Below are 139,984 nucleotides of genomic sequence, written 5' to 3'. Positions count from 1 at the left end.
TAAAGTCCACCACCCAGAGATAACCATTGCTTGCACAGTAGTGAATACCCTCATAGATATCCATTTATGTAGTACACATGTTGATAATACAGTTTTACATAAAAGGGATTGCATTTTGTAACTTGGTATTCACTTGACAGTTGTGGACATCATTCCTGTGATTTTGTTTAGAAAATCCATTCTGACTATTGTCAGATTAAATATAGATCTCTATTATTAATTTTAGCTATTTTAATATTCAAATATTGTTATTTAATTAGGTCTACTATAATTTAGCCAACAAATCCTCAGTTGGTATCTAATTTTTGATATTCTGTAGAGGGCTGTAGCAAAAGGTCTTGGGTAAATATCTTTGGGAACTTTTCTGATTGTCTCCTAAGAAATCCCTGGAAGCGGATTGCTGGCTCTGAGGGTTTTGCAAGTGTGCCTAGGTCTCACTCATGCCCTCCAGACCACACTGCTTCCTGCTCTGTGATCCCTGCGTTCCAAGGTCATTCTGCTGATTTGTCCTTCTACATGCTTAAGCTCTCTAGTTTCAGTGGGGCCTGACATTGCTCAGAGTGGTTTAATCACTGCCTTTTCTCTAATAAATGCTCCACAAGAGCTGTTCAAGATTCTGCCGCATTTCTTAAGCTCTTATTATGGGCTGAATTATGCCACCTCTCGCCCACAAATGAGTACGCGGAAGGCCTAACCCCTAGAACCTCAGAATGTGACTGTATTTGGAGATAGAGCCTTTAAAGAGGTTATTAAGATAAAGTGAGGTCATATGGGTGGGCCCTAATCCCATATAACCGGGTGTCCTTATAAGAAGAGGATATTAGGACCCAGACACACGCAGAGGGAAGGTCATGTGAGGACATGGGGAGAAGACGGCCGGCCATATGCCAAGTGGAGAAGCCTCAGAAGAAGTCAACTCTGACAACAACTTGATCTCGGACTTCTAGCCTCCAGAATGTAAGAAAAGAAAATTCTGTTGTATAACTAGCCAGTGTGTGGTCCTTTGTTATGGCAGTCCTAGGAAACTACCAGAGTCCAAATCTCACCTTGCTGGAACCACTCTCAGGGAAGGTTTCCTTCTTCGTAGACCCAAATTAGGCTCAACTGGGGTTCTGTTTATAAAACCGTAAAAGGTTCCACTTTCTAAGAGAGACAATAGTCAGAATGGATTTTCTTAACCAAATCCCTTTATTTTCCAATAAAGCACACATTGAGTAATAATTGGATCCCACCCTCAGTGGCATTCAGCCTCTCTGTGGAAGTGGTCTCTCTGCACAGCACCCAGGACCCCGCCTGTCTCCACTCTCCCCACTTAGGAGAGGCAGGCAAAAAGAGGTGAGGCTGCAGGACACTCAGTGGGTATAAACACATCACTGCTTTTCTCCAGGGAGGCTAGCTGCACCCCTTCTTTCTGCCCAAGTTGATCGACAGTGATGATAATGGATTTCAATATTTCTGTCCTCGCAGGGGAATTGAAAGCAGGCTTCCTCTGGTCTCTCGCAGAGATATTGTAAAGTAGCTAGCATGCAAAGTTTTCTAGTGAAACAGTGTAAGACATAAAGACCAAAGGAAGATTCCATATCTCACGCTGGCAATGTCTCATTCCTGTTAGGTTTATACTATCACTTAAAAAAAATTCCATCTGGGGGATTTTTAGACATTTTTGGATGTCAGGGTGTCTGTTCCACCTCGGCCTGGCCTCCCTGGAGACTCCTGTCCCCCGTGTGGGGCGGAACCACGCCGGGCTGGACGGGTCCCTCACCTCGTGCGTTGTTGCCGTGGCCAAGCGTGGCTCCTGCATCTTTTGGTTAAACGGAGACTTCAGGCCTCTGTCACAGGGTCCCCCCAAAACTGGAGGGTGCGGCTGGGCCCAGGACAGGCTTGGCAGCCCCTCCTTCCCCGAGCCAGGGTCCTCATTGCTCTGTGATGTCCAGGGTGGCCTGAGGCCTGCACCAGCCAGAACCAGGACCCTCCGTTTCCAGGTTGGAAGATGGCCAAGGATGCTTGAGCCAAATCACATGTTGACAGGTCTTCAGGCTTTTCTACCACAGTATTGGAGTTGGACACATTGGCCAAATAAAGTTGAAATTTTCTGCCAAAAAAGAGAAGATTCGTGCCCTCTTCTATTCACTTGTTATAACTCCATGAAGTGTCTTGTGGGACCAGGATATCCTAGGCCTTGGTACCAGTCTCTCTTAGTGATGGTTTTCAAAATCCATACATTCACAGGTGACGGAAACATTGTAATTGGCAAACGGACAAAGGTCATCCCCCAACCCACCGCTTCTACAGAATCGCCCAGATGTCCCTGGCAGAACAAGTCTTTCTTGATTTCCTCCTGGATACGAGGAGAGGGAGATTTTTTTTTTGCATATTTTTCTTTTTAAAAATTGTGGTAGACTACACAACATGAAATTTACCATCTTAACCATTTTTAAGTGTACAGTTCAGTCGAATTAAATACATTCGCATCGTTGTGCAACCATCACCGCCATCCAGGCCCATAGCTCTTCGCACCTTATAAAACTGTAACTCTACCTATTAAACAATAACTTCCCATTATCCTCTCCCCCCAGTTCCTGGCAACCACCTTTATACTTTCTGTGTTTATGATTTTGATTCCTGTACGTACCTCATGTAAGTGGAATCCTCTAGTATTTGTCTTTTGGTGACTGGCTTATTTCACTTAGCATAATGTCCTCAAGGTTTACCTGTGTTGTAGCATGTGACAGAATTTCCTTCCTTCTTAAGAATGAGTAATATTCATTGCACAGTAGAGACTATCCTTTATTACTATGGCCTTGGAGTATATCTTCGTATCTTGTAAGATCAATCCCTCTTTGCCCTTCAGTTCTAAAATTACCTTAGTAATTTGGGAACTTTTATTCTTTCTTATAAATTTTAGAATAACTTTGAGTTCCTAAAAAAGTACGGTTGGAATCTGATTAGGATTACGACTGTGATAACACCTGGCTGGAATTGATAATTTTATATTAAGTTGTCCCATACAACAGCATGGTTTGTCCCATTTATTTATTTATTTATTATATTTATTTTTGGTTGCATTGGGTCTTCGTTGCTGCGCATGGGCTTTCTCTAGTTGCAGTGAGTGGGGGCAACTCTTCTCTGAGGTATGCGGTCTTCTCGTTGCAGTGGCTTCTCTTGTTGCAGAGCGCGGGCTCTAGGCACGTGGGCTTCAGTAGTTGTGGCACACAGGCTCAGTAGTTGTGGCTCACGGGCTCTAGAGCACAGGCTCAGTAGTTGTGGCGCATGGGCTTAGTTGCTCTGCGGCATGTGGGATTTTCCCGGACCAGGGCTCGAACCTGTGTCTCCTGCGTTGGCAGGTGGATTCTTAACCACTGCGCCACCAGGGAAGTCCCTGTCCCATTTACTTAGATCTTTTATTTCATTTAATAGAAGGTAAAATTTTCCTCTGTTGAGAATGATGTATTTTTTGTCATATTTAAAGATATTTTATAGCTTTTGTTGCTATTATGAATGGTACCCTATCTTGTAATGTATTCTAGGTGGTTACTGTGGTATAGAGAAAGTGTTATTGATCTTTGTAAGTTGATCTTACCTTCATCCAATAACCCTCTTTTCAGTTCTAATACTTTGCTCAGATTTCTATGTAGATTATCATATTGATCACAAATAGCAACACTTGTAGCTCTTTCCTTCCAGCTCCTACACCTTTATTTCTTTTTCTTGTTTTGTAACATTGGCCAGGACCTCTGGTTCTTTGTTACATAATAGCAGTGCTAACAGGCATCCTTATCTTGTTGCCAATGTTAACGGGAATGTTTCTAAAGTTTCTCCATTAGGTATGATGTTTGTTGTGGAGTTTTCATATACAACCTTTAAAAGTTGAGGGGGTTTCGTTCAAATTCTGGTTTTCCGAATTACTCTGTGACTCTGTGCCGGGAAGGGCTGTCCATCCCTGTGCCCCCAGCCCACGTGGTGTAGCCACACTTCAGCCATTGGATCCACATGGCAACTTCATGATTTAAAGATTTCCAAGTCACATGTCAAACACATATAGGATGTCCCTACTCATGGGAAGCATCCTCCATTGCTGTCCTGTCCTCCATCGCAGCTCGGCCCAGGTGGAGATGATGACACCTTCCTACTACGTACAGACATCATCTGGGCACACCTGTGGGGCACAGTGTCTAGATGGGAGGTGGCGTGGAGGCAACACTGTGAATCAGGCTGTCTTGTGTTTGAAATTGCAACCGGCCACTTGCTAGCTATGTGACCATGGCAAATTATTTAACCTCTCTAAGCCTCAGTTTCTTCATTTGTAAAATAGGGAAAATAAGGGTACCTACTTCCCGGGGAAGCTACTTGGTAGGTTGTTAAATAAAATAATCCGCAAAAGCATTTGACAGAGAGTAGTAACTGCCAGCTATTGGATTAGTAACCATGAAAGGAATATCAGTAACATATTAAAGTATTTTCACAGGACTTTGAATGATATGCAAAAGGCTCTTGATAAAACGTTAAGTGAAAGCTGTAGCTTTCACAAACTAAGTCAACATTTGTTTAAAAATGTTTTAAAATCTGCATAAGTAAAAGACTGAAGAGAAATGTATCAAAATGAAGCATTATAGGTGATTTTTTTTTTTCTGTGTTTTCAAATTTTTCTCCAATGAGCACACGAATACTCTTATAACCTTTAAAACATGTTTTATGGAAACAAACAACTCAGTGTGACTCAGCTGTGGCAAGTCGGCCAAGAAAGCTAGTGCTGTCTTTGGCTGTCTCAGGAGAAATCCAGCGCCCGGAGCCGGAGGTAATGGCCCTGCCATGCTTGGCACTGGCCAGACCCCGTCTAGATTAGAGTTTTGTTTAGCTCTGGGCATAGGTAACCATGGGGATCTTAAATGTCATGGTGGAACAAAAATGTAAGTGTGCGAGGGCCTCAAAGTCTAGAGGAAAACAGGGCTGGAAAAGCAGACAGGGAGTGAAGGCAGATTGGGAGAAGCAGAGGGGCTCCCAGCCCGGGGCAGGGAGGGAGGGGAGGGGGAGGAGGAGAGGGGAGAAGAGAGGAAGACAGTGAGAGAGAGTGAGAGGGAGAGGGAGAGGGAGAGGGATGGGGGAGGAAGGCAGAGACGGGGAGAGAGGAGCATCGGTTGGGGAGGGGGCTTCTGCTCGGGGCCATCTGACTTAGGGCCGCCATTGCCTTTCTTGTCCCTGGTGTCTGGCACATTCTTCCGGGCACTGCCCTTTTCTACCCCAACTGTAAGGTTGAGTGTGGGCGCAGATTCCTTACAGATCCTGCCCACCGCCTCATGGTCCGTGGATCCCGGCCAATAGATGTCCTTCCGGGGAGTTTGTAAACTGGCCCTGGGGACAGCATCGCCCCCTGTCAGTCTGGGGGCCGCGAGCCCTGCACGTGGAGAGCTCCCTCTGGGAGGACGGAGTCCCTGCAGAGGCTCAGGCACAAGGCGAGGACGTTGACCTCTGGCGGCGGCCGGTCCCGGGTCTGAGGGGATCTGTCCTTCTCCAAGGTCTGGTCCTTTAACCCGCCTTCGCTGGGAGCGCCACCCGGATGGCTTTTCAAAGCCTGTCTCTTTTTCCTCCACCTTATTCAGGCTGGGTTTTTATCACTTGCAACCAAAAAAGTCCTGAGTAGTTCAGAACGACAGATACGAGTGGTCGTGACGAGCTGAAGTGAGAGGCTCTGTCTCTCCGTGCGTCTGTCTGTCTCTCTGTGGTTTCTCTCTCTCTCTCTGTCTCTCTCTGTTTCTGTCTCTCATTTTCTCAGCCTCAGTGTCTAACTTTGGCTCCCCTTTCCAAGTCTCCTCTGCCACCCGGCCCCCACCGTCTGGAATGAGTTCTCCCCCAGGCACCACCCCCCTCCCCCACCGCTTCTCAGCTCCCCTGCACCCGTGCCTGTCCGCCTCCCCACCGCCCTCCCCAGCTGGGCTTCCTCCACCCAGGGGTCCAGCTCTGCGTGTGCTCTTGGCCCGACGTCCTCTTCCCCATTAGTGCACGACAGGCCCCCCTTCTCCCTGCCCTCCTCCCTGCCCTCCCCCGACCCTGGGGTCCCGCTTGGTGGGGTTGTGGGGTGCTGGCACATCTCCACAGCCAGGCTGGAAGCCCCGCGAGCTGCTCCCTTTCCTTCCTTCTCTACCTCCCATCACCATGCCCCGTGCTTAACTTCCTGGATTGTTCTGGAATCTGCCTCTCCTTCTAACCTTCCCGCCCCCGCCTGATTTGGTGTCTTCTGTCTCTGGCATGAATACTTTGAGTGGCAAATTGTCTGCTCTGCCTCTATGTTTGCTCCTCTCGAATGCACCCTCCTGGCTGTCATCTTGTACAATCAACAGATCCATCGTCCTGCCCTGCGGAGAGCACTGCCGAGGGCCCATCAGCCCCAAGGAAATCCCAAGGGCCCTCGGAACCTTAGGTGGCAACTCCCGCCTTCTTCTCCTGCTCCAGCCACAGAGGAATTTGCAGTTCCCAGCGCAGAGCACGACAATTCCCTTCTCTGGGCCTCGGCTCAAGCCGCCACCCTGCCTGAGCCCTTCCCTCCCTGCCTGGGCCACTCTGCGCCTCAGTTAGACCCCAGTCTCTGCCAGACCCTCTCCACCCCTGCCGCACCCCAGCCCCCCGGGAGGGGGTTCTCTGCAGTCCCACCACGACTTCCAGTTATTTCCTCAGGGATTGGTGTTTCCTACTAAGCTCGGGTGCATCTGGGCTGGCGGCCTCTGCACCCCGTCTCTGTAGTGTGGTCCAGGAACGTTAAGAAGATGAGGTCTAAGGGTAAAGAGATGGAGACGGTGTTTGTGTAGGGGCAGCAGGGGGTCCAGGATGGCTTCCCGGTTCTTGGCTTAGGTGGGGGACTTGAGGATGGAGTTCTGGAGCTGGGAGCACGGGAGGAAGAGCAGGACCGGGATAGGAAGGTGGTGAGCTGGCGTGGGTTCTTGTAGGACATTTAGGTAAACATGCAGATCCTGGAGTTTAGGAGAAGAATTTGGACATGGGACACACATTTGTGAATCATATCAATAAAGGGCAGGCAGTGAGGGAGGCCTCAGTGTCCCAGTTTCCAGGGGTTGGAAAGTATGCTGTATTGGCATAAAGGAATTTTCAGCATCCTATGTTAATACGTGGCCGAGGTTTCTAGTTGCTTTCAGCTTTCCATTCTCACATTCTTTTTTCCAGACTGAACCCTGAAATTATTTGGGGGTAGTGATGCTCAGGTAAAAGATTCCAGTCTCCAGCCTCCCTATCTGGCCAATGAATTGTAAGTAGAACTACACGATGTCTCTGAATTCTGGGAAAGCTCCTTAGAGCATGGGGCCATGCATTTCTCTCCCGTCCTCTATCCTACAGCATAGTACTCAGATGTGATGGCTGGAGCTCTAGCAGCCACTTTGGAGTAGGAGGCTGAGGGCCATATCCTAGGGGTCTGTGTTGAAGAGGAAGGAGGCTGCCTCCTGGACACACACATTTGTGGAGCTCCTACACCAGCCCAGGGCACTCTTCACATAGAAACAAATATAGCTTCTTTCTTGCCAAAGCCACCGTTTTATTTTTCTGTTAAATTTGGCTGAACTTAGGTAGTCCAAATGAACACATTATTGGTCAAGCTCTAGCGTTGTACCTGTGGGCATTTCCAGTCTCGGTTAGGTTAGCAGTGAACACCGGGCTGCCTGTGGGAGCTGACAGCTAAGGTGTGCTGCGCCACCTGGTGGACACATGGCAGACAGCACGCCTTTCAAAGAAGCACAGCATTAAGCTGCTTAAGCCGGGATGCTTTCCTTGGCTGTCTGGCTTTTCCCAACGGTCTGCACCCCAGCTTGCTAAATTGACCTCAACCCCAAGTCGTCTTTTAGCCAGCAACAAAATGAGTGCTCCAGGGTCCTGAACGTCAGTGGACCTCTGAGAACTCCAGGAATCCCCAGCTGCACTGAGTTTTTTGGCCGGGGTGTGTTCTCAGAACTAACGAGGCTGTTTCTACCTACCCCTGCCGGGTGCACCCCGCCCCGAAGCAGAGAACTGCTGTACTAAATAAAGGATTCCATGTGACCTCCCCTCCTGCAGACTCTGGTCTCAGAGCAATAGTTAAAGGAGGAGAAGCGGGAGGGAGATGACTCACTGCCTCTCCGAGCAGGAAATGAACACCAAGGGAGCCTAACCTGCCAGCCGCAGCGAACAAATGGATTTGTAGCCATTGTAGCCACAGGCAAAGCGGGCTGGAGCGGGCAAGCTGATGACTGCTTCCTTCTGCTGACCGCTGGTACAAGCCTCAGTGGCCAACCATGTCCCAAGTAGAGTTCAAATTGCAAAAACGAGTCTTGGAGGTTTAGAAATTCCAGAGATTTGGTGGAAAGACCCCTGGCACCCGGACACACGGGTTTACACCCAGTCTGGTCATGGACGGTGTGTAACCCGAGGCCCACGTTCTCTCTCTGGCCTCACTTGGAACAGGAGGTGGCTGGGACACCGCTGTGTTGCCGCCGAGGCCTCTGTAATAAGTGTGGCCCTGTGTCACTAAAGCAAGACAGCGTAGGCTTTGGGGAGAAGCACAGATACCAAGAGCAGGAAGATGGCTTCTCCAGCTTTAACCGGGAGCAGGAAGGAGACGCCTGCCATGCGGGGAGGTCAGTGTCACCTAGGAAGTGGTGGACCTCAGCAGACTGCTGTAGGTCCTTGGTTTTCCCCGGGGGCGGGGGCAGGGGACCTGTAAGGGGTGGGGGAATGCAGTGGGGGGAGGAGAGTCAGAGGGCAGACAGAGCAGCCCCAGGGTCAAGGGCAGTGGGGCAGTGAGTATGGAGGAGATAGAGCTGGAAGGGGGAATGAGATCTATGGGGCAGGGAGAGGGGGATGAAGGGCACCCCCAGTCCAGAAGCTGTGCCCCTCAGGCTGGAAGGAAGGAATGAGTGTCAAGCCGAGGAAACTGAGTCTCAGAGGTGCTGGGCTGGCCCAGGCTCTCCACCTCCAGCCTGAGGATGCTCCAGCCTGAGGGGCCCTGGGGTTAGAGCCCTGCTTCCCTGGAATCAGAACCCAGACGGCCGGCCGGGAAGGCTCTGCTTTGTAATTCTTTCTCCTTTTTATACTTGAACTGAGAAAAATGAGAACATTCTTAAAGAAACCCTACACCTGTTGGCTCTGCTCTGAGACAGGGGTTCCTCCGTGTGGGCCAGGAGGTCCCCCCCACCCCTCCCCCTCCCCTCCCCCTCCCCCTCCCCCTCCCCTCCCCCTCCCCCTCCCCCTCCCCTCCCCCTCCCCCTCCCCCTCCCCTCCCCCTCCCCCTCCCCCGCCCCTCCTTCCCAGAGAAGCTCTCCCTCCCTGCCCCAGGGCTGCCTTAATCTGTGCCCCATTCTTGGAAGGCCTCTCAAAGCAACAGGTTCTTTAAATTTATTTTATTTATTTACTTTTGGCTGCGTTGGGTCTTCGTTGCTGCGTGTGGTCTTTCTCTAGTTGTGGCGAGCGGGGGCTACTCTTCGTTGTGGTGCGCGGGCTTCTTCATTGTAGTGGCTTCTCTTGTTGCAGAGCACAGGCTCTAGGCACACGGGCTTCAGCAGTTGTGGCACGTGGGCTCAGTAGTTGTGGCGCACGGGCTCTAGAGCGCAGGCTCAGTAGTTGTGGCGCACGGGCTTAGTTGCTCCGCGGCATGTGGGATCTTCCCAGACCAGGGCTTGAACCCGTGTCCCCTGCATTGGCAGGCGGATTCTTAACCCCTGCACCACCAGGGAAGTCCCAAGCAACAGGTTCTTGTTTCCCTAAATCTTCTGACTTCATCCTCCTGTCGTCATGTAAAACAATCTAGTCCTCCCTCCCTTTTTCCTATTTGCATCTCCACCTGGTAGAGGAGGGGCCACAGACAAAATGACAATCTGCTTTACGTGGGGAGGAAATGTGGGAGGGGGAGCCGGAGGGAGGGGGCACCTGTTGTTCTCTCCTCTTCTCTCGATTGTCCGAGAAGTTTCCTGGTGGGGCGGTGTCTCTTCCCACTCAGAGCGTCTCCTTCTCCCCGTGCTTCTCCTTCTGCCGCTGCCCTGCCAGCAGCTTTGCCGAGCCTGGCATGGGGGAGCCCGCCAGCAATGCTTCCAGCAGAGCTGGGACTTTGGGCCCATCCTAGGGGGAAACGCATAGGACCAATCCCCCCATCCCGGGGTCCAAGCCTTCGGCAGGTACGGATCAGATGGGGGGAGGTGTGTATAACAAGGTCTCCCTCTTCGGTACATCTTCCCCCTCAACCAAACACACGTAGAGACGTGCCAGGCAGCCCCTATATTCTGGGGTCTGAGCCGCCACTGGACCGTGGGCCAGTCTGGCCACATGGGAGGCAAATCACAAGACACACCCATGACCCAGGCTGCACAGTCTGCCCACCCCAAAGGATGTGGCCAGGGGTCCTCCTCCTGGAGACTAGCCTCATAGATGTGACTTGGGTCAGACCACCCTGGCAGCCCTGTTTGAGCACCGCTGGTCCTGTTTCCTGGGGGCCAATGTGACATGAGCCAACTTACTGAACAGTCTGAGCCAGAAGGGGCGAGAAGAAGAAATGGAGGCTTCCATCTGCTGGCTTTCCACCTGCCGTGCAGGTCCTGGGACACTTCCTCTCCCTCCCTCCTCTGTCTGTGTCTCCGGGGACAGGCCCTGCGGCTGTGTCTTCCACGCTGCAGGTTCCAGCAGCGGGAGGCCCTGCTGGGAGATTGGGGTGGGTCACCCCCATCCCTCTCCCTCTGTGGATAGACGCCCACTGGGTCCAGCTTCCAGGGGTGAACCTGGCCCCTGGGTCTGGGAACCCGTCTTCCTCCCTCTGTCCCCCACTCCTGGGCTGGACGTGTCTCCTGTAATTGCTGTCTCTGGAGTGCCTGCCCTTGCTTGAGGAACAAGCTCCTTAGCACCTCTGTCACCCAAGCCACCAGGTCCCTAATTTCATGGGTCTCTGTGCTAAGTGCCCCAGGGCTTCTGTTTCCCCACAGCCATGTCTGCTGGACCTTTCATCCTGGCCTTAACCTGGGAGCAGATCCCACCATTGATTTTTGATTATGTTCGGGTATTAAACACCCTGTCAAGTTGATTTAAAACTCTCATCTGACATCCAATTCAAAGTTTTTCCTCCCAGTTCTCCTGGATCCCAGGTCCATGGGTCCTGGCCTGGGAATGGGCAGGGTCTGCTTTCCCCCCACTGGGGCAGGGCCAGGCAGGGGTGGGATGGGGATTGAGGAAAACTGGCCTTGCTGGTGTGGGCCATTCCTGCCGTCCTCAGGCTCAGGATGGCAAGCGGCAGGTACGTGAAACCCAAAAGGACCAGGTGGAGCGCACCGGGCTGTAAGGGAACCCTCTCCCGCCTGCTGGGGGGCGAACAGGAGACAGGTGGGACCTCATGGTTGGGCCTCTGGGGCCCTGTGATGCCCAAAGGTGTCAAGGCAGTGCATGAAATTTCAGGCCCTCCAATCCATGGGGGTACTCTGTGTTTTCAGCTTTGGGCTTTACAAAAGATTTGTGGAAGCGGAAAAAGCCCCATTCAGTAATCGGTTGCCTTTTTCTCATCCTTCTTTCTAATTAGCTACCCTAAGGGTGAGAATTCAGGCATCTGCTCAGGCTTATGGTCAAGTCTAAATCTACCCAAATCCTTTTTGGCTATAAATTGTTCCTGCAGTGACCTGACCTGACAGTCCAGAGCCTCCTGCTGGGCCGCGGACACTCAGCTCGGAGGGCCAGCAGCCAGGTCGTTTGGGTTTAACTCTCATGCTGACACTTCTTCCCTCTTGTTGACATGGATCACAGCCAGGAATTCCAGTGTGGAATCGGAGATCTCTGTGGCTTGGGGCAGAAAATACTTCTAATTCTAGATCCCGTAGGAAAATGTAAGAAGTGATGAAGAGCAAAAAGACCCTGACCATTCCTTCCTTTTCCTCTCTATGCCCCGTCTCTTCCTCTCTTCTTTTTTAAAAATATAACAGCTTCATTAAAATATAATGCACATACGTACAATCCACCCATTTAAAGTGTGCAATTCAGTGGTTTTTAATATTTTCACAGAGTTGTGTAACCGTTACCACATTGAATTTTAGAACATATTTTAGCATCTCCAAAAAGAAACCGTACACCCATTAGCAATCACTCCAAATTTCTCCCCAACACTCTCCAGCCCTAGGCAATCATTAATCTACAGAAATAGTAAGATGGCTGCAGCATTTTACATTTCCACCAGCAATGTATGACAGTTCCCATTTCTCTACATGCTCACTGACACGTGTTATTTTCTGTCTTGTTGATTTTAGCATCCTAGTGAACGTGAAATCGTACCTCTTTGTGGTTTTGATTTGCATTTCTCTAATGACTAATAACGTCGAGCATCTTTTAATATGCTCATTGGCCATCTGACATCTTCTTAGGAGAAATGTCTATTCAAGGCTTTGCCCAGTTTTAATTATTTGTCTGTTTTTATTGATAAAGTGTGTGTGTGTGTGTGGGCACGCACGCACGTACACATATAGATTCTGGACACTAGACCCTTGGCAGGTACATGATTTGTAAATATTTGCTCCCATTCTGTAGGTTGTCCTCTTATTTTCTTTCTTTTTTTAAAAAAAATAAATTTATATATTTATTTTTGGCTGCATTGGGTCTTCGTTGTTGCGCACGGGCTTTCTCTAGTTGGGGCGAGCGGGGGCTACTCTTCGTTGCGGTGCATGGGCTTCTCATTGCAGTGGCTTCTCTTGTTGCAGAGCATGGGCTCTAGGTGCGCAGGCTTCAGTAGTTGTGGCACGCAGGCTCAGTAGTTGCGGCTGGTGGGCTCTAGAGCGCAGGCTCAGTAGCTGTGGCACACGGGCTTAGTTGCTCCGTGGCATGTGGGATCTCCCTGGATCGTGGCTCGAACCCGTGTCCTCTGCATTGGCAGGTGGATTCTTAACCACTGAGCCACCAGGGAAGTCCCATGTCCTCTTAATTTCTTGATAAAGTCCTTTGAAGAACAAAATTTTTAACAGTGGTGAAGTCAAATTTATCTAGTTTTTCTTTAGCCCATTAAGACAGTTAGGACAAACTTGTACTGATACTGGACCCCGCCCCCGCCCCCGCCCCGCCCCCAGGCTTCTTGTTGCTGCTGGTTTGTTGCTTTGGTGACTTTGCTGGATTATGTTTGTGAAGTGTGTTTCCCCGCCGTGTGAAGCCTCTATTGCTTCTCCTCATGGGGTGCAGACTCAGCCTGTGCACAGTCACCCTGGGACGAGAGTGGTTTGGTTTTCTCTTCCCCTGACCTCGCTCTTAAACCTTCTGTCTCTGTTGGCATCACACTCAGATGTTAGGATCCACTGACTACTGGCTGACCGCTCTATTGCTTTCAGCCATGCCTGGGGTATGCAGTGCCTCACCGTGTGATCCAGTTAAATTTGGGCCCCTTTATAGGAGTGGTTTTTTGAGGCCAGCCTTTGAGGTTTGTTCTAACTTCTGGAGGAGTCTTAGCTGTCTCTCTCTCTCTCTTTTTTTTTTCTCTGACAAACTAGCTGACCTGCAGTTTAGCTCATTGCTCTTATGGAGCTACCAGCGTTCTCGTCACTGTTTACCACCAAAATCTCCATTGTTTTCAAGAGCACCTGTATGCTAGAACTTGCCCAACATTTTGTTCTAAATAAAGTGCCTTTCTTTCTTTCTTTTCTTCCTTCCTTCCTTCCTTTTTCTTTCTTCCTTCCTTCCTTCCTTTCTTTCTTCTCTCCTTCTTTCTTTCTCTCTTTCTCTTTCTTTCTTCCTCTCTCCTTCTTTCTTTCTTTCCCTCCCTTCCTTCATCCCTCCCTTCCTTCCTTCCTTTCTTTCTCTCTCTTTCTTTCTTTCTTTCTTCCTTTCTTTCTTTCACATCATAGCTCTCTATTCTAATGGCCTTCTCTTTTCATGGCACAATTTGAACCACTGCCAAGAGGAATTGAGGTCCCAGAGACTTTAAATGCTTAAAAAATACAATTAAATATATTTTTTACCAGTTATGAGTGTTTTGCTCGGGAGGAGGTTTGCAGAGTTCCTCACACCACCATTTTGAAAGTGGATTTCTTCTTTTTCTTCCTTCCTTCCCTTCTTCTTTTCTTTCTTCCTTCTCTCCCTCCCTCCCTCCTTCCTTCCTTCCTTTCTTTCTTTCTTTCTTTTTCTCTCTTCCTTCCTTCCTTTCTTCCTTTCTTTCTTTCTTTCCTTCTTTCTTTCTTTCTTTCTTTCTTTCTTTCTTTCTTTCTTTCTTTCTTTCTTTCTTTCTTTCTTTCTTTCTTTCTTTCTTTCTTTCTTTCTTTCTTTCTGTGAGTTTTGTTTTGTTAACTTATGAGTTAATCATAGAATATTCCAGATGTTAGAGATGATGTTCAGATGTGGGATGCTATTAATAAGTACACCAGCTAATGCCGAAGACACTCCTCTTAACTCAAGGAAACTATGATCAGAAGTTAAACAAAGTTTTTGTTTTTGTTTTGTTTTGTTTTAAGTACAGTGAACAGCTTCCTCAGGAAGACTGAAGGTTAAAAAGTTTCAAAGCAAATACATTTCCTGCCTCCTCTTTACAAGAAGTTATTTTCTACTGAACTGTAACCCTTTGTGTTTAAGAAGATTAGATTTTCCCCCTGATGCTAAAAGATTTGTTATCTTCCTTTTCCTTTTACAGACATTCATCATCTTTTGTCTTTTAGCAGTTTCAAAGCTTTGAAACAATGTTTAGATAATCTCAACAATTAAAAAACAATGGCTAGGATAAAAACTGTTGATGTTTTAAATATTGGATCAGTTGTTATAAAAGTGCTTTGTCCAAATCCTATAACAAACTTGTCTTAATGGTGTTAAGATGAAAGGTTTAAGATTTACCTCCTTAAACCTTGAAACATGTTCGGTAAATTGGAATAATGGTTTTAAACTACAATTAGGAATTTTATTTTTTTCTCCCAGTTTTATTGAGATATAACTGACATAAAGTACTGTGTAAGTTTAAGGTTTGAAGCATGATTCATGATAAGTTTAGTGAACATCTATCATCTCATATAGATACAAAATTAAAGAAATTAAAAATTCTTTTCTTGTGATGAGAACTTAGAATTTTCCCTCCTAGCAAATTTCATGTATAATGTAGAGCAGTGTTAATTATATTTTTATCATGTTGCACGTTACATTCCTAGTACTTATTGATCTTATAAGTTTGTACCTTGTGACAGCCTTCACACCATCTCCCTTTTTCTCATCCCCTGCCCCTGGTAACCACAAATCTGATCTATTTTTCTGTTTGTCGTTTGTTTGTTTTTGAAGTATAATTGACCTACAACATTATGTTAGTTTCTGTTACATAACAGCAATTTGATACTTCTATACATTTCAAACCGATCACCACCATAAGTCTAGTTACGGATATGTCACCCTACAAAGATATCACATAGTTATTAACTGTATTCCCCATAGGGTGCATATCTTACCCATGACTCATTTATTTTGCAGATGGAAGTTTGTACCTCTTAATCTCCCTCACTTATTTCTTTCTTCTGCCGACTGCCCTCCCCTCTGGCAAACACCTGTTTGTTCTCTGTATCTATAACTCTGTTTTGTTATGTTTGTGCATTTGTTTTTTTAGATTCCACATATAAATAAAATCATACAGTAAAAAAAAAAAAAAAAGATTTACCTCCTTACTGCTGGAAAAATAAAAGGTATTCAGACAGTTTTCTGGAATATTAAGCACAATGTGAAACTTTGTTTGCTTAATTCACATTCCTTGGGCACCAGGGAACCCGGAATAAACCTGCCCCACTGGAGTCCTGGGGTAAGGGGTAGGCAAGCAGGAGCAACGGCAAAGGCAAGCAAGTTCACACAAATTGTTAATTGGGGGTGGCCCCAATCTCTTTAGGGGAGACTAGAGCAGAGAGTGGAGGGCTGTTCTGTGAGCCTCCTCTTACCCCAAACTGTCTCAGATTTTCCCACCAGCTGGATGCAGGTGGGGAAGGGAGGAGAGAATGATGACAGGTGTGGTGGTCTGCTGTCCACCCCCTCCCGCCCCAATTTCCATAGAAGGTCAGGTAGAACAGGAATGGGCAGGGTTGGGCCATCTCCCAGGTGGAAATGGCACTAGCCCTTCATTCCGGGGCATGGGGGGAGGGAAGGGAGAACCAAGCACACCCACGGGCTGATTATTTTTTCCCATGTCTCCTTGAAAACAGAATAGAAGGTTGGGGAAGGTGGCGGCCCAGGAGGAAGCAGGCTTCTCCTCTAACTTGCATTCTGTACGTTTCCTTGTCCCTTGTTAACCTACTCAGTTTGATGGCCAAGTCTGGTGGTCCAGGAGCCTGGCTGCGCCTCTTGGATGGCTGCCAAAGTGTGGCGCCTGTCACTTCTTCAAGCCACTGCTGTGATCCCCGCCTGTGCGCATGCGGTACCAAGATTCCAGAATTAGTTCATGGCCAGCCCATACGCCCTCTCCATTATGGCCAGTTACGGAGAAACAGCCCTGCGTGCTGACAGTACGTTCTCCGTTCATGCTTTCGCTAGTTGGAGATGGTTCTGTTACTTCAACTACAGACAAGGTGAGACTGATCTACAGAATTAAAATAACCCACTAATGCAACAACCCGGTGCTTCTTTCCTTGATAATAAGAGGCCTGTTGTATTTTTTGGCTGTGTTCTTTCTGGCAAACGTGTTGCTTGTTCTTCCGACTCAGAATGGAGCCAGTAGGCGGCCTGAGACAACCCAGGAGGTTTGGGAACAGAAGGTACATTCTTAAGGTCCTGGAGGAGGAGAAACGGGCCCCGAGGAGGGGGCAGGAAGAAGTAAGGGAAGTGAATAATATGCAATAAGACGTGAACGCTGGGCTTTGGAGAAGACACTCCCTGCAGGAAGGCAGGCGTCTGGCCACTCTGTAGCCTGCCATCACTCCCAGTCCTCCCCAGGTGCACCTGTCTGGACGCTGAATTTGGACCCAGTGGTGCATGCATCAGGACCGCGGAGGAACCTCGGGTCTGGAGGGGATCTCGGGCTCGGGGCGGCGTCCTGGCGGGGGTGGGAGGGTGTTGGGGGGCGCAGAAGCGCAGCGGCGCCACCTAGCGCCCAGCCGCGGCGGCGCCGCGAAAGCTCAGCTCTTTCTCCCCAAAGGAGCAAAGATGCGGAGCCCAGAAGGAGCCGGTCTTCAGCGCCTGGGAAGCCTTAGCGAAAGGAGGGCACGAAGATGGTGAGGAAAAGAAGCGTAGGGACAGCCTGAGCCCCCTTTATTTTTAAATTTGATATATACCCTTGATTTCGTATGTATTCTTATAAAATATGGTTATGCGGCGCCGCAGATTTCAAAATAATGCTTTCCTCTCTTTCCTTGGTCGAGTCTTCCTTATTTTTAGTAAAATAGTAATTGCTGAATTACATAGATGCAGTGTTTTGTTCTTATGATCCAGCTCTTGCATGTAGGAAGTTGAGACTTGGTGAAATATCCCCATCACATATTTGCTCATGCCATATCCCTTTATTTTTTTATTTTAAATTTTCACCAGTTTTATTGAGATATAATTGACATATAACATTGTATGAGTTTTAGCTGTACCACATAATGATTTGCTACATGTACGTATTGCAAAATGCTCACCACAACAAGCCCAGTTAACTTCATCACCTCACATAGTTACATTTTTTTTTCTTGTGATGAGAGCTTTTAAGAATTATCCTCCTAGCAACTTCAAGTAGAGTGTAGAGGTTTATATCAATATCTAAGTTTGAACTTATTAAATGTATTATTCAGATAATCTATATCTCTGCTTATTTTTCATCTGCTTGACCTGTCAGTTTCTGAGAGTTATGTGCTAAGTATGTTTTCTTCCTGCACTTGAGATAATCTTGTTAGGTGCACACATGTTGTATCTCCTTCATCTCTTGTTTCTTTTATCAAGATGTATCATCCTCTTTCAAGCATACACAGAAGTAGAGAAAAGAATAAAACAAACCCTCCTGAATCCAGGTTCAACAACGCGTGGTTAATCTCATTTCATTTATACCCCACGAACTCTTCCACATCCCTTCTACTTGATTATTTTGAAGTAAATGACAGACATCATATCATTTTATTAGTAAATACGTTAGCACCTATCTATAAAAGATAAGGAATTCTTATTAAAACATATCCACAATACCATCATCACTCCTAAAAAATTTATAATAATTTCTTAGTATCGTTAAATATCCAGTGAGTGTTCAAATTTCCCAGTTGTCTCATGAATATTTTGATTCTCTTTGCTCAGATTAGGATCCTAATAAGATTCATACATTATGATTAGTTGATATGCATCCAGTGTCCTTTTTTAAAAAAAAATTTTTTTTGGCCACTCTGCAAGGCTTGTGGAATCTTAGTTCCCCACCAGGGATTGAACCCAGGTCACGGCAGTGAAAGCACTGAGTCCTAACCACTGAACCACCAGGGAATTCCCTCCAGTATCCTTTTTTATATATAGGTATGACATAGCTCTTTGTCCCTTTTGATATTTCCTGGTCTTGAGTTTTATTTTGTCATATATTAGAATTTCTAGTTTTGGATAATTAAACATTTTTCAAGATTACAAAAATTATATACGAATAAATGCTCCTCTCATTGAGATGTGGGGTCTATGTTTTCTTCCCTTCAATTTGGGTGAGTTGGTGACGTCACTGACCAGTAGAGTATGGCAGAAGTGAAGTCACGTGACTTCTGAAGCTAGGTCATAAAAAGCATGCAGTTTCCTTCTTGTTTGCTAGAACGCCCACTCTTGAAGCCCTGTCTCCACCTAAGAAGTCTGGTTACTCTGAGACCACCATGCTGTGGGGAAGCCCAAGCCACGTGCAGAGGCCATGCATAAGTGCTCTGTCTATAGTCCCTCCTGAGCATAGCCTTCGAGTCATCCCAGCCCAGGTGCCAGACACATAAGGGGAGAAGATTCCAGATGATCCTCCTAGTCTTCTGAGATACTCTCAGCTTTTGAGACCTCCCTGCTGAGGCCCCAGACATCATGGAGCAGAGACAAGCCATCCCTGGTGTGTCCTGTCTGAATCCCTGTTCCACAGAGTTCGGGAGCATAATAAAATACTTGTTATTTTATGCCACTAAATTGGGGCCATTTGTTATGTGGCAGTGGGTAACTGTAACACAGAATCAATTCTCAGGCATTGATGGGGATACTGTGACTTTTGCAAACCAATCCTTGAATGCCCTAGCAAATAAGCCTGTGGGTTTGGTAGGTGTCTTTTTTTTTTTTTTTTTCTTTTGGCTGCACCGCACAGCTTGTGGGATCTTAGTTCCCTGAACGGGGATCAAACCTGTGACCTCTGCAATGAAAGTGCAGAGTCTTAACCACTGGACCACTGGAGAGTTCCCTGGTAGGCGTCCTTTTAACTTTCTAGCCAAATCCTTGGATCCAACATCTACACTTGGTATGTTTTCATTTTTATCAGATTTATCCTGGTTTCATCCATTAGAAATTCCAGATTATGGGATGTGGAGCTCAAAGTGGCCCCAGGACAGGGAATCATGCAATTCAAAAGAGCAGGTCAATTATCACACAGGTGGTATTATCACACAAAATCCAAACATCTCCCCCTAACTGAGAGAGCAGAACGAATTTAAGAGGAGAGATTAATGAGACCATTAATATACGTGCTCTGAGAACTAGCTTATAAACTGGCCAAGAGTTTAAGATTAGTCCTTGGAGAATCTACCGTTGAGAAAAATGTTTAGTTAATCATATCTTTTTAGTTAAAAAAGTTTACTGACAAGATAACAGGGTTAGAATTGCATAATTGCTCTGTTTCCATAAGCTTACATTTAGTTAAAATGATATATTTACTGCAACTGGTATATTGAATTAATAAATATTTATTTCCTTTTGGGAGCAGAAAGAACGTTGTGAATTACTTGCTATATTACTACGTTGCTACTACTTGCTATATTAATACTTGCTATATTACTACGTTGCTATATTACAGCCCAGGATGCAGTCTGCCACTTTGGGGACGCAGCTGAGGCAAGCAGTGGGTGTGTGACAGGGAAGAGCCAATTCTGACTCCATGTTGAATCTGTTTCTTTTACTGTAACCTTTGCTTTTCATTGCTTTTGTTATTATAATCACTGTCTATAGCTGTAAGCATACATAATGGCCCGCCACAGGGAACCCTGCCCCTCTGCCTGACTGTTAAACTAAAGTGCCTTTGTTCAGCTCACAGAGAGGCATTCTGACCCTGCCCACCTGTGAATGGCTGCAGAAAAGAAGATGATGGTTTTCTGGGGACCCTAGTCCACCATCTTCTCGGTCTGCGGGCTTTCCGAATAAAGTCGTATTCCTTGCCTCAACACCTCGTCTCTCGACTTATTGGCCTGTCTGTGGCGAGCAGAGAGAGCCTGGACTCCGTAACAGGTGCAGGCAGCAGGACCAGCCTCATGGGCGTATGACTTTAGTCCAAGAGGCCCCACACTTAGTTTAACTTTCTGTTGTCGCCATCTTGAGATTGGTAATTTTTGAGCCAGGGCCTGCATTTTCATTGGGGGCTCACAAACGATGTTTCAGGTCCTGGTGGCTAACGGCCCACAGCCGGGCAAGCTGCCGGCTTGGATGTAAGCTGAGGATGTAAGCCTCTGGGGGGCACTTCTGTCCAGAGGGAAGACTTAAGGACACCTAAAAGGGGAGGGGCATGGCGGCGGAGTGCTTGGTCCACAGGGCAGCCCAGAGGTTTAGGCAGAGGCCACCAGCACAGTCTTGATGAACAACTCAGAGCCCCAGGATTTCATGGTTGGCTCTGCTCTTACTGGTATCCTCCAGCTTTAGAGACCTTGTCTTGTTGGTGCCCCCTTCAGGCCCTGTGAGTGCTGGGAAGCTGTCCTCAAGAAGTTCTGGTCCCTGGGCTGGCTGGGTGGGCCATACCATCTAGCTGGACTTGGGCTTCTTGGAGCCACCTGTATTTTCAGAGGATCAGTCAGGCTGGTCGTGAGGATTCTGGAGCCACGCCTCTTCTGGGGCCCACTCTCTTGGGTCTGGGGTGAGGGCTTGGGTGGGGACACCTGCTGCTCCCCCTTCTCCCACCTGGGGAGGGCCTGACAACGAGGCCAGTGGCCCCAGTGTGTACATGGTGTTCAAGAAGAATTCATCTGCCCAGGGATGCTGTGTACTTGAGAACGTCAGGGTCACACAATGAACTGTTGGCGAAAGTGTTCACAAAGCTCACGCTAGGATGACACTTTCGGGGGCCATTTGCAGCTCTAGGGTCGGACCAGACTTCCAGTCTTTATAAAACAAGAAGATGCCTGTTGGAGAGAAGCCCATGTCTCATTACATCACATGACAGTGCCCCGCGGGCTGCACTTACTGACTCTCCGGGCTGTCTCCCCAGCATGACCATGGATGGATGTCTTGAGGGTGGGGTCTGAGCCTTCCTCGTCTTTGCATCTCTGGCCAGTCACATCCTGGGGTTTGCATCATGCTTAGAGCAAGGAGGAGCAAGGAGAGAAATGCTGAAAAGGGAGGAGAAGGGAACGAGGTTGAAAAGTGGTTGCCTGCAAGGACCGCCAGGGATCTGGAGCCTGCACGAGTGGGAGGTGAAGACTCCGGGGTGCTTGGGGCTGCCTTTTTAGGGGTGACACTCAGGTGTTCTTGCCATCTCATTAGGTGGGGAGGCGGTGCTGTAGCCAGGGAAATGGCCAAAATTATTAGGGCCAGGGAACAAAAACAGGGTGGGGGAAAGAGGACGTGAGGAGTAGGTGTAATCTGGAGTTTGTGCTTCTTAGGCTGTTGGTGACTCAGCCACTCAACAAGCACCACTGAGGGGCCACGGAATGCAGAACACCATCAGACCTGCTATGAAGAGACACAGAGGTAAGTGAGGGATGGGTTTTGGTCTTCAAGCTGCCCCCAGTGTGGGTGGGGATGCAACAGTCCGACACACACAACAACACACATGTGAAGGAGCCCCTTGTCCTCTGGTTTCTAACCTGCTCGCATCTGGGTCCCCTTAAACCAATTACGATCTTCTGTCTTGGGGGAAAGGTTGAAATCTGTATAATTAACATCCAGTCAAAAAGCCAGGACTCGGCCCCCCCCACCCCCGTGTGCCCTGGTTCCCTGTCGGCAGACCCTGGTCCTGGGCTTGCTCGGGTGACTGAGCTCCGAGCAGAGACGGGGACACATCGGTGGTGGTGAGGGGGCAGCGGAAGATTCGCTTGTTCTGTTTCCTTCCATCCACAGTCCTCCGGGTGGAAATCCACACCTGTTGTATTAGTTCCTATTGCTGCCATAAATAAACTGCCATAAGCTTAGTGGCTTCAAGCAACACGTTTATTCTCTTACCGTCTAGAGTCTGCAGAGCTGTGTTGCTAATCAAGGCTCTCGGGGAAAATCCATCTCCTTGCCTTTTCCACCGACACCCCTGGCTTGTTGTCTCTTCCCCGACTTCAGAGCCAGCAGTGTGGCAGCTTCCCTCCTCTCTGACCCCCTGTCTCTCTCTTACCAGAAAGGACCCTCAGAAGGAAAAAACCCACCCCAAACCCAAGAACAATATAGAAGGTTTACACTGAGAAATCCTTGTGATTATATGGAGCCCACCTGGATAATGCAGGAGAATTTCCCATCTCAGGATCCTTATCTTAATCACACCTGCGGAATGCCTTCCTTTTGCCGTGTAAGGTGACATATTCACAGGTCCCAGGGAGGTTAGAATGTGGAAATCTTTGTGGGGGGTTGAGTCTGTCTACTCCATCCATCCTGGCCAGCTGCTTTATCCCATTAATCAGCAATAAGGGGTCCTTCCTGCCTCCCTCCTTCTCTTTTTCTTTTAAAACTCAGATTTTATTATTTTGAGTAGGTAATATGTTCCCATGATTAAAAAATAAAAACAACAAGCACTGGGGTGGGAGGTGATGGCACCTGGGGACCCACCGACCTGGGACTGCACTGTGGCCAGGACACTTGGAGGCTCCCTTGACCTCCAGAGGGAGGGAGGAGACCCCGCCCCTCCCCACCACCCTGCCCTCCCCACTGTGGGTCCCCTCAGGCTCTCTTCACTCAAAAAGAAAAAAGCCCACAAAGAAACCGAGCCACACTGAGCACTCCTTCTCCCTTCCCTGTCTCATCCATCCCGTTTCTCCCTGTGTCTTCAGGTGCTGTGGTTTCGCCTCCTGTGTCCCCCCCTAATGTCCAATGGGATGGTGTTAGGAGGTGGGGCCTTTGGGAGGTGCTTAAGTCATGAAGGTGGAGTCCTCATGAATGGATTAATGGTCTAATAAAAGAGACCCCGGAAGACCCCTCAGCCCTCTGCCATGGGAGGATGTACCGAAAAGTCACAGGTCTTTGACCCAGAAGAAGCCCCTCACGTGACCTTGCTGGTACCCTGATCCTGGACTTCCAGCCTCCAGAGCTGTGAGCAATAAACTTTCGCTGTTTATAAGCCACCCAGACTACGGTGTTTTGTTACAGCAGCTTGAATGGACGAAAACAATAGGTAACCATTTATATTAGAATCATGTGTATTTTTCTAGGGTTTTTATGAATACATACATTCCTCTCTTACACGAAGGTTAGCATGCTATCTATATATTGTTCTATACCTGTTTTCTTACTTAGTATATCCTGAAGATCTTTCCCCATCAGTATAGAGAATGTCCCTGTTCATTGGTTTCTTTTCCAATCGCCTAAAATTGCGCTGTGTGGGCACTCCATGGCTTATTCAGATCTATAGGCTCTCTCGTGTAGAAGGACGTTTGGGTCGTTTCCAGACTTTGCCGGTACAAACAGTACTGCAGTGAATTACTGTGTACATCTATTTCTCCCGTGTTTGTAGGTAGATCTCCAGGATAACTCTGAGAAGTTGTATCAGTGTGTCAGAGGGTAAAGATGTTGGCAGTTCCGCTCGATTTTTCCATAGTGTCTTCCTGTGGTTGCACTACTTTGCGTGTCTATCAGCCACCCAGAAGGGTCCCCCACAGACCCCCGAGAGGGAGCCCTCAGCCTCAGATTCTCTAAACTGATCTGATAGGTCAACCTAGTATTTCGGTGAGTGTCCTTGCCTTAGTGATGGAGGTCTTCTCTGGGGTGGAGGCCAAGGCCTTGTGTTTCTCATCTGTGTGTGTCCCACACGCCCGGCCTGGTGTATGGCCTCATCTGCTATGCCTTCTGCAGGAAGCAGCATAGGAGCTGAGCCCTGAGGGGGTTTACTGTCTGTGCCTGGGGTGGGGGGGGCACTCAGGCTTCAGGTGGGAGTTAGTGGGGGGAGGGGGCCTTCAAACAGGCCTGTAGGTTCCGTTGTAGCTGAAAGGGGGAGGCATCAAGCAGCCGCCCTCCTCCTCAGGGATCCAGTGCTGCACATAGGTGGAGCCATTTTCCAGAGGCCACACGACCACGAGGTCTCTGGACGCCAGGGACGGGTCCTCTGGGAAGAAGTTGAAGGGCCGGAGCAGGAAGCCCACGGAGTTCCCGGGCGTGGCCGTGTTGGGGATGTCCTCTGCGTGGGGGATGTGCAGGAAGCCCACTGTGACCCAGGCCACCAGGTCCTGCAGGAGAGCGGGGTGGGCGGTGCTGAGGCGGCTCAGAGGGGAAGGGGTGGGCGACCCCCCTAAGCCCCACGTTTAAGGGAGGGGCGAATCCAGCGACCACCGAGCTCGCTCTCCAACCAGCAAGCCGGCCCTCCCCATCCTGGGACCGGGCACAGACCTTGGGACTGGGCGGGGATCTGGTCTCAGGGTGGGGCCGGGAGAGGGGCAGCGCTGGTACCTTGCCTTCAATGTTCTCGTTGTTGCGCAGAAACTCCTCAAAGACCACAGGTGGGTCCCAGGGGTCGTTCTGGTTGTAGATACTGCTGCTGCGTAGCTCAGACTCCCGGTATCTGGTCACTGCCAGGGGATACCTGTCCGGGCAGAGGAGAAGGTAGCCTCCAGCCCCTCCCAGGGAGCACCTTCAGGGTCAATGACGGGGGAAGGTTACTGCCTTCCCTCAGACGCGGGATCATCCCCTGGAAGTCAGCCACGCGCACTGTCAACAGAGGCTCCAGGGCTCCGCAGGGGCTCTGTACTCCCCTCCCAAAACACACAGCCACGTGACCAAGAACGTACACATGTGCACACACGCACACACACGCACACACACGCCCAGGTACACCACAGCCTAGACTCAGGATCTCATGGACAGAAACACAGACACACGCGGACACAGGGAAACACAGGGACACCGAGAGGAGCCTCCAGGCCTCCCGGCCTCCCGGGCCTCCCTCACCTGGCCCAGGTGACAGCCCGCTCCTCCTGCCAGCCCGGGGGCAGCACTTGGTCAGCCATGGAGTGGATCTGCAGTCGGTAGCTGCGCTTGTGGCCCCAGGGGTTCTCCTGGGGGCTGGTAAACAGCAGGTACTTGGGCAGAGTCTGCCTGAAGCTGAAGGCCGCCTGGCGCTCCCGGGAGTACCTCGTCTCCTGGAGAGCCGGCTGGACCAGGCGGTGTCTCGGGCTCCAGGGGTTGGTGGTGTTTTCCAGCTTCATCTGCAGGGTCTGGAAGCTATTCTTGGTGCCTGAGTGTGTGCAGGGAAGGAGGAGAATCGAGCTCCCTGCACTAAAGCCTCCGCATTCCGCCCTGGGCCCTCCTTCCCAACCACACCCAACAACAAGCCGTGGGGATGAAGAGGATGTCAGGGGCATGCACTGAGCCAGACGGCGGTGGAGGGAAGGGACCGAGGAACTAGGAGACGGCTCAGAGTCGGGCACGGCAGCTGCAGTGATTTCACTGTGACCCTGGACAGTTCCTCTCGAGAGCAGAGCTCTGTGTCTGTTTGCTGAGGCCTTGGCCCCAGCAAAGGGCAGCTGGCCTTTCCCCAGGGGAAGAGACTATGTCAGTGCCCTCTGGGCCCAGGGGCGAAAGGGGCGGAGTGAGAAGAATCTGCCCACCTGGTCATGCGGGGCACTTCTAACATGTGATTTGATGTCAGGCCAAATCCTGTCATTACGCCCATGTCATCTTTTAAGGTGACACCACTAACTCAAGAGACACAAGGAGTATTCCCGACGTCACCGCATCCACTCAAAGCACCGGGCAGCGACATTTCTCACACTCCTGGGCATTATCACCTCCCCCGCCCTGTGCACACCTTTCTATCCGGTCCGTCCCCCTAGGGGGTCAATGCAGCACCAGGGGAACAGCTGGCACTATTCACGGTCACCGTTTTGCAGGGCACACAGATTTCTAGCACTGCAGGTTCCACGCATGCAGGCTGGGGAAACTCTCCTGGTACGGCGCTTCCAGGGGAAGTCTAAGCACCATCTCCCATGAGTGTAAGTTATTGCTCGGATGCGGACATTCGGCCCGGAGGGTGGTTCCGAGCCCGAGTCCTACCTGCCACGTCCAGGTCAACGCGGTAATGCACTAGGTGGGTGTGCATGTTGCCGATCAGGTGTGTGTGCAGGCGGGTCCCATGGCGCAGCCCCTCGGGGGTGTAGAAGGTGGCGTGGACATAGCCGGTGGCGTGCATCTTGGCCTCCATCACCCCATTGGGGTAGAAGATGAAGTCCCAGATATAGTCATAATTGTAGACCGTCGAAGTGGTCCTCAGCACCAGCACCTGGCCCTTGAGGCCCGCATAGAAGTTGAAGCCGTCGCTGAAGTTGGAGTTAAAGTGCCGCCGGATGGGCACCCCCGTGGGCATCTCGAAGAGACAGAGGGCGCGGGGGTAGAGGACAGGACCGTCGGCGTCGTAGTAGTGGAGGGCATCCAGGAAGGTGGCCGTCTCCGGGCAGTCGACGCCAGGGGCCAGCTCATGAGTGACGCTGCCCAAGCCCCAGCCGACGTCCATGTACTTGGTCTGCATGCCTGCGGGTGTGTGTCCTCCGTACAGCGCCACGGCCTCCTGCACGCTCACCTCGTAGGCTATACGCTCACCTCCGAAGTGCACGTCCAGGACCTGCAGCCCCGAGGACGAGCGCAGCCGGAAGGTGAAGCTCCAGCCCCCGTAGAGCACGGTGTTGCCCTCCAGGCTGTAGCGGGGGCCCTCGGGCTGCACCAGGCGGGGGCCGTTCATGGTGATGGCGAAGTCCCCACGTGGCTGGTAGAAGGAGAAGAGGGCTGCCTCTGGTAGGCTCTCTCCATCCTTGTCCTTGGCGAGCGGGTCTTCCAGGACTACCGCATCCACCTCTCCGTCGTCATACTTCTGAGCCAGCTCTGTGGGGCTGCGGTAGAACTTCCCGTTGTACCAGACCTGCTCCACCGTCCAGTCTTGGGGGTTCGTGCTTGCATGATCCACCAGGAGCTCCAGCCCAGTGGGGTGCAAGAAGTAGCCTTTCATATGGCGCTGCAAGATGAACCAAGAGCGGCGCTGGCCGGAGGCCAAGCCACGGGGCGCCACGTCTGTGAACGTCAGGCACCGCTCGTGGCAGTGTCCGAACGTGAAGCCCGTCGTGCGACGGAAAAACTGCTGCAGGGGCTTGCTGGCCTCCTCCAGGGTGTGACTCAGGAGGATATACTCTGCCTTGGAGATGGGCCTGGAGGCCCAGGAGGCCTGGTGCCTGGGCTTGTGGGGCAGGTGTCGCATGTAATGGGGCCTGGGCAATGGTCCCACAGCAAACTCGGTGATGTTGGGATGCTCCTGGGCTCCGAAGAAGATGACAGCGCGCGCTTCCCGAACGGGAAGCTGGTGGCCTTTATGCAGAAATTTCAGCACGTGTTGCTTCTTGGGCAGCAACATCTCAATGAGGAACACGGAGTTCTTGGCCATGGTCAATGTGCTGGATGGCTGCAGCCTCAGCTCCTTCTGGGACCAAAGGAAGTTGTGCACGGTCTTCAGCTCTTGGGCGCTCAGGTCCGCAAACACCCTGCCCTTGTTGCCGGGGGTCTGTGGGGAGCCCTCTGCCGCGGCCAACGTCTGTAGCACCAGGATGGCAGCACCCGCCCAGCCGAGGGCCAGGGTCTTCCGCCCCATGGTCTGGAATGCAGTGGAGTAGATGAACTTAGTTTCATGGGAGGAAATGGGTTTCCACCAGGTCGGGTCTTGGACTACGATGTCCCTTGGCCTTGTGTTTTTCCCACAGACTCACTTCCTGACTCGTCCCTGCCCAGCTCGAGGCAGCCCTCGGTGGCAGCAGGGGACCCACGCAGCTCCCAATGCTGCTCTGGTCTCTGCTGTCCATCGATTTTAATTCTGCGCCCTCCTCCCTGGTCTGTAAACCTCTTTTAGTCCCGTGGATTTTCTTACTTGTGCAAACTCCTTTTCCCCTTCTCTGTGCGTTACCTCTGCGGGGCAGCTCTTATCTCTCCAGCTTTAGGTCACTCGGAGATTCACAGTGCCCCCTCAAATGCCACAAAATGCTTATTGTGCCACGGGTACTGATGGCAAAACTGCATTTTTGATACAACACGATGTTTTTTATGTAGATAAAATCTGAAATTTAGTGTAGAAGTTCAAAGATTTGGCTCTGGAGCCAGGCTGCCAGATTTCGAGTGCTAGTACATCTCACCATTGGGAACAGCTGTGTGACCTTGGGCTCCTTGCTTAAACTCTCTGGGCCTCCATCCACCCAACGGTGAAATGGAAATAAATGGAAAAATCAGTTGGACCATAAGGATAAAGTGTTTAGAACAAAGCCTGCCTCCTGGGAAGCACTCAAGAAATGCGAGCTACTCTTCTTTTTAAAGTTAACCGTGAGGATATACTCTCTGATGCCAGAATACTTAAACTTCCGAGCCGCGTAGAGAGATTTGACTGGTTAGGCTATAGACCTGCGCCTACCCAGGTGATGTGGAGAACGGGCTGGCTGGCCGTGCCCAGGCTTCTTTAGCCCCTCCAGTGGGGCCCTCCGGTTGTGACCACTTGGCCATCCAAGGCCAAGGCCACGAGGAGGGCACCTCAGGGTGCCGTCATCCCAGGGGGCAATTCAGGGAGATGCTCTTTCCCCTTCCATTTCGAGGGGAGGCTGTGGTTAGGGTCTCATGGCCCATCCCCCAGAGCCGACAGTACAATCCCCTCCCCTCTGGTTCCTCATCTTGTTCCCTACCTGCCCCGCCCACCCCTCCCCACCCACCCTGCGCTGGTGGGAAGGACCAGGGACTCACGTGATCTTCTCTCCAGCCTGAAGGGGTGCGGGTGCTGGAGGGGCTGCTAGTGAATCCAGAGCCAGCAGAAAGGTATGTGGTGAGCTCTTGTTCTGCTATTAAATTTGGGTCGAGCCTCTTTTTTTTTTTTTTTTTTAAACTAGACTTTACTTTGAGAGAAGTTCTAGGTTCACCGCAAAATTGAGAGAAATGTACAGAGATCCCATGTAGCTCCTCCCCGCCCCCCAGGTAGCTTTGCCACTATCAACTTCCCCCACCTGAGTGATACGTTTGTTACAGTGTACCACTGTGAACCTACAATGACACATCATTATCACCCAAAGTCCATAGCTTACAGTAGGGTTCACTCTCGGTGTTGTACATTCTATGGGTTTTGACAAATGTGTAATGACAAGCATCTGTCATTATAGTCCCATCAGAGCAGTTTCACTGCCCTCAAAATCCTCTCTACTCCAACTATTCATCCTTCTCCTCCTCCTTCTCCTGCAAATCCTGGCAACCACTGATCTTTTCACTGTCTCCATAGTTTTGCCTTTTGCAGAACGTCATGCCGTCAGGATCATACAGGATGCAGTCTTTTCAGACTAGCCTCTTTGACTCAGTAATATGCATTTAAGTCCCTCCATGTCTTTTAGTGTCCAAGTCCGCCATGTTTTTAATAACCTCTGATGAAATAAAATTTATATTTTAAGGCAGGACAAGAAAAAATTAAACATAAAATTCTCTCTCTGTGTTCATTTGGGCCTCCCTCCCTAATGTGCAATGTGCATCTGCATTACACATTAACCAGAGCCCCACAAAGATGGGAATACCTGCAGGACCATAAAGAATAATTTTTTTTTTTCTCTCCTCTGATGCTAGCAATGTAACTTCTTAGAAGAATAGTGTTCTTTCCCAGCTCTGTAGGAGGTCGTGGTGACTTGCTTCCTGCTCTATATGTGCTTAGCTGGACTATGCATCCTTGGTGAACTTTATGTAAAATATCAGTATGTCATTTTGATGAAAGATCCTTTTGTCTTGAAAATGTATATGACATTGCCTTCAACTTCTAACAGGTGGAGCAGTTCTCAGAGCTTTTTGAGAATCTGCTTCCCAGGTTATAATCCTCAGTTTGGCTCAAATAAAATTCCCTGTTTTTCTTCTTAACTTGATAGTTAATTGAATGTTCTCGGTGTAGTTGGCAGGACATCAGAGACACCCACCAGAGGACAACTGGAGTCTACCCTGAACTGGAGCTTGGTACCAGCACAGGCGCTTTGAGCTCCACCCGCTTCTTGGTTACTCTTCAGGTGCTTTGGTGAGTTCTCCCGATATCTGGACATCATTGCTTTAAATGACGTCTTGAACTTTACTGGAGCTGTTTTTCTTGGGACTTGGATCCTAAGGGAGTACCAGTACATCTGCTAGCCAGGGACCTAGGGGGAACTTTGGAGTGAACTGGTTGGCTGTCCTTTTTTAAAATTTGGCTTAAATTGGAAAGATTATGTACATATGGTCTGAACAAACTGTTTGCTAGTGAAATGAAGACTAAGCCCGCTCGGCTCCAAAGAAAAAGGAACACCTGCTCCTTCTGGCCACAAGGTGTTCTCAGGCCACCGAGAACCTAGAGGAAGTGTCTGGGGATCAATCCTCGTGACGTGTAGTGATCCCACAGAGGGTCCCGCTACAGTCATTAAATAAATTCTGCTTGCCGGGGAGGCGTAACAAAGGCTAATCACCTAGTGCCCCAATCACCCACGGCAGGTTTAGACTGTCAGAGGGAGGAACCAAGACAACTAAGAGAGTCAAACTGACCCAGGGGTAACTCCTTGGGGAGCTGCACCCAGAAGCAGCACACATTCCGTCCATCACACTGCCCTCGGAAAGTTGTTCAGACCATATCTGAACTAGGCTACCTAATAATGAGAAACCGTGCCTCAAAGGCCAAACAGCTCCCAGACCGGCAGCCACTCACGGGGAACTCTGGCTGGCTTTGTGTACAAATGGAACAAAGCCAATGTTTGCAAGCACTTATCTTAACTCTTAAATGGCCAGGATGGAGCTTTTTTGACATTCTAGAGAAAGCCACCTTGATAAAACACCTTTTCAAAATTCTGGCCCCGAGAGAATAAAAATATTCCTAGAAGAATGCTTGAAGTTATAACTCTTACTGTGTCCTTGAAATATAAACACAGCTCAGATCACTTGAGACTACAGCCTTAGCTCAATTAGTAGAACTTAAAACTGAAAGGAAGAAAAAAAAGGGAAAGATGTTTTTAAAGCAGGAAAATTATGATATCTCTGTCTGTGCCTGTCTGGATATATGTATGTCTGTATGTATGTTATAAATATGACATGGCCCTACCTCCAGAAGGTGTTATCAAAATTAATTTGTAAAAGAGCTCTATTTGACTCAAAAGTAAGTGCTTACAATTCAAATATTTCTCAATGTAACTTAAACTAGCCCAATTTTTTTTGAAGGATCACGTGATCTAGGATTAATTTTTAATGAGTAAAAACAAGTTTAAACTGATGGTTTAGTTAATACAGACGTGCCTTTAGAGTCATCAACATTAAGTATAATACTTTTATTGTACCTAGGTTTACCTGAAATCAGTAAGCTCATATTATCTATGTTACAAAATTTGTAGCGAGATAATTAATGGTATGATGATAATTTCATAAGCAAAAAAAGAGAGGTGAATGGGATAAGAGCTTTTGGGTGAACTCTCTAAGAATAATATGTTTTATGGTGTGTCTACCTAAGAACAAATTCTCCAGATTTTTGGCAACCTGAAACTTCAAAGTTCTGCTAAATTAAATTAAATGATGGAAATTCATTGCATGTCTAGATCATTTTTAATAAGATAAATACTGAAACATTCATTGCTAAAGAAGTCTATGTTTACCTACTCTTGACCTCTTATTACAGAGAGACTAAATGTGCTTGAAACTAAGAATAAATATATTTTGTGCTTTATTGAAAGATTGTACTATGAAATGGCATTTCTTTCTAGAAATTAATTTGAAAAAGGGAATCTTAAAAAGGGAATCTTGAGAAAAGAGTTTTATGCATGGTCAAGACTAAGATTAGATTTAATTTAATTTAATGAATTTTAATATTAAAGGTGAAATGATGTAAAACTAGAACTTGTTTTTTTCTCTGTTGTGAGGAAATAAGGTTTTTTTTTTTGAAATATTGGTCTGCTTTTGTTAACAGACTGTAATGTTTCTTTACCAGTAACTTTCTGCCCTTGCCTTTGAAATCTTTTATTGTCATTTTGGTTATGTGAATAAGTATTGTTTCACAGTTACTTATGATCCTACTTGACCAAACACTTAAAACCTTTTGATATCTTTGATAAACTTTTCTCAAAGCAAATTCTAAATGAAGTTCTTTTGACGTCTAGCTAACTTCAGGATGCTTCAGAGGGCCTCTGAACATCTCAGAGAGATATATTAAAATAATTAGGCTTATATGGTGTATTAAAGTAGATGGGAAACATTGTCAAATGAGTAATAATAAATCTTCTTATGCTATATTTTATAAGTAAATATTATTAATATAAAAGTTCTAGAAATTATATGAAGTTCCTAAAATTTGAAATGTCCTGGTATGTTATGTCATAATTCTAGTTATTATCCTAAAATGTTGTATGTCACAGAAATAGCCAAGTGTCCTTGACAACTGCATTGTAATCAGGTCTCTAACCATGCTTTTTAAGTCTTTTGTCATTTATAGACAGTTATTGTCTTAACCTGATGCTTTTACAAAAATGCCTGTAGATGACTTGCTTTATGCTCCAAAACTAAGTTAAACTCGGTAGCAAAAGGACTTCCACCTGGTATGAGGGTTATTTCGGAAACAGCTCTCTCGTAAGGCTACTGAAGAAATAGTAATAGGGTCTCCTTTAACTATTTATGTCATACACTCAGCTGAGTCTCTTTTAAACTCTCACCACACTCAGCACAATTCTGTAAGCCAGCTAACTTCTTATGAAGTTGTTGCTTTCTGCTCCTAATACTACCTTGGTTTGATGTAATAGCATTAACCTTGCAACTTTGCTTCTAGAAGCACAGGAAGAAAACAACCATGACCGTATCTTGTTAACAGATTATCTTCTTGCTCCCAGGAATGACTTATAAGAAGCTGCTATTGATAAAGCTGACCTAATTTAATTTATAGATGGGTCCTACTTATGGGATGAACTGGACATTACCGAGCCAGGTATGCAATAACGTCCACAATGGACATAATTGAAAACTTTTTTTTACCAGAAACAAAGTCAGCACAACAAGCCAAATTAATTGCCTTATCTCTAGCTTGTCAACTAGCTAAGCCCAGGTAACAAATATTTATACTGACAGTTGCTATGCTTTTGGAGTGGCATACAACTTTGGAATGCTATGAAAACAGTGAGGTTTTAAACCTCTTCAGGACAACTTATAAAAAAATAGAAAACAGGTTGAAGAGTTATTAATCATTATACAACTGCCCAAACAGTTAGCAATTATTAAAACAACGTGGCATTCCAAATCTGACACAGCAGAAACTAAAGGAAATCAGCTTGCTGATGCTGCAGCCAAATGGGCAGCTTTAAATATTCGTCCTGTCCAGCCTCCAGAATGTCCACTGCTGTCCATTAACCCTGCTAACTCAATAAAAGATTTCTTTCTACAGGCTCAAGAAATCACCACTAAAGGAGAGAAACAGATATGGCAACAAAAAGGGGGAATTTTGACCCCTCCACACAAATACGGTTTAGACCTGATAAAACAAAATGAAACTTATAGTGTCTATTGAAGCCCAATGGCTATTGCTCCAACATGTACATTCTTTAACCCGTTGGGCGTCTGAAGAAAGGTTTTTATGGGGAAAACAATATTTTGGAAAATTTCACCCATAGTGGTGCAGAGGAAATATATTATATCATTGACAGGGACTTATTGAGACAATTAAAAAAATTGGTAACTACTTTTACAGCAAGCTCCCAGGAGATGAAAAGGATCATGGATTACAACCTAGAGATTTTATTTATTGGAAAGGACATCAGATAAAAGATTCTTTGCAGCCATGATGGAAAGAACCTTATCAAGTATCAATATTATTAACTAATCCATGCACAACCAAACCGAAAGACACTAATTCATGGAATCACACCTCCCATCTCAAAAAGACCCCTCCACTTGAATGGACTTTGATCCCTGTTTCTGGCACCTGGCTTCAACTAAGGCAAGCATCACCAAGCTAGGATGAGAAGAAGATGACAACAGTAGCAAACAACTGATCCGAGAGTCGAAACCAGGCCTGTAAGACCCATCCCACCAGTTCAATTGTACTGTTTACCAAAAGTCTGTCTCTCTATCAAAATTAGAAGTTATTGTTTTAATTCTAGCTACGTTTTTGCCCCAAAGTTTAGGATAGGAAGAAAACTCTTTAGTACCACTGTCACAAAATATAGTTACTAGGGGCAATTTAGCTGCTGTTGGATTTGTCATCCAATTCCTAAGTCAACACAAGGCCAAGATAACCCCACATAGTTTTTGTCACTGACTTTTCAGATGTTTCTATAATCTATAAAAAGTCTCCCCATTGGCATATACCTCCATATTGGTTTACTACATTCAATTAGTTTACTCAGTTCTGAAGTTTCTATGATGAGAAATTGATGCTGAAAAATCAAATGGCACTTGATTTTTAAAACTGCTTTGCAGGGGAAAACTTATGCTATAATCCAGAATGTTGTGATTTGATACCAGATGAGTCCTCTAATATAACCATCTAATGACTCACATAAGAAATCAGATTTCTGCACTGGGGAATTCCCTTTCTAGTCTAAATGAAATCTTGAATAAATGGTTCAGTTCTGGGGATTCATAGCTTAAATCTCTGCTTCTGACTTTGTTATTGTTGTTGGCCATATTGATTGTGTTCTATATCATTTATAGAGTAATAATCTCTTGTGCCTCTCGATGTATATTCAAAACTCCACCTAGAATACTGATGTCTAAATGACTTGAAACTACTGATCATATCTATAGCTCTATATAAAATAGTGGGCATGCACAATTCACATACAGAGTAAAATTGGCATAAGTCTTATTGGACAACCTAGAGTTGACTATCAGTCCATGCCAAGCATTCTACTAGCCTAATCCCCTTAAAGGAAAGAAAGAACTGGGCTGTTAAGACAGGGCATTGGGGGACATGGTGGATCCAGAGCAGATAAGCAACCACCCTGGCATTGGGGGACCAAATATTTGATCACCTAATGCTTTCTATTGAAAGATTAATGATCAAAGGGGGGAAATAATGAAATAAAATTTACATTTTAAGGTAGGACAAGAAAAAATTAAACATAGAATTTTCTCTCTGTGTTTGTTTGGGCCTCCCTCCTTTCCTCCTTAATATGCAATGTGCATCTGCATTACACATTAACCAGAGCTCCTCAAAGATGGGAGTGCCTGCTGGACCGTAAAGATCAATGTTTTCCCTTTCTTCTGATGCTAGCAATGTAACCGCTGAAAAGAATAGTGTTCTTTCCCAGCTCTGCAGGGGGTCATAGTGACTTGCTGCCTGCTCTATATGTGCATACCTGGACTATGCATCCTTGGTGAACTTTATGTAAAATATCAATATGTCATTTTGATGTATGACCCTTTTGTCTTGAAAATGTATATGACTGTTCCTTCAACTTCTAACTGGCAGAACAGCTCTCAGAGCTTTCTGAGAATCTGCTCCCTGAGTTCTAATCCTCAGTTTGACTTGAATGAAATTCTCCTTTTTTCTTCTTAACTTGGTAGTTAACTGAATTTTCATCAACACTTCTTATCCCCAAATTGCTTTTTTTTTTCTTAACTTGGTAGTTAACTGAATTTTATTTTCTTAACTTGGTAGTTAACTGAATTTTCATCAGCACTTCTTATCCCCAAATTGCTTTCTGCTCTGCTAAGGAGGGAGATGAGGAAGAGACCTGCGGTCCTTTAACCCGAACTTGGCTATTCCTTTAACCTTTCCCTTTCCCAGTACCATCCTCTTGTCCAAAGTCCAAATGGGCAGTGGGTGAGGTGGACAATGGCAATGAAGCCACGGGAGAAGGGAGAACTTAGTGGCCAGTGAGACCTCCATGCTGGGAGATGTGAAACACACCCTCTCCTCTCTGCTGCTCATCTCCGGCACCCGAAGAACAGCGGCCACCTCCTCACTGCACATTTCCCATCTTGCCCCCGGGCAGCTTGTGCCCTGGAGTGACACCTTCTGGGCTGTTGCCCCTCTGTCTTGTGTCTTTGTTTCTCTTGACCCCTCACTCCATGTCCATCTTCCCTTGCTTCCCTCCTTCCCAGTCAACCCCTGCTTGACTCTCCCCAAATATCCCATCAGTACATACCTGTGTGCTCTGCTCTGGGCTCGCCTCTGCTGCCAGACTTTGTCTCTGACTCCTTGAGCTTTATGGCTCTATTGGTCCCGCCCTGGAGGGAGGGACAGTGTGAGGCACGTGCTGACCAAGGTTGTGACCACAGCTCAGGAGGCTCCACAATGGGCAAGGGGAGTGGCACAAGGAATTGTGTGGGGCTCTGGCTGCTGCAGCCCAAAAGGCACCTGTTACCCCAAGCACCCAAGCTGGGAAACTGCCCAGTCCTTCACCACTTTAGCAGCTGGGTTCACTTCTGTTTTCCCCAACAACACCTGTGCCCTAGATCTGCTTCCCTATCTTCCTCCTACTGCAGGGACACCTTTCACAATAGTTGTCTGTGTTTTCTCTGTTATGATCTGTGCTGTGCCAAGGTCCGTTAAAGTAGGTGGTGAGTTTCAGAGGCCGGAGATAAGGACAAGGAGAAATTTACCAGCAAGTAGTCTCACCTGAAGCAGATATACGGACAAAGGCAGAAGCTGGTAGAGACTGACACCAAAACCAAAAACAGAGAATTTAACCCATGTGTAAATGGAGAATCAGAGACAGAATAGTTTGGGAGAGAGAAGCCACTGAGTTGAGACTCCAGAAGAAGTCATATTAGCCATCTCTGAGAACCTGGCAGGATTCAGGAAGGAGGGAGGAGTTGGCTGGGAAGAAAGTCTATCAGGATGGCTGAGGCTGCAGCCCAGAGAAGGGAAAAGGGAAAGGGAAGTGCGGGTGGGGTGGGGCAGGTACCTGTGCCAGGAGGGGAAATAGTACTAGAGTGGCTTGGTTAGATGGCGAGGGCAAAAACGGGAAGGGAGGATGCTCTTGGTCAAAGGGAAAGAATAGTCAGGAACACTGTGTGGCTTGGGAGGACCAAGAGGTCATTTTCCCCTTGCTCACCAATTCTTGATGGCTGATTCTTTTATCATTACATGCCTTTTGTCTTTCTCATCATTATCTTCCTGCTTCTTGCATTGCAAGTCATTTCAGTATTTACTGACAGCTAGATGAAGGAAGGAGAAAATGGTTAATCAACCTGATACTTGTTTGCAATTTCAGAAATCAGAAAGTCAGATAACAAGTGTTGGTGAGGATGTGGAGAAATCAGAACCCTATACAGAGTTCACGGGAATGTAAATGGTGCAGCCACTTTGGAAAACAGGCTGGCAGTTCCTCAAATGATTAAACATAGAGTTACCATATGTCCAGAAATTCCACTGCTAGGTGAATGAGAAATGAAAACATATGCCCACACAGAAACTTGTATATGGATGTTCATAGCAGCATTATTCATAATAGCCAAAAGGTGGAAACAGCCCAATGTCCATCAACTGATGAATGGATAAACAAAATGTGATATATCCACACAACGGAATGCTATTTGGCATTAAAAAGAAGTGAAGTACTGATACATGCTACAGTATGAATGAATCTTAAAAACATGTGAAATGAAAGAAGCCAGTTAAGAAAGACCACCTATTATATTATTCCATTTAAATTAAGAATCCAGAATAGGCAAATCTGTAGAGACAGAAAGTAGATTAGTGGTTGCTTCAGGCTGAGGAGGGGAGGTTGTGTAGGTGCTGATACCAAATGGATGTGGGGTTTCTTTTTGAACTGATGAACATGTTCTAAAATTGACTGTGGTGAGGGTTGTATATATCTGTGAGTATACTAAAATCCATCAAATTATTTACCTTATGGGTGAATTGTGTAGTAAGTGAATGATATCTCAAGAAAGCAGTTTTAAAAAAAATATCGAGAGGGACTAATATCTAGAAACACACACAAAACTCCTAAAAAATCAGCCAGAAAGAGGAAGTCATCCCAATGGAAACATGAGTGAAGAATCTCAAGGTAACTTACAGAAGGGGAAACCTAAGGGGCTCAAGGGCACGTGAAAAGGTGCCCAAATGTAGTGGTTGTTAGAATAGTGCAAATTCTTCAACAATGAGATATAATTTTATACCCATTTCTGGCAGAAATGAGAAAGCTGGATGACGCCAAGTGTTGGCAGAGATGTAGGGAAATACGCTTGAGGGAGGGGATGCGATGATAGTCATTCTGGAGCGCCATCCCCAGGACGTGGGCACAGGGTAGTTGCGTCGCAGGGTAGAAACAGCCTCGGGAGCAGGTACCACTGCAGGGCTCACTCCTGGAGGATGAAGGATGGTGAGGCCACCACTTACTTTTGTGCAGGCGGGGACGGAGGGCGTACAAGTGCACATTTCACTTTTTTGTTTGAAGGAGTACAAAAAATGTTCACAGAAAGATAAGAATATTACAGGGTAGCACAGACTAAGTGCCGCAGGAGTTGTGCCTGACTGGGAGTCCTGCAGGATTCAGAAGGAGCTGGCCCTCAGGACTGCCAGCTTCTCAAGGCCTGGGGCTCTGTTTAGATTCCCCCGTGTTAGACACCCAGGGCTGCTGTAACAAAGTGCCACACACTGTGTGGTTTAAAGCAACAGAAGTTTATTCTTTCACAGTTCTGGAGGCTGGAAGGCTGAAATCAAGGTGCTGGCAGGGCCACTCTCCCTCTGAAACCTCTAGGGGAGGGCCCTTGCTTGCCTCTTCCAGCTTCAGGTGTTGCCCGCAATCCTTGGTGTCCCTCGGTTCCTTGGCTTGTAGATGCATCTCTCCAGTCCCTGCCCCCGTGGACATTCTCCCCTCCACCCCCCCCTGCCGTGTGTATGTCTCTCCTCTTCTTACAGGGATACTTAGTCATTGGATTAAGGGCCCACCCTACTCCAGTATAATTTCATCTTATCTAATTAAATCTGCAATGACCTTATTTCTAAATAAGGGCGCATTCTGAGGTTCCAGGAAGGACAAGAATTTGGGGGGACACTATCCAACCCAGCACACCCTCTTCACATCCCCCCTACCCCCTGCCCTAGCAGATGTATGGCTCAGGGCAGGTGAGCACTCCGGGCTGCTCCACCCTCAGGGCTCCACAAAGCCGAGGCGAGTGTTGTCTTGGGATGTGCGAGGGACCGAGGAGGAGGGGCAGGTAGGAGCAGAGTTGCAGAGCTGAGATGGGTGGTGTATTCCCGGGACCCCGGCTGGGGTGTGAGTCCTGGGCAGAATCTGCTACTGTGCCAAGGAAGGCGGAGGTGGGGTGTCTGGGAGGAGGTGGTTAGAGCCATGAGCCCCTTGTGCCCATCTGTGGAAAAGTGGGATGAAGAGGGGGACTTGAGGGAATGCCATGGAGACCGTGGAGAAAAACGTCTTTAAGAACCACCCTCAAGGAAAAGAAAAGAATGGACCCAGCAGAAATGCCCGGTGAAGCTATGGTTGTTCACGTAGGTCGAGGGCAGTGAGGTTTGGAATTTTGGAATTTGGGCTCTGCTGCCTTGCTTCCTGCTCTGTTTTCCCAGCTCACCGCAGTCTCTGTCTGGCTGCTGGTCCCTCCTGTACATGACCTTGATTTCTGAGGTGTGGTTCCTCCCCTCTTGGTGTTAATGATTGGTGAGAGTTACAGATAACACTTGGGCAAAGATTGTGTCCTTGAAGTTCTGGGCTGCCTGCCTCCCTTAAAGGGGCAGAAATGATGGCCTTGGGGATGACCGTGTTGTAGGGGACAGATTATCCAGTCTTGGGGAGGGGCCGCGTGACAGGTGAGGATGGAGCCAGTGTCCGTGGTTAGTGGGCCAGAGGTCACAGCTCACAGCTTCCCCATTGCTAACTCTTTTTTTTTTTTTAAAAGGAATTCCTTTTTTATTTTTATTATTTATTTATTTATTTATTTATTTATTTATTTATTTATTTATTTATTTATTTATTTATTTATTTATTTATTTTTGGCTGTGTTGGGTCTTTGTTTCTGTGCAAGGGCTTTCTCTAGTTGTGGCAAGCAGGGGCCACTCTTCATCGCAGTGCGCGGGCCTCTCACTGTCGCGGCCTCTCTTGTTGTGGAGCACAGGCTCCAGACGCGCAGGCTCAGTAGTTGTGGCTCACGGGCCTAGTTGCTCCGCGGCATGTGGGATCTTCCCAGACCAGGGCTCGAACCTGTCTCCCCTGCATTGGCAAGCAGATTCTCAACCACTACGCCACCAGGGAAGCCCCTATTGCTAACTCTTGATATTTTGTTTCTGGAAAAGTCACAACACATCAGAGATAGTTTGCGATAATCTAGAGAGCGTGAGTGTTTCCGTAGAACCAGGAGAAAGAAATAGTTCCGCAGGTGCTGTGACCACCAAAGTCACCTGATTAGCTCTCTAGGCTAATGAAGCCACCGTCATGGGTTGCATCCCTGATTAGGGAAGACTGGTTCACAAGGAGAAAATTCGACCGTTTTCATCGGGGGCCCTGGCACTACTGATATTTCGAGCCTGGTGACTCTTCGTCATGTGGCTGTCCTGTGCATTGTAGGGTGTTCAGGAGCACCTCTGGCCTTTACGCACTAGATGTCGGTAGCACCCACCCCCCTCCCGTTGTGACAACTAAAAATGTCTTCTGACATTGACAAGTCTTTCCTGAGGGGAAAAATTGCCCTCCTGTTGAGAACCATTGGTCTACATTTAAACCCTCATGATTTGTACCTGGAAATTATTATTATTGCTATTGGATGCTATTATACAATAGCGTCCAAACTCCCTGACTCTCCACTGGAGTCTCTCCCATCTGTCCTTCAATCTTTTGCAAGAATAAATCTGACCACGGGCCTTCCCCGCTTTGGTGGGGTACTGTTGCCTATTGGATAACACTCATACTATTGAGTTGGCATTAAACACCCTTTCCAGCCCAGCCCTGATCTTCCTTTTGCTCTTGGAATATCCCTTTCCTTCTAATTTGCCATCACCTGGCCCCGTGCTCCAGCCATTCCCAACCAGGTCAGGCCCACAGGGCATCCTGGCCTTGGTCCACATCGTTCCGTTGTCTGAAAGGTCTCTTTCACTCTTCTTGTTCACTCACCGAGCTCCTTCCTTCAAGGCTCAATGCCAAGGCCCCTCTTTCAACCCCTCTTCCATTCCCCCATGGCCTTACTTCACTGCTCGTAACTCTCTGTTCACAGGTCTGTCTCTTCTTATCTGCTTCCTTGAGGTCAGGGACTGTGTCTTAATTTCTTCAAATATACAGAGACCAACACAGGGCCTGGCATACGGCAGGGACTCGAGTTTTGTTTTCAGAGTGCATGAATGAACAGATCATGTGGACAAGGGGCACAGAAGAGATGTTAGAACCCAGAGGTTAGAAAAGTCTTGATGGATTGCTGTGTGGCATTCTAAGGAAAAGACATGCTCCATGGTGAAGTTTTGACTAGATTACGCTTCTAGCTTTATTGAGATATAATTGACCTACAACAGTGGGTAAGTTTAAGGCATAGTATGTGTTGATTTGATACACTTACATATTGCAATATGACAACTGACCAGCTGCAGTGTCAGCTAATGCCTCCATCATGTCACATAATTACCATTTCTCTTTCCTGGTGAGAACATTTAAGATCTACTCTCTTACCAACCTTCACGTATACAACACAGTATCAATAATCACCATGCTCTGCATTAGATGCCCAGAACTTATTCATTTTCTAACTGGAGGTTTGTATTCTTTGACCAACATCTCCTCATTTCCCTCATGCCCCAGCCCCTGATAGCCACCACTCTACTCTATATTTCTACAAGTTGGGCTTTTTTTTTAGATTCTACATAAAGGTGGGATCGTATAGTATTTGTCTTTCTCTGTCAGACTTATTTCACTCAGCATAATGCCCTCAAGGTCCACCCATGTTGTCACGAATGGCAGGATTCCCTTCTTTCTCATGGCTGAATAATATTCCAGTGTATAAACATACACCACATCTTCTGTAGCCATTCATCTGTCAGTGGACCCCTAGGTTGTTTCCATACCTTGGCTATTGTGAAAAATGCTGCAGTGAACCTGGGAGTGCACATCCTGTTTTAATTTCCTTTGAAAATATACTCAGAAGTGGGATTGCTGGGTCGTATGGTGGTTCTATTTTTAATTTTTTGAGGAAACTCCATACCGTTCTCCATAGTGGCTGCACCAACTTACATCCCCACCCACAGTGTAGGAGGGTTCCCTTCTCTCCACACCCTCCCTAACCCTTCTTACCACTTGTCTTTTTGATGACGGCCATTCTTAGAGGTGTGAGGTGATACCTCATTTTGGCTTTGATTTGCATTTCCCTGATGATTAGTTTTGCTGAGCACCTTTTCATGCACCTGTTGGTCATCTGTATGTCTTCTTTGGAAAAAATGCCTATTCAGTTTCTCTGCCCATTTTTTAGTTAGAGTGTTAGTTTTGTTGTTGTTGTTATTGAGTTGTATGAGTTCTTTTTTTTAAAGTTTATTTATTTTATTTATTTATTTTTGGCTGTGTTGGGTCTTCGTTGCTGCACGCGGGCTTTCTCTAGTTGCGGCGAGTGGGGGCTACTCTTCGTTGCGGTGTACGGGCTTCTCATTGCAGTGGCTTCTCCTGTTGAGGAGCACGGGCTCTAAGCGTGCAGGCTTCAGGAGTTGTGGCATGTGGGCTCAGTAGTTGTGGCTCATGGGCTTAGTTGCTCCGCGGCATGTGGGATCGTCCCAGACCAGGGCTCGAACCCATGTCCCCTGCATTGGCAGGTGGATTCTTAACCACTGCGCCACCAGGGAAGCCTGTATGAGTTCTTTATATATTTTGGATGTTGACCCCTTCTCAGATATATGATTTGCAGATATTTTCTCCCATTCTGTAAGTTACCTTTTCATCTTGTTGATTATTTCTTTTTCTGAGCAGAAACATTTTCCTTTGATATAGTCCCTCAACCAGGTTACTATTAATATGGCCACATGGATGGGGTCTGGGGTGGGCCCCTTGGGGCAAGGACAGCGGAGGATGGTGTGAGTCAGCTCGGGCTTCGAGGGCGTGCAACCTGTGGGGTCTCCCAGGCTCCACACTAAGCAGGGCCCTGCCCTCAGTTTAATGCTCTACTATTGCTGTCTTGAAGTTCTTAACTTTTGAAAAAGGGGTCCCACGTTTTCATTTTATACTGGGCTCTGCAGTTTATGTACCTGCTGCTGGCTTTATAAGGACAAGATTTAGACCTGCCTTTAGAAGGCCAAGGAAGGGCAGGTCACGGGGACGGGGTGGAAGGCAATCAGGCTAGCCCACTGAAGGTAGATGAACAGGGTTGATAAGATAAAGGGGTGAGGCTGAATGGCAGAGGGATCCAGGTCAGGGGTCAGGAAAAGAAGCTCCAGGAAGATGGGTGACAGCAGCAAATACGTAACATCAAGTGGGGCCAAAGTCTCAGATGCCTAATTCTGGGCGTAACCCTTGCCGACTCCTATTTCTTACTCTTAAGGATGTTCTTTTGCCCCATTCTTCTTATACAACTCCCTGTTTGCTGGAGTGCTGGACAAAGGCTTATTTCCCTCAAAGCAAATGCCCACTTTCAATGTTACAGCCCCTGGGTCTGGAGGCAGGTTGGGGACTGAGGGAGCATGATTGAAGAGGCTTCTCTGAGCCAGCTGACGTTTGCTCTAGAAGAAAGGCAGCGGCCACAGGAAGCCCAGGGCTGTTTGAAAACCCACATTCCAGTCTGCAGCCTGCAGGAGCCCTTGACAGGCTCCATGGCCACTGAAGTTGCGGCCCGGGCATTTCTTCTCCTCTCCTTCTCCGCCTTCCTGCTGAAAGCTGTAGGATTTTATAAACAGCAAGAAAAAGAAAACATCTATTATCATACATTATCCACATCAGTGGAGGGGTGAATGAGGCCCAGGCATGTAGCTCAGGTTTTTTATTTTTTATTTTTTTATTATTAATTTTTTTTATTGGAGTATAGTCGCTCTACAATGTTGTGTTAGTTTCTTGCTGTACAACAAATTGAATCAGTAATACGTATACATATATCCACTCTTTTTTAGATTTCCTTCCCATTTAGGTCACCCCAGAGCACTGAGTAGAGTTCCCTCTACTCAATGTAGAGAACCTACTGTGTTATACAGTAGGTTCTCGTTAGTTATCTATTTCATACATAATAGTGTATATGTGTCAATCCCAATCTCCCAATTCAACCCTCCCCCCCTTCTCCCCTTGGTAACCATAAGTTTGGTCTCTACATCTATGACTCTTTTTCTGCTTTGCAAGTGAGTGCATCTCTACCATTTTTCTAGATTCCACATACAAGCAATATTATACGGTATTTGTTTTTCTCTTTCTGACTTACTTCACTCTGTACGACAATATCTAGGTCCATCCGCGTCTCTGCAAATGGCACTAGTTTGTTCCTTTTCATGGCTGAGTAGTATTCCAGCTCAGATTAACAGAGAGAGTATCAAGCTCTCAGGGTGGGGTTGGAGTTGGGCCCTGAGGGTACAGGGTGAGACGGACTTCGCCAGCCCTGGCTCTGAGGGAGCCACAACCCAGTTCCCCGGGCCAGGTTCATCCTTGTCATCCCTTTGATTTGTTCCCCGCTAGGACTCGGTAGAGCCTTGTTTTACAGATTTCGAGGGTTAGGCTGGGCGTGCTTGTTAAAGGGAGGTGCAGGCAGGGGACCCAGAGGAGGTGACACTCAGGGGGTAAACTGAGGCCACCGGCCAGCTTGTCCCTTCAGTGAGGAGGGTCCCTTCCACATTAGCGTGAGAGGTTCTGGGTTTCACTGAGGAGTGAATACCCCCCACCGCGCCCATCACTCACGCAGGCCCAGGCGCCACTGTGCCAGGGACGCTGTGCATGGCCTCGAGGAACCCCAGAGGTGGCCCTGCAAACAGGCATCATCCCTGAGGCTGCACTGCTGGTCAGTGGCAGAACCGGGATTTGCACCTGGGTCTCTCTGGCCCCCAAACCTGCATCCATCCCTGTTCCCTGCGACAAGGTGGTATTCAGTCCTGTAAGGGGCAGGGGAGCACCTTCTTTACAAGAGGCATCTGCTGAAGCCCCTTCATCTGTGTGGGCAACCCTTCCATGTCTCTTTCAGGAAAGGAACTTTTGTGTCTATGCCAGGATGGGTGTGTGGGAAAAAAAGACCTACTGCTAGTAAGCAGATACCTTCGCTCACACCTACTTAAAGAAAATCTTCAAACAAATATTATATCTAGAGGATATCTTTTACCACCTCAATGGCATTATAACTTAACCTAGAAGGTAGGGCGCAAGCTGGAAAAATTTGCTTTTTTCGGTAAAGATCTTTGCACCTAAACAGGTGCTTAATCTCTGATTTTAAGCTATCGGAATCTGTCCAGGATAAACCCAGATTCCATGCACTGGAGGCTTCCTCTGACAGCTCTGGGTCCCATCTGGATGAGGAAGGGACCCTCTCCAGTGGGGGCTGCATGGGGCACCAGAAGGATGGCTTGGTGGTTCCACACATGACAAGGCTCCTCACGGGAGCAGGAGCGAGCTGGTCCCCCCCGCCACCCCCAGGGATGGCGCCGACTTCATGCATGAGCAGAGTGGCCTCTGCCTTGCGTGGGCGGTCAGGCCCGTTAGCAGGCTGCCTTCGCTTTGGACACAATCCAAGGCTTCTCTAGAACTGTAGGAGCCGATGAACCTGTTTTTCATAGGCTCCAGGACTTTGGAGATTTGTGAGCACCGAGGGTAGACAAAGCTTCTCAGCCGTGGGGCTCTGACACTTGCTCAAAGAAGCAAGGTCTGGGCTATTCTACCTCAAAGGGGGCAAAAAAGAACCGAAAACAAATACGGAACTCTAGTGAATGATGTGTGTGCTGAAGTATTGAAGGGGACGGGTGCAGATGCCTGCAACTTACCTTAAAATGCATACAAAACAAAATGCAAAAAGGGATGGACGATATAGCAAATATAGCAAAATATTAATCGTAGAGTCTGAGTAATGGATACATGTAAATTTTCCCGCCAACTTTTCTGTGTGTTTGAAAATTTTCATAGTAAGATGCTGGGGGAAAGGCAGAGGCTCCCTTGGCGGTGTTTCGGAGTGGGCAGCTGCTCTGCACAGCGATGTTGTCTGTATTGCTGAGGGAGCAGTTGGAACAGCCAGTAAAAATGCCAGAGAGGTGGCAAGGGCCGGACGTGCAGGGAATGTGGACTTTATCTCGGAGACAATGAGGAGCCAATGAAATGTTTTAAACGGGGAAAACAGACCTGTTTTTGCATTTTCACCTCTCACTGTGCAAGTCACATCCCCAGACTGAATCTTCTGAACGGCTGGTTACTTGATTTGAAATGCAAATCATTTGGAATGGAGTTAGGAGATAATTCTGCTTTAGTCAAAGCATTACTTCCCTCGGTTTTCTTTCTCATTAGTGGGTATGGGGGCAAAGTCCCAGGCTCTTTCAGGAACACATACAAATTGGAAAACTCAGAGCCTGCAGGCATAGGGCAGTTAATTTTAGTGTTATCTTTAAGACCTACCAGTCCTTGGAGGTAAACAACATGAAGAAAAAAATATAAAACTCTAGTATAGGGCTTCCCTGGTGGCGCAGTGGTTGAGAGTCTGCCTGCTAATGCAGGGGGCATGGGTTCGAGCCCTGGTCTGGGAAGATCCCACATGCCGCGGAGCAACTAGGCCCGTGAGCCACAACTACTGAGCCTGCGCGTCTGGAGCCTGTGCTCCGCAACAGGAGAGGCCGCGATGGTGAGGGGCCCGCGCACCGCGATGAAGAGTGGCCCCCGCTTGCTGCAACTGGAGAAAGCCCTAGCACAGAAACGAAGACCCAACATAGCAATCAATCAATCAATCAATCAATAAATCTTTAAAAAAACAAAAAAGCAAAAAAAAACCTCTAGTATAGATTGAGCAACTGAGGAGCTCATTCAGTGAAATGATTAACGAAAAGCCCAGGGTCAGGGGTCAGACTCTCTGGATTCAACTATCCGTGATGACATTTCCTAGCAGTGTGGCCTTCGGCAAGTTACTTAACTTCTCTGAGCCTTAGTTTCCTGTTTGTAAAATGAGGATACCACTAGTCAGTGCCTCACAGGGTTGCTGTGAGGATTATAATGAATGAGGTAAAGGCATTCAATCACCATAAAATACTTGGCTTAGTGCCTGGCATGCAGCCAGTGCTGAAGAAATGTTCAGCAAATAATTATTGCTCACTGGTCTACTTCTCTACATGCAGCTTATCTGTACTCATGGCTTATGCCATTCCACCAATGTCTTTAAAATGATTATGAAGTGCCTATCTTTAGTTCATACTATTTGGAGCTTCAGACCTATAGCTCCCTTATCATGGGAATGCCCCTTCCTTCCACCCGAATGCTCCAGCTGGGCATCTGACAGGCCTGCCAAACCTGGACTTCTTGGCCTCCCAGCCCCTCCAGCACACCAGCCAGTTCTGTGCCCAAGCAGCTCCCTCATCTATTGCCTGCTCTCCACTCCTCCTGCTATTGATGCCAAGACCTTGGCCTCTGTGCACCGGGGCTGAATCGAATCTTGGAGACAGAGTTTTGGGTGAAGTAGAAAACAATAGCTTTATTGGTCTGCCAGGCAAAGGGGAACACAGAGGGTTCCTGCCCCTCAAAACTGTGTGTCCCAACCCAGGAGGATTTGGTGAGGAGTTTTATAGCAATGGTTCAAGGATGGGGTTGCTGATAGGGGTAGGGTGTGTGAAGGGCCTGCACTCCTTTCATCTGGTCTCAGGTACTCTTGATGAGCTTCCTGGTTCCTTTAATCTGGCATGGTTCCTAGAACAAGCTGAGACTTGTAGGACAGAGCCACCTGACAAGAGCTGTGGCCCTTGGTAGGACGCTGCCATGCCAAACTGGGGTCTGGCACAGAGGAAGCCAGGGGACCAGATACTTTGATCACCTTCACCTGCCAGGGCCACCTATAGGCTGAACCCAACCTGCACTATGGCACAAGGGAGCCTACCAATGTGGTCCATGGAGGCCAGCCTGCCAGGCGAGCAGGGTGGAGAGAACACCTGGAGGGGCAAGAAGAACATCAGCACTCTTAGGAATCCTGGTTTCTTGTCCACTGAGCAGGTCTAGGTCTGTGACTCTGAGCGCGGAGGAAGGAAAGTGCTCACATCTGTAAGAACATCACCTCCTTTCTTCTGGTTTCATCTTTTTCAACCAGAAAAGTCATACTGGCAACCAAGGAAGTCCAGACCCACTCCTGGGCCTGGCACGGCAAAGTCACTGGGGCCACGAGAGACACCTGATATCCACTCTCTCCTGGCTGTTCTCAGCTTATGCCACGGAGGCCTTTCCATGGTGAGCCCCGGTTCTCTTCTGAAACCATCGGAAAGCTGGGACCAGTTTCTGTCACTCACAGTGGTCAGGAGTGAGTATATCTTTTGCAAACTCAAGGGTAAACTTTAAATATCTCTCTCTTATTTTTATCTTCAGGTTTGGCCACATGCTCTGTTAGGAAGAAGGCTCGTAAATCAAGTCTCTAGGGCAGAACCTAATTGGTTTCTGTATCTTCTATTCTGAGCATCCAAATTCAGCCCATGTGCCTTCAGGCAGAAAACTTCATGCCCAGAATCATGGGCAAGCCTAATCTAAAGAATTTGGAGTCCCAAAGGAATTCTGTGCCACCTGCCATCCTGCAGTTTTCATTCCCAGGGAATGGTGTGATGGAAAAGTCTCACTCTATTCCGAACAGGCAAAGGGAACCGGTATTGCCCTAGGACTTAGACTGAGCTGGGTAAAAAAAAAAAATTTTTCTTGCGATGAAAACTCTTAAGATTTACTTTCTTAGTGACTTTCAAATTTGCAATACAATATTATTGACTATAGTTCTCATTCTGTACATCGCATGACTTTTTTTTTTTTTTTTAATAACTGGAAGTTTGTACCTCTTGATCCCCTTCCCCCTTCTCATCCACCCTCAACCCCCTTCCCCTCTGGCAACAACCCATCTGTTCTCTGTACCTATGAGTTTTGTCTGTTCGGTTGTTTTTTAGTGAAATCATAAAATATGGCTTTCTCCATCTGACTTATTTCACTTAGCACAATGTTCTCGAGGGCCATCTATGTTGTCACAAATGGCAAGATTTCATTTTTTCTTAGGGTTTAGTAGTTTTCCATTATCTCTCTCTCTATATCTCACATCTTCTTTATCCATTCATCTGTGATGGACACTTAAGTTGTTTCCATATCTTGGCTATTGTAAATAGTGCTTCAATGAACATAGGGGTGCAGATATCTTTTCGAATCAGTGTTTTCATTTTCTTCGGGTAAATACCCAGAAGTGGAATCCTCAGGTAAGAACTCTGGGGTGTGCAAACGGACCTGAGCCAGTCCTGACTTCAGTGTTCACAGTCTAGTTGGGGAGATAAGGGAGCTACATGCACACATGTATATATCACTTGTATATACAGCAACAGTGTATATACAAGTGATGGGGGTTTCCTGGTGGAGGAAAGGTCACCTATTTGAGAAAGGGTGTAGAAATAGATGGAGGCAAGTCTCTCTGAGGAGGTGGGGTCAGCACGATGGCACGTGCAAGTTGGGCTGCACTGGGTGGGGGAGGGGCCTGTCTGAGTTTATCTTCCTGCCAGCAGTGTATGAGCGTTCCCATTGCTCAACATCCTCACCAACATTTAATATTGTCAGACTTTTAAATTTTTGCCAAATATGACGGATTAGCTCATGGTATGTTATTGTGGCTTTTTTTTTTTTAAAGCTATTTTAATTAATTAATTAATTATTTATTTATTTTTGGCGGTGTTGGGTCTTCGTTTCTGTGCGAGGGCTCTCTCCAGTTGCGGCAAGCGGGGGCCACTCTTCATCGCAGTGCGCGGGCCTCTCACTATCGCGGCCTCTCTCGTTGCGGAGCACAGGCTCCAGACGCGCAGGCTTAGTAGTTGTGGCTCACGGGCCTAGTTGCTCCGCGGCATGTGGGATCTTCCCAGACCAGGGCTCGAACCCGTGTCCCCTGCATTGGCAGGCAGACTCTCAACCACTGCGCCACCAGGGAAACCCCACTGTGGCTTTAATTTACCTTTATCCAAATATTGATGAGGTTGAGCACATTTCCTATACTGACTGGCCATTTGGATTTCCTCTTATGTGGAGTGTCTGTGCAAATCTTCGGTCAATTTTTCTGTCGGGTTGTCTGCCTTAATGATTTGTAGGAATTCTTCATGTTACTTTGAATCACGTGAAGTTGCTGGTATTTGGCCATTCTGACCTACAAGAAATGGCAGCTTCATATGGTTCAACTTGATACACGCTGGATACTTGTCCTATGTTAATTACATGTGCTGCTAAGTACTTTATCATGTTATATGGCTTATCTTTTCATTTTCTTTATGTTTTTGAGGGTCAGAAGTCTCTAATTTTAACGCAGTTAAACGTATCAGTCGTTTCTTTCATGGCTGGTGCTTTTGGTGTCCTGTTTAAGAAATCCTTCTTGTCTTTTGTGCTGAAGGTGACCAGACGGTGCTGGAGGCTTGGGGCTGTGCTCTCAGGGCATCTTCTTTGGGCCCTGGGTCACGCTGCTTCCGCTGTGGGGCAGGCAGATTCCTCTGGGACCCAGGCTTGGCTGGCTAGGGGAGGGAGAGGCCACTTCCGGGGTCCTTCTTACCATGGAGCCCAAGTTTCCAAGAAGAGATTTTCCGTGGACCGTGTCCCCACCGTTCTTGTGAGTGTGGAAGGTCTTCCCAGTGGATGGGCAGGCCCGTGTCCCAGTGGGCCAGGGTTGGGGCAGGACCGAGCTAACACCTGTGTGGATGCTGAGGCAGGGTGGGCTGTGACAGGGGCTGACTCCAGCTCAGAACTGGGATATCTGGTTCCTGAATCGTGGGTCCCTGGAGCAGATGAGGTGGGACGGGGAGAAAACTGGAGGCGCTGGAGCAGTAGGAAACCTCCCATCTGCCCTCTAATTCTGGATTTGGGGGGATGTAATGGCACGATTCTAATCAACTGCCTCAAGCAGAGCAGGTGGCAAGGGGTACGCCTGCTGGGGGACGGGGAAGATGTCGTGACTTCTTGGCCCTTACTCCTCAAGATCACCTGGGTTAGGCAAGGCAGAGGATTGCCCCACTGTTCACAGTTCCCTTCCCAGCACCCACAGTGCCTGCCACATGGGAGGCATTAGTACATATTTGTTCAGTAATGCATTGACAGTTTTCAAAGAATTGTGTAAGAAAATTAATTTTTTCTCTTCTAGTTTCTCCTGAAGAACACTTTTTGTAGCCACTAGGTGGCGGAGTTAATTACATCAAGCTGGCTTGTCGGGGGGGATTCAGATAGGGAAGCAGGCGTTTGAATTTAAATTCAATCTTGTTTTAATTCTGTTTTGGAACCTGTTAATCACTAAGTTTAAAAAACATATTGTCATAAGAAATATTTGCAGGGTAAATCTGAGATAAAGACCGTGGTGGATTACTTTCTTTCTCAAGCTAAAGATGGTATGAATTTCTCTTCTACAGTGTTTCCAAATTCAGTCCTTTTTACGGCTGGACTAGATGTAAATTCTTTCCGTTCTTTATTCAGATAAATGAATGTCAACTCAGTTTGTCCTTCTGCTCAGAAGTGGTCTTTTACTGTCAGAATGTGGCAACCTCCTTTGTTTATTGCATCTGGCAGGTCTGAGTCTCTGGGACTGACCCCTTCCCAAGTCCCCCCCCAGAGCTCTTCCTCAGCTTCCGTCCCCGTTGGTTACCCTTCCTCCCTCCGAACAGCTTCAGAGAGTCCTGGATCTTCGGTTTTCTCTTCTGTAGGAAATCAGGTATCTTGCCAGCCCTGCCTTTTGTTTAAAAAATTTTTTTCAAAAGCAATTTGTTTATTTGAAAATACAGGGCTTCCCTGGTGGTGCAGTGGTTAAGAATCTGCCTGCCAATGCAGGGGACATGGGTTCGAGCCCTGGTCTGGGAAGATCCCACATGCTGTGAAGCAACTAAGCCCGTGTGCCACAACTACTGAGCCCGTGCCACAACTACGGAAGCCCATGCTCTTAGAGCCTGTGCTCTGCAACAAGAGAAGCCAACGCAATGAGAAGCCTGCGCACCGCAACAAAGAGTAGCCCCCGCTTGCTGCAACTAGAGAAAGTCGGTGCACAGCAACAAAGACCCAATGCAGCAAAAAAAAAAAAAAAAAAAAAAAATATATATATATATATATATATATATAAAATACAGCTACAATCACAGGCTTGCATCAAAGAGGCTCTTATTTTGAGGGGGAAAATGAATGTACACATCTGGAAATGACTTGGAGGTGTTGAGATAGGGATGGACAAATAATCCCAAATTTATCTCCATATCATTATGAGCTATTACGATAGTAAAACTGACCTTCGTTTTTCTGTGTACAGGTCTGTGAGTTTTAATACATGTATAGATTCCTGTAACCAGTACCATGATCGAGATAAAGAACAGACCATCACCCCCCAAACTCCCTTGTGCCAGCTCTGTTTTTAGTCACACTAAAATGTTGCTGTACAATATTGTGCTTACATTTAATGATTTAAAAAAACATGGTGCCACTTTCTCTGGCCATCACAGTTTCTGATGAGAAACCACAGTCATTGGATTACCCTTCTCTATAGGTAATGGGTCATTTTTGTTTGGCTATTTTCAAGACTTTGTCTTTAGTTTTTAGCAGTTTGATTATGATATATCTAGGCTTGTACTTCTTTGAGTTGTTTCTGTTAAGGGTTCATTGAGCTTCTTGAGTCTGTCCGTTTGTGTCTTTCAGCAAATTTGGGAAGTTTTCAACCATATTTTTTTACACACAGACAAAAGTAATTGTTTCGGATACCATTTGTTTGCCTCTCCAGATATTCTTTCCATATTTCTCTAGCCTGCTCTGTGCCCCAAAGGCGTGTCTTATATGGACCATATCATTGCCCAATGTCCCATGACTTCCTGCTAGGTTTGGCGAATAGGGAAAACTAGCAAGAGGTAGAAATGGGTAGTTTGGGTATTTATTCCTCAGGATGCCTCACTGCAGAATCATCTCAGGCTGGCTGTGTTTCTCTGGGAAGGTGAGAGCTCAAATCAAGCACCATCTCCATCGGGTTTCTCTGTCTCTGGCTGAAACACAGTAATTGCTCCCCTTCCTCATTTTTTGGGTTTAGCTGATGATACGCTCCCCTCCACCTCAGTTAGCAATCCCGCTATGGCAAAATTCATACCAGGGAGCGGGGATCAGAGTCTCTCTTCCTTTCATCCTTCATTGCCAGGCATTTGGGCCTACAGTCCCAGGACCAGCCTCAAAGAGAGTCTGTTTTCAAGGCCGGCAACTCTAGACGCAGACTGGCTGCTGGGAGTGGAACGAGCTTTGTAGGTTTGCTGTTGGCTCATTCTCCTCTGCCTCCCTCCAGCCAAGAGAAATACCCTAAGCAAGAAGCTGGGAGCAACAGCACGAGAGTTTATTATCATCATTGCTCAAGAGGGGACATGAAGCAGGCAGGATGGTGAAGGTGAGCAGGAAATGGACCAGTGCAGCTCTGACGGTTGGTGGTGCAGGGCAGTGGCTGTGGCCATGGGGGAAGGATAACTGGGGCCACAGGAGAGCCTCTCTTCCCGGCCTAGTTCTTCTTCCACCAGGCAGATGCTGGGACACCCGGTCCCGGCGGAGCTCCAGACATGAGTCCTCTGGAGAAGCAGGGCTAATTTCACTCACTCCCAGCAGTTTCTTCCAAGGGAGGGTCTCTTTTCTAAGGGAAAAGGAGGGGGTGGGACAGCCCATGGGGGAGAGAAAGTGTAAATGCTCTGTACCAGGGCAGCTTAGTTCTGGAGCCAATCAGATCCAACATCAGCCTCATGGAACCTGATGCAAAGAGCCCCAAGGTCCCACCATGTACCTGGACTTCCCTAGCTTCCTAGGGTCTCTTTTTCAGACTTTTTTTTTTTTGATGTGGACCAATTTTTTTAAAGTCTTTATTGAATTTGTTACAATATTGCTTCTGTTTTATGTTTTGGTGTTTTGGCCGCGAGGCATGTGGGATCTTAGCTCCCCGACCAGGGATTGAACCAGCAGCACCCCCTGCATTGGAAGGTGAAGTCTTAACCGCTGGACTGCCAGGGAAGTCCCTCCCTAGGGTTTTTGGACTGGGTGTTACTTGGTCAGGGACAGGGGGTCTCTGGGTTGGGCCACTACTGGGGTGGAAACACAGGAATGACGCCCCTTGACACTCACTATAATGACATTTTCTCCTCCCCAAACCATCCGCTCTCCATTCCTGTCTCCCCTGGAAAGCACTGCTGCCCCAAACACACAGACACAAGCTTTAGGGACTCACCTCCTTTGACCGGTATTTTCTCCAGCAGCACAGACACAGGGGGACCAGAGATGCCAGAAGCAGTAGAGCCCAGACCCCCAACAGCATGGCACTGATGCTTATGAACAGGGCCTGGGGACAGATGACCAAAGCGGTAGGCACCAGAGTGACTGTTGCAATTTGTGGTCTGTCTTCACGCTGATCATGGCACAGGGTCACTCTCCACCCCATTCATCCCATCCCCAAGTCGGTAGCTTCCGGGGTGGGGGGAGGCTGAAGAAGGAGCCCGGGGTAGGGGTCAGTGGGTGTAGCATGCAGAGAGCGGCCAGTAACCCCTGTCACCGGGTCTCAGCGTCCTCATCTGAGCAGCGATGGGCTTGGGCTGTGGTCTGGTTCCCTGACAAGCCCAAGACTTGAACATGCATTTAACACCTTTGCAGCTCTTCACATATTTGCAGTATTAGCGCATTTATTATGAGTTCAGTGTTTGTATTTCCCACAGATCTGTAACTCCCACAACCATAGGAACCGCTTCTGTTTTGTTCCCTGCCACGCTGTGGTGACGGGAGACATGCTCAGGGTAGAACAGGCCATGCCCTTTTCGGTGGACAGCCTCACTCTCCACTGTCTGACCCTCCCTGCCCACCGCCCGCTGCCGTGACTTCCCCGGCCCGGCTACCTTCAGGATGTTCACATAGGACGTGCACAGCTGCAGCCTTCCCACGTCTGCACTCGGAGAGCTGGGGGCCCTGGTGGGCCCCCAGGAAGGGGAGACATCACAGATACCATGAAAGAAAACATGGTGGTACTCATGGAAACTTCTAGCCCCGATGATGATGGTGGCTGTGGCCGTGGAGAAAGCTGCCAGGGCGAGCAGGGTCCTCAGCAGGGCCTGGTGAGGACAGGGGCAGAGACAGACCTTGGAGACTCAGTGTCTCTGGAGCCCAGCCCGGGACAAAGAGAGGGAAGCCTAGTGGAGGGGGCGTGGGATGGGCGGCAGGCTTGGGGTGGCCTCCAGCTTCTGGGCCTGGTGTCAACCCCTCCCCGAACTCACCCAGTAGGTGCCACCTCGTTTCTCATAAATGAAGGCGACAGCTCCAGCCAGCACAGCCTGGGGAGAGATTGAAGCAGCAGGGGGCAGCTCAGGGCAGCCAAGCCCCACCCCCAGCAGCCTGCTTCTTGTTCCCTCCTCAACTCCCACAGGCAAAGCCAACCATCCTGCTGGCCTTTCCCCACAGCACCCCACGTGGACCCTAGGTTTTGAGCTGAGCTCTGTTGTCTGTAAGACAACGGTGAGGGTATTGAAGGCTGAATCAAACGCCCGAGGCTGCAGGACCCTCTATTTTAGGGACATCGAAAGTGCTCATGGTCAAGCCGGGTGTAAACCCCCCTTCCCTTCTCCAAAACCTCTCTTTTTAAGCAACACCAGGTGCTTTACGAAAGCTCCAGGGCGGTGGGGTGGAAGGTCCGGGGTGTTGGAGGAGCTCTCGGTGCAGGATAAGCGTCCGCTGCCTCGGGGTGAGGGCAGGCGCTCGTTCCAGCAGCGCTCAGCCTCCCACCCCGCGGGTCTTCCAGGACAGGAAGTCTGGCTGATGCCAAGGGAAAGATGGATCTGAATCCTGTCTGGCAGTTCTGTAGCTAATCTCGGGGTTTTCGGCCACGGGGTGGATGAGGATGGTTACCTCTTTCTCCTCTCTTAATCGGTACGTGTGTTTTGCTCTTGTTCTGTGAGGGTGGGCAGGACAGAGGGCGCCTCTTTCCTGCTACGATCCGCCCACCCATCTCCTGCTGCAGGTGGCACACGTCCATCTGCTGACATAACTGCTGTTGTCCGGTGAGCCCCCCTGGACTTCCCCTGTGTGCAGGGCCTGCAGAGGGCAATGGGAAACCACCGGGAGGTGCATCTCCCTTGTACACACCCTCCAGCACGTTCCGCCTCCCTCCATCTCAGTGCAAGTGCCTGGAGATGAGCCCTGTCCTAGATCCTTAGCTGATCTGCTGCTGAAGGTGGGAGAAGTGGTGGGAGAAGCCTGGTGCAGGCACCCGCGAGAGCTGACCGGTGACCGTGGCCCTCCCAGCCCTTAGCTCAGCTATTTTCCCATCTGTAGAAGCCTGGCGTCGGCCGAGAGAGCTGGGAGTCTTTTCAGCTGCAAACGGTCTACATTCTGATGGGGTCGATGGTGGTGGTCTCTCACCTCTGATAGGGGTCCCCCTGCCCACGGTCCTCCCGCCCCACTCACCACCGCCCCTGTCCAGATGGGAGCTCCCGATCCAAGCAGCGTGGTGTGGTAGAAGATGAAGAGAAATCCTCCCAGGACCCCACTCAACACGCCCAGCACGATCTGCACCGCCTGAAAAATGAAAAACCTAAGAACCCGGATCCCAGGTTCCCGGGCCCAGGAGAAACCCTCTGCGCCTAAGTCTCAGGGGAGTTTTGAGGACCTGCCACTCCATGTATTAAAGGTTAGAACCCCATGAAAGGGAAAGAGAGAGAGAAGAGAGAAAGAGAGGGGGGACGAGGAGGGAGAGGACAGGAGGGGAGAGAAGGCGAGGGGAGGGGAGAGCTAGCCCACGCTGGGTCGGGAGAGGATGAGCTCCGGGTTCCACCAGCTGGGACTTTAAATGGTCAGGGGTTCCTTTGTACCCTTCAGCCCACAGCCCACCCTACCTACAGCTTTCACTGAGAGGCCAGTAAGTGAAGGAAAAGCCAGAACTTGATCTCTAGGAAGAACGTAAGACTGGCTCAGCATCGCATTCAGAGAGAGGCTGGCTGGGAAAGTGTGCAGCAAGAGGAGGGGGCCTACCCTTCCCAGGCCAGGGAGGCTGGGCGCCCTACTCACCCAGGAGGCCACCAGCAGCCGGCGGCGGCCCAGGGCCCGGGAGGCGGCGTGGGGCGGGGGCACGCGGGGCTGCAGCAGGGAGCAGCCGCTCAGCAGCAGCTTGGCCAGAGCCGACTCCTGGTGGATGTGCACCTTGATGCAGGTGGGCTGGGGAGCCCCAGCGGCCACCTCCCCGCCACCTGCCATCCCCAAGCCTGTGGACACCCGCCTGGGAAGGAGGAATGGGGAGTCAGGGGGAAGAGTTGGCAGGAGGTTTGCACAGATTCTGCGGGAGCTGGCGAGGCCCCCGGTCACAGTGCAGCATCTGGGACCTGCCTTGAGGGGTGTCGTGAGGGATCCCTGAGTCTGCTGAGGCTGAGGCCACCACGCAGCCCACTGGAGCCGCCGCCTTCACCCCAGATCTGCTCTGTCTCCCCATCCTCCTCCCACGGCCTCAGGGTCTGGACCAAGCGGTGCCCTGGAGCCCTCACCTCTCTCCTTTCTGCTCGCAGCCCGCTTGTGTGATCACGGCCCTCACCCTGGCTCTCCCCTCTGCCTCTTCCCCTCCAGACCCCTCAGGCTGCCAGACAGAACTGAGTCCTGGCTGCCTGTTGAACTACTATTGAGGCAGCTGCTTCCCAGCTGAGCCTGGGGACCCACCCCCCACCCCTACATATTTCCCTCTCCATCAATGGCTACTCAGCCCTGCGCTGCCTGTTCAAACTGCCCCCCCAACCCTCTGCATGAAGTTGTGGGTGCGGATGGAGGCCAAAGGCCAGGATGATTTGGCATCACACGGGGACAGGGATGAACCTGGCCTCCACTCGTGCCACCTTCCTGGATGCACATCCTCTACGTGGTCGTTGGTCCCTCCCTCCCCAGCAAGTTCTGGGGGGCCTGTGAGGGGGCAGGGTGGGCACTCCTCTGGGGAGGGGCCCTGTGACAAGGGTCTCTGGGAAAGGGCCGCCTGGGCTGAGGGCCTGCCTCACCTGCTCTCCTCGGGGACCGACAGTCACGGTCGAGGGTGATAGGAGGGCTGGGGACGGCGGAGTGGGGGCTGAGAACCAGGCAGAAAGGGGAGGGGGTTGGTGGGGCTCCAGAAAGGGAAGGATGAGGCAACTTCCCAGCACACAGCTGGAGCAAAGGGCCCCTCCAGGGTTTTCCAGCTGCCAGGGGGGAATCACTGGGCTCCGATGCCCTGGAGAGCACAGGGGCCAGGTGGCTGGCCTGGGAGACTGCAGAGCTGACCAGCCCTGGAAAATCCCCCATCCCCACCAGGGCAGGGGCTTTCTGAACAAAGACTTGCCTGTGCCGTGTGCACCCCAGTGTGTGTGTGCTGAGGAGGGATGAACACGCCAGTGTGTGTGTGTTTGTGTGTTTGTGTGCTCTGCCTTCTCCGGCCAGCCTGATTATCTACTCGAGACCAAACCCCCCTCGAGGGGCCCCTTTGGGCCAGCTATTTTCTGGGAAGTCAAGGTGCTGAAGGTCAGGCCCTCATCACTCCACCCCTTCCTTCTGTTCTCTCCCACCCACTGCCGGGTGCCTCAGCTCTGGGCAGCTCTGCTCTGCTCGGCCGCTGGTTCCCAGAGGACAGCAGGTGAGCAGGGCCCTCAGGTGAGCCGCCCAGGTGACCCGTCCCAGGAGACTCTCAGTGCAGGACCCCTTTGTCTTTCTCTCGAGGAGTCTCCAAGACCAGTCCCCAAAGCCCCCATCCTGTCTCACAGGATGCCATTCTCCCCCCATTCCTGGTCCCTGTAGGACCTGCTTGGGAGGGGGGGATACACTAGATAGAGGACGTGACACTAGAAAAATGGCTAGGCGGGTCAGGGGGCCACGTCAGCTGGACTCTCCCTCCCCAGTGCCTCATATCTTTATTCTGAGGGTGGGATGGCTGGTTTCCTGGTGAGAGGTCCTTCAATAGCAAAGGCAGAAGGTGGAGGGCCCAGGGTGTAGCTGGGATCCCGGCCCTCTCTCCCCAGCTTCAGGGGCACAGGGAGGAGCTGGGCAGAGAAGAGCGTCCAGGGCAGCAGGGAAGAGCCCCACACCCTGGAGTTAGGGTGGCGTGAAAGGGGATCTTCATGGCGCTGGCCTGGCTCAGAGGAAGAGCAGGAATCTAGGCTGATCTGGGGATTGGAGCTGGGGGTGAGGCGGGAGGGGAAAGCAGTGGTGTCCAGAGGGTTCAGAGGGAGCCGGAGCCCAAGGCACATTCTGGACTGCAATATGATGCTGAGCCCTGGGTCCCAAGGAAGATCTGGCTAGAATCCCGGCTGGGCTTCCTTGTGTGTCTGTGAACAGGTCTGAACCTCCTTGCCCATCTGCAGAATCGTCAAACACCTGTCCTTTTTACTGCACGGAGGCCAGGTAGGTGAAGAGTGAAACTGCTCTGTAAAGTTCATACGATACAAATGGGAAGACCTTAAACTTATTGCTCTTGCTGGTGTTTTTAGAATTGTTATTAATAATGTTATGATTTAAACAGTGAGAAGTAGGATGCCCATGAGAATTACCTGGAGAGGATTTCCTTTGGAGCTAGACAAGTTGATTCTAAAGTGCCTAAGGAGAAGTAATCTAGCAAAAGTGGCCATGAAAGAAAAAAGTAACATGGGGGGGGGGGGAGGGTCATGAAACAGCTCAACTAAATATTAAACTCTATACTCATTATTAAAATTACAGTAATGCTGCCAGACTCATCAGATCCACCAATGGGCAGAATATAAAGACTAAAATAGGCTTGGATTCCTACGGGAATTTCATTTTTGCTCAGGGGAGTATTTTAAATCAGTGGGAGAAAGATGATATAGTCCGTAAACAGAATATACTCTTCAGAAGTTAACCATCTGAAGAGAACAAACAAAACCAACTTGGATTCATTTTTTCCAACTTACAAGGTAAATTCCAGATGGCTCAACATTTAAATGTGAGAACTGAAAACATAAAAGCACTTAGAAGAAAACATGGACGGATTATTATTTTATAATCTTGAAATGGGAAAGTCCCTTTTAAGTACAATATAAAACCCAGAAATCATAAAAAATGACTGAAAACTTTGATTATATAAAAATACAAACGAAGTCAAAAATAAATCACAAATTGTAAAGCACTATTTGTAACTCATGTCACAGATGGTAATTTTTCAAATACAGGAAGAACTCCTATAAAGACCAAAACAAAACAGAGTAACAGAAGGAGGTCATAGGATATTAAAGGAAAGCTCACAAAAGAAGAGGAAAAAGGCTCTTAAACATGTGAAAAGATGACCAAACTCACTCATAAGAGAATTGATACTGGAATAGTCACAGAAAGCAGACTGGTGGTTGCCTGGGGCCAAGGGTTGGAGGGGTTCCTGGGGAAGGGACATTAGGGAACTTTTTGCAACATAGAAATGTTCTGTATCTTGATTGTAGTTATGGTTGAACATATGTACACATTTGTTAAAAGTCACTGAGATACACAATTTAAAGGGGACATTTTATTGACTAAAAAGGATTAAAATCTACAACGGAATGTCATTTTTCCGAGAGACATTTGAAAAAGATTAGAAAGTTTGCTGACACCTTCTGCTGGTCTTGGGGAGGGGCAGTGGACACTCTTGGAATTGTCCTTGCATGAGAATTGCATGGAAGTAGCTCCATGGAGGGAAATACCTTTTAAAATTACAAACACACATTCCCATTGACATGCTGATTCCACGTTGCTTGTAAGAAAAAAAATAAAGGTCTATAAATAGGGGACTGCTTAAAAAAATTATGATGCATTCATACAGTGGAATACTATGCAGCCATACAAACGAGTGAGGACGCATTTTATGGACTAATGTAGGATTATTTTTAAAAGATGGTTCTGTGAGCAAATCATTGTGCAGAAACTGTGTGTGCTATCCTGCCATTTGTGGGAAAAGAGGGAGAGAAAGAATATTTTTACATGTTTTTATATGCAAAAAAGTCATTGTAGGATATATTAGAAAATGATAATATTTTTCCACCTGGAAGACAGCTAGCTGGCTAGGAGAGAAAGGTGGGAGAGTGGGTTTTAGCAGTATACCCTGTTTTATCTTTTGATTTTTTTTTAACCATATGAAAGTGTTATGTATAAATATATACACTCCATTGCTGAAATAATTCAGATTCCTTTCTTTGTCAATCCCAAGGCCCAGACAAACTGTATCTGACCATTTTGGGAAGAGGTCTAAGAGTATATATGGTGAAAACTCTAGAGGTGATTCAGATTTGCAACCCAGATTAAGGTCACTGCGACAGAGACTTCCCTGGAGGTCCAGTGGTTAAGACTCTGTGCTTCCAAGGCAGGGGGTGTGGGTTTGATCCCTGGTTGGGGAACTAAGATCCCACATGCCGTGACTTGACTTGACTCGAAGACTGATTTCTCTCCCTGAACTCATGCAGTGTATTCCTTTTTCCCTTACTTAGATCTCAGACCTCACTTCTGTGCATCTCCCCAGCAGGCAGGATGACCCAAAACATGCTGGTTGTGAATGGAGTCGACGTGGCCTCTACGCTGTCCCAGCCCACTCACATCGACATCCACATCCACCAGGAATCCGCTTTGGCACAACTGCTGAAAGCTGGGAGTTCCCTGATGGAGCACCTGTCCCACCGTCCTGCCAAGGCCAGGATAGGCTACGGACAGCTGGCGCTAGGGGTAAGAGCGGGCTGGAGAGGTGGGTTAGCAAGGTGACACAGAGGAGGGTAACGCTCCTTCTTCCATATGATGCGGAAAAGGAAAGTGGGTTGAATCCCCATGAAAACTCACTATTCGTATCCCATCTCGTTTGGGAAAAGAACGTTTGGGAAGTTTCGCCACAGAGATTTAGATGGAAAGGAATAGTGGATCCATTCTTTGGTGCAACGTGAACAGTCCCAGCCAGAGCTGGGGGGTGGGCGGAAGGATCCCTGGAGGCGGTTCATTCAGGTTAATTGAACCCACGTGGACGGAGGGCCTGCAATGCAAGGCAATATGATAGGCACTTTGGGGGAAAAACTTCAGAGAGGATATCTAGGCAATAACATGAAGGTGCCCAGCATCCATCAGAAGGGATCAGGCAACTACACAAATGCCTAGAATTAAAGGTAGCTCAGGTGACATCCTTGGGAGGCAGGATGGCGTCCTGCAGGGGTAGGCATCTGAGCCAGCCCTTGAACGGAGCAGCGGTGTGTTTAGACAGATAGAGGTGGAAGATGGAAGAAAAGGAATTTCAGGTTAAAAGAATGGCAAGAAAGAGGACAAAGAAGCCAGAAAGCATAGGACAAGTTCTGTCAGGGTAAAGAGAATGGGACTCATGGTTGATTAGACTGGAAATACAGACCGGGGCCATATTGCTGAGAGCCTTGAGTGACAAGGTGAAGAATCTGAATCAGCTTCGATGGTGGGAAGACTGTGGAGAGATTCTGAGCAGGCGCCTGAGCTTCAGGCAGCCTCACAGCCAGGAGGTGTCCAGGTAAGAAGCATGGAGGGTCTGCACCTGTGACGTCGCAGCAGAAATGAGGAGGAAAGAGAGTAGTCCAGATCCTTTGTGGATGGGGTCGCCATGACTTGGGAGTGAGTGGACGTGGAGTTCAAGGGAGGAGAAGAGTCTGGGAAGATGCTGAGGTTTGGAGTGAAGGAGACTGGAAGATTGGAGCCCTGGAAGTCAGTGAGGCAGACACTGAGGGTGTGGGTGGGGTCTGGAATTTGGACGCAATGACTCTGAGAAGCTGGCAGGACGTGTAGGTGGTGACGTCCAAGAGGCTGTGATAGTTGGATCCTCCAGGAAGCAGACGCCGAGTGGGAGTTGGGTGTGCGAAAGGTTTATTGGGGTGTAACATCCATGCAATGAAAAGGGCAGGAGAAGGACTGGGCAGGGGGAGACATCAGATCATGAGGCAGGGCTGACAAGGTCTGGGCCAGCCCAGTGGGGAGCTCGGGAGCAAAGACTGCCCATCACAGGAGTTCCATGTTAGCTGAAAATGGCCCTTGAACCACTGCCTTGCTTAATCATTGGCTGGGTAGCCATCCCCAAAGACTGTGCCCTCAGTTTGAAAGATGAGGGGACCTTGAAGGCGCTGCCCACTGTAGGCTGTCAGCTAACCACTCTCCTTTTTTGAAGGAGGTCATCATGGCCCATCCTGGACAGGGTGATGGGCTTCCCAAGGGAAAATGAGGTGAAAAAAAGGAGGAATCATCAGGTGGGATGACAAATTGTGGTATTTAGGAAAAATGGGATTTAGAAAAGAATGAAGGATAAAAGGCTGGCAAGTCAAAGGGATGAGGGAGAACCAGGACGGGCTGCTTCATGGATGTTAAGGGAACAGAATTTCCAGAATCAGAGCTGCGGAGAAGTCGGGGCAGAGGAAGAGGAGAGGAAAACCACCTAGGTGGGAGCTGCATGGCTGCTCCTGGAGCAGGTGACTCATGGGAAGGGGTGTGGCTCTCCCCATCTCTTGCAGGTGACCCAGATATTGCTGGGGGCTACGAGCTGTGCTCTTGGAGGGCTTCTCTACTTGGGGCCCTGGATTCAGCTGCGTGCCTCAGGCTGTGCCTTTTGGGCAGGGTTTGTGGTGAGTAAGAAAGGGGTTGTGAGCTCTGAGGGAGGCAAGTGTTTATGGACAAGGAGAAAGAAAGTTCCTTTGGATCTGGGTCAGGGATTTGGGGAAGAGACCACAGACCCAGAGTCCAAATGCTCTCTGTTATAAGGAGGCTGCCTTAAGGGGTGGGCAAAACCCTTCCACCGTCTGTTTTTCTCTTTAAGGCAAGGCTGGGAATAGCGGGGCAGTTGTAAGTAGAGTCCTGTCCATCTGCTAGGTTTCTTTGCCTGTTCCTTGGATCCTGCTTCACATTGGCTGTTCTGGGGCCTGTTGGGAGAAGTGTGACGGGAGATCATTTCAGGACAGCCAACTGGAGGACTTTTCTGGTGTCTTCTCTTCCTAGGCCATTGCAGCAGGAGTTGGGGCCGTTGTCCATGAGAAGCACTGGGGAAAACTTTCAGTGAGTCTGGGCATCCTCTGTGCCCCACCTTGTCCTCTTCCCCCTCCTATGTCTCTGTTTTCCTGCCCTATTTTTCTGTCTTCTCCCCTTTGGTTTCAAATATCCTAAGATCTTTCCTGGAGGGGTAGGGAGGGTTTCCTTGGCCAGGAAGCTGGGGAAGAGGAGACTGGTTTGAGGCCGGGACCCCACAGCTCTGCCAGCCATAGAGGGAGTCTGCAGCCTGAACCTCTCTCTTCTAGGGCTGCATATCAAGTCTGCTCACCCTGGCTGGCATTGGCACGGCCGTGGCCGCTGTTGTCTTCTGTGTGAATAGTTTAACCTGGCAACCTGATGTCTTCTATGACATCAGCTCCGTGTGTGATTCCTTAGTCCCTGCCACCCCCACCTTTGGGTACCAACAGACTGGACGAAGCAATTCCTATTCATCGTGGAAGGAGGAGAGCTGCAGAAACTACATGCAAATGCTGATGGTGAGAAAGGAGAGTCAGTCTTCCAGGACGCAGCACAGCTGTGCATTGGGGAATTGGGGCACCTGAGGGCAGAGATGTAGGCTCTCTGAGCTTCGACCTCACCCGAGGTCTTTGGTTCAGGAGGTTTTAACTTAATCTGAAGCCACTGTTCAGATCCTCATGGCATGAAAATTCCCTGAATCAAAGGGGATGAGGGCAAAGAGGAGACATTGAAGCGAGGATTTCATGAACCACCCTTCCGTCTTTTCTGGTGTGTGGCTGTTATCAGTTATCTATTGCTGCATAACATACTACCCCAAAATGTACTGGCTTAACACTGCAATTTATTATTACTTCTCACATTCTGCGGGTTGACTAGGCTCACATGGGCAGTCCTCACTTGCGTTTTCTCATGCAGTTGCAGTCAGGTGTCAGTTGAGGGTGAAGTCATCCAAGAGCTTGACCGGGCTGGACCGCTAAGATGGCGCACGCACACAGCAGGGAGCTCAGCTGGGGCTATCAGCCAGGGAGCCTACAGTGGCTTCTCCACGTGGCTTGGGCTTCTCGTAGCCCAGCAAGCAGGTCCCAACAGGGAGCATTCCACTGTGAGCATCTCAAGAGGTAGGAAATGGAAGCTGCCAGGCCAAATAAGGGCTACCCCATAATTGACCTAGTGTCACTTCCACTGTATTTTGTTGATCAAAGCATTCCCAGGCCCTTCCAGATTCTAGGGGGGTGGAGCAGTGGATCCCACCTCTTCACAGGGGGAGGTAAGGTCACATTGCAGGCAAGCAAATGGGATGGAGTCTGTGGCTGCCCCCGTAGTTGGAAGATGCAATCTGCTTTGGTGGGAAGTAGTTAGTTGGACAGGGTCTGATCCCTCCTGGGGTAGCAAGATGATAGTAACAGCAGAAGCAGACTCCTGACTGTAACTTTTTTCTTCCTTTATCTTCAGGATTTGTTCCTAGGAATCCGTGGTCTGCTCCTGGCCGTCTGTGTCCTGCAGGTCATTGTATCCTTGGCTTCCCTGGGCGTGGGTCTTCGACGCTTCTGTGGCCAGAGCTCCCGGGCCCTGGTGAGCTGTTAGGGAGGCACTAGGGAAAGAGTGGATCTGGTTGGTGACGCTCTAGGGCTGGGAAGGACATCGGGGCAGGAACACTGCTGAGCAGGGGTCACGCTCCCCCTCACTCAGCCCTTTTCCTGTGCTTGGCTCTGCCCTTCACTGTCTGGGGAACGTGACCCCATCACTATGTCCTGAGTTGACTTCTGCCTTCTGCCTCTGCTGCCCTTCTTTGTTCTCATTTTCCCACGTTCCCCTCTTTCCCACGTCCTAGGTCTTGTCTAGCTCCCCTTTCTCCCTCACCTTTTTCTTCCCTCCTTCTTTCATTTGCCTGATTTCCAGTTCTATGGAGCTAACTCTACTCCAACCTTTTCCTCCCAAGAATTGATTTTCCTCCTTTTTTTTTGTTTTTTTTTTTCTGTTTTGTTTTTGTTTTTTTTTAGGATGAAGAAGGGTCCGAGGAGAAGCTGTGGGGGAAGAATTCAGTGCCTTCCTCCCCCCACAAGGAGAAGAGCACAGCTGTTGTCCTGTGAGCAGCCAAAGACCCTACCTGGACCCTGCATGTCCCTGCAGAGTAGCCCAGGGCCCCTCACTGCCCTGTCCCTCACACTTGCCTCCTTTGGCTGCTCCCCATCACCCCAACACCCTCACCCACTGTTCCCACTCCAGGGTCCTCAATTCAGTGAACAGGTATTGTCACATTTTCCCCAATGCTTATTAAACAGAAACAACCACAAAAAAATGATTTTGTGCAGAAAGGATGTAGTCTCCCTTTGTTGATACACACGGTGCGTTGATACACATGGAATTAAATGAGAGTTATGTATCATATGGAAACAAGGTCCCAATTAAGACTTAATTTACGTTCTGCTCTATATCCCAAGTGTAAAAACTCCTTTTCATGATTTCCTTCTGTTCAGTGTAAAGTGAAAATAACTCTTACATACTTAGAATCTTTTTACCTGCTAAGGTTTTCTTTAAGCATCTGTAACTGATCAGTGGGCTTTACAGAACCATGTGAGACATGGAACAAGATCATTTCCTCCCTCCCTCCCTTTCTTCCTTCCCTTCATCTTCCTCCCCCTCTGTCTCTTTCCTTCCTTCTTCCTTCCTTCCTTCCTTCCTTCCTTCCTTCCTTCCTTCCTTCCTTCCTCTCTCTCTCCCTTCCTCCCTCCCTTCCTTTCTTTTTTCTCTTTCTCTCCCATCTCTTTCTTTCTCTCTTCTTTTTTGCAGCAATTACTGTTGGTTCTCTCGCTACACACACACCCCTGTTATTCTTCAATTTCATTGTAAATGATAAGATTGATTAGTTTTTTACTTTTTAAATTTTCTATGTACAATATAAGTATATAGATGTAAGCACTTCTGCTATGGAAGCAGGTTCATTTGTCCAATGTGCAGCAAGCCAAATGCTGAGATGCTGAGGTGTGCCGCAGAGAAAGTGTTTATTCACAAGGCAGCCAAGCGAGGAGACAGGAGAACAAATCTCATATCTGCCTCCCTGAAGGTGAGGGGCTTGAGATATTTATGGGATAGAGAAGCAGGGTGGTCTTAGGCGTGGAGAAAGGTGATTGGAAGTAGGGAAAATGTGAGGTAGCTGGTATTCCATGCCAGCATATCTGAGTTACATGCTTCTTCAGGGGATACATGTCCAAAAATGGAGGTACTTAGCATGATCTGAGGGTGGAGTTTTCACCCCTCTGATGTCAAAAGGGCACTTACTGGACCCCTGTGCAGGCCCAGTTTTAGGGTTGTTGGTCCCAACCAGTCTTAGCCAGCTTGAACTGGACAGGAGCCGACTCCAAGCCTTGGAAAACAACTTAAGCCCCTGTTACTATAGTGACCCATTCATCAGAGGTGTTATCTATAGAGGGCCACTAAGGAGTCAAAAAATAATTAAGACAAGCTTAGTCAGTGAAGGCAGGTTACAAGGGAGGGGTTTTTAACAAGCTGTTGCCTTCCCTGCAGTTCTGTAGGATGAGCTCAAGAATTTCTGTTAGTCACCAGTTTCTGTTAGCCTTATGGCGCATGATTTCATCTCTGAAGGGTAAAAAAGCAGGCCATGGTCTGTAGAATTAAGACATCATAGGGATTCTGGCATTTTTGGTTCCAACATAGTGAGCAGACTTGCATTTCCATTGTGGTTTTATGAAATCTCTGAGAGGTAGGTGTTATTACTAGTTAGAAGACCCACAGCAGAAGAACTGGCTGGGAGCCCCGCCTTTACCCCCTGCACAATCCTGCACTACGATGTGGTGTTGGCAGGGGCAGAGCTGCTGGTATGGGTGAGGCATAGGCCCACCGTGGGAGGTTAGGGTGGTGGGCTTGTAGATAGAGATTTGTAAACAAGCTTGTGTAATAAAGGTCAAAGGGATGAGGTGGTATTATGTTCAGAGTACTGGACCGTGCTTGGCAAATTACACCCTGAGGGGCAAGTCTGGTCTGCCACCTACTTCTGTAAATAAAGTTTTATTGAAACACAACCACACTTCTTGGTTTACACATTGTCTATGCAACAAGGGCAGAGTTGAGTGGTCTCAGTAGAGACTAAATGGCCCACAGAACTTAAAATAGAGTTTGCCGTCCCCTAGTGTGGGAGACCCCAGTGGAGGGAGTAGCTAGTCCTACTGGGTGATTGACAGGAGCTGGGGAGCCTATGCTCTTGCTTCCCCAAATGTGAATCTAGCATGGGCAACAGGGAGAAGGCTTTGCCCCACCCTAGACTGACTGAGTCAGGATTTGCATTTTCTCAAGATTGGCAGGTGCTTCGTGCCTTCAGCACATTTAGAGAAGCACAGAGATAATCACAGGTGTCTTGTTCGGATATAGAACAAGCCCCTTTGAATCTGATGTCTTTAATTCTTTTGATGCATTTGTTAACCTTAGCATTTTAAAAAGGAATTTTCGTGAGAAGAAACAACAGCAAGGCAGAACCAAAGATGCCGGTAAGAGGAAGCATCCTTCCTCTCTTCCTTAGCTTAAGATGCTGTTAGTTTTTGTGCTTCAGTATTTCTAAACCATCCTTTTATGGCTAGATTAGATAGAAATTCTTTTCATTTTTCATTCTGGTAAATAAACGACAACTTGGCAGTTTGCTTATTTGTTTATTTTGTTGTTGTTTTTCTAGCATGAAGCGATGTCTTACTGTCAGAGTCTGGCAACTTCTTTTCTTCCCCCTGAAGTCTCTATGTCTCTGAGGGAAGGGGTCTCCCCTCCATCTGACTTCTCCCTCTCCCCCATTTCTTCTTTTCTGGGCTCCGCTACCCTCCCTCTCCTTACCCTGTGAATAACCTTGGAAGTTTCATAATCTTTGTTTTTCTTTTCTGTAGGAAATCAGATGTCATCCCCTTCTCCCCTTGCTTTTGTTTACTTGGAAAAACCAACAGTTATTTGCCTATTTACACAACTCAGTTTTTGTGACCAGATTGTATTTATGCAACTGACTTCATGACCCTGGGATCCAGCAATTAATCACAAGCCTATTTATATTTACTGAAGTGTTTAAAACCATTCAGAGTGTAAACAGGAAATGGTTCTATTTCTCTTTTCCAATCACTGCTTTTAACTGTGTTTTGTCAGCTCCCCATTTCCCCATTGGATATTGGTCCTTTAACATCAGGACCAGATTCCAGATTCCACAACCTGGTCATTAAAATGGTCTCATGTTTGGTGTTCAAGACCCAGTTCTGTTCATGTTTAAAACTGCAGTCATCAGAGCTTGGGTCCCCCTGCCAGCAGAGACCACTGCTTGGACTGGGAGGGTTAGGGTTAAGGTTAGGGATGTGCTGTCCTAGTGTGTGGCCCCTCCCTCTCCTTCCGGTTTCCTAAAGAGTCCTGAGGGAGGCAGGGGAGGGAATGGGGGTCCGGGCTTTCTTGGCTCAGCCGAGGGCCAGTGACCATTTGCTGATGTGATGTGGGTAGTGTCTGTTCTTGCTCCATCGCGGAGACATCTAGGAATTTCCCTGCCCGCTGCTCCGTTAGCTACCTGGCTCAATCAGGAAAACTTCCTGGAAAAGTACATCCTAAGGAGACAGCTATGAAATGCCGGGGAGGGGAGGGCTTTCCTGAAGTAGGAGTATTCATTTACTATTTCCTGCCCCTTCAAGGCCCAGAGTCTCTTCAGAGATATTTCAGGGGATGGGATAAGGCCCCATCACCTCAAACTCCACAAAGAAGGCCCTGGAGCCTCAGATGCAAAGAATTGCTCACAAGAAAGTTTGTAATTAATTTTTATGGGAAACTAACAGATGTGTGGACACGGGGTGGGGGGACGGGGAGGGTGGGATGAACTGGGAGATTAGGTTTGACATAAATACACTACCAGGTGTAAAATAGCTAGCTAGTGGGAACTTGCATATAGCACAGGGAGCTCAGCTCGGTGCTCTGTGATGACTTAGATGGGTGGGATGGGGGGGGATAGGAGGGAGGTCCAAGAGGGAGGGGATATATGTATACATATAGCTGATTCATTTTGTTGTACAGCAGAAACTAACACAACATTGTAAAGCAATTATACTTCAATTAAAAAAAATCCTTTCTGAAGTAGGAAGCAGACGTTATGAAAGTGTTTCTTTCCACCGGTAGGTACTGCTCTGAACTTGTTCAGCGTTTATTGGTTTAGTTTATTTCTCCCTCTCCCATCTTCAGTGCCCCACTCACTCCTCATTCAGGAGGATTTCTGCTTTCTTAGTGGTTTCCTTTGAAATCTTTTTTTTTTTTTAAAGCATGTGCACTTAACTAAACAAATTCTAAAGGTAATCAGTATCCTTATCCTCTACCTGAAAAATACTGTGCCTTTAGAATGCTGCTTGTTAAATGATATTCTTATCTTGAGTTTTAGTTCTATCTTGACTTATTTCAACCCCACAAATAAGATATTTTATTTTTTTCGTATACTCAGTGTTTGTTTAAATTTACCTATGTTTTTATTAATGGCAAAAAAGCTCTCCTTTTCTTCCTGTAGTTCAGGCCTTCTTTCTGATATCTTTTTCTTCTTTTTTGAGGTACATCCTTTAAACGTTTCTTTAATAGCAAAGATCTCTTGGTGGTAAACCTTCTTAGTTTTTTATTTATCAGAATATTCTTTATTATACCTGGCTCAAGATAAATAGTTTCACTGGATATACCATTCCAGCTTTAGTTAATTATATCTAATTCAGGTTGCTTTTCAGATCTTTACCTTGTCTTTGATGTTTTGAAATTTTACTTCAAAATGTGTAGGTGTGCATGAATTTATTTTCCCTTGAAAATTCCTCCTGAGAAAGTATTTTTAAAAATTCCAAGTCTCAGAGTTCACACATTTTTTTTTTTTAACCTGGGAAACTCTGAATTATGCCTTTGAATAGTTCCTTTCCCACATTCTCCCTAATATTTCCTTCTAAAATTTTGATTTGCCTCATGTTAGACCCTCTCACTCTAGCTTCCTTATCTCCTAACCCGGTTTGTGCTTTTTATTTTTCATCTCTTTATTTCTACCTGCTGCGCTCTGGTTAAATTCTTCATAATTATTTACCAAGTTACCCAATTTCTGCCTCAGCTATGTATAATCTGCTTTTTCCGTTCCATTAAATTTTAAGTTCCATTAAAATTTTCTAGATATGATATTTGCTTCTTTTTCAGATCTTCCTGTTCCTTTTTGATATTCTCTTGTTCCTAAGTCATGCCACCGATGACCTATTTTATTTCTCTAAGCTTACTACATTATTTATTTTATTTTCTGTAAGAAAAGTACCAGATTTGAAGTCTTTGCTGTTTTTTCTCCCAACTCTCCCAACTCTCACCAATGCCGTCTTATTTATTTTATTAACATCTATTTATTTTTATTAATTTTTTTTTACCATTTTGACCATTTTTAAGTGTATAGTTCAGTCACATTAAGTACATTCGCATTGTTGTGTAACCATCACTACCATCCACCTCCAGAAATTTTTGTTATCCTAAATGGAAACTCCGTACCCATTAAATACTAACTCCTCATTTCCCCCACTCTCCAGCCCCTGCTAACCCCCATTCTGCTTTCTGTCTCTATGAATTTGACTATTCTATGTACCTCATATAAGTGGAATTATATAATATTTATTATTTCGTGTCTAGCATATTTCACTTAGCATAATGTCTTCAAGGTTCACCTATGTTGTAGCTTATATCAGAATTTCCTTCCTTTTAAAGGATGAACAGTATTTCATTGTACATAGCACATTTTGTTCATCCATTCTTTTGTTGATAGACAATTTGGTCTGTATTACAATGAATTGTAACGGTAAATAAACCCTCCTGTCTTGTCTATACAAGAGTGGTGTTAGAGAGAGTTGGGAGGACAGCTTCTAAATATTTGTTGGATGAATCAATAAATGGCATGAATTATTTTTTGCAGTGTGAGTAGAGTTTTGTTTGAACCAATTATACAGTCTGCAGTGGGATCAATGGGATGCATTTGCGGGGTAATTGAGTAGGGCAACGAGTCTCAATGTGGGATTAGAATAACATTCCCACTAGGAATGAGAACCACCTGGAGCCTTTTACAAGCTATCCTACCGTTCTTGGTTGAAATATCTTGGTTCCACTTTTGGAACCAATGGACTAGTGTTAGTATGAAGTTTCATAAGTAGATGGCCCCAGCATTCATCATTCCCCAATTTTCTAGGCACAACCTTAGATTTCCATTTGGGGATACACTTTTTCCTCATTGTCTGGCTGTGTGTTCATGGTGGGGTTTTATCCTCAGTTCCGGGCATAAGGCATGTGACCCAAACTTAGATTAAGTGCGGATCATTTCCCCCAGACCATGGTGATTCTTTCAGGAGTGGGCACATGGCCCAAGTCCGTCACATTACAGTAAATCTTAGGGCTACCAGGAAAAGCTCTTGCACTTGCTGCTGAACTTGAACCTTCAAGGATGTAAAGTTGGAGCTGCAGCAGCCACCTTGCCCCCACGAGAGGTTCTCCTGGAGCTGCCAAAGACCACACCCCCTCCACGGGCTTGAGAATGAAGACAACCTGTGGAAGGCAGAGCTGAGAGGTGGGAAAGAACCACTCCTGAAGGTGTTGCTTGAGCTCTGAGTTCAGCAGTGCCTGAAGCTGGATTGAGCCTTGACATTTTAGTATGTGCCCAATAAGTTGTCTTTTGCTTAAGCCTCTTGCAGTTTGAAAGAGTTCTAATTAATAGGCTGAGAGACTGGGCTAAGGTAACTGGCATTTAAATGGGTGCCCAGGCGTCTCCAGGTCCCACATCCTAGGGTGCTGCACTCAAAACCGCCTGGGTGGGGTGCTGTTTTGTGGGGTGAACCCCGGTGTACTTACTCCATTGCTGTTACTTTGGGGGATAAAACATTGTGATTTGGGGGTTGGAGGGAAATCACATGTGCCCCAATATGGTTTTTACATTCTACTGCCTCCCTTCCCCCCATTTTCCATGCCCTTAGGAGAGGATTTGGTTACAAAAATATATGTGCAGCATAACAAGTTGTATATAGTCTTTGCAACGAATGCAAATATACACATGCATATATATGTATATTTATTTATATACTCACAGGATCAGCTTTTGGAAGGAAACACCAAAACTGGCTACCCTGATTGCCTGGAGGGATGGAAATTGGACATCAGGAGATGAAGCAGGGGGACTTTTCACTGTAGACCCATTCCTACGTTTTGAGTATTCCCTAATCAGAAAAGTAATTTAAATTAAATTATTAAAAAACTAAAATATTTGAAGACTTCCACTAGATCCTTTCTATCCTCGCTAACCCAGTGCCTGCTCGGCGTTATCACCAAGCCCATCTGCTTTGTCACTTTACTACTTCAAATGGAGACGACAGCATGACATGATCCAGGGATGGTCCACATGCGCAGAGAACCCAAAGTTCTCTGTCAGGCCCTAGGCAAAAGAGCACAAAAAACGGGTCAACTGCCAAGAGCCTTTCTCTAAAATGATTGCCCAATCTCTCTGGGGAGAACTGAGGTTTCAAGTAGGGCTATGATACTGCATAGCAAAGCCCCCATTTCTGACATTTGGGGTTTGGGAGTCCCTGTCTGATGGACCAGAGTCACTAATCAGGCTGCCTGGGCAGGGAGGGTCCCCGGGAAAGTTCCTGCATGGAGGCCACAAATTCAGGATGCCGCCACCTTCATTTGTAGGAATGAAGACCAGGTACCTGAGGAAAGCAGAAGCCCAACGAACTGATAGAGAAGCCCTGAGAGAAGCAGAAGGGAAATTAAGACCATCCAAATAACATCTTTAGCAAGATGAGGAATTGCATTAAATATTGCATCTATCAGCATAAGAATGTGCTATCAATAAGGACAATTAGCAGACAAGAGTCACTTAGAGATTAAAAATATGGTTGCTAAAGTTAAAAAAAAAATCCAAAGAAAATCTAGAAAAGAAGGAAAAAGAGAATGAAAAAAGATTGAAAAAGAGGTATGAAATATGAGAGAAGAAAATAAGAGCAAGAGAAGGCCATCCCTGTGGCCATGGCTCTGTTAGAGAAACATCCACTAATAGGGGTGTCTTCAAGAGAGAACAGAGAAAAAGCGACATAAAGAAAACTGCAGAGTTAAGGAAAGACTTTAATTTGCAGAGTGAGAAGTCCCATTTAGTGGCCAGCACAAGAAATAGGAAAAAAATAGACTCTTTCCCACTTAGACCCATCTTCATGAAAGGATAAGAAGATTCCAAAAGTTAAATAACAACAATAATGATTTGGTGGCTTACAAAGGTATAGGAGTTAGATCGGCATCAGACCCAATCAATCTAAGCTGAAGGACAAATGGAGAAATATCCTCAGCATTTTGAGGGAAAATGGTTTTGAATCGGCATTTTGAAAGTGCAGTCAATCCAGTTCTTGAATGAAGGCGCAGAGCAATACTTTTATTTTCACAACATCTAGAATTCAGAAAGTTTGCCTCCTACTCACTTTTTAGTGATAGCTATTTGAAGGTTTGCGCTGGCAAAACTAGAGAGAGACCCACCCAAAGGAGAGATGGGATCTCCCAGGGGATGTGATCCAAAAGAAGAATGACAAGAGGTGCGGTTGGCGGCAGGAGGGAGGTGGAAGGTGGGGGGTGGATGAGGGAGGAAGGGCAGGGTGAGGATATTTCATCTTCCCTGTGAGAACCTAGAAAGTCACTCCTGTTGATGGAACAAGACCAGTAGTCATAGATAATGAAGGCCTCATTGGCCGAGAAAAAAGTAAAAATGCCAAAGAAAACTCGAAAATAACTTAGAAAGGGCATATATGTACTTAAGTTATGCGTAAATAAGTCCTCAAACCACATCATCTTGGTGTGCACCAACATTATCAATACATGAATGAAACATTCAATTTTGATTAAGCTTTATTATCTATATACTTCATTTTATTTTGAAGATTTATAATTTCAAATAGCATTACTTAGGGATTGAGCCCTAAAAATGCAAATGTTAAAGGACATTTTCAAGCACACAAAACTATAGCCAATTGTAACATACCGCACCCACGCACCCTCAGAACACATTTTCTATTTTCAGCGATCAGATCTAGTTTCATCTATATCCCCCTCATATTTCCTCTCTTTGGAGAATTTGTTTTATTGTGAAGGGTGTTTGCTGGTTTCTGTAGTGAAGAGCTGTGTTTAATACCAGATGAGACTCACATTATCTCCGCTTCCCAAATTGATCTTCAGCGGACCTGGTTTCAGAAAAGAATACAGGAAGGGTATTCAAGTAGAATCTGCAAACGTTTAGTGATTATTTCTGGTATTGCATTTCTCATCATTCGTGGACTGATGACCATTTATGGAAGATGCCGGGAGTCAGAGGAAATCACTGCTACCCAACTGGAAGAATTATCGGCATGTGTAATTAACCAGGATCAGATTGAGGCTTTAGCAACAGAGAAACGAACAGATGCCACCTCAGTATGATCTTATATTGAACCTGAACATCTTTGGGTATTTGGGCCTTTCAAAAGTTTCTTGAACACTTAAAACATAGAAATAAATACTGGTGTTAAAAACTTAAAAAAAAAAATCAGATTAATCTTTTTTGGGTGACATCACTAAGCGTTGGTTGTTCTGGCAGCTCAGCATGCATTCCTGCTCTTTCTGGGAACAGGCCCCTGGTTTCCTTTGGAAACAGTCCCCCTCGGCTGCAAGCCCCTGAACCTTAACTAAGTGACTCTGACTTCACCAGCTCTCAACCCGGGACTGGCATAATGCAGGGCATCATGTGATGCAGGGTAATCGGTGTATCCCAGCCCCATGGCTTGGGTATAGGGATGGGCTTGGGCTCCAAGGCTGTCCCACAGGACTCAGTCCTGGGATGTTTTGTTGGAGAGGTGAGGAGAGAGAGAATATAGCAATGACTGAAGCTAGATAAATTTCCTTTTCTGTTTAAGCTGTGTGAGTTGTACTTCTGTTTCCTGCAGCAGAAGGGGCCTGAGGGATTGGTTAGCTTACTTAGAACTAGAAACGAAATTGTAAAAGTGATAAGAATGTTGCCAAGCACACAAAACAGGCCAAGCTGACTGTCATTGCTGAGAGTGGACCAAAAAGTAGGAAAGCACACCAAAATTGGCCAAAGCATCTCAGGTTTCAGAAAGTTCTCCAGAGATATCTGTCCCTGATTCTGGGACCGGACATAATTGCTTAAAAGTAGGTGAGTTTGAAAGACAGCAGCCATCGTGCACAAATTGTAAAAACGTGTAAAACCAATCACTAGAATTAGTAATTTAAAATATTTTTTCATATTTTCAATTGTGAACCTTTCATACTTGTTTATATTTTCAGTGCAGTATTTTTCTTCTTTTCCTTTCTAAAATTCTTGGTCACTCCTTTGGCCAGCCCCGCTCCTCACTTACTTCCCCATTCCCAAGTGATTTGTCTTAACAGCTGATGCTTGTTTGTACTTCTCTTGGTACTTGTTTATCTTGATTGAGGTATAATTGTTACACAATGAACTGCACATATTTACAGGATGCAATTCGGTAAGTTTTGACATATATACACCACGATTAAGGTAGTGAAAATATCCATCACCTCCTGGAAGTGTCGTTGTGCTCCTAGGCAATCTCTCCCTCCTGGCCCTCCTCTCCCCCTGGCCCTCCTCTCCCCCCATCCCCAGGCAACCCCTGATTTGCTTTTTTGTCAATGTAGATTAGTGTATATTTTCTAGAGTTTTATATAAGTGGACATACGATATGTATTCATTTTGTCTGTTTGTTTGACTTCTTTCCCTCAGCCTAATGATTTTTTTTTCAGTAAACCTGATTTTGTTTTTGTTTTTTTAATTTAATTTTTATTTTATATTGGAGTATAGTTGATTTACTAAGCATAATGATTCTGAGAGCCATCATGTTGTTGTGTATCAGTAGTTCATTTCTTTTTATTTAGAATAATATTCCACTGTGTGGATATACTGAAGTTTCTTTATCCGCTCACCTGTTGATGGATATTTGGGTTGTTCCCAGCTGTTACAGGTAAAGCTTCTGTGAACAATCAGGTACAAGTCTTTGCAGACGTATGCTTTCTCTTCTCTTGGGAAACACCTAGGATTAGAATGGCTGAAACATCACGGGTGTATGTTTACTTTTTAAGAAAGCGACCAAGTGTTTTCCAGAGCCATGGCACCATTTTATATCCCAACCATTTCCCCCACATGCTCACCAACACTTGGTGTGGTCAGTGTATTTAGTTTCAAGCATTCTAGTAGTCCTTTTTAACGGTTGCACAATATTTCCATGATATCCTTACCGATGAACTTTTACCGCACTACCTGTATTTTTGCCTCTAGAAAAAAAAGCTGTGCTCCTGGGCTGCGGTAACTGGAGCGTTTACTGCTGTGAGATGGAGTCTTTGGAATAGGATCACTCATTGAAGGGTATAGATATTTAAAATCGCAATAAATATTATCAGAGAGCTTTCCAAAAAGGCTGGAATCATTTACATTTTACCAGCAGTGCATTAAAGTGGCCTTTGTCCTTCTCCCTAACCTCACTACTGACTTTTGCCAGTCGTAGATATTGGAACTCATTTTAATTTTTGCAAATTATTTTAATTTTCACCTCCTTGACTATTTCTGAAGTTGAGTATCTTTTCATATGTGTATTGGCTGTTTATTGTTCATCTTTGAACAATCTACACATATATTGCCCAGTTTCCTTGATTTTTGTGAGCTTTTTTTACAACATGCATTTTAAGATTTCATCTTTTTTTCAAGTCTGTTTTTTTTGTGTGTGTGTGTGTGTCTTTAACTTTGAGGCCATAATAAAACATTAAAGTATCTTTTCTTTGATAACTTCTGGCTTCATGTCTTGGTTAAGAAAGTATATCCAACTCTTGTATTGTACATACAGTTTCCTATATTTTATAAGATTTTTGTTGTTTTATTTTTTACAGATGAGAATTTAATCCTCCTTGGATTTTTATATAGTATGGGGTAGGAGCTCTGCTTTATTGTCTCCTAGTTGGAAAACCATTTGGTTAAGCACCACTTACTAAATAAACCATTGTTTCCCTGCCTTTGTCATATATTAAATCCCATTATTAACTGGGATTCCCTATGTACTATGTATATTGTTCTACTTACTGATTTGTCTTTTCTTATGTCAATACCAGACTGATTTCATTACACCAGGCATTTTTCATCCCAAGAAAATACGTAATACTTAAGAAAGTGTTATTTAATTCTACCTACAAAAAGTTGGGATTTCAATTGGAATTAAATTACATATATATCAATTTTGGAAGAATGTATATTTCAATTGGAATTAAATTGGATTTAATTGGAATTTCAATTGGAATTAAATTACATATATATCAATTCAATTTCAATTGGAATTAAATTACATATATATCAATTTTGGAAGAATGTGTATTTTTATACTAGTATTTTCATACAAGAACATAGTGCTGCTGAAACTGGGCCTCTGTGCAACGGCACCGAATTGAACCTCGGAGACAGAGTTCCGGGTGAAGTAGAAAAGAACAGCTTTATTGCAGGGCACCAAGAAAGGAGTTCAGCGCAGCTTGTGCTTAAAACGCCAGAACTCCCCGAAGGCTTTCAGGGAAAGGTTTATAAAGACAGGGTGAGGAAGGGTGTTTGTGGGGTGTGTGATCAGCTCGTGGACCTTCTTCTGATTGGTTGGTGGTGAGGTAATCGAGAGTCAGCATCATCGACCTTCTGGTTCCAACCGGTCTGGGGTCTACGTGCTTGTGCGCAGCATGTAGTTAACTTCTTCCGCCTGGTAGGGGTTTCAGTATCTGCAAAACAACTCAAAGGACATGGATCAGAATATTATCTATAGCCCTTGAGGAAGAACTAAAGGTCCTTGACTTTGTTTAATGGCTAAAATGCTATTATTTTGTCTTGCTTGACTGTTTTCCTTTCTGCATTTTCTCACTTTACTGATTAAATTTATCCTTTAACTAAAGTTTTTTTTACAGACAAAAGGTGGAGGACATCAGCGGGGATTTATTCTGGGAAGGCCTCATAGGGTCCTGCTCAGTTACAACAGTAAGTTTCTCTACTAGTTCACATCTTGTTTCATTGCTCTTTTTTTTTTTAATAAACCTTTTATTTATTTATTTATTTATTTATTTATTTATTTATGGCTGTGTTGGGTCTTCGTTTCTGTGCGAGGGCTTTCTCTAGTTGCGGCAAGCGGGGGCCACTCTTCATCGCGGTGCGCGGGCCTCTCACGATCGTGGCCTCTCTTGTTGCGGAGCACAGGCTCCAGACGCGCAGGCTCAGTAATTGTGGCTCACGGGCCCAGTTGCTCCGCGGCATGTGGGATCTTCCCAGACCAGGGCTCGAACCCGTGTGCCCTGCATTGGCAGGTGGACTCTCAACAACTGCGCCACCAGGGAAGCCCTCATTGCTCTTTGAAGTTCTCCACTCAACTCTCATGAGTTTCTTCTTGATCACATGGCCTCCCTCTCAGCAAGGTATCATCACTCCCCTATCCTTCGTGAAAATCATTCTCTTGCCTTTCCTTATAGTTTTACTGCCTATGTCCGTTGCTCTAAATAATACATATATTTTAGTTTTGCCCATTATTAAGCTTGACAAAAATGGAATCAGACTCTGTGTTCTCCCGGGACTTTCTTCTTTTGTTCAACATAGTGTTTGTGAGATTTATCCATGCTGGTGCCGGTAGCTGTATTTTGTTCATTTTTATGGCTGTGTATTACTCCATTGTGTGGGTATTCTACAGTTTGCTTATTCAATCTACTCTTGATGGATATTTGGGTTGTTTCTAGCTTTTTACTGTTATGAGCTTTCTTATAAAAATATCCTCATGTATTCATCCATGTAAGAGTTTCTCTAGAGCAATTGTCTTCAAACATTTTTGCTTGTGTATTCACCAAAAAACTTTTTTGAATCTAGGTGTTCCCTTGAGCATTTTAAACTGAACTTAAATTTTTTTTCATCATGAATGTTTGCAAAGAATGCAATTTCTAACACATTGTAGATATTAACATTTTAAAATAAAACTGCTACTTTTTAAAAATTTTTTAAAAATTTATTTATTTAATTTATATATTTTTGGCTGCATTGGGTCTTTGTTGCTGTGCGTTGGCTTTCTCTAGTTGCGGCAAACAGGGGCTACTCTTCGTTGCGGTGCACGGGCTTCTCATTGCAGTGGCTTCACTTGCTGCAGAGCCCCAGCTATAGGCGCGTGGGCTTTAGTAGTTGTTGCACGCGGGCTCAGTAGTTGTGGCTCGCCGGCTCTAGAGCACAGGCTCAGTAGTTGTGGCGCAGGGGCTTAGTTGCTCTGCTGCATGTGGGATCTCCCTGGACCAGGGATCGAACTTGTGTCCTCTGCATTGGCAGGCGGATTCTTAACCACTGCACCACCAGGGAAGCCCCAAAACTGCTACTTCTTTAAAAAAATAACATAAATAACATAGAAGTTGGATACCAACCATAAAGTATTTAAAAAATACATGAACAAGCTCTTTTATAATAGAAATTTTATACTTGTTCCTTTTTCTCCTTGACTGTCCATTTAAATCCTCCACAGACTTGTATCTTATTATAATGGATTTTTATGCTGGAAAAATCTCGATCATCCTAGCATACATTTCTGCCACAAAAATATATATGAAAATTGAAAAAAGTTCTGTGACTGTAAAACTTTAAGTAAAACATCTCTTCTGTATTTAAGTATAATTAGTACACAATTGATCAAAACAACACAAACATATCACAACATTTGTAAAATAATAACTTAATAAATTTTTTTACTTTGGAAGTGCATCTCTCAGAATCAGTGAGATTTTTTCCCATTTATTTTATGTATGCATGCATGACTATTATTCTCTGCTAGAATGAGACAATGTTCAGATCAATTCAGCTCCTATTTTTTGTTTTAATCAGTGCAGGCAAGAGAAACCTTGTTCACATAAATAAATAATAAGAATAAAACCAATTTTTTTAATGGCAAGTCCGCTCAATTCTCTGAACCCCTTCCAAGACAAATGCCCCCAAACCACATAGTGATCTCTCATTAATTTCAAATTGTGTATTAATGGATATATCTGCCTTCTTTTTTGTTGAAAACAAAATAGTGTAAACTTCTTGGCTTGCAAAAGGAGTTATTAGCCAGTCATTTGAGACATTAGATTTTGCAACATCTGGGTAGTATACCAAAAAGGCTTTACCAAGACCTATCAAATGACTATATTATATCTCTTATTCTTTTACTGAGAGGCTGAAAGTTATCTGTTTAATCTGATATATCTAAAACATTTGGAAAAAAATTGAAAAATTGTAAACTTTGATAAACCTTTGTCAATATATATATTTTTTATCTTCCGGTTTTATTGAGATATAATTGACATACAGCACTGCATAAGTTTTAGGTGTAGAGCATAATGATTTTATTTACATACATCATGAAATGATTACCACAGTAAGTTTAGTGACTATCCATTATCTCATGTAGATACAAAATTAAAGAAATAGAAAAAAATATTTTTTCTTGTGCTGAGAACTCTTAGGGTTTGCTCTCTTACAACTTTCATGTATAACATCCAGCAGTGTTCATTATATTTATCATGTTGTACATGACATCCCTAGTACTTATTTATCTTATAACTGGAAGTTTGTACCTTTTAACAGCCTTCATCCAATTTCCCCTTTCCCACCCGCTGTATCTGGTAACCACAAATCTGATCTCTTTTTCTATGAGTTTTTTTGTTTGTTTTTGAAGTATAATTGACCTACTACACTATGTTAGTTCTTGTTGTACAACATAGTGATTCAATTATTTTGATACATTTCAAAATGATCACCATTATAAGTCTAGTTATTACTCACATCTTCTTTATCCATTCATCTATTGATAGGCACTTAGATTGCTTCCATATCTTGGCTATCGTAAATAATGCTGCAATGAACATAGGAGTTCATATATCTTTTCTAATTAGTGCTTTTGTTTTCTTCAGATAAATACTTAGGAGTAGAATTGCTGGATCATATGGTAGTTCTATTTTTAATTTTTTGAGGCATCTCCATACTGTGTTCCATAGCAGCTGCACCAATTTACATTCCCACCAACAGTCATGAGGGTTTCCTTTTCTCCACATCCTGGCCAACACTTGATATTTATTGTCTTTTTGATAATAGCCATTCTGATAGGTGAGAGGTGATATCTCATTGTGGTTTTGATTTGCATTTCCCTGATGATTAGTGATGCTGAGCAGCTTTTCATGTGCCTATTGGCCCTCTGTATGTCTTCTTTGCAAAAATGTCTATTCAGATCATCTGCCCATTTTTTAATCAAATTATTTTTTTGATGTTAGTTGTTTGAGTTCCTTGTATATCTTGGATATTAACCCCCTTTTGGATATATTATTTGCAAATATCTTCTCCCATTCAGTAGGCAGCCTTTTCATTTTACTTTTTATTTTCCTTTGCTGTGCAAAGCTTTTTAGTTTGATGTAGTCCCATTTGTTTATTTTTGCTTTTGTTTCCCTTGCCTGAGGAGACAGATCCAAAAAAATATTACTAAGACGGATGTCAAAGAGCTTACTGCTTATGTTTTCTTCTAGAAGTTTTATGATTTCAGGTCTTAGATTTAAGTCTTTAATCCATTTTGAATTTATTTTTGTATATGGTGTGAGAAACTAGTCCAGTTTGATTCTTTTGCATGTAGCTGTCCAGTTTTCCCAACACCATTTATTGAAGAAGCTGGCTTTTCCCTATTGGATATTCTTGTCTCCTTTGTGCAGATTAATCGCCCATATAAGTGTGGGTTCATTTTGGGGCTCTCTATTCTGTTTAGGCTATCTTTTTCTTCTTGAGTGAGTTTTGGTAGTTTGTGTCTTTCCAGGAATTGAAAGACTATTTCACCTAAAGCGTCAAATGGATGGGCATAGAGTTGTTCACAGGGTTTTCTTAATGGCTATTTAATATGTGTAGGATCAGTAGTAATGTCCCCTCTTTTACTGGTGATATTAGTAGTTTGTGTCTTCTCCCTTTTTCCCTTGGAAAATATATTTTTTAAAGTTTTTACATAATTTTTTTTTTTTTTTTGGCTGCACTACATGGCATGTGGGATCTTGGTTCCCTGAACCAGGGATGGACCTGTGCCCCCTGCATTGGAAGCGTGGGTCTTAACCACTGGACCACCAGGGAAGTCCAGGAAAATATTTTTTAGATGTTTATTAATTGGTCTTTTCAAAGAATCAGCTTTTGGATTCATTTTGTTTTTTCTATTTTTAATTCCATGATTTCTACTCTCATCTTTATCATTTTTCAATCTTCTTGCTTGCTTTTGGGTTTGTTTTGCTCTTCTTTTTCTAGTTTCTTAAGGTTGATGAAAAAACAGATTTTTTGAGAACTTTCTTCTTTTCTGATATAAGCATTTAATTCTTGCTTATATACAAGCAAGAATTAAATGAATGCTGTGTTCCCCCCAACTCATATGTTGCATTAGTGTGGTACATTTGTTGCAGTTGATGAGCCAATATTGATACATTATTATTTAATTCAAGACCACAGTTTACATGAGGGTTCCCTCTTGGTGTTGTCTAGCCTATGGATGTTGACAAATGTATAGTGAAATGTATCCACCATTATAACATCAGACAGAATAGTTTCACTGCCTTAAAAATACTCTGTGCTCCACTTATTCATCCATCTCCCCAAACCCTGGAACCACTGATCTTTTACTGTCCCCACGGTTTTGCCTTTTCTAGAATGTCGGACTTGGAATCATACAGTATGTAGCCTTTTCAGATGGCATCTTTTACTTAGTAATATGCATTTAAGGTTCCTCCATGTCTTTTCATGGCTTCATAGCTCATTTCTTTTATTTTTATTTATTTATTTTTAATTTATTTATTTTTAATTTTTATTTTTGTCTGCACTGGGTCTTCGTTGCTGCACGCAGGCTTTCTCTGGTTGCAGCGAGCAGGGGCTACTCTTTGTTGTGGTGTGCAGGCTTCTCACTGTGGTGGCTTCTCTTGTTGCAGAGCACGGGCTCTAGGCACGTGGGCTTCAGTAGTTGTGGCACGCAGGCTCAGTAGCTGTGGCACGCGAGCTCTAGAGCGCAGGCTCAGTAGTTGTGGCTCACGGGCTTAGTTGCTCCACGGCATGTGGGATCTTCCCGGGACAGGGCTTGAACCCGTGTCCCCTGTATTGGCAGGTGGATTCTTAACCACTGCTCTACCAGGGAAACCCCTCATTTCTTTTCAATGTTGAATAATATTCTATTGACTGGATGTACCACAGTTTATTTATCCATTTGCCTACTGAAGGACATCTTGGTTGCTTGCAAATTTTGGAGATCATGAATAAAGCTATTATAAATATTCATGTGCAGATTTTTGTGTGGACCTAAATAATATATTTTTAAATAAAGGGATGAGAAAGGAGGACCTTCTAAGAATGATAGAAGCCATAAAGAAAATGTTTGTTAAAATTTCCAGACTGAGAAAAAAACTTACCATAGCTAACTTAAGAGATAAACAGCAGGGGGTAGTATCTGCAAGATATTTGACACCAATTGACAGTTCTCTTTTACTGAGCATATTGTCAATTTAAATTAGACACAAGTCTCAAACTTTTTTTGACTATTTTATTTTGTTTTATTTTATTACCTCCATGCCTATGGCAGAAGAAAGAAGTATCAGTGATCTCCTTTGGATCTGTCCAAGAAACCTTATGAGTATTTACACTTGTTAGGAATTACTAGATTTCAATTTATATCTCACAATAAGGAAACACATTATTTTTAAAATACATTTATTATTTATTTATTTTTTGGCTGTGTTGGGTCTTCATTGCTGTGCGCAGGCTTTCTCTAGTTGTGGTGAGAGGGGGCTACTCTTCGTTGCTGTGCGCAGGCTTCTCGTTGTGGTGGCTTCTCTTGTTGCGGAGCACAGGCTCTAGGGTGCACGGGCTTCAGTAGTTGTGGCGCATGGACTCAGCAGTTGTGGCTTGCGGGCTCTAGAGTGCAGGCTCAGTAGTTGTGGCGCACAGGCTTTGTTGCTCCACGGTATGTGGGATCTTCCTGGACCGGGGCTCAAACTGTCCCCTGCACTGGCAGGTGGATTCTTAACCACTGCGCCACCAGGGAAGTCCCAGGAAACACATTATTAAATAAGACAACCATAATTCTACAAGTTTTGAGAGACAAATGGTTATTTTCACAGGGCAGAGCTACAGTTTTCGAGGACTAGATATCTCACAGACTCTGTTGCAGGAATAATATTTGCTGTTTTTCTCTGTAGCTGTAGGGGCAAAGGAACAATTTCCCTCCTTTTTTATTGCTGGTATTTCTTTCACCAACCATTAGAAGCACTTATGGTTTGAAGAGCCATCACTAGAATTCCAAGAGCTAACACTGAAGGAAAAAGAGGAGCCCTGAATAGCCACAAAACTCTAAATAAAGAAAGGAAAGGGGCAGAAAAGGAGTGTTAACTGGTGTTATATAGAATAGGTAGTATTTTGCTTTCTTGAGTAATAAATAAAGGCCTTTCTTGAGTCAACAAGAAAAATACATATAATTTAACAGAAAAATTCAGCTAAGTATATGAAGAGGCTGTTTAGAGGAAAAGCCATACAATTGTCACCAGTAGAAGGCATCTCATCTCACCCTATGTAGTAGCTGAGGAAATGCCTGAAGACAGAACCAAGATGATTTTTTCAGTGATTAATTTGCATTTTCTCTAATGCACAGAAAGTAGCCGGTCAGGATCCATAGTCTCTATGGTGTGGGCTCGTGAGTATTAGCCTCAGTAGCTTAAGACAGGTAAAAGGACAGGTTTACCTCAACCGTGAAAAACTCACGAGGCAGGTGTGGATTTGATACCTCTGAGCAATGTCTTGTGTACCAAGTATTTACAAAATATGTGCTGAGATGACTGAATAAGTTGACTTCATGCATAAAAGTATTCATGATAAACCAGTTAAGAGTTGATAAATGTCTAGCACAAAGAGTTATTTTTGTCTTAGAGGAGTTGATCTTTTAACCTTCTTTCCCCTACCCGCCCCCCACCAACTAAAATGAGATATCGGAGGGATTTCTAGCTAGCAAAGAGAAAAAAATGTCTTCTGTATGTTAAAAGCATGCCTTTCTGTCCTCTGCAGCAGGAGGGCATGTATGCACCTCATTCAGTGTAATAGCTATTATTGTTTGAAAAGTTAAAATGACAGTATCAATATGGGAGAATATTTTGTAAGTCAGGCATGGTTTTCATTGCAAATGTGAAATGTGGGTGTTATCTGCATTATAAATGCCCTCCTCTCTAAGCAAAGAACCAAGAGTTACTTGTAGCTCAATGTCCTGATTATAGCTGTTTCTCCAACTTACAGTTCTGAACCCAAATGTGCAAGTAATGGTTCCAAGTAATGGGCCCCCAGCAGGGCCTTTGCACAGAAGCAGAGGAAGAACATTAATCAGGGCAGTGGGAGGCACCAGGGCACCCCTACCCCCTTAAGTGCCTGTCACTTTGCCTAAATCGCACTATGGGTGGGGTCGGACGTGGCCCTGGCTTCTGTGGAAATGCAAGTCCACCTAGGTGAAGAAACGTACCAAACTTTGTCTCCTCCTCAGGTCAAAGCATGGGTGACTTGAGAGCAGGGCATTTGACAGAGAAACAAGAAGGGGGGCCAGAGCCATAGAAGGTCTCAAGCAAGACGCCTGCCTTGAGTTCAGCCTTCACTGCCGTCTGGAATTACATATAAGAAGCTATCTTTATTCAGGAGAGGTAAATGGTGGGCGTGGGGAGATGCGAGTCGGTCCAGTGTGGGCCAGTGAAAGGCGGCAGATGCTTGGTTTGGGATGCAGCTGTGCCCCAGATGTTCATTGGCTTCCCCGGGTCTCCAGACTAACTCAGGTAGAGACCTTGTTCTGCACAAAAGCCTTACAGAGATGCGGTGGGGAGAAGGAAATGGAACTGTTATTAAAAAGAAAACAAAACCAAGCCAAACCAAAAAAGAAAACCTTCTTCCTCTGGCGTCTCCGAGGGCTTTTGAGTCACTCTCTGAGGATGGCTTGGTGAGGAAACTCACACATTGTCCTTTTCCTGCCCCAGGGGACGGGGTCTTTCTCTCTCTCTCTCTCTCTCTCTCTGGCAGATAGAATTGGTGGCCAGGGTTTTTCATCTGCCATTGCTCTTAGGTTCTTGTGAAGAGACTAGAAGCCAATGAGAGAGGTTGCCTGGGAGAGGAGGGAAGATTGCAGCAAGATTGTCTGAGAACTTTCAGAACTTTCCAGGACCTACCAGGTAACAGGTCTTGTTCATCTCTCTACCTCTCTCTTTCCCCTTCCCTCCCTCTCCTTCTTCTTCTCACTGCAGTTCTCCCAGTAGTAATCTGTGTCAATCTGCACACTTGATCTTTCTAAGCCTCAGTTTCATTATTCCTAAATTATTAGGGTCAGGAATTACATACCCTAAAGCCCCAAATAACTGCAAACAGAAAATATTACTAGTACTATATTTTTCAGAACCTAAAATTTTGAACAGAATGAGCTCAGAGAGTAGCCCTTTGGTGATACTAGCTTGCTTATTTCTCACATTTGTGCAAAAGTGTATTCACATATGCACCTAGTGGCTGCTGCACCCACATCTGGGTGCACCTATAGAGTTCTCTGCACGTTGCTGGGTGAGGGAGGATGGTCTGACCCTCCTCCCTGCAACCTGCTCCCAGAAGTCGTAGGATACCCTTTGAAGAACGGGCTGAAAACTTGCCTTGCGATTTTAATCTGACTTGATGTCTGTTGCTTGTTTCTGTTGCATACACCGCTCAACTTGAAGGCAAGTTTCTGTTTTCAAGAGGGAAAAAGATTTCAGGAACAGGACTCAAGGTGATCTGCTTGGGTAAAACATGTGCTTTATTTCTGAGAAAGAAATACAATTTATTGTTTTGAAAAATGATTTAACCTGCTCATTGACCAGAATGGAGTTATGAGGGCGTTATTCCTGGAGGATTACCCTGCCTGGCACCCTTTGACAGTGACAGTGTCTCACCATGGCATCTTGTTTATGATTCCTAATCAGCGTGTCACCTTCTCCAACCCTTTCTTGTGGGGCCAGTTGGGAGGAGATCCTGAATACTTTTGGCAAATGAGAGTAAGATAATCTGCCTGGGTTTTGGCCCATTTCAGGCCAGTTTCAGCCCATTTCACAATTTTGCCAAGGGTGCCTCTACCTTTCCTGTCCCCACGTGCTCCTTTCAGCCCTGCCCAGTGGAGATGTTGCAGGAAGTGGGGCTTCCCAAGGGTGGTAGAAGGAATCACCTTCTTTCCCTGTCTTTGGAAGGAGCTGTTCTCTAAACTGGTCCAACCGTCCTCCAAGTGTAGGGAGAGAAGTGTCTAGGAAGGCCAGGTATTTAGTAACATTTTAAATGAATGAATGGAAGGACGATGGCTCTACAATAAGGGAGCTAGGTTGATGGCCAGGAGGAAGCACGATGATGGTGATGTCGGGAGGGGACTAATGTGGCGACAAGGGCACAGGGATCTGCAGGGGACAGAGCGGGGGAGGGTGTGCAGCTGGGACCCGGTGGCAGCCTTCTGGCCAGAGGTGTGGCCGTTTGGACTAGAGAGGGGAAAAAAAATCCTCAAAAAATAATTGAGAAAGATGGTTCTTGAGAAGGAGCCCCTTTTTTCACTTCCCTTTCTGCTCAGACTAGACTCAGAGAGAGCAGCAATTTAAGCCTCTCATTCTTGTTCCAAGATGGCTGGCTACCAGTCGCTTGGCCATACACATCACGTGAGTAGCGCTGCTTGACCCGTTCCCGAGGGTCTGAGGGGCAGCCAGAGGGGAATATCCCTCGCAGCACACAGCGCAGGCGGCACATTCTGGTCCTGCCTGCACTCCCAATCGGCCGGGAGACACCGTGAAGGGGTTGCCATCTCTCTCGGATATCCCTTCAACCCACAGCCCTGGGTGCAGGTGGCTTCGCATCGTTGCTGTATTCCTCGTATATAAAAGACGTGGACAGTGTTACCTGATTTCTCTGAGTCCAGGCATATCAGCTCCAGCCCCACTCCAGCTCCCCTTTCTGCAGCTCTTTCAGCATCACCTTCTCTGCCCCTTAACATTCATCTAGACACTTACCTGGTACCAGCCTGGTGTCCTCAGATGCTTGGGAGCCCCTCCTTGCTGGTCCTCTCTGGAGACCACCATTCAAGATGATCCAAGGGCAGTACATGAGAAAAGTACAAGAGCACCTTGGTTTCAAGATCATCAGCACAGAAAATAAGCTGATATCTAAAAATCACCGGTGTCCCCATTTGCCACCCGCTATGCAATCACATCTTTAAAAAAAATCCTCCCTATAGACTTCGTGCTTGAAAAGATCCAGCCAAAGATGAGAATTATTTTCAGGTTTGCTCCTTCTCCAAATTTCAACAGAGAGAATTAGCTGGATCGATGTATCAGTTTTCTCCAGAAAAACAGAACCAATAGGATATATGTATGAAGAAATTTATTTGAAGGATTGGCTCACGCAATTATGGGGGCTGGTAGGTCCAAAACTTGTAGGGCAGCCTGGCAGGCTGGAAACTCAGACTTGAAGTCTTGAGGCAGAATTCTCTTTTGGCTTGAAAATACCATTAGAACGAATTGCAAGATATTACCGGGAAACTGTCTGATAGAAGCTGAGTTTTGACATTCAAATTAAAATAATTCCCAAGTTATTTATTTATTAAATTATTTTTCCTTCAAAGGTAATCACTGTGGCCAGTTTCAGAGGTGGAGAGGCTAGATAACATCCTATATGGTGTGATCCCAAGGAGCGTGGAGGAAATCTACTTATTCCAAAAAGTATTTTTTTTCAGTTCACCTGTCCTAGGTGCTGAAATTCCACAATTAGAGATTCATTCTTTAGCATTAACTGCTTGAGCCTTAGAAAATACTCTAAAACTTTGCACACAGCGAGGTCCTGATGCAGTTTTGGGAAGGGTCATGAAGTTCTTTCCCAATAGTGAAGCTTGAGTAGTCATCCTTGGGTGGGGCTGAGTGGCCCCACTCACTGAGCACAGGAAGTAGGAAGTAGGAAGAAAGACAAAGATCAAGAAAAAGGCATATGGGGGACAATGAAAGAAGGGGAGTGGACTGGAGAGAGATGCCCCTGAGGTAGCTACTGGTTGAAGACTATTTGAGCTGAGAATATGGAAGCATAGATCTTTGGTAACATAACAGCTGGTCTGAGCCTAACAAATCAGGCCTTCCCTCCGTTTACCGGATGTACGCTCCACCCCACTGCCCACCTGGGGTCATGACAATCTCCTACTCCTGGCGTGACCAACTCGTCCTGGTTTGCCTGGGACTCTCCCAGTTTCAACACTGAAGTTCCTTTGATCAGGGGATCTTCTCAGTCCTGGGCAAACTGGGATGATTCGTGACCCTCTCTACCACCATCACCATGGAAACTTAGGGAAGAACGTCTTTTGTGAGTTTACCCAAGGCAAAACTTTGCCAGGCAATCTTGAGTTTGGGTGCCAGGACTGAGACCCTGAAGACAGAGAGCCAGGAAGCCAGGAAATGACCAACTTCCTTATTTGGTCTTCTGGGTGGACAGCACTTTTTCAGTGCATCCTGTTAGTAGCTAAATACAGGTGGTGGGAAACCACGTGCGGTGCTCTTGTGTTGCGACTGTCTATATACTCTTTGTGAGGAAGCTCAGTCTAGTGCCGAGAATGGCTGAGGGTCAGCAGCCCTGGGTTTTAGTCTCGGCTCATCCATTAAATTATGTGTGACCTTCAGTAGTTGTTTTTTTCTCCCTTCAATCTCCTCATCTATAAAATGTGGTGTTTTGTGTCAGATGTTGCATCCAGTATGCAACAGTATACTCCAGTATACTCCAGTATGAACAATCTCTGCCTGTTTTCCATCTAGAACAAAATGGAGGGGCTTCAGAAGGGTGGAGAAGACACCTGCATCAAAGGTAAGATCTGGTGGAGCCCTGCACAACACCTGGGGACCATGAACTCAGCATTGGGTCAGCAAACTTCCCACCTGTAGTGAAAGGTACAAGACTAGAGTCACCTCAACACAAAGAAAATGCATATCCCCCAAGAAATAGAACTTATTAGGCTATTTGCTGTCATGCTCTCCTTAGTGAGGGTAAGTTTTTTCAGATAAAACCCTGCCATCTTGTAAAACAGAGGCCAGGCAGGGATGGGAGGAGTTGAAAGTATGCGACTAACAATTAATTTAGTGGTCATAGGAAGCTCTGAGCATCCGAAAGCCTTCAGGGTGGGAACTGAATAGGGAGAATGTTCTGGAAAGTGTGGAAAAATTCAGCATCCCAAAAGGAGGGATCCTAAAGACTTTGGCCAGCTGGGATGATTTATTCCACCAGCTCTGCATGACTTCCCTTTATTCTCTAGTAAGAATATTTACTCTGAGTCCAGCCCTGTGGTGGGAAAAGAGAGTGTGATAGCCTTATTGATCCAGGGATGCTATTTCTTCTAGGTCTTTTCCTTTTTATCTTTTGTTCTCTTCCTCTTAAAAAGGCATTTATTACTCTTCTTGTCAGTTCAGGCTGCTAAAACAAACACCACAGACTGGGTGGTAATCAACAAATATTTATTTCTCACTGATCTGGAGGCTGGGAGGCCCAAGATCAAGGTGTGGTAGATCTGGTGTCTGGGGAGAACCCACTTCCTGGTTGCTGTGTCCTCATCTGGTGGAAAGAGAGTTCTAGTCTCTTTCTTTTCTTAGAAGGATGCTAATTCCATCATGGAGTTCCATCCTCACGCCCTCATCTAGACGTCATCACTTCCCAAAGACCCAACTTCCAGATGCCATCACATTGACGATTAGGGTTTCAGCATATGATTTTGGGGGGGACACATTCAGTCCATGGCAATGGCACATTAACTTTTTGTGTGCTCTGACAGGTGGAGGAGAAGAGAGCTTAAATCCAGGATCATTTTGGTTGAGGATCATCCTGGCGGGCAAAACAGGCGGCGGGAAAAGCGCCACCGGGAACAGCATCCTCGGCCAGCCAGCGTTTGAGTCCAGGCTGGGGGCGCAGTCGGTGACCAGGAAGTGTCAGGCGGCCACGGGCACGTGGAACGGGAGGAGCATCCTGGTGGTGGACACGCCCCCCATCTTTGAGGCGAGGGCCCAGGACCAGGAGGCGTACGAGAACATCGGGGACTGCTACCTGCTCTCGGCCCCAGGGCCTCACGTGCTGCTGCTGGTGACCCAGCTGGGCCGCTTCACAGAGCAGGACGTGGTGGCCGTGACCAGGGTGAAGGAGGTCTTCGGGGCGAGAGCCCTGAGACACATGGTCATCCTGTTCACCCACAAGGAGGACCTAGCGGACGGATCCTTGCATGACTACGTAGCCAACACAGACAACCTGAGGCTGAGGGGCCTGGTCCGGGAGTGCGGGCAGAGGTACTGCGCCTTCAACAACCGGGCGTCCGGCGACGAGCGGGGGGAGCAGCTGGCCGGGCTGATGGCCGTGGTCGAGGGGCTGGAGAGGGAGCACCAGGGCGCCTACCTCAGCAACGACCTCTTCTTTGATGCACAGCGGCTCCAGCAGGGCGGGGGCGACCCCCACGGAGAAGGTCACGTGCGCTACCTGGCCAAGGTGCGGTCGCATGTTGCAAAGCAAAAGCAAGACCTGCAAGAGGCCCAGAGAAACCGTGCCTTCAAGGCGCTCCTCCGAGTCAAAAACTGGATCGTTGTGCATGATGAGCTTTGTGTTTGTCTTGTTTGGTGCAGCTTACTTTTTCTTCTTATTCTGCTGATCATCTGGTATCATCTTTAATTCTCTGTCTCATCTGTTTGTCAGAGCCTTTTCTAAAGTATCACCTCAAGGATTCATTGTTCATTTCAGAAATAAATTCTCTTGGTCTGCAGAGGTCATTGTTTGTCATCTCTGCAGCTCCCATCTTCCTTGTAGATTTCTGGCTTGGTTCATGCCTCCACCACCCCTTCGGTGAAGCTATGTGCCTCAGAAGAAGATGACAATGGCTCAGTTCGAGGGATGCCTGGCTGGTCTATATACAATCTCATTTTCTTTGTAGTGGGCAGCTCAGGCATAGGCCTGAGACCCAATTCAGGCCAATGGGAAGTGAGAAAAAGTCTGTAGAGGTGGGGCCAGAAGGTTTCTCCTTGCCCAGGAGGGACCCCCATAGAGAGTCGGTCTCTTCCTCCTCTGAGCATTGTTGGATCTGAGTGTAATGCTTGGAATGACAGCAGCCATGTGGCTACCGACCTGAGGTTGAAGCCAAGCAGAATGATGGAATCAACCCGAGCCACTGACTCAACCAGCCCTGAAGCTTGCACTGCCTCTGGATTTCCAGTATGTCAGCCAATAAATTCCCTTATTGCTTAAGCTATTGGAGTTTGGGGTCTCCTTTACCTGCATTTGAAAACATTTGAACTAATGAAGAGTTCTCCATATCCTTTAAAAAAAAATCCTTAAATCTATCAGAACTTCCCTGTTTTCATGCTTCCTGTGAGTAAGTGAATCGAGACTAAATAAATGAATTTCTCTTTTCTTGTTCCTAGTATCAGGAAGGACCTCCCTCTACAGCTAAATTTCCTGCTTAGAGTAGACATTCACTGAATCCTGAAGAAAGTGAAAAATCCCTAGAGTTGTATTATTTTGGAAATGACAAAAGGAGGGGGCAGAGTAAATGGTACAATCCCTAGGTGGGTCTTTTCCATGCTTCCTTTATCCTTTGAGGGAGAAACAGAGCTCATATCTGAACACTTTCCAGGGAATTACTTTGGCAAACATTCATGTGTGAGTAAAGGTTGAGCAAAACCCTTTCTCCTTCTCTGCTGTAAAATATCCTTGGGTTAACCCTCCGGCTTTATTCCTCTTGGCAATCAACAAAGGTGGAATGTCGTCTGGATTACTGGGCATTGCTGCTCCTGGGGAAAGAGATGACTTCTTGGTGCGGCGAGGCCTGGGAATGGACCATCTACACACCTGGAGGGAGACCATCCTCCTGCAGCCCTGCTCCCTAATACTTTCTTGGGCCGAGTTTCTGCCTGGTAGGGATGCCCTCCCTGGAGGGAGGATGAGACCGCCCAGCCCAGAGGGCTTCAAGGAAGGCACATCCAGATCCAAAGTCTGCTTTCCTCTGCGTAGCCCACTCTCCCTTTGAAGGTCCGGGACAGTGCAGGGAGCCACTGTCACAGGGCGGCAAGACGGAAACCTGGGTCCCTCCCGACCTTGCTGCTAGTGCCCACACTGTGTCAATTCCACCCCATCGGTGTCGCCCCTCCGCGTTCTCTCCTCTCCTTCCCCACGCCTCGTGTTATGGCGCAGACTCTGATGACCAAGACGGAATTCTTTTCTTCTTAATGTTATCCTTTGTTCTCAGGTTTACACTTATTTAGTCCAATGGCCACATTGCTGCAGCATGATCTTCCTAAAACTCCTAACTTGCTTAAAAGCCTCGGGGAGGTAGCCCTTGAACCCTGGGGGTGCAGCCCAGGGCCCCGCCCAACCAGGTCCCTCCCTTTATCCCTCCTACCAGGATTCGCATTCCCCTCCTTGAGCGTGGGCTCCCTCCTCCTGAAGTGAGTCCAGGGAGGGAGGGGCCGGCACATTCCTAGAAGCCCAGCCCCACCCTGGCTAGGTTGCCTCTGCCCACCCCCCAACCCCGCCCCTGCCCCCGCTCCGAGCCCGCACCCTCCTTCTGGCTGACACATTTCTCTCATACCCATTTTTATATGCCTTCCTCCCCGTACCGCGCTGAGCATAAAGCCCGACACTCAGTGCTCACGCAAGTGTTGGTGGAGCGGGGCTGAATGATGTCAAGGAAGGGAGAGACCAGGTTAGGTCGGACCGTTTGGGAACACTGCATTGAGGAGGAGGTCCTTGGTCTGAGAACGCAAGAGTTCCGTGGGGTTTCAAGAGTTTGAGGAGCTCAGACATAGCACTCCTTGCACAAGATTGGAATCAGTTATGGGGTAGCGCTGCAGAGACCAACACGCACCTTAGTACCAGCGGAGGTTTGGAGAATGACGCTTGGGCATCCCAGTGAGTTCCTGAGATTCACTCTAGCATTCATCACTTGCCCATCCAGTCACAGGCTGCCTGGGACGACTGCGGGTCTCCCCTACAGGGTACGAAGCGGGGGTTGGGGGCGGCAGCTATCCCAAAGGAGAAGTTCGGAGGGGCCGCACAGGGCCCTCCTCATCGGGTTTCCTGTTTCCACTGACTTCGTGACTTCCACTCAGACTTCACCCCAATGTCTGCCCTCTTCTCTTTGCTACCATTGAAATGGGCAACGCCACCCTTTCCCCAGATTTCTACAGGTATCACACACGATTGTGCTGACTTTGGGGTTCAAGATGTTCCACTACATCGCAGCTCAACCCATGATGGAAAATTTCCTAAGACGGGGGTCAGCTAACCGCAGGCTGCAGACCTAATCCAGCCTGCCGCCCGTTTTGCATAACCTGTGAGCTAAAAAAGGGCTTCTACATTTTTTGAAGGGTGAAGAAATCTAAAGAAGAAAATGTTTCACATATGAAAAGTACATGAAATTCAAATTTCATAAAGTCGTATGGGAATGCAGCCTCGCCTGTCACTTCCATCTTGTCCACCGTGGCTTTTGCGCTGCAAGGGGACAGTTGAGTGGCTGCAATGGAGACCAGATAGTCGGCTAAGCCTAAAATACTACCCTTACAGTCTGGCCCTTGCCAAGCCCCGCTCTAAGAAATTCCAGTTCCTTAATTTCCCAGGCACTGACTCTGCACAGACCCCCTTCCTCTTCTTCCCCCTCACCCCCAGGCCCCTCTTCCTTTCTCCCTCAGCCTCTTCACGCCCCAGAGACCACCCCTGTCCCCCACCCCCACCGAAATGTCCTCATCTTTTTCTCTTGGGGGGGTGCCTTTTTTTTTTTTTTCACAACCAACAAGGAAGTCTGTGAATAAAATAAGGAATTCCACTACCAACTTTTAATATAACATGTTTCTCTCCTCAACAGCAAGACTGTAAAAAGTAGGTCACAGAGGTGAGATGCTCACACAGCATGACGGTCTACTCACTTTCCTTCCTGCAAGCTCCCTAATATTTCATGACTGTATCCAGTTCGGTTTTTTTTTTAAATTAATTTAATTTAATTTAATTTATTTATTTATGGCTGTGTTGGGTCTTCGTTTCTGTGCGAGGGCTTTCTCTAATTGCGGCAAGTGGGGGCCACTCTTCATCGTGGTGCGCGGGCCTCTCACTGTCGCGGCCTCTCTCGTTGCGAAACACAGGCTCCAGACGCGCAGGCTCAGTAGTTGTGGCTCACGGGCCCAGCTGCTCCGCGGCATGTGGGATCCTCCCGCACCAGGGCTCGAACCCGCGTCCCCTGCATTAGCAGGCAGATTCTCAACCACTGCGCCACCAGGGAAGCCCTCCAGTTAGTTTATTATTTGCTTTCACCATTTTTAACAAGACAAAAAGGGGATTTTTTTCTCCTTTGGATTTTATTTACCTAAAATGCAGCTGAAGAAAACGGATGGTCTGTCTGATGCAAGGAAGGGAAATGGAAAGTGAAATTACATGAAAAGCAAATAAAGTTCCTTATCAACATAGACAAAGATACTGACTCTGAAAAAATGGAGGCTGATGGCAGGTATCATCTGAAAATTCTCAGCATTCGTGAGTACTACACAAGCTAATTAAAATGGCAAGAAAAATCAAAAAGCATATAACAAGAACAGCAAATATTCCGATGTGAGAAATGATCCAGTTTTTGACTCGGAGGAGCGCCTTGAAGGCACGGTTTCTCTGGGCCTCTTGCAGGTCTTGCTTTTGCTTTGCAACATGCGACCGCACCTTGGCCAGGTAGCGCACGTGACCTTCTCCGTGGGGGTCGCCCCCGCCCTGCTGGAGCCGCTGTGCATCAAAGAAGAGGTCGTTGCTGAGGTAGGCGCCCTGGTGCTCCCTCTCCAGCCCCTCGACCACGGCCATCAGCCCGGCCAGCTGCTCCCCCCGCTCGTCGCCGGACGCCCGGTTGTTGAAGGCGCAGTACCTCTGCCCGCACTCCCGGACCAGGCCCCTCAGCCTCAGGTTGTCTGTGTTGGCTACGTAGTCATGCAAGGATCCGTCCGCTAGGTCCTCCTTGTGGGTGAACAGGATGACCATGTGTCTCAGGGCTCTCGCCCCGAAGACCTCCTTCACCCTGGTCACGGCCACCACGTCCTGCTCTGTGAAGCGGCCCAGCTGGGTCACCAGCAGCAGCACGTGAGGCCCCGGGGCCGAGAGCAGGTAGCAGTCCCCGATGTTCTCGTACGCCTCCTGGTCCGGGGCCCTCGCCTCAAAGATGGGGGGCGTGTCCACCACCAGGATGCTCCTCCCGTTCCACGTGCCCGTGGCCGCCTGACACTTCCTGGTCACCGACTGCGCCCCCAGCCTGGACTCAAACGCTGGCTGGCCGAGGATGCTGTTCCCGGTGGCGCTTTTCCCGCCGCCTGTTTTGCCCGCCAGGATGATCCTCAGTGAGGACGAGGCTGCAGACCGCGTGTGTTCTGTTCCGCCTGATAAAAAAAAAAAGAGTTTTCCGTGTTTTACTAGGTCAGTGATTTTAAAAAATTTTTATTTTATCTTGGAGTTTAGTTGATTAACAATGTGTTAGCTTCAGGTGTTCAGCAAAACGATTACGTTGTACATATACATGTATCTATTCTTTTTCAAACTCTTTTCTCGTTTAGGTCGTTTCAGAATATTGAGCAGAGTTCCCTGTGCTATACAGTAGGTCCTTGTAGGTAAAGTTAGTGATTCTTAAGATTTTTAGGTCACGGACCTTTCATGGTATCTCATGAAAGCTATGGACCTCTCTCCCTGCCAAATAGTTATATTTAAATACATACAAATGTTTGCATACAACTTTAGGAGACTCTTGAATGGCAGGAAGCCCACACTGGGAGCCCGAACTTGCACCCATAGCCAAGAGTAAGAACTGCTACACTATCACGGATGCTCCGAGGACTTCATCAGGACCAGGGAAAACACAGCTTTTCAGAAAGAAAAGTGGTCCCTGTGCTTTTCCAGGGATGGTGCTTAGGCCAGTTTCATGCTAAATAAATGTGAGATTAGACAGAGGGGGAGGATGAGAAGTCACAAATGAGAAACTATTATCACCTCTTCTCCACCCACCAATTCCCAGGCACACAGACTGCTAATCACATTCATCTGAACCTTGGGGGCAAAGGAAGTCTCAGATGTCAGAGCTCCAGTGACCTCCCACTGAGGATCAGCTGAAGGTCCCTGAGTGTCTGCTTTTTGGGTGGGGAGTCGGAAGTGAGCCTACAGAAGGCTTGTCGTTAAAGTCAAGGACGGAGTCTGACAGATGACCCTGGATCGGTGGCTGAAGAAGAGATGATAAGACCATTAGAAATACATGTGTTGGAAAGATCACCGATTTGGCTGATAGAATTATGGGAAATTATAACAAAACTGGTGTTGTCGAGGGTGACGCTGCATCAAGAGCTAAAATCTTCAAGGGATGAAGAGAGTGAGAATCCAAGGATTTCTGGAGTTCTTATGAGCTCAAATGAATTAAGTTCATTTTAGGCTCCTAGAATCTGTTATTGTTATTCCTTTTACTCTGTGTTGGTTCTTCCTTTTCTTAAGTATTCTGGATTTTTTTTTTTTTTTTTGCAAACATGATTACTAAATCTCTATGGGGAACTTTTCCTCTTTTCAGTTGAGTGCAGGCAGGGAAGGATATCATTTTCACAATTCGTTTCCAAGTCCCCTGACTTCTGACTTGAAGTTTCATTTCCTCATTTCCCATACATCACGGCACAGGGGAGAGCTTCACACTCGGGTGTGTGTGGGTGTGATGATGGTAGGGAAGATAAAGAACATGATAGCTGCCTTTTTCTTCTGCAGTTGAAAATAACTGGGTTTCTTTTCTGTCACTGTGTTTGAGGTGAGGGAGAGGAGGAGAGAAAACAGTGACTCTTCCCTGATGCCTAGAGCTCTTGAGAATTTGGAGGCTTTCTTACCTTCAGCCATAGTCCCGTATCTGCTCCTCTGAAGCCCTTCCATTCTCTTCTGGAATAAAAAAAGGAAAGGAATAAAAAGCAAGTGTCCATATGGGACTTGGTAAGGCCTAAGAACACCTCCAATTCAGACAGCCGAGAATAATTATCCTTAGATGAGCTGTTTCCATTGCTAATTTTCTAACTTCTATTTTACTTTCCAATATCCATTTATAACCTTAGGCAACCCAGGTGATGCTAGGTTATGTTAACACAATGAACCCTTGCTTTTTCCTCATCCTATAGGAAAGCATGAAATGTTTGAAAACAAATCAGTTGATTATCTCCCCTCTACTTGAAAAGGCATGAAATAAAGAAAGTCTTCTCTTATTGAATGAGAAGCAGGACTTTAAAAATTGTTTTATTGTTACTATTATTATTGGAATCAAAGTAAGCAAACTTCCTAGACTAGAGAATAAAAATTGCCTTGCTGTAAATGACATTGGTTTGTTTGAAGTACTGGCCATTTCCAGTCCCAGAAACTCTTTGTATCAGATGGATATCCCAGTAGCAAAGAGCAAAGTACAATGTACCTTCCAATGGGAGTGTGGAATTGGGGGATCCACGGCTCCTTTGAGGATGGACATGAGAGGATGAAGGGAAAGAGGGCGGAGCACGGCCACCATCCTCCCTCCCCTCTGAGCAGCTGGTGGAGAGAAGCTGGTGCCATGACTGAGGGACAGAGTCAACATTCAGGACAAATTCAAGATAAGTTCATTTCCTGCTCAGTTTTAAACCAAGTGTCTTTCTTTGTGGGTCTCCCAATAACCACTTAAAAAAAATTCCGGTAGATATAACCAGAAACTGGCTAAACTATGGGGATAAATGTTTCATTCAGATGAGGCATAATATCGTGTCATTCTTCTTGGTGCTAGAAAAGGTAAGCATGCATTAGAAAAGGCAAGCATGCAATATGCCACTATAATTAAGATGATCTCTGAGACTGTATTTTATTTATTCAGTTTTAAAGATTATGCAGTTATGAAACAAACATTTTAAGGGGAGAAATACACAGAGTAATGAAACAAATGCCCACTATTTGCAATGAACAGATCTAAGTATTTTGGCATTTTTACTGCTGCTGTTCGGTTTGATTGAAAAGGTTAAAACATTACGCATATAGTTCCATTTATTTATTTTTTGACTCCCCCCAACCCGTCTCATTCTCCCTCTTCCCTTCAGAGGCAACCAATGTTCTGAGATACACATGTATGTACAGGTAATATATAGTACTTTTTGGTATTTTAATCTTTTATGTCAGTGACATTATTTATGTAGCACTTTATCCAACTCTTTATTAACAAACATTTGGTGTGCCAAAATACGTGCTTGCTACTACAAACAATGCTGCAGGAGAATCCCCCCCCACGTCTCCTTGTGCACATGGACGATTCCTCTGGGATACATAGTTTCCGCCTGACAAGACACTGCCAAATATGACTCCAGGAAGCTGGTGCTGAGTCATACTGGCAGCAGCCATGGGTGAGAAGCCCCCAAATCTTCACTTACGCTTGGTGATGTTAGATCTTTAATGTCTGGTCACCCTGCTGGGCACATATTAGGATGTCTTTAATTGGTTTAAAGGTGCATTGTATTGATTAACATTGAATTCAAAACGGTTTTCATAGTTTATTTGCTATTCAGGTTGATTCTGTTCTTTCTACCTTTTTCACATTTTTCTATTCACTCAGTAGGGAAGAATAGAAATGGCCGTCACTAGGGAAACCATCCCTTGTCACATTATCAGAATTTATTAAGGCAACTTCCTTCCTTCCTTTCCTTTTCCTTCTGCACCACTTTCTTTTCCTTAAGCCCAGAGAAGAGCATTTTCCTCACCACATTCTCCCACATGCTCTGGTCCTTGCCTCTGGTAAATAATACTCCAACTTTTGCTAAAACTGCTCAAATTCTCTGACATCTTTTCTACTTCAGATGACAGTTTCTGTATATTGGAATCAATATATCGATGTGGTAAAGACGATGACGACAGTGGTGACAATGTTGATGGTGAACTTCACCATGGTGATAATCCTCTGTGCAGCCATTTGTAATGTTCAAGTTTCTTTCATGTCCATTCTTTTAATTGTTCTCCTAAATTCCCTATGATGTGATCAAAATAGGTATTAAAGTTTCTATTAAAATATTAGGAAACTGAGCCTCAACTGACCTGCCCACGATCACACAACTGCCATGGAGCTAAGACCAAAAAATGGCTCATTTTGCCTGTGTATTCTCCTAGATTTATCAGGGTGGAAAAGTGATTATAAAGTCAATGAACCTCTTGGAACACCATATACCATGCTGCCATCCATGTCAGGACATAAACTGAGGCAGACAGGCTGGAAGCTTACCCTAAAATTAACAAAGAGAACTGTATTGCAAAATCTTGAGTGCACATTTTCAAAAAAAAAAAAAAAAAAAAAGATTATTCAAAGATAAAATCGCAGGGGGCAGAAGTTGCTCGGAATGGAAGTATTTCAGTTTAAAGCAATCTGCTGTGTTCCCATGACTTGATGATCAGTGTGACCCAAACGGAGCTCTGTGGCTGTCACAAAAGCCAATCAAAGTTCAGGTTACATTAGCAGAGGCGCGCACGGTCCTCCTGAACTGTCTTCTGAGTGGGTCAGGCTGCCGGGGGAGACACGTCCCACCGAGGAGTAGATTGTTTTGGACAGATATTAACAAATAACAAAGTGTGCAGAGGCTAGTCAGAAAGGATATTGATGGAGATGCTAAAATGAGTCCTAGAATATTAAAAGGACAGAATCAAGCCTAGGAAAAGATCGGGAAGCATCCTAAACCGGAAGGAATGAGACACGTGTCAATCACATAGTAGACAGAAGTGGGAGAATCAGGAGTGGAGGCAGATTTCTTCTCCACAAGGAAAACCCTTCTAATCTTCCCCCAGGCGCGATCAGGAATCATGAGAGAGTCGCGGGCAGTATGCGAGCAGAGATTATAAGAGTATCTGGCAGGAACAGCAGGAGGATCTAGCTTAGGTAGGAGGTTGGACAAATGAGCCTAATGTACCTCCTGATTTTTACATTATACGAACCTGATTTTATCTTGACGGTACCTTACTTTATCAAACCCTTGGAAAGCAGGCTCTCTCACGCTGTTTTAGGAAAGATAAAAATATTTTCTGTCTGCCTTATTCATATTCTCCTTCGCCCATCTGCCCCCTCCCTCTGTTTCTTCCTGGTATCACTTGTTTCAGAGTTTAGCATTGTGATTTCATCACGCGGCTCTCACAGCAGGTTTAGCAGACAAAGGGTTGGTTCCTGCACACACTGGAATCTGTCTGCCATAGGGTCGAGTTCGACATCGTGTCGTAGGAAAAGTGTGGGGTATTTGGGGGCGAATGGGCTGGTTTTCAGAAGACCAATAGAACAATTTCACTGAGAGGTTTCCTTTGGAGCACGTGGCTCAGTGAGGGTGGGAACATAATGATACCGTACTTGTCCTGTGGAGCCCTAGGAATAGATTCCCGGTACCCAGGCCTCTCGGGGGCATGGTGCTTGTCAGGGATGGGGGTGTGGCTGGTACGGGGGAAGTTAAGAGCTAAAACTGAGACGTACGCCCCTCCTAGTTGGGGCACCTGGTGAGTTTCAGTTTTCTCATCTGTCAAATGGGATGAGAGTCTTAGTGAAGCTTTATGAAACCCCGTGAAGCTTATGAAAGTCAGAAGAGCTAAGAAGTTGGCAACTAGACGGAAAAGGCCTCCGCGCTGTGGAAAGCGATGGGCCGTGAACGCGGGGTGAGCGGTTCCCGAAGCCGCTTCCCTCCCACTAGGAATCCGCGGTTGCCCATAACGCTCACCACCGGCGCCCCGTTTCACTGATGGGAGAGCCCAGAAGTCTGGTAACCGGTGTCAGATCCCACGAGAAATCAGTAGCCCTAACTCAACCGCGGGCTCCCGGACCCCCCCGACCCCGGGCCTCCACCCAGGACGCTGGGACCCCCGCCGGGTTCCCCTTACCAGGCGCGGCGCGGCGCTGCGGCCTGGGTGCCGGCGGGTCGGCGCGAGCGCGCGGCCGAAGGTTCCAGGGCACGGCTGCAGGGCAAGAAGGAAAATGGGGCTAACGGAGTGCGCCCCCTGTCCCCGCAGCTGGGGACACCCCCTCCGGATGGGGCGAACCTGCTGCCGCGGAAACCGGAGAGCAGCGAGCTCGGAGCGTGCTGCCCCCCTAATGGGATGCTTCCTGTCGGAGCCCGCGGGCGCCCCGCCCCCTGCCGCTTCCTCTTTAAGACGTGTGGAAAGAAGTGATGTTTGGAGCGTGAAAGAGAAGAACACGGGCCCCAATCCCCCCTGTTCCCCCGTTGCTAAAGGGCCCCGTTGCCTCCGCGGGCGTGCGCTGCTCTCCGTCCGGCCACCATTCCCGGAAGATCAACGTTTCATCTCTCTTGTTGAGTCCCAGTACCTCTCACTCTAACGCAGACCCCGCTGATCTGAGTCTCCCTGTGAAAGCACCTACAAAGAGACCTACTGAGAAAATTAGTTATTTTCTTTGGCGCAAGAAAGAATCACTGGCTTTTCAGGAAGGAGGACTTCTCTACCTTCGTGAAAAGCTGGAGCCCAGATGTGGAACAGGTTAGAATGGAGCCTTCGTCCTTTCCAGAAACTCCCCAGGGCTGGGAGTCAGAGAGTGACTACCCTTGTCTTGTGTTTCTTGGGGTTGGGTGTCTCTTCTTGGGGGTGTGTGTGTGATTTTTGAGGAGTGGTAAGCAGTTCTCTTCAGCGTATCCATGAGCTATTTCGCTAGCATGTGGAAGAATAGATCTTAGGTGTTTTCAGATGTAGTAAATCAGGGGATATACACGATTTAACACTATTTCCAAAGTAAACAGGAGTGCCTAAAATTAGTGGTATAAAGAGTGAAAGGAAATATAAAATAAACAAGAATTGGGCCAAGAATGAGATTGAATGTAAGGTATAAAAATAATTGACGCCAAATAATAATTAAAACAAAACACTACATCATTTTGGAAGATAACTACTTTAAAAATAAAAAAGAAGTAAAAGACAAATTTAGAAAAAATCTCAAAATATTTTACTGCTGGAATAAACAAGCGCAAATGCAGTTGTATCAGAAAAGGCAAACATTGCCACTATCAGATGAAGGCTCCCAGGGCAGAAAAAAAGAGTCTTGGGTCATAGTCTAGCCCTGGCTTCCCCAAGGAGTTATAGGAATTCCTCTTCTAGGGAATTCAATCCATAGGGTATTCTCTGGAAGGAGTAGTGGCATCTGCCCAGCCAGATGATGAATATTGAATATTTTACAAGAATTGAATATTGTACAAGACTGAATATTGTACAAGACTATGTAAGAGGGTATGCATTGTTTGAAATCTTCTGCTTGAAAAACTCATCATGGGGGCTTCCCTGGTGGCGCAGTGGTTAAGAATCCGCCTGCCAATGCAGGGGAGATGGGTTCGAGCCCTGGGTCAGGAAGATCCCACATGCCGTGGAACAACTAAGCCTGTGTGCCACAACTACTGAGCCTGCGCTCTAGAGCCCGCGTGCCACAACTACTGAAGACCGCGTGCCTAGAGCCCATGCTCTGCAACAAGAGAAGCCACTGCAATGAGAAGCCCGCACACTGCAACAAAGAGTAGCCCCCTCTCACCACAACTAGAGAAAGCCCGCGCACAGCAACGAAGACCCAATGCAGCCAAAATTATAAATAAATAAATTCTAAAAAAAAAGAAAAAGAAAAACTCATCATGGCCAAAAACAACTCTCAGAAGTAAGTCAAATATGAACCTCTTTAGATAAAATGACAGCTGATCCAGGCAGCAGGGCATAGAAATATAAAAGAAACTTCATCAGCACACGATCAACGAATTTTTATTCTTGAAGAGATAAAAGAAAAGGTGAGGAAAAAAGAAAGAAAATGAGAGGACATGTAAGTAGTCGATATATATATATATATATATATATTCACTCTAATAGACAGTTTTTGAGAAGTTATAGTATTTTGACCCTGTGTCTGGTTCAGGAAACTCTTCCTATAGGACAGTAAGGAAAAATAAGTTCCAGTTCTGATTTGCCACGTTTTGCCCTTAGAAAATCACTTGACTCTCAGTACATTACTTTCCTCTTCAAATAGAAGGCTGTTAATGATAATTACCCTTCATACCTCATGAGGTATTTTTCATCATAAAATATTAAGGCAATAAATTGTTATTATATTATAGTGTTCTCTCTACAGCTTCTGTTTTCTATTTTATGATCAGTCTTGTATTATTTTGCTTTATGATCTATCTTGTATTACATGTGTAACATTAAATTGTATACATTTAAAACTTTTTTGGCTGCCTGCGCATCATGCAGGATCTTCGTTCCCGACCAGGGATGGAACCCGTGCCCTCTGCAGTGGAAGCGTGGAGTCTTAACCACTGGACCGCCAGGGAAGTCCCTAAATTACATTTAAAAAACTAAAAATTGTGTCTTCCATTTACTTATGAGTCATTTTGCATAGTTCTAAATCTAAGGATTAGAAACTAGCAATATTTTAGAGAACAAATACAACTTTGTAAATATATTTGATGACTAATCATGCCGACCTTATATTACCACTAGCTCCCAACTCTATACATAGAATAATGTGGAGTAGTTATTATGATGAATAATAAATGCGGAGTATTTATGAGTGTGAAATTTATGTATTTATGAGGATTATTATTATGAAAAGATTCTTCTTAGACTTTTTGTTTCTGTACTATATTCTTATGGAATTTAACCTACAAAGTGCTTTCACTCATGTTATTTCATCATACATGAAAGCTATAAGGATTAATATTAATATATACATCTCAAGAAAAGCTGAATCCCCTTGTGCTCAAGGTCCTGGAGCAAGTTCACAGGGGACCGGCTTTGTCACACAAGCCCTCTGCACATCTCCTGCTCTTTCCACTGTCCCCCACAATGGTCCTGGTGATGCCCCAAACAGGGTGTTTTACCCACGGATGTCAAGCCTTCCTCTGATCCTACACATTTCTATATGCTACAGTCTGCATGAGAATTTTACAATCCTAACACTCATATTTATTTTAAAAATCACATTTCCATTTACAAACAAGACAGAAATAATAAGCAATGACAGAAATTGGAGGGCATATGTGGACACCCTTATGTGAGAAAACGAAAAATGAAAGAACAAGCAGGTTACAATCAACCCCATGGTAAGCGAAGTCTTTGGCTTACAACGCATGCTCATAGGCACGTGGCCCTGGATGGGCAAGCTGCGGACACAGGCGGTCCCCCCTACGTCGGCCTCTTCCTGGGGCCCTCAGGGTGTGGAAAGAGTCCCTCCATAGCTGAGACTTCCTGCATGGGCCCAGCACGACGCTGAAGACAGGAATTGATAATGGACTTTTTTCCAGCCAGGCTTCACAGAGCCCAACTCCCTGACCCACTACTATGGCCCTCAGGTACCCCCCCACCCAACTGCAGGCCACTCTAAGCCATAGCCATCCTGAGTCTCTGCAGGCCCTCAACCCGAGGTGGCATCGAAGTGCATGCGCATAGGCCCCTTCTCCACGTGGAGCTGGGATGGCCCTAGGACGCCTGCGCACAACCTCCCGGCCCTTAGCACCCCTGAGCCCTGGTAGTATTGGGATATCTGCCTCCTCCTGCATCCACACCTCCTAACTAGCACGTGGCTGATAGAAAGACTTCCTTCAAAGTGTTCTGTCACATTCAGAAATATAGAAATAAACAGATCCTAGCGTTTGCTTACACAAGGTAAGGATGGCATTCACTGACTTCTGTGGGTTGACCCATCCCCTGTAAAAACCCCACGGTACAGCCAAACCTAACCTCTGGTGCTCTGTGGCTCTCTGCCGATGACCCTGCCACCCCTCTCTTCTCCATTTTGAGACAGGCGCTTTATTATTATTATTATTGTTTAAAAATCCAGATAGATAACTACATTGAAGACATTGCATGTTATTTTCCCCAAATCTTACTTCATTTTGGACAAACTTGAACCATAATACATGCTAGAAAGTTGGAAACTGTGTTATTTTCAGCGTAGTTACATTTAACTTCTTGGTACTAAGCTATCGTACTGGTAAATTAACCGATGTACCAGAAGTAAACATTGATATGTATGACTGTGACATCTCTTTCCTTGATGATAATAAAAATTTACAAGGATCACTAAAGGGAGCTATCTACCCATAAGAACTAGAAAATATCAGGAAGAGAGAGTGCAGGCTATGCTCTGAATGTTTGTGTCCCCCTCCCCAGCATTTACGTGTGGAAAACCTAATCTGGAGAGGATGGTATTAGGAGATGGGGTCATCGGGAGGTTATGAGGTCATGAGGGTAGATTCCTCATGATTGGGATTAGTGCCCTTGCCAAAGTGCCCCTTCCATCAAGGTGAGGACACAGCCAGAAGTTGGCAGTCTGCAATCTCAGAGAGGGCTCTCCCCCAAACCGGACCATGATTTTGGACTTCCAGCCTCCAGAAGTGTGAGGAATAAATGTCTGTTGTCTCTAAGCCACCCAGTCTGTGTTTGTTGTTGTTGTTGTTTTCTAATAGCAGTCCAAAGGGAGGAAGTCAGTGTCTAAACAAACAAACAAACAAACAAACACAAGCTCAAAATAAAAATAGCTGTTTTCCCTTTGCTATGAATCCATTTTCTACTAAAAATCACCAGTCATTCCATTATTTTTCAAGAGAGGACCAAAACATCAAGCTAACTAACACGTTTTAAGGATGTTTTAAAATTGTACAACTTTATTTTAAAACTGTTTACTGGAGGAAACATGAAACTCTTGAAAACTCTGATTCCTTTGAAATCCCCCTTCAGACCCAAGTGTTCAGTTCCTTTCTTGCCAGGTTACCTGCAAGACTGAATATCACCCTGTTACGGCCTCTGGCCGGTGCCTGTAGAGCACGCAGAGCAGGACCAGGGCGCCCAGCAGGGTGCACACGCCCAGCTTACACCAGGTCCCCGGCGCCTTGGGCCACCGCCACAGCCAGGCCAGCGGCCAGCGCTCCCGCCGCCTCTGCGCGCAGACGGCCACTCGCTCCGCCACCCTGCGCAGCCTCTCCGCGGGGTCCGCGCCGCCCAGGGCCTGCGCCAGGCTGTACACGTCGTTGGTGTAGGCGGCGCCGCCGTGGTCCCTCACCAGCTCCTCCACCAGCCCCATCAGCGCCATCACCTGCGCCTCTCGCTTCCCGCTGGCGGCTCGGTTGTCGAAGGCGCAGAATCGGTCCCCGCACTCGGCCACCAGCTCCCTGAGCGCGCGGTTCCCGGTGTCGCGCACGTAATGCTGCAGCGAGCCCCCGGCCAGGTCCTCCTCGCGGGTGAAGACCACGATGGTGCGCGTCACGATGCCGTCCCCGAACAGCGCCTTCACCCCCCTCCAGGCCTGCTGGTCCTGGGCCGTGAAGCGGCCCAGCTGGGTCACCAGGAGCAGGGCGTGGGGCCCCGGCGCCGAGAGCAGGTAGCAGCGGCCTCTCTCCGTGCAGCCCGGGTCTGTCTGGGAGACTTCGGAGCTGAACAGGTCCGGGGTGTCAATGATTTCCACCACCCACTTGGCCCACCTGCAGCTGCCCGCGGCGCAGGTCCGGGTCACCGACGTCGCCCCGAGCCTGGAGAGGAAGCGCTTCTGGCCCAGGATGCTGTTTCCCGTGGCGCTCTTCCCAGTCCCTGACCTCCCAGCCAGGAGGAGCCGCAGCCTGGGCTCCTGCAGGGCAGACTCGTCGGCTTCTGCACCTGTGAGCACCAATGATGTGTAAGCTCCCGAACCTGAAAGCACCTATCCTGGTGCCCGGGTCCCCTGGACGCCTTTGGACAAAGGAGAACAGAGTGCTTCGACTTTTGCTTGTCGGACCAAACCTTTACTGAGTGCCCTGGTCGGAGATTTGTGAGCTCCGGGGGGATCTCTACCCGTCTATTTCTTCCCTCTTTGACGTCACCCGTGCACCTGTAGGTGCTCCAGCACCTGGTGAACGTTTCTGTAGAGGACACCCCTGTATAACACAGGCCATTACTTCGTGTGACATGACCTGTCATGCACACTGCGCAGAGCTGCTCCCTACTTGACAGCTTCAGTGGCCTCTGCCATACATTCCCAGATACGCTGCCACTGAAGAAAGGCAGGAGGGGCAGTGGGCCTGGCCATGAGGGCTGCCTGGTGTCCCACACCCTGGGTGTGAATCACAGCCCAACCCCTGCCAGCCTTGTAACCCTGGGAAGCTGCTTAACCTAAGTGCTAAACCTCTTCTGCACAAATGGGATCAATAATGTAGTGCTGTCCTCATAGGGCTGCTGGGAGGATAAGATGAGACCATCTCTTCTTCCTTCCCTCTGGCCCTCCTCTTCCTCTCCTCCCTCTTAGACCTGCTGCCTAGTAAGATACCTGGTTAACCCTCCACCCTTGCTCCCTAACACCTTCTACCTGGTGGGTCATGTTCCCTCTAGTGTACAGTTGGATTCCCTCTACATCCCCTTCTGTGGAGATCAGAGGAGGTTTATTCATTTTACCTTGGGGACGGAGGTGCAGGTTAGTCAAAGAACTCAGTATCTCACAGCAGGCCAGGGGCAGAGATCTAGGTCAAATGGCAGCCCCAGGGCTCTTGCTGTTTCATCCCAGCATCGAGAAACCTCTGGGGCTTCTCCCTGTTCAGTGTTGAGATAGCCCGTCCCCCTTACTACCCGGAGCTCACACCTGGGGGCAAACACGCGTTAGGAGGCGTGTTCTTACCATAGGCGTTTTCTTCATCTCTTGCTGTCTTCTGTCCTCTCATGATTCCCTGAAAGTGTCCCCAACACAATTTATTTAGTCTTTCATTCGTTCACTCATTCATTCATTCATTCATTCATAGGTAAAACTACCTACTATGTGTCAGGCAAAGTCCAAAATGCTGGTGACACCACAGTTAAAATGTCATAGTTCCTGCCCTCTCCGAGCATCAGAATTTAGGGAAGACAGTGGAAGAGCCTGGTCTGGGGTTGGGACGATACTGTGAGAACACTTGGTGAGCTTGTGCTGTCTTTTCAGGGCCTCGAAATGCACAGAGCAGAGGGGAGATGACAACACCTATTCTATGACAATGAGTAAGCTTCTGATGTTCATTTTCCCAGGTAATTCTATGTCACTGACGTAGGTTGTAGAAAATAAGTTTTACCTGGAGATTCAGCAGCTGGGGGTGGGGTGGGGGGCTTTGGAAAACCCTGAGAACAAGAAAGTTTGCTCACTGACTTAAGACCTATCTTAGGGTTGTTGGCCTGGGAAACAAACAAGAAGAAAATTGGAATTTTGGTTTTGGAAATCGGAAAACAGACGTTATTTCCCAAACTGGTCTGGAGAGCTCCTGCTCTCAGAGAACCACATGACTTGGCTCGTCCTAATATGTCTACATATGGTGAGCCTGGGATGCTCCCCCCCAGCTCTTTATGTTCTTGCCTCAAACCTGAGGCTTCTCAAGGTAAAGTGATCTTACCCACTCAAACATTATTTAATACAATTAAACATTCTGTGGTCAAGTTTGCCTGATCACACGAGCGCCTGAACACGAGAGCACAGTCTCTCCTCCGTCTACTCCAGCCTCATTTCCACCTAATCCCCTCCCCAGGCAGCCCCTCCACAGACAGCAGATTTCAGGGCCTTTGCCAACCCACCTCGTGCGTTCATTCCTAGGACCATTCATCCCACCACACATTTCTGCCTCAGTCCTGTCCTGTGCTTCAACGTCCATTTCAAATTCTACCTCTTCATGTCGCCCACCTGGTTCCTACAAGTAACTGTGTTCTCCCCCTACTGGCACCAACAACGAAGCAAAAGCAAAGGGAGAGGTTGGCTGAATAACCTGTCTCTGGCCAAAGGACTCAGATGGCAGGTTTGCCTAGAACTCAAACCAAAGCTGTCAGTGTTTCTGCAGTAACTCTCCTGCCGCTGCCCCCGGTTACACCCCGCCCAAAGCTTTCTGTAAAGTTTACCCCAGAGGTAAATCACATAATGTGATTCGTTATTTTGTGTCTAGAAATCAACAAACTCCCATAATTGACACCAGAGCAGAAATGAAGAAAGAGCCACAAGGTTCAGAGCCAAGAAGAAGAATTTAGCTAAAGCAAGATGTCCTTGTCAAAGCTGGAAATGAGGAAGTGAGTTACAGGGAATCCACAGAACTCTCGAGTAGGTGACTGGACTTTACATATAGTTTCAAATGGGGGTTAAAATCATTTAAAATAATTTTCAGGAAGGAGGTGAGCTCCCACTGAAATCTGGGATGACAAATGGTTCTTAGTTATTGAACTACGTAAAACATGTAGAGTCCTGTATTCGGAATACTCTGAAAATTCAAAGTTCATGTAGTTCAGTGCCTCTCAGACTTGCTGTTTTTCAGAATTACTTGAGTGTTCTTTAAAAATGTCCATTCTGGGGGGACCATGCTCAGAAATTCTGATTTATGAACCTGATGTATCTGATGTAATCAGTCCACAAATCAGAGTTTGGAAATGAGCTATTTATTCAGACCCCTTCACTGTACAGATGATGAAATTGAGGTGTCCCTGCAGCTGGCGTGGGAGAGACCTGAATTAGGGAGCAGACATGTAAGGGGTCATGCAGGGAGAGGGGTTGAAGACCTAGTTCTGGACCTCTTAAATTCCTTGAGGGTCCCCTCCTGTGGACAGAGGGGAGAGGGAGAATCTGGGGGGTGAATTCTGATGGTATCCTGACTCACCACATTGTAACTTGCTCTGAAGTTAGACTGCTTTGGGGGCCACAGAAATATCTTCTGCCTGTGCTGAAAATGCCATTTGGGCAATGTTGAATGCCTTTTAAAATGTATTTTATTCCTAGATGTGGTTCCAGCACACACTTCTCTTACTGTATGGAGGGAGTGTGGAAGGAGACAGGAATGTGTGTCCTCCAGACTGGAGAAGAGGCTCATAAACCTTCTTTTGAACTTCCTCTACTGGAACCTTGTGACATTTTTACAGATCTGGACGCCCCATCTTAATGGCTCCGGCTCTTACTTACCCGCATGGTGCCTGCTGGAACCCAGGTGCTCAGACAGTAAATGCTCTCAGAGCCATGTTCCTTCTGCTTGGTCGCAGCTCCTGTCCCCTGCCGGGGCTCGCCCTTCCTGGTGACAGACTCTGACAGGTGATCTGAGAAAGCCCTGATCTCTGCTTTCCCTTCGGTTGTGAGTGCGGCAGGCTGTTTTCTCCCAGTGTGCACAGAGGAAGTCTCAGACCTTTGAGACTCAGAGCTCTGGAAAGCGCAGAGGGAGGGTTAGGTGGTGGTGACGACTTAAAGAGACAGGAATATTCATTGTGGGCTTAAAGCATTTCCCTTACAAAACCTCCCTCCTGTTGTGACTCAAGTGGTGTGTGTCTCCAGCAGGGCCCCTCGATACCAAATATCTTGTCATACCTGAGGAAGGGAAGGGTGTTGTAGGACCCCGAGGCCTGACTCTCCTTCTAGAACTGTTTAGTGATCTAATCTTCAATGACTTTTTACCCTGTAGCATTTTTTCCCCATATCAAATAAGTCCAGAGAGCCTCCTGCCCCAGAACAAAGAACATGGTAGCTTTTCTCAACAGCTGTCCATTGACTGGACACCCATGTGGCCAGTGCTCCTCTGGGGTCCAGTCTGTCAGAAAAATCCAGAAGCAGAGTTTTATCTGAGAAAGGAAGTCTCAGCTACTGAAGGACTTGAAGCTAGCCGGTATGTTGAGGATGGATACCTTTACACAATTCCTAAATTAGCCTTATGAGGAGGCTTAGTCTGGTCATCTGTGTTGGTATCAACAATTCTAGTTATTCTGTCTTCTCTCAAGAGGGCCGTGAGAGTGAGGTCAGCAAAAGAGCCAATGGTGTGGTGAACAGGCTACAAAAGGACTGGCCCTAGGACTGGTCAGGTCACCAAGCTAACTCAGACTTTCTGGAGTTGACTGTCCCTGTGTGTGGGAAGGAGGGCTGTCCTGAGCCCTGTTCTACTGACTGGGGCCTGCTTTTTCATCTCTTTCTTTCCAGCCCATTTTTTCGGGTAGGAAAGAGACCCAACTTCCACTATTTTCCATTCTTTATTTCAGGTACAGAATCTCTCGTGTGACTGACGCTCCCATTGTTTCCATTCAGCATCGTTGAAGCCAGGAGTCTCTCATTCTCCCACTAGATCAGCAGGGCCAGGACTAGTGTGAGGCAAGTTTGGTGTCCAGGGCACAAAGTTGAAGGAGGCACTCACTGCCAAGGTCTCTCAAGTGCCAACCCTACAGGTGAAGGGCCCTGGGAGTGAGGACTTCCTTAGGACTGAGGTGCATATGTCTCCTCACTGGCTGCACCCTAGTCCAGGCCACATAGACCAGTCTTGACTAAGTCTTTGACACCCAACATGTACCTTTCATGAAGATGCTTTCAGTGCCTCTTTGACATCTCCTTGCCATTCAGGGTTCTCATGCACGCATGTGGTGTCTTCCTTCAACCAGTTGTGACTCTCTGCCTGAGGATTTACCTGGTTACGAGAGGATGCTTGGCTAGTGCACGGAGCAGCCTGAAGTCATCAGAGAGCTAAGGTCCCCAGGAGCAGACCTCAATCTGTGACAGTGAGAAGTTAGGGGATAAATACCCCAGCTTCCTTGCTTATTAAATTGTGCACTGCCCACCAAGTGGGATAACTCTGAGGTATATTCTGGACCAACTGCTGTGGTCCCCGGCAGGACGGAGACCCAGTTGTCTGTGGTGGGAACCCCCTCACCATTGTCTACAGTGGTAACATGCTCATGACACAACCTGGGGCGGCTCCTTTCCCTTCCCTGTCTCACATTCCCACAGCCCTACTAGTGCTTTCTGGGATCGCCTTCCTACTCCAAAGTAACTGTCTGTCTCCATTTTCCTCTGAATTCTGATTAGCTTTTGGTTATTTGCCATTGTCTCTGGGCTTGGTCCCCTGTTATTCACCAATTTGCCATCGGTTTTGGAAACCTATCCAAGGCCAAGGCCCTGAGACTACTGGGTCTCAGAACCATCCAGGACTCCTGCTTCCTCTCCTCCCTATTTCCATTCTTCCTTCTTCTCCTTTCAGACTTGCATGTATATCGTTTTCTTCTCTATCCTTATAAATCCAGTAAAAATGACACAGAAGGAAAACATCCTTCCTGAACAGACCTTCAGAACAGAATAATAAGAAGTTCAAACCTTCTGGGATCATTCTTCATCCCTGATGTCTCCCTGCCTTTTCTAGATATGGCAAGAGCTCAACTATCAGCATCCCCAGGGCTACAAAGGAATAAGCACTATTCAAATATCATCTCAGGAGAGGAGATTATAGGGAAATACATCTTCAATCAAATATTGATTATCTGAAAGACATTGGCCCCACTATGCACCAGCATTTAGAAGGACTATTTTAGTGTCATGTAGATCCTACTTTCTTTTTTTTGTGGGAGAGAGAGAGGTTGTGGCCACCAAGGTTTACTTGTTAGAAGTACCAGTGAGGTAGGTGTCATCCAGGATTCAGTTTCATAGGACAAGCACCAGGGCAAGCTTCCTAGTTTGATAGCATAACATAAAAGGAGATGGAAGTTTATAAGCCAAATCGGAAGTTAAAATGTTGTCTGTTTCATACTCCAATGTTATGTACAATGGGACACTGGAGTGAAAGAAATAAAATAAAAGCTCTGAGTGAGAGAGATGCAAACGTTCTCACAAACCTAGACTTGTATGAGAACCTAGGATGAGTTTCAGTTAATAAAAGACCAAGATAAAGGACTTGGGGGTTTATTTGATGTAATACCAGCATGCCAGAAAACAGCAAATGAATGGGGAAAAACACTCAGATTAAATGTGTAGGATATGAAGAAAAAAGGACTGAGAATAGAACACCAAAGTCCTTATAATTCTGGAACCATCAAGGGGAAAGCAGTACAAATATTTGAAAGTGGAATGCTAGCTGAAAAGTGTGTTGTTATTAAAGACAAACTGCAGAAAGTCTGAAAAAGAAAAAGAATCCATTAGAATGGGGGACTTTTTTGCTTCTGGTTAAGTTGGAGAAAGGTTTAAAAGCCCTCAGCTTCCACACTGACAACAAAAATTGGACAGAAGGAAAATATACTTCTCTATGTCAAAGGATGGTGGAAGCAAGGAAGCACCGAGGAACTGAATTCTAGATATAAAAGAGCCCTTTATAGGTGAGGAGAGAGCTGGGGAGCCTTCTATACCTGCGGTAAGTACTTGGTCTGGATATAAATATTTGGAGGTGTTGGCTTGTCACAGACAGATTTTGCAGAGTGGAGGAGAAGTCAGAGGATCATTTGACAGCAGTGTGGGTTATCTAAATAGATTGGAATCTGTATGGTCCTAAAGGCAACGCTAAATTGTCTATCTGGAAAACTCCTCCCGTTCTCATCACGATATTTTTTCCTAAGAAAGCAACAATGGAGAAGGGTCAAGAAAATAATGAGAAATTATTCTATCCCATTAGGCCCTGCTAGTGAGGTAAAGCCATTTCAAATTAGAGCCTTACACCTTTCTCAGTTCAAATGTTGATTAGATAAAATGTTGCTTAGATAAGAGATTGTTATGTGTAGTATGAATCTGAAGTGGACTTAATTGATTTAATGGTGGCTCATCCTCATTTCAACTCAAGCTTTGGAGCCAATGATGTGATCAGTGTAATCACTAGACAGATAAATGAACTTGCACTATCCATAAAATAAACCAAACCCGGGGAAACCTAAGCTTTAGACTTCAATTTTATTGTCTGCAACATAAATTTATGTGACATATGAAGATTTAGGAAAATATGGCTTATAATCAAAAGATTGAACATTAGAAGCAGAACCACAGATGTCTCATTCATTGGAACTTAGGACTTTAAAATAGCTATCATAAAAGTGTTAAAGAATTTATAGAAAAATAGATATAACGGGTTAAGAGTTGAAGAATTTCATGAGAGAAATATACACTCAAAAGTATTAATTCTGGAACTAGAACATAAAATATCTGGAAAATAAAACCTTTATTGAATATGGGGATATATGTATATGTATAGCTGATCACTTTGTTATACAGCAGAAACTAACACAACATTGTAAAGCAATTATTGGATGGACCTCATAGCATATTGGACATTGAAGAAAGGATCTATGAACTTTAAGACAGGTCACGAAAAATTATTGAGACTAAAGCATAAAAGGAAAATAGAAAAAAGAAACAAACACAGCACTAATGATCAGTGGGATAGTATCAAGCAGTCTAATGTAATTAGAATCCAAGAAGAGAAGAGAAGACTGAACTGGAAGGGAAAAGTATTGAAGATATAATGACCAAAAATTCTTAAGTTTGATGAAAAACTTCAACTCATAAATCCAAAAATCTTCAGTTTATGTGGGAAATACAAAGAAAAGCAAAATCCAGGCACTTTATAGTCAAACTACTGAAAACCAAAAGAAAAAAAAGAGAGAGAGAGAGAGAGAGAATAATTTAAAATCAACAAGGGGAGGGAAAAATTCACATTACTCACAGGGGAACAACATAAGAATAATGGCTGCTTTCTTATCAGAAATAATGCAAACCAGAAAATATTGGAATATATTTAAAATGCTGAAGAAAAAGAAAAGATCGGCCCAGCAAAACTACCCTCCAAAAATGAAGCTTGAAAAAAGACATTTTAAGATAGAAAACCAGAGAGAATTTGTCCCACTAGGACTTGTGCTACAAGAAATGTTAAAGAAATTCTTTGAGCTGAAGGAGAATACCAGATAGAAACTTGGGTCAACAGGAAAGAATAAAGGTTTCTGGAAATTTTAAATATGTGGGAAATACGAGAAGACTACTATTTTGATTATTGCTTAGTTTCTTAAAAGTGAAATTGACTAAAGCAAAATAATAACTTATTGTGAGTTTCTAACATATGAAGAAGGAAAAAATGACAACAATATCACAAAGGTAAGGTAGGGGCTAGATGCAAGTACACTTTCATAAGATTCTTATATCTTCTTTGAAGTGGTCCACTCTTAATTCAAGGTAGAGAATATTACGTTACAGATAAATACTTTAGTTTCTAGAGCAACCACTAAAAAAAAAAAAAAAGGTCAAAAGAGGAGAGAAAATGAAATAATTTTGAAAAGTTCAACACACAAAAATGAAAAAAAGAGGAACAATGAAAATATGGGGTAAATAGAAAGCAGGAGCAAGACGGTAAATGTAGATGTAAATCCAACCATAGCTATAGCTATTTTAAAAGTAACTGATCTTTGACAAAGGAGCAAATAATTTAATGGAGGAAGCATAGTCTTTTTAAAATTTTTATTTATTTTTACTTTTTAAATTGAAGTATACTTGATTTACAATATTATATTAGTTTCAGGTGTACAGCAGGGTGATTCAGTATTTTTATAGATTATACTCCATTTAAGGTTGTTACAAAATGATGGCTATAATTCCCGTTGCTGTACAATATATCCTTGTTGCTTATCTATCTGCTTCATAACAGTTTGTATCTCTTAATCCCATAACCCTATTTTGCACCCCCCTTCCCTCTCCCCACTGTATCCAGTAGTTTATTTTTTATGACTGTCAGTCTGTCTAAAAGCACAGACTTTCAGTAAATGATGCTGGACACCCACATGCAAAACAAAATGAATCTAGTCACAGACCTCATACACGTCACAAGAATCAATTCAAAATAAATCATAGATATAAATGTAAAATGAAAACCTATAAAATGCCTAAAGATAACACTGGAGAAAATCTAGGTGACTTTGCGTTTGGCGACAACTTTTTAGGTACAACACTAAAAGCATGGAAGAAACAATTGATAAGTTAAACTTCTTTGAAATTAAAAACTTCTGCTGTGCAAAAGATATTTTAAAAAACGCTCAATGAAATGGAACATAGAAAATTTAAAGGAGAAAATCAAAGTTAGATTTTTGTAAAATTTATAAAATTAAACCTCTAGCCAGGCTGATGAAACAAAAAGAAATAATCATAAATTGTCAATATCAGAATTCAAAGAGGAACAAGTATAGGATTGGACAAAAAGTTCATTGGGGTTTTCTGTAAGATGTTAGTTCTTGTACATAATAAAGGGATGATAAAATATTTTATGTTTCTGCAAATAAATTCAACTACTTAAGTATAATGGAAAAATTCCTTGAAAAGCACAGCATACAAAAATGAGCATAAGAAGAAATAAAAAAACAGCACATTTGGTTAAAAAAGATTTTAAATATTAATTTATAACATTAGAATTTATAATATTAGGGAAGGTTTAATATAGGTTTGGGTCTGGGGATCGGAGACCTCAGAATCAGCTCTCTGACTTTACCAACAACCCAAGGCTGAGTTTCTTCATCTCGGGATTGATGCAGGCGTTTGTCTATAGGTCAACCCTGCCTTCTGGGTTTGCCTGTCCTCATGGCTCTCAACTCCCCTTTTAGCTCCACATCCTTTTTATGTGTATTGTCTGCTTCATTCTTGGAGTTTTCCTAATTTTCTAGTGAGCTCATCAGTCATAAAGCTTGTGTTTATTTTAAAAAATTCTAGTTGCATTTAACAGGATGATGCCCAAAAATATTCAGTCCATCATCTTGTGTGAAGCGTAAGCCTCTGTGTGTGTTTCAATGCTAACTGGGAATGGGTGCCAGGGATAAAATCTGGCTGAGCCTCTTTCAATGTTAAGCAAATTTGATGCACATAAAACAGACTATTGATGTGTGAATGTGTCCGTGTGTGATTGTTGAGCATGCGTTGGTTGTGTTACACAAATGAGACACGTGTTCACTTACCATCTTCTGGGTAAAACCATAGCACAGAATTAAAGACATGTGATCTCAGGAACTTTACAGCTTACTTGTTATTTTACTGTACCCAGTAGAAATTTTATTGTTATTTTTGTTATATTCAGTAGAAATAGTAATAGTATAAAGAAGAAAAGGAGTTTTTAGGAACGTAAAACTGACTTTAGAGATTTGCAAATGAGAGGAATTTTATGTTTACAACTTTCAAAAGGTATATTTCAAAACAAACAGTAACTTTTAAAATCATTTGGTTCCCTAACAAATAGAATGATGTTAAGACTTAAGCACTTCACAGAATCTCAAACGTTTAGTGCTGTCAGGCACTGTATTTTACAGGGGAGGCACAGTGTGTGATTCACCCACTAAATGCCAGTGGGTAAAGAACCACTGATTGTAACTATAATATAGGAGTCTTGCATTCCAGTCTAATGGTCTTTCTAAAAATTATCATTAAATTTTGGGGTATAATTAACAGTAAGCTACAGAATAAATTGCACATGCTAAACAGTAAGCAGTAAAAGAAATTGCACATTCCGTGCCATACACAAAATAACAGAGTTAGCAATCTGACAAACACCTGAATACACAATAAAATACACATCACTATTAGGATTAGGGCTTTGACCATGGTTGAATGTCTCTGAATTTCCATGTACTTTATAAAGCTCTCTTTGAAATCCTGTAATCTCTCCTCTGACTGCACAGTTCCACATTCAGACCCTGTTACTAGGCTGTACAACCTATTGCTGTAGTGGTCACCCCTTTTCGCCATCACTAGGCTCTCAGTCAAGGCCATTAGCTCCTTCACTTGGTCATCCCGACTGCTCCCTTTAGCACGGTTATTAAAGGCACACACTCGCCCCCCACACGCAGCCACCAGCTCGCTTAGGGCTTTGTTATCTGAGCCATGGATGTAATCCATCAGGGAGCCTCCCTTGAGGTCTTCCTTGTGGGTGAAGAGGACAATTGTGTGCCTCATGGCATCCTCTCCAAAGATCTCCTTTACCCTCTGCACAGCCCGCTGGTCCTCGGTGGTGAATCGGCCCAGCTGTGTCACCAGGAGCAGCACGTGGGGTCCTGGTGCGGAGAGTAAGTAGCACCTGTGTACCTCTTTGTACAGGGAATCAGAGGGGTCCTTCCCAGAAAACATGTCTGGTGTGTCAATAACAACCATCTCTCTGTCTCCCCAGCTTCCCCGACTTTTACTGCAGGTCTTCGTCAAGGGCTGGGCACTCAGCCTGGACTCAAATGCTTGCGTCCCCAGGATGCAGTTCCCTGCAGCACTTTTGCCGGTTCCGGTTTTGCCCACCAGAATGACTCTCAGCTCCGATCCTCTGGCATGTTGAGCTTGTTGGCTCTTTGTATATGGTCCTGCTAAGAGCAAGTTTACTTAGAAGAAAAAAGACAAATACCATATGATATCGCTTATATGTGGAATCTAAAAAAAATGATACAAATGAACTCATTTACAAAACAGGTATAGATTCACAGCCATAGAAAACAAACTTACAGCTACCAAAAGGGAAACAGGCAGGGGAGGGATAAATTAGGAGTTTGGGATTAAAATATACACACTACTATATATAGAATAGATAACCGACAAGGACCTACTGTATAGCACAGGGAACTACACTCAATATCTTGTAATAACCTACAATGGAAAAGAATCTAAAATTCTATTCATATATATGTGCGTGTGCGTGTATAACTGAATCACTTTGTTGTATACTTGAAACTAACAAAACATTGTAAATCAACTATATTTCAATTTTTTAAAAAAACTAAATGTGAAAAAAAAGCAAGCTTCCTTTTTTTTTTTTTTGACTGTGATGGGTCTTGGTTGCTGCGCGTGGGCTTTCTCTAGTTGCGGTGAGCAGGGGCTCAGCAGTTGTGGCACACGGGCTCAGTAGTTGTGGCACGTGGGCTCAGGAGCACCGGCTCAGTAGTTGTGGCACACAGGCTTAGTTGCTCTGCGGCATGTGGGATCTTCCCTGACCAGGGCTCGAACCCTTGTCTCCTGCATTGGCAGGCGGATTCTTAACCACTGCTTCACCAGGGAAGCCCTTACTTTGTTATTACCACACTGATCAAGCCAATGGTATATTTTTAATGATAAGGAAAAGTCTGGGAAAAGATACTCTCACAATATATTGTATTTATAAAATAGAAGCTAACTCTATTATCAAATAAAATAATGGTTTTTAAAACTCTAAATTTCTCTAAGTCTGCAGGGCATTGCCATGTTGGCTCCTAGAAAAACATACTTGGAGGTGAGCTAGAATTAGGAACATACATTGTCATTCAAAACTTGCCTATATCACCCAGTTCTGGCCCTGTAAAAGGCAAATTTTCTGGAGATGAGAGACTTGTAGCCAAGACTGTGGGTTCCATCTCCAGGTGGGGAAAGTAACCTGACTGTTCCAGGGCCAGAGATGGCTCCTCTGACTGTGGCTGGGCAGAGGTGTGGTCCCGACCACCAGTGAAATGGTTGGACCAGGAAAATACTGAAATGAGCATTGTGAAATGATTCTCTCCAGTGAAGAAACTGCTGCTCGCTTATACTTTGCTTCAAGAGGATAGCATGATTTTTATGCAAAATAGGCACAGAATGGGTAAAACAGGCACACACAGGAAGTCACTTTCTTACCAGAGTGACTGCATTCCTTTTGGCCCATGGCAGTTCCTGAGGGACAGAGAGACCAGAGACCAATTAAAAAACTATCATTTTTGAGCTACGACTCATGAGAGAACCTTATATTTCTAGAGCACGTTCACAACCATGCCTCATTTGTCTACAAAAAGCTGAGGAGGTGGGTGGAAAGAAGTACTATCTCTATTTTACAGAGAAATTTAGTCACTTGCCCAGAGTCAACCCAGTGAGTCAGAAAATGGGTTTCGCTTGTCGCCCCACCTACTTCTTCTTATCTCCATGCCCACCTCTCCTCCACTTTCCCTCCTCTCTGCAGGACCTCCCTGCCCACTCTTGCTTTCCGTGGCCACACACCTTCCCTTCCTTCTGCCTCCTTTCTAGGTCTGCCTTGGGTCCCAGGTTCAGACTGCTCTTTCCTTCGCTCCTTCCCCACCTCACCCAACCCCTCCCTCCACGCTGAGTCCTTGCTGAGAGGCTCAATGAATTAAGAACACGACTCCAGAAAAGTACACTGTCCTTTAAACCAGAAATACACTTCATTTGATCCGTTAATTACTTGAATTTTCCTCTTTCCATGAAGAAGCCTTGCCATTTAGTTCCTTTTCCTACACAGAGAGAAGTAACTTAAAACTGGCAGCCTGTACCAAGCGACAAGGCAGAGAAAATGCATGAGTTAATGACCAAATTCTTCCCAGTTAGCACTTTTTATTGGCTCTATGCAGAGGAAGCTCTCTTTGCCAGTAATGGGTAATCTAAATTCCATGAAGTTTATAGGTCCTGTAAACTGGCTTCACTTAAGCCAAATGCCATCACTCTAAATTGTTTCCCTGAAAATAGGGCAAACTTGTTTAAAAAATTTTTCTTTTTCAAGCATAGCCTGGGAGCTAGAAATCAACACTGCAGAACTTTCGTGAGTGTGGGCTTACCTGAGTTACTGTTGAAAGAAACAGAAGCCTCCGTGTTCAAACCTGTGACTTGCCAGTTCAGCTTGAAGAGAAAAAAAAAAAAAACAACCACGAATATCTAATCCGCTTCTTCTTCCTCTCCTGAATCTTCACCGAGCTTCCCCACTGCAAGCGAGCCCCAGCACATGCCTGTGTCTGAAATTCTCTTTTTAAAAATAAACAGTTAAAATGGCAACACTTAACGAGTAATTTGTTGTCATGTGGACTGTCTTTTCTCAATAGTGAAGAAAGCCAATGTTTGAATCATTTAAACTGGACAGGAAAAAGAGGGGCGCCAGGGATGCTGGTAGATTTGCTTGCTTCCCACCCGGGCTGCGTCCCCGCAGTTACAGGTTTGCCTGAATGAACACCCCTCAACTCCCCCCAGGAGGAATGACACCTCATCCACACCGCAGCAGTGACTGTCCTAAAGGCAAGTGCCGCTGGGCTGGGGGGCAGAAAGAGCGTGGGTGTGAGGGGCACAGGACAGGGCACTGTGCAGAGCGGGGAGGGTACAGAAAGGGGAACCCGGGAGAAGCCCATGTCTGTCTGACTGTAACAGTCATGTCCATCAGCGCATTTGGAAATAACTCACTCGTGGTTTCCCTGCTTTTCCTTCCTGCCCAGCTCTGCAATGTCAGGGAGGCACCCCTGGGAAGCAATGATCTAGGCAGTGTCTACAATAATAATCTGAGTCTCTACATTCAGGAAGAATGACCCAAGGGGTTAAAGCTGAAATCACTCAAATGCTTTTATTCCCTTATTTATATGACGTTCACCACAGCAGGGGCAGAGAAAATGTGGGACTTAGATAGCCTTTAAATATCCCAGATTAGTAGTGATGCACTTTGCTTTCTCTCCCAACCACTGATGAGAAAAAATCACAGGTCCCGACCTCATTATAAGAGAGGTTGGGAAACGCAGTGGAGTCCCGGGACACGGGTGGACACCACTGCTTTGTCACACACTAACTATTATCACTGTTTTGCATTCTTCCACATCCTTTGCTATGCAGTCTTCTACTTAATATCAGTAATCTCTTCCTAAAAACAAACCATTCTGTGTCAAAGTACTAACGGACCTATTTCTTATTGTTTTATATGAAAACATATAATGCAATATCAAATTCAAAGCCCATCAATTTTCTAAATCACATGTAAAATTCACTAAAGTACCTACATAAAAACATTGTTTTTAGAATAAAAGCTTAAAATATTGCTCTTTTGAATAACCAAAATATTTTTGGTTTATAAAAGAAAGTTATTGGTTAAGTATCCTGACAAATAACTCAATTAAAAAATGGGCAAAGCCCCTGAATAGATATCGTTTCTAAGAAGACATACAAATAGCCAACAAGTACATGAAAAGGTGCTCAACATCACTAATTATCAGGGGAATGCAAATCAAAACCACGATGAGATATCACCTCACACCTGTTAGGATGGCTATCATCACAAAGACAGGAGAGAAGTGTTTGTGAGGATGCGGAGAATTCACATGGTGGTGGGAATGTAAATCGGTATAGCTACTATGGAGAACAGTATGGAGGTTCCTAAAAAAATTAAAAATAGAACTACTGCATGATCCAGCAATCTGTCTTCTGGGTATGCATCCAAAGAAAACAAAATCAGAATCTTGAGGTGATACTTGCACTCCCATGTTCACTGCAGCATTATTCACTAGTCAAGATATGGGAAAAAAATCCGTGTCCATTAATGGATGAATGGATAAATATGTCTAAGCTGTATGTAATGGGATATTATTCAGCCATGAGAAAGAAGGAAATCCTGTTATTTGCAAAGACATGGATGAAACTTAAGGCATATGCTACGTGAATTAACTGAGAGAAAGATAAATGCTCTATAAACTCACTTATAATTGGAATCTAAAAAGAAAAAGTGGAACTCATGGAAACAGAGAGTATAATGGTGATTGATTACCAGGGGTTGGAGGTTTGGGGAGATGCTGGTCAAAGGGTAAAAGCCTTCAGTTATGAGATAAATAAGTTGTGGGGATTTAATGTACAGCCTGGCGACTATAATGCTGCCGTGTATATTTGAAATTTGCTAAGACAGCAGGTCTTAATCATTCTCACCCCATACACAAATAAGGTAACTATGGGAGGTGATAGATGTGGTAATTAACCCGATTGTGATCATCATTTCACAAAATGTACCTATGTCAAATCATCAAGTTGTACACTTTAAATTTCTACAGTTTTATTGTCAACTGTACCTCAATAAAGCTGGAGGAAAAAAATAAACATTTTAAAAATAAAAAATAAAGATAGACAGCAGGGGAGGATGTGGAACAATCAGAAATCTGCATTGTTGGTGAGAGTGTAAAGTGTTCCAACACTGTGGGAAAATGTCTGGCAGTTTCTATGTCTTTCACTAGAATATTATGTCTCTCTTTATGTAGAGCACACATATTTCTTACCAAGTTTATTCCTTAGAACTTAAGTTTTTGTGTTGCTATTCTGTCATAATTTCCCCTTTCACTCTGTTTTCTAAAGGGCTTCTATTTTGTATGGAGGAATAAAATAAATTTTAAAGAATTCATTTTATAGCCAGACAATTTACTTTTTTCAGTATTTCTAAAAATAGTTTTTCATTTCCCTTTGATTACCGTGGGTGTCTGGGTTTATCCTAGACTCAGTTGCAGGTAGTGATAGGTGTCCCTCACTGTCCAAACTCCCACAATTTGAACATTTGCTATAAACAGTTTTACCCCAAATTCATTATCTGAATTGCAAATCCATTACAGCAAATCCGACTGTGCATACTAGTAAAAATGATCACATTGCATGTGAGGCTGGGAAAGAGGATGTAGAGTGAACTGCGGTCCTATCTCAGCTGCTTCCTGACAGGATCCTGTCTCCTGCCCATGTTGCTTAGCTATGTTTTTAATTGTTGGAATCATCTTCTCCGCATCATTCCACGAAAGGTTAAATATACATTATGAATTCAAGGTACACTCACAAATTAAAAGAAGACAAATACGTAATTTAAAACATGTTTATGTACTGATTAGAGTTGCTTAGGAGAGGTTTGATGCTTGAAAAGATACATGCATCCCAATGTTCCTAGCAGCATTATTTACAATAGTGAAGATATGGAAGCAACCTAAGTGTCCATCCACAGATGATGGAGAAAGAAGATGTGGTGTATATACACAATGGACTATTACCCAGCCATAAAAAAAGAATGCTGCCATTTGCAGCAACATGGATGGACCTGAGAGTATTATGTTAAGTGAAGTCAGTCAGTCAGAGAAAGACAAACACTGTATGTTTTCAATTATATGTAGAATCTAAAAGAGATGCAGGTAACAAACAGGTGGTTACCAGAGGGGAGAAGAGCAGGGGGAGGGACAAGATAGAGGAAGGAGATTAAGAGGTACAAACTACTAGGTATAAAATAAACAAGATACAAGGACATGATGTACAGCACAGGAACTATAACCAGTATTTTATAATAACTTTAAATGGCATATAATCTGTAAAAATTTTGGATCACTATGTTCTACACCTGAGACTAATATAATGTCGTAAATCAACTCTCCTTCAATTTAAAAAGAGAAGAAGAGAAAAAGAAAAGAGGTTTGGTGGAGGGTGGAGGGAAATCAAAGACCAGTCACAATGGCTGTTCAGTGGAGGTGAAAGTGTGTGGGGTGAACTGGTGAAGCAGGGAAGGAACGATGGACGCCTGACTTTCAAAGTTTCACCAAAGTGATGGGTGCAAAACAAAAACTCAGTGAACAAACAAATAAACCCCAACAAACAAACAACAAAAGACCCAACCTGGATCTTTTCAAAGAGGCTGGATTGAGCGACTTGTCTACTGAAAAGTGTGAGGAACTGTTAGCTTTACATTGCAAAGAACTAGCTGCCGAAGACCTAGTTCCAAAGGATGCTCAGAGTTGTAAGAAGGGTCATCTCATGGAATAACTGTAAAGATTAATGGCTAAAAAAGTTTTAAAATATTTATTTAGGCTGCACTGAGTCTCAGTTGCGTCATGCGGGCTTTTTAGCTGCGGCATGCGAACTCTTAGTGGCAGCATGCATGAGGGATCTACCTCCCCAACCAGGGATCGAAGCCAGGACCCCTGTATTGAGACTGCGGAATCCTACCCACTGGACCACCAGGGAAATCCCTAATGGCTAAAATTTTAATTTAAAAAGTTTTAAAGACATTTTACATCAAACAAAAGACATCAACAGAAGCATTCCACTAAAAGATGCAATTACCAGCAGTGTTACATTACAAAAAAGAGGTATATGTGCAAGCAAGGGAACCCAAAGAGATGTCTATTTCAAGTTTTCTTCCATCACATTGCTTTGTCTATGGTTTCAAATGATGGCTCACAATCATCTCCTTCTGGAACATCTCGTATCATGAGGTAAAGATAGTTGTCAGCTCCTTGGAATTGGACATGGACATACCTCAAATGTGGACTGTTCTACCCACGCCTTCACCAGTTCATTCCCACACAAAGTCATCCCCACTCAGTAGCCACAGTGACTGCTCTTTGATCTGCTTCCTCTCTCAGTGGACAAAGGTGACAATAATCCCTTTAAATTCCTCTGACTTTACATTACTATTGCGAACTCAGGAATCAAAACCACCAGGAGGAAAGTAATCACCTTGGTGAAGGTGTGAAGAAGCCATCTGGAACATTCCAGCCCCAAAAGATGCAACAGGGAGGAATCAAGGAACACAGTTGACCAGCAGGGAGGCACAGAGGTGTGGAGCTAGGCCTGGGTCCCCACCAACTGAAGCCCCAGTCTGCATGAAGAAGAGGCAGGGGAAAACTTCTGTGCTCTCCTCGACTTCCTGAAGCACAAAATCATGAGCATAATAAAACTGCTGTTTTTTGCCACTGAGTTTTGGAGTGATTTGTTATATAGCAATAGATGATTGGATCACCTGAATAGATTCCTAGAAATGGAATTGCTAGACAATTGGTAGATGCATTTGTAATTTTGATAGATATTACTGGATTGTCCACAATAAAAATTTTAACCAAACTAGTTACACCAGCATTTTGTTAATTTCCCCATATCCTTGTTCATGATTTTATCTGCCAATCTGATCAATGAAAACTTGTATTCATGTGATTTTTTATATGCATTACTCAACATGAATGTGTTCGAGTTATTTTTCATATGTTAAAGAACTATGTCTTTTTTCATTATCCTCTCATATGTTTGTTACTCATTTTTAAATTCTGCTGTTAATCTTTCTGATATTGATTTGTAGAAGTTCTTTATGTGGCCGAAAATGATCATTTTACCTCTTCCTCTTGGAGTTTTGAAAAAAACCATCCAATTTTGTCCACTGTTAGTTTATTGTGGCTAGTATCCAGAAGAATGTTCAACAATCCCAATATAGTAGGCCTCCTTAACTTGTTTCTCACTTTTGTGGCAATACCTCAATGCTTCCAGTTAAATAAGGTGTGGGCTTTGAGGTTGAGATGGAAATTTTTATTATTTTTAAAAAGTAAGCAGTTATTAGATGCTGAATTTTACCAAATTACCTTCCAACACTAAGGTGATAATTGGATTATGTTGCTCCACAGCTTTATAATACATTAAATTATATGAAAATATTTCCTGATATTGAACCTTCTTTGCATATTTGGGACTAATCTTTCTCATCTAAGTTATCGCTGGCTTCTATTTGATAACAGTTTATTTAGAATTTTTGCATTTCTTCATGAGTGATCTTATTCATTTCTAAAACAAAGAAAATTCTTTTTCCGTTGATTTCCCTGGTCCTAGCTGTATCTGGTTTGGGGTCTCATTTTCCTTCCAAACGTATCAACCATGGTGTTTTTCTCGAATAGATACTTGCACTCCAGAAGAATTCTGGTTCTATCTTTTAAGAAAACAAGATTTTTACCATCACTACCTTTCACCATCACCTCTTCCTTTCTTCGGCAAGCCTGACGTTGAACAAAGACTATAGCATAGTGAATGTTATGAAGGAAAATGCCAGGGTGCCATTGGGTATGTATAAAGGATAAACTAATCTAATGGGAGGGGGGTAGCCGGGAAAGACTTCTGAGAAAAAGTAAAATTGTTTGAGCTGAACTTGAAGAGTGAGTGAGGAAAGGGACTGGAGGTGTTTCCAGGAATAAGTAGCAGCATATTCCAAGGCAAGTGACAGCATGGAACTCTCAGGTATTAAGGAAGGCAAGGATGGCTAGAACCTAGAGGCAGGAAGTCAGATTGTGTAGAAATGAGGCTGGAGATTGAGGCAGGCATTTGTCAAGTCTGGATCCTGAATGTTTTCTTGCAAAACGATGGAAACTCACTCTGAGATTGACTTGGGGTCATAGTGCCATGGCCCCGATTGTGAGTTATGTGAAGAATGGATTCGAAGGCCTTGTCCCCTACCCTGCTTTACACCATCTGCATTTGGGTATCTTATTTGGGGTCCTCCTCAAAGTCCTCTCTCACATCCTCTGCCTCCCCACCCACCCCACCCCCTCAGTGCACGGAAACAGAACTATTGTGGTTCAAGTGAGCTGGAGAAGGACCGTGGCTGTGAGCCTTGAGGTGAGCCCACTGAACTCTCTGCCCCAATCTATTTCCTAACACCCTCCCCAGTGCTTAGCACCCTGTCAGCCCTTCATTTCCTTTCCAACCACTTCCTGCATAAGACTTTCATTTTTCACTTCTCGTTCTAAGTTCAACTATGTCTTGAGAAGAACTTGGTGTCTGGGTGTTTCTTTTTAACCAAGAGTGAAAAATAACTGTTTGCGATTCTGTCTGTGAAAGGAAACCACAAGACCCCGAGCTGCTCCTGAGGCAAGCTCCACCCTGCCAGAGGGCAGAAAGCCTATTTATCTGGTATGATCTGAAGGGACTGAAATCCCCTCTGCCAAACATCAGCTGCAGCCCACTATCCTTGAACTGTCACTGCTCTCTTCTGAGTAAAACTCTTGCACCAGGAGGGTGCTTAGGCAAAGAAAACAACACACAGGGAGAGACTTAGAAGGATGTCAAAGGGGCTTGAAGTAGTTCAAGCGAAGAGTTAAAGCTTCAAGTCCTCAAACACCAGGTATAGGCTGGAAGGTTCGGTTAGTGTAGCCTATGACCCATTGCTCTCAGCTGTGCAGGATATTTTAAAAGAGATGGACACCTCAGATCTAACTTGCTACCAGGTCCTGGGTTTGAATATTATCCACTGAAATTGTAGAGATTGTTCTATTTGCTCTAGTTCTAACTTCCTGTCTTCCACCTGTCCCCCCAAACTGCTCCGTCATTTTTAGTTACCCAGGGCCCATCAGTGACCACCGATGACCAAAAGACATCCTCCGTATACTCAATGGGGTTTTGGAATCTGACCGTTTCAATTCCTGTTGGGCCATTAACCAGCTATGTGTCCTTAGGCAATACTGACCCTAATTTCCTTCATCTTCAAATGGGAAAAAACTTAAACTACTGATAGGATTGTCAGCATTAAATGGAAAAATATATGTAAAGCATGTAGCCCCAGCACCTAGCACCGTGGTTTCCAAGCCTTAGCCTGCATCAGAATCGCCTGAAGAACTTGGGAAAACACATAGGGCTAGGCAACATCCCTGGAGTTTCTGAATTAGTAGAATTTGGGTGGAGCCTGAAAAGTGGGAGTTCTAGCAAGTTCCCAGGTGATACTAATGCTACTGGCCCAAGGACCTCACTTTGAGGACTACTGCCCTAGGGCATTGTCATCATTTTTATTGTTGAAGTTGGGTTACCATCATGTGCCCTCTACCCAACTATAAACAGAAGTAGGGGCTTTATCTCTGAGGCACCTTAACTTTCTGGCTTTCTCCCTACATAGGACATCTAGGACATTTCCTGATTGCCCAAAGCACTTCTACATTTTGTTTCTTTTAGGTTCATCTCAGATGAGAGGGTTCAATGCTGACTTTCTCACCCAAAACCTTTACATTTCAGATGTGCTTTGTCTATCCCGTTTATGGTCTCCCGTTAGCTGATTTAATCCGAGGTGAAAGACCTTCTATAGAAAATGCCTTAGCCGAGTGGTTCTGGGATTTTACCTTGCATCAGACTCACTTGGAGGGTTCGTGAAAACACAGATTGCTGGACTCCCGGAGTTTCTGGTTCGGTAAGTTTGGGAGGGAGCCCAGGTCTTTGCATTTCTAACGAGTTTCCAGGTCATGCTGCTGCTGCTGGTCCGTGGCCCACACTTTGAGCAGCGCTGGCCCAGTACACAGTAAGTCTGCAAAGTAGCTCATCGGGGTAGTTTCCGTGACTCTGGGGATCAGAGTAGGTGGCCATATACATAAACAGTAAGTAGAGTCAGATGTCTCTGATGTGCCTGTCGTGCGTCAGAGGATGATGTAAGGGAAAAATGAAGACACCAACGTGGCTTCATCTCTACAGGTGTCCTCATGTATTGATGAGAAGACAAGGACTGACACCTGTGGAGAAGAGGCGGCCAAGGAGGGAGTGTCTGATTGACAGGGGAGGAGGATGATCAGTGATCTCCAGTTGCCGTGCAGGAGGTCAGAGAGGAGGTTTTCTCTGAAGGATGGGAGGATGGGGTACGTGGAGAGCTTTGGGGACAAACAGACAGGTGGGAGGAAATGGCATGAACGATGGTTTGAAGGTAGAAGTAAGCATTGCATGGGTGGGAAAAAGTGCACAGGTGAACTACGCTACGTGGTGGCATGAACTACGCTACCATGTAATTACTTCTGGCTGAACACTGCGTTTCATATCTTCTTCTCATTTAATACTTAACAGCCACACTGGGAAGTAAAGATTATTATCTCCATATCTAAAGAAGTAAAAATAATATTCAGAAAATTGAATAACTTGAACAACGTTGCTTAGAGAATGAGTTTGGGGCCGGAGCGGGGAAGGGAACTTTCAGGACCCCAAGCCTATCGCTGTGTCCTTTATAAGGTAGCAAAATAGAAGGAGATGGGGCTGCGAAGAAAGTTTGCAGCCTGATGTAAATCTGTCAATTCCAGGCCAAGAAGTATGAACTGTGACCTATAGTGGGGGGTCTCTTGAGCAACAGACACATGAGAAAGCTGAGTTGCATAATCTTGATTTGGTACATGGAGATTAAATTAAGGAAGTGAAACTGGGACAAGAGGGAAGTTACGATCTATCTCCATGAACTCCCATTTTCCTCTCCCTTCCTCTTTTTTTCTTACTCCGCCCAATCCTGTGTTACCCAGTAACAGTCTCTTTCACTTCCTCTCCTTCTTTCTTGCACAATGTCTTTTTTTTTTTAACTGAAGTATAGTTGATTTACAATGTTGTCTTAGTTTCAGGTGTACAGCAAAGTGATTCAGTTATACATACATATATATTCTTTTTTCAGATTCTTTTCTGTTATGGGTTATTACAAGCTACTGAATATAGTCTCCTGTGCTATACAGTAGGTTCTTGTTGGTTATCTATTTTATATATAGTAGTGTCTATCTGTTCATTCCAAATTCCCAATTTATCCCTCCCCCCTTTCCCATGTTTGGTAACCATGTTTGTTTTCCATGTCTGTGAGTCTGAATCTGTTTTGTAAATAAGTTTATTTGTATTTTTTTTAGGTTGTACATATACATGATATCGTATGATATTTGTCTTTCTCTGTCTGGTTTACCTCACTTAGTATGATAATCTCTAGGTCCATCCATGTTGCTGCAAATGGCATTATTTCATTCTTTATTTTATGGCTACGTGGAATTCCATTGTATATATGTACCACATCTTCTTTATCCATTCATCTGTTGATGGACATTTAGGTTCACAATGTCTTTTTTAACACTCTTGACAGCAGTTCCTTACCCCACTACATCAGGGAGTCTGAAGTACCCAATCTTAGGAGAACACACTTCCCTTCAATCCTGGTTTCCGGTCTTGACAGATTCCAGAATTGATGAGTCTGAGGGTCGCAAAGAGTAGAGCAGAGACACTAGCTTTTCTGGAAAGGCCATTCTAGACTCTGCCCGGGCTGCTCCTTAGAGAGTGCTGCAACCGAAGTACACACATACACACATACATACATACACACACCCACCTACTGTGGTGCTCAGCCCCCAGCCTGTTCCCAGCCTCTTCTGCTTTCAGGTCTTACCCTTTCTGAGGATTAGCACCTCTGTGGAGGAATTTGCTTCAGAGGTTAATTTGTTCTGGACACTGGGTCATGATTTCCTTTTCCAAGAGATGGAGGACATTTCAGGGAGCAGGCAGACTGTTAAGCTAGGGTGGTTAGAGATGGTTGCAAGGCCCCCTTTCCTATAAACGTGACCCGCTGGCAGTGAGACACACTCACACAATGACAGGAACTTGAATTCCTACCTGGAGAACTATACTGGGGTTAACAAAGGGGAGTGTATTAACTCCAAAAGCCCTTGTTCTACTGCATTAAGATATATAAGGGCTTTTTTCTAGACTTTCCCTAAAATCGTCTCCGCCTCTTCCTACTAATACATTAGATCTTCCCTCTCTGAGTGTCACCACAGTACTCATTATGCCTGTGAGTTGCTTTAGGGCTTTCCCATCAGCTCAGCGTTGCTGGTTTTCCCCTGTGAGCCCACTCAGTGTTGGACTTTCCCACTGTCACCTCAGTACTTGTGCCTCCTGTTAATACACAAGTAGAGTGAAGAGAACACGGGTTGAGGGCAGAAGATGAAGACTGTGGGCATCAGGCTGCCACTGTGGTTTATGGGCAAGACCCATAAGGCCTCTGAGCGTCATTTGTTTATGGCTAAAATTAGGGTTGTGGCCAATGATCTAAGGCCTCTTCCTACTGTGACATTAAAGCTCCCCAATACTTCTGACCATATCCAGGGAGCCTGAGACCCCGGCTCACCCAGGAGCACGGTCCCCAGCTCACAAACCCATCAAAGCTGACTCGATCCTCAGAGAGCCGGTCGGAATGCAGTTGTCACTCTGCAGGGCTGGTTCAGAGACAAGCGATCCCTGAACAGGTGGGCGTAGTTTGGTAAATGTTCACCATCAGCTGTTCATGTTAGGAGTTAGTGACCGAATCTGTCAGCCACGTTTCTGGGTGATATTGCTTACTGGCACTTTGGGCAATAGCCGTTCCTTTGGTATGTGTTTGTTTTTATTCTTGTCCTTGTTTAACCATTTAAAAATGTTAATGGTCCTTTCCATTTCTCACTTGAGCCTCATGAAATAAGACAGTGCAAAAATGGGCAAATATCCCCAGAAGACCAGACAACAGAATCCTTCATAGCCAGGTGGGACTACGGGGTGCAATTTTCCCCATTCAGCACCTCACCACTCAACCTTCAAGCCTGCATGTCAAGTTTGACTGGAGGGAGTAATGCCTTCGTAAGGTTTCCTTAGGGTCATGTGGGTGAGATGGCTCTCCTATCACTCGGAACAGAGATCCAAACCTGACCTCCTCGTGTGCATTCATTTCTCTCAGGCCCATTCCTTTCTCCCCCTCACACCCCGTGCTCCGTTCCCTACAACCATGTATCTTGTATTAGTAAATAGTTCACATGTGCTAAACCAGGGGTTTGTGGAGTCATAATTAATAAAACCCTAAGCAAGTGATTCCTAAGAGTTAAAAATGTAAGCACTGGAGCATATTTGCAGAAGAGTTACTTTTGAGGGTGAAGGGGGCAGATCAAAAAGTTTGGCTCTCAAATCCTGCAGTAATCCTATATTGTCTTAATGCTATAGATGACTTGTTGTTAGACTGAAATCAGAATTATCAACTATAAAATGAGAAACACATTAACATTCATTTACATTACTCTCTTACGCAAGACCTAACCTCGTTTTACACATGGTTAAAATCATCAAACTTTACAAGGTCTCTGTTCAACTGTAACCTTCTCTTGCTGATGGTACCCTCTTCCATTTTTGAACACCTTATTTAGATTCTCCTTTTGGTAGAGAAATCCTGAAATATGAGCCCTTTTGTCTGTTTTCTGCTTTACACATCAACAGCCAGCAAATTTCTTCAGATCTGCCTACTTGCCAAGTATCTTCTTCTTGAAACTCTTATTCAGTTCCTTCAATATTTTCTGTATAGTTATTTTATACACTTTAAAAATATTCTTTGCTACACTCCCCTGAATACTCCAAATTGTCAGTACCATCCAAGATCTAGTCCCTGAATTGGCTATGTGTTTCTATGTGTTGTCTGCTCAACACAAACAGTTGGCAGTATAATTTCCTGTCGGATCTGGGCTTCTGATAATAAAGTCTGGGTTAAAGGGGCTTATTTTTGATGAAAGCTTTTTTGCATCATTGGTTCGTCTTCAGTGTTAGCTCACAGAAAATTTCCAGGTTAATATACAGTGAAAATATCCTGTTTTTTAACACCTCCAGTCTGTTCTTCTAAATTTATTTTTGGAAGAGCTATCATTTAAGAATTTTTAAAATAATTATTCAGCTGGTTTTAGGGCAGGATTCTAGCTTGTCAATGTCACTTTGGTTCCTGCCCATAATGCCTTGTTGCCAATATTATTTAGAATACTAGTTGTTTTCTGGACAGTTAAGGAGAACATATGTAAAATAGAAGCCTGGACTAGACATCAACTCCATAACCAACTGTGTGACCTTAATACATCCTTCGAACCTCAGGTTCCTAATATTTTAACAGAAATTGTAATATCTAATTGGACCGTATCACAGGGATCGTGGAAGAACAATTAAAACAATGGAGGTAAGAGAATTTTCCAAAATATGAATTGCTTCATGGAGAAGGATAACTAGAAAAGTGGTAAAGATGATGATGGTGACACTGTTGATATTCTTTGCCTTCATCACCATCTTCTGCAACATGGTAATTTGGGGATCCCAAAGCCTGGAGAAAGCAATCCAAATTAGAAGAAATTTTTAGGAAATAGATAGAATACCACTGATCATGGAATGGGACATTGTAGAATGTGTTCCACGGCTCTGTGATGAGAACTCCCATACCTTGGCTTGTGACCAGGACCAGCCGTGGGAGAACTCTCTAGAACATCTGGCTTATCTTTTCATCCTCCTTTCTGCACTTCTATTCCTGATGGCAACACCTCATCTCCCAGTCTTCATCCCTGAAAACCCAGAGCTCACAAGCTCTCTTTTGGTGTCCTGGTTCCCAAAGAGAGAGGGTGTGGAAACCATTGTTAGGGCACCTGAGGTAGCCTTTCTAGAACGAGATGGCTCTGGAAGAGAGAGGGAGCCTGGTCTGGACGTCCTGAGGCTTTGATCAGAAAAACTTGGATGTTGAGGCCAAGAACGGACCTTAATACATTATTGGAACCTCAGTTCAGGAAGTCCTGGGGACCTGGCGCCGTGAGAGGAGAGGAGGCCCGGGGGACTGTGTGGCGGGCAAGGGGTCCTGGCTAGACTGTAAGGTGGGAGGGATGGGGCATGGGTGCAGTGGGGGCAGCCCAGAGAACAGGATCCACGCTCCAGACCAGCATTTCTCACCTTACAACTTTTCGCCCGTGGCTACTCTTTGTCGGCAAGTTCATATCTCACAAGGGACACTGAGGCCATGGTGTCAACACAAAACAGTCCTCATGAGCAAGGTGCTTCCTGCAGTAGTCAGTGTAAAGTCATGCCTCTGCTCACAGACAGGACCGGCTCTGTCCATGTCACCCTATCCCTCCCCTTTCCATTTCATCCCATTTTATCGCATTCCTTATACAGCTCTTCACCAGGCACCTTCTGTGTGTTCAGCTCTGTGCAGTGGTGTTTGTAAGAGAAGACCTCAGTCTAGGGGGGTGGATGAGTCTCATGTACAGGGCATAAACACAGGATAAAATAAAGCGGCAACACACGTAAGGACCCAGAATGCATGGAACAGAACTCAAGGGCTAGGGGAGGAGAACAGCAGGAAGCTGGCCTGGATTACAGGGGACGGGCGGGTGAGGTGAAAAGGCAGCTGATAGTTCTTCAGGGAGCAGGGCCCTGCTGGCGGCTCTGAGAATCTGAGACTTGAATCCCCCTTCCCTTCCTTTCTGCACATCACCCTGCCCTGGCCCTGCAGGAGGGGCTGAAGGGAAAGCACCTCAGTTAGAAGAGCTGTGAAGTTCAAGTCAGTGTTGTGTGACTAAACCAGGGCCTCCACCCCTTCCCACACTGCATATGTCCTTGAACTACATTTAGGTCTTCTTCTAATTTATAAACTTCTCATTGAAATTTTAAAGATACATCTGAATTCAGGGAATTCATGTTTTATCAGAAATCAGAGCAGAGTAGTTTGTAATTCCCCTAATGAATGAAACTATATTGAGAACTGAATAACAATGAAAAAATAAAAACTTTTGGATTAAGCTATAGCAGTATTTAGAGGGAAATTCATAATCTTACATATGTATACTTGAAAATAAAAAGCAAAAAAATTAAAAAGGAGAGCAGAGTAAAACCAAAGAACAGAGAAGAAAGGAGATAATAAAGAAAGGAACAGAAATTATTGAGATATAAAAGAGCACAAATGAGCATATCAAAATTTAAAAACTAAAGCTGATTCTTTGGACTGACTAATAAAGTTCTGCTAATACGGATCAAAATCAAAAAGAGAGTGAACACAATAAAAATACTAAGCATTAAAAAAAAGAATGTAACTATATATTCAAAGGAGATTTTAAAAATTTTAAGAGAATTCAATGAATAAATTTATGCCAATAAATTTGAAAATATAGATGAATGGATAATAAAAAAAGATAAATAAATAAACTATAGAATTTCAGGTAACAAAGAAAACAATGGCATTATTAATCCCATGGGAAGAAATACTTTCTTGCTATTTCCCAAACTGTATCCTTTAAATATTTGATTCCTTTAAAATGTTTTAGGAATATAGACCTACTCTAAACAAGACCAATGTGTTAAGAAACATACCAGAGACTATGCATCCATATTCAACAATTACTTTATTTTAACACAGTTTTGTTTTGTTTTGTCAGATTATTACCAACACTCAAATCTGTCCCCTTTGAGCTAAGGCATGCGATCTAACCCTCTTTCCCCTTCTCACAATACATCTGGAACTCTTCCGGTAGCACGCACCTTAGAGTGAGGGATGCCAAAAGAGAATCAGTCTGTTTATTTTATGGCTACCTCTTACAGCTTTACCATTGACCCTAATCACCAGACTGGGGCATTTTTGAAACCTAAAATTCATTCCCAGGTCAAGCTGTGATCCCAGAAAGCAGTCAAAAGTTTTGCTGCAGACACACCACAGGCTTGGCATGACAAGACTCCTACACAGGTATATTTTACTGGTCAGATCTGAGAGCCCCTGATGCCTGTGGCTGGACTTTTGGTTGGAGGTGGCAGCTGCTCAGATCGGGCCAGGCAGAGAGGGATCCAGGAGCCAAATTCCCTCATCTAGTTCTCTAGCTCCCACAGATCCTCTGCTGCCCGCCCCACTGGTGGGGCCTGAGAGAGAGACAGAGAACAATGGAGTCCACTGATGTGGTCCCCGGCAGGGCCAAAGAAGGATGGAAAAGGGAAGAGAGTGGATCTGCAGGGGGAACTGGCACGTTTCTGACACAGAGCTATTTGAATTTATAGGCAGGAGAATTTTAAGTTGGCACCTAGAAAAGGAAAGCGGAGAAAAATAAGAGACTTGGGCAATTGTTTTTTGAAATGGGCCTTTGGAATTATTGTTTATTGGAGGATATTACAAATGTTGTTATTTGTCTCTTTGTTCATTTGTTGAATGAACAATATACTGAAATAGATCAAAGGATCTATAGTAAAAAGTAAGTTTCCTCCCACCCTGATCCCCAGAATCTGAAGTTCCTTTCCCCAGCGGCAAGTGCAGTGGCCAGTGTTTAAAGACATATTTTGTATATATGCATACACAAACATACATCTTGTACTAGTTATCCACTGCTGTGTAACAAATTACCCCAAAACTTAGTGGCTTGAAACAACAAACATTTATCAACTCATGTCTCAGAAACCAGAGAACAATGCTGCTGGGGTAACTGGATAATTTACTGACAGTTACAAAATGCTCACAAGGGGCCTGTGTAATGTGCTTCACAGGTAGTGTCAACACTCAATACGGGATGCATTTTGGCCTTCAAATTCCTTCCATCTGAGTCTTAAAACCATGGCCAGTGAACAAGGGCTCAAACTTAGCAATTTTGTAATTTCTTAAATTTGTTGGTGTTTGTGGGGAGGGGCAGGCATGGAGAGTGGTCGGGAGTGAGCTGGAGAGATGCTTCACTAACCATAGTAAATTGCGAAAAAATAGTTACTTCCTGAACAAATGAAATACTTTTAAAAGCAAATTCATATCTCCATCACGTTTATGGCTAAAAATATTGTTTTGGGCCTCCTCCCTAACATTTCTTAGTTTTCTTCGTATGCCATCTTCAGTAATTTACTTTTTCTCTCTTTCTCCTGCATACGCTTCTTGCATGCCCAAGCACACTTCTCTTCCACTTTTTGGATTTCTATTTCTAACTGATCAGCGTAGATTTTCTTTAAGACTTCCTCCCGCCTTCTCAGGCTTTCCTCCGTGTCCTTCTATATGGCGTCAGAAAAGTAAGCCCCCTGGTTGTTCTGCACCATCTTCTCTATCAGCTCCACCAGCTCCCGCACCTGAGCTTCCTTCTCAGCCTGGTCTGTACTCCTGTTACTGAAGGTACAGCAGCGGTCTCCACACTCCTCGAGGATGCTTCGCAGGTTTACATCTGCATCCTGCACAAAGTCGCTTAGGCTGTGGTCCTCCAGTTCATCTTTGCGAGTGAACAAGATGATCATGTGCTTCATGGCTGGTTCCCCAAACACAGCCTTGATCAACGCCACGGTTTTCTGCTCTTCCTCCTTGTAGCGGCCCAGCTGCACGAACAAGACGATGGCGTGAGGGCCGGGGCAGGAGGCGAGGACACAGCAGCTGATTTCCTTGCACATGGTGCTCAGGCTCTCTTCATTGTCGAAGAGCCCTGGGGTGTCAACACCGAGAAGGTCTCTCCCCTTCCATTTCCGGGATGCTTTCTGACAAGTTTTGGTAACAGCTCTGGCAGAAATCCTAGAGTCGAACAATTTTTCCCCCAAAGATGGTGTTTGCCGTCACACTTTTCCCACTTCCAGTCTTCCCGACAAGCAGGACCCTCAGAGCGTTGTCCTGGGATTGTGCCATGTCCACATCAGAGGCTGTGTCCACATCAGCTGTGTCCACATCAGAGGCTGTGGAGTGTAGGCAACTCAGCTATGGTTCACAAAGGAACGAAAAAATGTATTTAGATAGAGTTGAAACCATTCCCAACCCTTCCTTATTTCTTACTCTCCTGTATATATAAATCATTCCAAGTTTTCTAAGTCAGGGGAAGTTGTATTTTACATAGGATACTCTCCCTGGTATCTTCTACTTACTATTCGAGTTCCCGTTACATCCCCCTCTTGTGTTGCTGTGATGAAAGCAGC

The 139,984-nt window shown here is 45.7% G+C and overlaps 6 protein-coding genes, 1 long non-coding RNA gene and 1 pseudogene across 24 annotated transcripts in view; 3 read left to right on the top strand and 5 right to left on the bottom strand.

The window, feature by feature from the left end:
* Positions 1-22,134, top strand: part of LOC309666184 — a 38,010-nt gene extending 15,876 nt beyond the window's left edge. The window contains exons 1-4 of one of the 3 annotated variants that reach the window (XR_014266944.1): positions 1-4,795; positions 16,239-16,749; positions 17,072-17,147; positions 18,692-22,134. The exon at positions 1-4,795 is cut by the window's left edge and continues 15,876 nt beyond it. This is a non-coding gene — a long non-coding RNA (uncharacterized lncRNA). Of the gene's footprint in view, positions 4,796-13,894; positions 16,750-17,071; positions 17,148-18,691 lie in introns of those variants that run through there. The other 2 variants (XR_014266945.1, XR_014266946.1) reach the window with 2 other exon arrangements.
* Positions 22,135-23,421: 1,287 nt separating this feature from the next.
* AOC1 (amine oxidase copper containing 1) lies at positions 23,422-36,473 on the bottom strand. 2 transcript variants are annotated; one of them, XM_082473315.1, is made up of 6 exons: positions 36,363-36,415; positions 28,996-29,041; positions 26,287-27,868; positions 25,183-25,468; positions 24,685-24,817; positions 23,422-24,464 (listed from the first exon to the last, which is right to left on the bottom strand). In XM_082473315.1, the coding sequence occupies exons 3-6, from the start codon at positions 27,863-27,865 to the stop codon at positions 24,195-24,197; spliced, it is 2,268 nt and encodes a 755-aa protein (XP_082329441.1). In that variant the 5' UTR covers positions 27,866-27,868; positions 28,996-29,041; positions 36,363-36,415; the 3' UTR covers positions 23,422-24,194. The 2 variants fall into 2 exon arrangements, with proteins under 2 accessions (XP_082329441.1, XP_082329440.1); XM_082473314.1 differs by lacking the exon at positions 28,996-29,041 and having other exon boundaries at positions 36,363-36,473.
* A 17,131-nt stretch (positions 36,474-53,604) lies between these two features.
* TMEM176A (transmembrane protein 176A) lies at positions 53,605-58,381 on the bottom strand. 2 transcript variants are annotated; one of them, XM_082473220.1, is made up of 7 exons: positions 58,286-58,381; positions 57,318-57,525; positions 56,718-56,828; positions 55,532-55,588; positions 55,157-55,369; positions 54,499-54,609; positions 53,605-53,913 (listed from the first exon to the last, which is right to left on the bottom strand). In XM_082473220.1, exons 2-7 carry the CDS (start codon positions 57,501-57,503, stop codon positions 53,872-53,874), a joined length of 720 nt encoding a protein of 239 aa, XP_082329346.1. In that variant the 5' UTR covers positions 57,504-57,525; positions 58,286-58,381; the 3' UTR covers positions 53,605-53,871. The 2 variants fall into 2 exon arrangements, with proteins under 2 accessions (XP_082329346.1, XP_082329347.1); XM_082473221.1 differs by lacking the exon at positions 55,532-55,588.
* A 414-nt stretch (positions 58,382-58,795) lies between these two features.
* On the top strand, positions 58,796-77,194 carry TMEM176B (transmembrane protein 176B). 9 transcript variants are annotated; one of them, XM_082473215.1, is made up of 9 exons: positions 58,888-58,910; positions 59,592-59,657; positions 61,753-61,952; positions 63,737-63,847; positions 64,218-64,274; positions 64,514-64,744; positions 65,679-65,735; positions 68,682-68,728; positions 69,890-77,194. In XM_082473215.1, the coding sequence occupies exons 3-8, from the start codon at positions 61,761-61,763 to the stop codon at positions 68,691-68,693; spliced, it is 660 nt and encodes a 219-aa protein (XP_082329341.1). In that variant the 5' UTR covers positions 58,888-58,910; positions 59,592-59,657; positions 61,753-61,760; the 3' UTR covers positions 68,694-68,728; positions 69,890-77,194. The 9 variants fall into 9 exon arrangements, with proteins under 9 accessions (XP_082329342.1, XP_082329343.1, XP_082329344.1 ...); XM_082473214.1 differs by having other exon boundaries at positions 69,113-77,194; XM_082473216.1 differs by lacking the exons at positions 68,682-68,728; positions 69,890-77,194 and adding an exon at positions 66,227-66,544 and having other exon boundaries at positions 58,796-58,893; positions 61,756-61,952; positions 65,679-65,798.
* Positions 77,195-79,245: 2,051 nt separating this feature from the next.
* Positions 79,246-94,378, top strand: LOC309666121 (GTPase IMAP family member 5-like). Of its 4 annotated transcripts, none has more exons than XM_082473208.1 (3): positions 87,325-87,500; positions 91,119-91,167; positions 92,126-94,376. In XM_082473208.1, the coding sequence occupies exons 2-3, from the start codon at positions 91,125-91,127 to the stop codon at positions 93,004-93,006; spliced, it is 924 nt and encodes a 307-aa protein (XP_082329334.1). In that variant the 5' UTR covers positions 87,325-87,500; positions 91,119-91,124; the 3' UTR covers positions 93,007-94,376. The 4 variants fall into 4 exon arrangements, with proteins under 4 accessions (XP_082329332.1, XP_082329333.1, XP_082329334.1 ...); XM_082473209.1 differs by lacking the exon at positions 87,325-87,500 and adding an exon at positions 87,588-88,094; XM_082473206.1 differs by adding an exon at positions 79,246-79,275 and having other exon boundaries at positions 86,828-94,378.
* Positions 94,379-96,614: 2,236 nt separating this feature from the next.
* On the bottom strand, positions 96,615-116,304 carry LOC309665834 (GTPase IMAP family member 8-like). The gene is made up of 7 exons (XM_082472556.1): positions 112,244-116,304; positions 109,964-110,012; positions 108,114-108,972; positions 103,219-103,293; positions 99,773-99,929; positions 99,204-99,252; positions 96,615-97,730 (listed from the first exon to the last, which is right to left on the bottom strand). Exons 1-7 carry the CDS (start codon positions 112,247-112,249, stop codon positions 96,844-96,846), a joined length of 2,082 nt encoding a protein of 693 aa, XP_082328682.1. The 5' UTR covers positions 112,250-116,304; the 3' UTR covers positions 96,615-96,843.
* A 2,708-nt stretch (positions 116,305-119,012) lies between these two features.
* Positions 119,013-129,026, bottom strand: LOC309666170 (GTPase IMAP family member 2-like). 2 transcript variants are annotated; one of them, XM_082473354.1, is made up of 2 exons: positions 121,655-129,026; positions 119,013-120,381 (listed from the first exon to the last, which is right to left on the bottom strand). In XM_082473354.1, exons 1-2 carry the CDS (start codon positions 121,680-121,682, stop codon positions 119,405-119,407), a joined length of 1,005 nt encoding a protein of 334 aa, XP_082329480.1. In that variant the 5' UTR covers positions 121,683-129,026; the 3' UTR covers positions 119,013-119,404. The 2 variants fall into 2 exon arrangements, with proteins under 2 accessions (XP_082329480.1, XP_082329481.1); XM_082473355.1 differs by having other exon boundaries at positions 119,013-120,378.
* A 9,881-nt stretch (positions 129,027-138,907) lies between these two features.
* LOC309665833 (GTPase IMAP family member 7 pseudogene) lies at positions 138,908-139,700 on the bottom strand (annotated as a pseudogene). Its single transcript has one exon. The product of its transcript is annotated as a GTPase IMAP family member 7 pseudogene (transcript).
* Positions 139,701-139,984: the final 284 nt, after the last annotated feature.

The sequence above is a fragment of the Balaenoptera physalus genome, assembly GCF_965194825.1.
Source record: "Balaenoptera physalus genome assembly, chromosome: 8".
Classification (NCBI taxonomy): domain Eukaryota; kingdom Metazoa; phylum Chordata; class Mammalia; order Artiodactyla; family Balaenopteridae; genus Balaenoptera; species Balaenoptera physalus.
This window is presented reverse-complemented; position numbering and strand designations above follow the sequence as displayed.

What these genes read in the sequence shown, in the direction of transcription:
- LOC309666121 (XM_082473206.1), top strand. Translation starts at nt 91,951, where the DNA reads ATGCTAATTCCATCATGGAGTTCCATCCTCACGCCCTCATCTAGACGT.
- AOC1 (XM_082473314.1), bottom strand. Translation starts at nt 27,865, where the DNA reads ATGGGGCGGAAGACCCTGGCCCTCGGCTGGGCGGGTGCTGCCATCCTG. An exon ending in CGTTGACCTGGACGTGGCAG is followed by an intron (nt 25,469 to 26,286) that starts GTAGGACTCGGG and finishes GCACACACTCAG; the next exon opens with GCACCAAGAATAGCTTCCAG. An exon ending in CGGGCTGTCACCTGGGCCAG is followed by an intron (nt 24,818 to 25,182) that starts GTGAGGGAGGCC and finishes CTGCCCGGACAG; the next exon opens with GTATCCCCTGGCAGTGACCA.
- TMEM176A (XM_082473220.1), bottom strand. Translation starts at nt 57,503, where the DNA reads ATGGCAGGTGGCGGGGAGGTGGCCGCTGGGGCTCCCCAGCCCACCTGC. An exon ending in GGCTGCTGGTGGCCTCCTGG is followed by an intron (nt 56,829 to 57,317) that starts GTGAGTAGGGCG and finishes TTCATTTTTCAG; the next exon opens with GCGGTGCAGATCGTGCTGGG. An exon ending in AACGAGGTGGCACCTACTGG is followed by an intron (nt 55,370 to 55,531) that starts GTGAGTTCGGGG and finishes TGTCCTCACCAG; the next exon opens with GCCCTGCTGAGGACCCTGCT.
- TMEM176B (XM_082473216.1), top strand. Translation starts at nt 61,761, where the DNA reads ATGACCCAAAACATGCTGGTTGTGAATGGAGTCGACGTGGCCTCTACG. An exon ending in CCTTTTGGGCAGGGTTTGTG is followed by an intron (nt 63,848 to 64,217) that starts GTGAGTAAGAAA and finishes TTCTCTTCCTAG; the next exon opens with GCCATTGCAGCAGGAGTTGG. An exon ending in ACTACATGCAAATGCTGATG is followed by an intron (nt 64,745 to 65,678) that starts GTGAGAAAGGAG and finishes CTTTATCTTCAG; the next exon opens with GATTTGTTCCTAGGAATCCG.
- LOC309665834 (XM_082472556.1), bottom strand. An exon ending in GCAGCGCCGCGCCGCGCCTG is followed by an intron (nt 99,930 to 103,218) that starts GTAAGGGGAACC and finishes TTTGTCCTGAAT; the next exon opens with GTTGACTCTGTCCCTCAGTC. An exon ending in ATACGGGACTATGGCTGAAG is followed by an intron (nt 97,731 to 99,203) that starts GTAAGAAAGCCT and finishes TTTTTTTATCAG; the next exon opens with GCGGAACAGAACACACGCGG.
- LOC309666170 (XM_082473354.1), bottom strand. Translation starts at nt 121,682, where the DNA reads ATGGGCCAAAAGGAATGCAGTCACTCTG. An exon ending in AAAGGAATGCAGTCACTCTG is followed by an intron (nt 120,382 to 121,654) that starts GTAAGAAAGTGA and finishes ACTTGCTCTTAG; the next exon opens with CAGGACCATATACAAAGAGC.